The sequence below is a fragment of the Schistocerca cancellata genome, chromosome 1 (genome assembly GCF_023864275.1).
Source record: "Schistocerca cancellata isolate TAMUIC-IGC-003103 chromosome 1, iqSchCanc2.1, whole genome shotgun sequence".
Taxonomy (NCBI): Eukaryota; Metazoa; Arthropoda; class Insecta; order Orthoptera; family Acrididae; genus Schistocerca; species Schistocerca cancellata.
Window position 1 is genome coordinate 1088318191 of NC_064626.1, and position 144179 is coordinate 1088462369.

The window sequence follows — 144179 nt, forward strand, 5'->3', positions numbered from 1 at the left end:
AGTTACACGATTTCAGCAGTAATTCTATTGGCAATGAAAACTGAGCAGAACACTTGTCGTTTCTAAATGGTACAAAACACGTTTACAATTGTTCTTTCATATTCACAGCATACATTGTGGAAGATGACTTTTACTTCATCACAAACTCACCCTCGGCCTCCAGGTTACTGACGCACAGTACTGCAGAGTTGCCCAAAGTCTGTTCGCATTTGGCAACAGACTTTGCTAAAAATGACTGTTTGTAAAAAATCATTTCCTGTGTGCTCTTCTTGATCGCTACTCTGGACACTATGAATACACTCCTGGAAATTGAAATAAGAACACCGTGAATTCATTGTCCCAGGAAGGGGAAACTTTATTGACACATTCCTGGGGTCAGATACATCACATGATCACACTGACAGAACCACAGGCACATAGACACAGGCAACAGAGCATGCACAATGTCAGCACTAGTGCAGTGTATATCCACATTTCGCAGCAATGCAGGCTGCTATTCTCCCATGGAGACGATCGTAGAGATGCTGGATGTAGTCCTGTGGAACGGCTTGCCATGCCATTACCACCTGGCGCCTCAGTTGGACCAGCGTTCGTGCTGGACGTGCAGACCGCGTGAGACGACGCTTCATCCAGTCCCAAACATGCTCAATGGGGGACAGATCCGAAGATCTTGCTGGCCAGGGTAGTTGACTTACACCTTCTAGAGCACGTTGGGTGGCACGGGATACATGCGGACGTGCATTGTCCTGTTGGAACAGCAAGTTCCCTTGCCGGTCTAGGAATGGTAGAACGATGGGTTCGATGACGGTTTGGATGTACCGTGCACTATTCAGTGTCCCCTCGACGATCACCAGTGGTGTACGGCCAGTGTAGGAGATCGCTCCCCACACCATGATGCCGGGTGTTGGCCCTGTGTGCCTCGGTCGTATGCAGTCCTGATTGTGGCGCTCACTTGCACGGCGCCAAACACGCATACGACCATCATTGGCACCAAGGCAAAAGCGACTCTCATCGCTGAAGACGACACGTCTCCATTCGTCCCTCCATTCACGCCTGTCGCGACACCACTGGAGGCGGGCTGCACGATGTTGGGGCGTGAGCGGAAGACGGCCTAACGGTGTGCGGGACCGTAGCCCAGCTTCATGGAGACGGTTGCGAATGGTCCTCGCCGATACCCCAGGAGCAACAGTGTCCCTAATTTGCTGGGAAGTGGCGGTGCGGTCCCCTACGGCACTGCGTAGGATCCTACGGTCTTGGCGTGCATCCGTGCGTCGCTGCGGTCCGGTCCCAGGTCGACGGGCACGTGCACCTTCCGCCGACCACTGGCGACAACATCGATGTACTGTGGAGACCTCACGCCCCACGTGTTGAGCAATTCGGCGGTACGTCCACCCGGCCTCCCGCATGCCCACTATACGCCCCCGCTCAAAGTCCGTCAACTGCACATACGGTTCACGTCCACGCTGTCGCGGCATGCTACCATTGTTAAAGACTGCGATGGAGCTCCGTATGCCACGGCAAACTGGCTGACACTGACGGCGGCGGTGCACAAATGCTGCGCAGCTAGCGCCATTCGACGGCCAACACCGCGGTTCCTGGTGTGTCCGCTGTGCCGTGCGTGTGATCATTGCTTGTACAGCCCTCTCGCAGTGTCCGGAGCAAGTATGGTGGGTCTGACACACCGGTGTCAATGTGTTCTTTTTTCCATTTCCAGGAGTGTATATAGGGTGTCCGATGTCGAAGGGACGGTGGTATTGTTGGTGCGTTTAGCTTGTTCTGTTGTTTTGCTTATGGAGGAGTTTATGAGTAAGTGCTGCCAGATACTAGTTGTATGCGGTACAGTGACGGTTGAAGGCGCTAGTTTTCCAGTCTAGTGTTTGGACATGCTTTTTAAAAATAGATGAATTGCTGCAGAGGTGTAAGAAGAGTGACAGTTTTAAATGGGTCTCGAGGGCCAAAGCGAGCTTGATCTCCGAGAAAATCTGCCGAGCAATGCGTAGCATGATTTGTCTTTCACTCAGCACATGGCTATAAAGAGGATGGCGCCCACTCACCACGACCGAAATCGTCGTTTTCTCTCTCTATCTCTTTTGTTTTGGGGGGGGGGGGGGGTCACTAGTCTTCGGACTGGTTTGTTGCGACCCAGTACGAATTTCTTTCCCGTACCAACCTCTTCATATCAGAGCTTCAGAGCAGCTCTTGTAACCTACGTCCTCAGTTATTGGATTGATGTATTCCAATATGAATCTTCCTACAGTTTTTGCCCTCGGCAGCTCCCACTAATACCATGGAAGCCATACCCTGATGTCGAGCAGATGTCCTATCATCCAAACGCTTCTCCTTGTCAGTGTTTTCCATGTATTCCTTTCCGATTCTGCTCGGAACCTCCTCACTCCTAACCTTATCAGCCTACCTAATTTTCAACATTCCTCTGTAGCACAACATCTCAAACGCTTTGATTCTCGTCAGTTCCGGTTTTCTTACAGTCCATGTTTCACTACCATACAATGCTGCACTCCAAACGTACATTCACAGAAATTTCAACCTCTAATTAATGCCATATTCTGTACTCATTAGACTGTTCATTCCTTCACTTTCCACTCCTGAAACTTTCTTTTATTTCTATCTTTGCTTCTTCGATGTACTGATTGAATAGTAGGGGCGAATGACTGCATCCTTGTCTTACACACTTTTTAATCCTAGAATTTCGTTCTTCATTGTCCACTATTATTATTCCCTCGTGGCTCATGCATATATTCTTTATTACCCGTCTCTTCCTACAGCTTACCCCTAATTTCCCAGAATTTCGAATGTCTTGCACTATTTTACATTGTAGAACACTTTCTCCAGTTCAACAAATCCTGTGAACGTTTCCTGATTATTATTTAGTCTTGCTTCCATTATCAACCGCAACGTTGGAATTGTCTCTATGGTGTCTTCGTCCTTCCTAAAACAAAACTGACCGTCTCTTACACATCCTCAGTATACTTTTCCATTCTTCTATATATTATTCTTGTCAGCAACTTGGATGTATGAGCTGTTAAGCTGATTGTGCGATAATTCTTGCACTCGTCAGTTCTTGCAGTCTTCGGAATCGTGTGGACGATATTTTTCCAAACGTCAGATGGTATATCGCCTTTCTGACGGAATGTTGTCCATCCCTTCTGCCTTATTTGATGTTAAGTCCTTCAAATCTCTTATAAATTGTGATTCAAATACTGGACACCCTCTCTCTTCTAAATCGACTCCTGTTTCTTCTTCTATCACATCTATCTCATAGAGGTCTTAAAAGTACTCTTTCCACCTATCCACTCTCTCTTCTGCATTCAACTGTGGAATTCCCGTTGCAAACTTAATGTTACCACCCTTCCTTTTAATTTCACCGAAGGTTGTTTTGACTTTCCTGTATGATGAGTCAGTCCTTCCGACAATCATCAATTTTTCGATTTCTTCACATTTTCTGCACTTCCTATTTATTTCATTCCTCAGTGACATGTATATCTTTATTTCTGAATTTCGCTGAACAGTTTTGTACTTCCTTCTTTCATTGATCAACTGAAGTATTTCTTGTTTTAGTCATGGTTTCTTCGTAGTTACCTTCAATGCACCTATGTTTTTCTTTCGAACTTCTGTGATGGCGCTTCTTAGAGATGTCCATTCCTCTTCAACTGTACTGCCCACAGAGCTGTTCCTTATTGCTCTATCTATTGCCTTGGATAACTTCAAGCTATCTCGCCATTGCTTAGTACTTCTGTATGCCACTTGTTTGCTGTATGCAACTTGTTTGCGGATTGATTCTTCACGACAAATGTCTTAAACTTCAGCCTACTCTTCATCACTACTACATTGTGATCTGAGTTTGCGGTGTATCTGTTCCTAGGTACCCCTGACAATGTAGTATCTGATTTCGGAATCTCTGTTTTACCATGATGTAATCCAACTGAAAGCTTGCCATGTCACCAGGCCTTTTCCAAGTGTACCCCCTTCTCTTGTCATTCTTGAACAGATTATTTGCTATTACTAGCATAAATTTATTACAGAATTCGGTATTTCGTTTTCCTCTCTCATTCCTTGTCCCAAGCCCATACTCTTACGTAATCATTTCTTCTAATTCTTCCCCAACAACTGTATTCCAATCCATTATGACTATTAGATTTTCTTCTCCCTTTACGTGCTGCATCCCCCGTTCAATATCCTCATTTACTTTCTGTATCTCTTCATCTTCAGCTTGTGCCGTCGGCTCGCATACCTGAACTATCGTTGTCGGTGTTGGTCTGCTGTCGATTCTGATAAGAACTGAGCCGTGTATCGACTCGTGTTACACCTTGTGTTTAGATTGCATTTCCTTTTATTCCCCTGACATGTTTGTTTGATATGTTGTCTGTCATTAAGTGGCTGCTTGGTTGTCTTTTCCCTCTGCTATCGATATCTGCGTTTTTGCTTCCGGGAAACTGCTATGGAGGAAGGGAGATCTTTGACCGGTTGTAACCTCGTGTGGTTGTGCGGAAGTAGGGGGTTGCGCGCAGAGAGAGTGTGGTGGACACGGGAGGACAGTGTGGCTCTCCAGGCGAAGCAGGCGTGGTCGGTTGTACCGAGTCGCCACGTGATGTATGTCGGTTGTGTGTAACGAGCGGGTCGAGTTGACAGAAGAGCTCCCCGCGTGTTGGTTGCATACAGAATCGCCCCACGATTAGTTGCCGAACAAGCTTCTTTAAATCCTTCGTTTCAACACTGGAGTTTAAAAGAAGACACCTAACATGAAGGAGCGGTCACTACCCGTCAACGTTGCAGAGACGACGTGAACACCGGTGACAGAGCGTGTTGTGGCGTGACCGTGGCGTGTTGGTACGCTGGCGACGCGTGCGCGTCCGGATGTGTGGATCCTTGCCATCGGAGGTCGTGTACTGCCTGTTCGAGCACAATTGCACGTTAAGTTCGTGGAAGGTTTAATCATTAAGTAATAATTTTGTGTAACCAGCGTCTCTTCTGCCTTGTGGCCTCCGGCGACCGGGTTTCCTGTCCCTGGCACCGGTGTATTTGAAGACAGTGATCTTTCCTCATCCTCTCGTTACTGTCCGATGGTTCGCTATTTTGTCGTGGGTTATGAGTAAATTCATGCTTCTTGTTGGTTGATCATGTGGTCGCTCATTCAGGACTCTGTGGTGTAATGTTTCCTTGCACGGGGTTAGCTCCAATTCTGTCAGCAAGTTAAGCCATCTTATAACAAGTTTTCGCTGGCTAAAAGTCGGTGCAGTGACCAGCCTGTGAGTGGCAATTGTGTTTACGGGCGTATTTAAGTTGGTCAGTATTCTGTCTAGCCTGAGCATCCCTGAGTGGGTGATTTGTGGCCACCTCACACGAGTCCGTCATATCTTTTGTTCTAATGATATTCCAGGACACTTTTATTTAATTTTTTTTAAATTCCTCCAAGTTTGTAAATTCCTTTTATTGCCATTAATCGTGTGTTTGCTGAGACCTGTTTAATTTTTTTTAATGGCGGTGTTGGTAGCTTCACTACCTCAACGTACTTTATTAACAAAGTTCTGTATTTACTTTAGTAGCCTGTTTACTAATGTTCTTTAAATTTTTAAAATTGTTATATTGCTATAAATTACTTTGATTGGCGTTAGCGGCGTGTTTTAAAAGGTAGTTTATTGCCGCACTGCTAGCTTAGGTGTTTTTTAAAACTTTTTTTAACTGTTGTATTGCTATGAATTTCTTGATTGCCATTAGCGCCGTGTATCAAAAGGTTGTTTATTGCCGTACTGCTAGCTTCTGTGTTTTTTTAATTGTTGTATTGCTATAAATTACTTGATCGCCGTTAGCGGCGTGTTTAAAAGGCTCTTATTGCCGTACTGCTAGTTTCTGTAAGATACCAATAAAACATTTGTGAAAATCTCAACTCGACAGTAAAATAGTAAAAATTTGGCCCCGTTTCCCAACTTTTGGTGTGGCTTGTAGTAACCTTAATCACTGTGTGTGTCAAACAATCCTGTTACTGAACTGTTCACAGTAAGAAACTCTCTGCCCTACCTTCCTATCCATAGCGAATCCTGCTCCCGTTGCATCACTTCCTGTTGAAATTGTCCTACACTGATTTGACCAGGAATCTTTGTTTTCTTTACCTCGACAGTCCCTTCCTGGAGTTCCGAATGGGGGACTACTGCGGAATCTCTTTCAATCTGAAACATCATTATGACCTTTTCTCAATTATTGGCCTCATGTAATGATGTGCTGTGAATAGGGGTTATTTGTCTTTAATATAGTGTTTTCCATTGCCTTCTGCATACTTATGCCGTTGATCATTCAACCTTTGTGGGCAGTTTCCCACCCGAAGGACAAGAGAGTGCCCCGAACCTATCCTCCAACCTCTTTGACAAGGGCTATGACAGGATGAGGGTGACTTATGCCGGGTGGCTTCGACCGACGATGCTAATTATTAATAAAAAATTTAGCGGTGGCAGGTTTCGAACCCGGGGCCGAGGACAATTTGATTACTAGTGACTAATGCTAACCCTAGACCACCGGTGAGTAAATCATTAGATCCCCAGAATCAAGAATAGTAAATTCCAGGCATACCTATTACCACGGACTTAACGACCGAGAGCAATGACATTTGCTTCGAGTTGTCAGTGCTAACAGACAAGTGGAGCTGCGTGAAATAACCGCAGAAATCAGTGTGGGGAGTAGACGAACGTATCCGTTAGGACAGTGTGGCAAAATTTGACGTTAATGTCCTATGGCAGCAGGCAATCGACGCGAGTACCTTCACTAACAGCACTAAATCGCGTACTGCGCCTCTCTTGGGCTCGTGACTGTGGCGGTAGGACCCTAGACGACCGCAAAACCGTGACCTTGTCAGATGAGTCCCGATTTCAATCGCTAAGAATTGAAGGTAGGGTTCGAATGTGGCGCTGACCTCACGAAGCCATGGACCCAAGTTGTCAATGAGACACTGTACAAGCTGGTGGTCGCTCCATAATGCTGCAGGGTGTATTTACATGGAATGTACTGTGTCCTCTGGTCCAACAGAACCGATCAATAGATGGAGATGATTATATTCGGCTACTTGTAGGCAGCTCGTAGCCTTTCGTGGACTTTCTCTTCCCAGACAACGATGCAATTACTGTAGATGACAATGCACCGTGTCACTGGACCACAATATTTCCTGGTTGGTCTGATGAACAATCTGGACAATTAGAGGGAATTATTTGGCGACGCAGATCGTCCGACGTGAATGCCATCGTACATTCAGGGGACGTGACCGAGGGGTCCGTTTGTGCACAAACTCCTGCACTCGCAACACTTTCAGAACTATGGAAGACTGTAGAGACAGCATGCTTCAATATTTCAGCAGTATTTCACATCGAGCTGCTGGACTGCGTTGGACAACAGGAGTTCTGAGCAATATCTGAAGGAATAATTTGTTCATGTGGTACTTGACAATGGTACTTTGAAGCCGAAATCATGATCGTGTAAATGTAACACTGCAAATAAAAAACAGTCTAATGGCGGTACTGACTTTAAAGAAATATCTGAAGGTATCCCATGATTTTTGTCATCTCAGTGTGTTGTACTCATTAACATTTTTATATAAGGCATGAGAAGGAAAGGCAAAGGAATATTTAATGGATGATTACATGGTAAAATATAGGAATGTTGTCATTACTTCGTCAAAATCTGGGAAAATTACATCCTTATAAATTTGTTTTTGACTGATGTCATGAAGCCCTCAGTGCAGTTAATTGACTCGTAGGACAAATCCTCAATATAGGACAATATTTTTCAAGATGAAGAAGAATTGCCATTATGCAGTGTTAGATTCACATTCCCCGCTCCTTGCCGTCCCCCTCCCCCCCCCACCCCCCCACAAACGCTCTCGGTAGTGCAACCCTACTGTGTTTACTTTCATCGTCAGATAAAGAAAGGGATCAAAAACTTCAAAATATGTTCCATGTTACGGACAGAGAAAAAGAAATTACATCCCGTGAAGACTGCATCAAAACACATTCCACTACCAATATTTGGCTACATGATGCGTTACACGCTGTCTGATGCCACACTGTGCGACGTAAGAGAACCTTTTACGAATGTAAATGGTGCTGGTTTTTCAACAGGAGCTTTAAAACCAACATGCATTTCTAAAGATGTGGCGTTTATGTCATGTGAAAGATAGCGAGGAAACTAATGTTTCTTTTAATATGAATATCACCACAGCATTTGTAAATCATTTATTATAAAATAGCATTAATTTTACATACGAGTTCCTGGTGTACGTCGTACAATACCTTTCTGGAAATTTGCTTGCAGTCCCAAATTTTATGAAAATATTAATAAATACATCATATTGCGCATTTCGGTTTATTCGCAGTGTAAGTGTCGTAAAACTAAAAGAAAAGAAAAAACTGTTCACCTGGACATGCGACCCCACGAACTCTGTACTCTTTCAGCTGCGCCAACTGCTCCTGGAAAGTCTGCTAATATAAATGACACATGCTTAGCCCATCCCATGCCAAAAATACTATTTTTCCTAAACGTCTGGGCGTCTGGAACTCCCACATCTGTCATGTTCCTTTCTGGCTGCTTATACCACAAACTAGGATGAAATTGGTGATGACGGGTGAGCGCGGTCCCTCTGTAAGAATTGTGATCTCTCACCGCTTTGACTTCGCACAACGGAACAGAAGGGACGTTTCCGGTCCGTAGACAAGTAACGGTTATATTTGTTTCGTAAATAAAAAGGCTCTTTTGATGCTGTAATATATTATATTTTTCCCAGACACTTGTCGCCTTTTATTTTAAGGCACCTTCAGTGAGATCTAGAATCATACAGATTGTTTTTGATATGTGATATTGTTAGATTATTAAAAAGCGAGACGTGAACTGTTTTATTATATATATATATATATATATATATATATATATATATATATATATATATATATATATATTTCTGTAATCTATATATGTCACATATCAGAACAAAACACCTGAGTACAAATGACAACTTCGCCAGTGTACCGCCATTTTATACCTTGTGTACGCGATATTACCGCCATCTGTAAACGTTAGTAATGCTGTCTCGTGAATTTTGTCACCTCGGTATATACCACTGCAGTATAATTAAATATATCTCCAGCAGGCTAAATAGGAAACACATTTGGGTAGCGAGACATGCGGTCAGGAGAAAGCGCTGAGCCGCAGCCGGCGCCCCCCGTGTACTTCGCTGGCTGGTGGTTTTGCAGTCGCAGTGAGGCGCGGCCCGACGTCATGCGGTTCGCTGACTTTTTAGGCAGCGCCACGCCACGGTCATCGATTGGCCCCAGCATCCCAATTTCGCGGCAACACGACCTGCGGAATGCTCCGGCGGAGCCCTAATTAAAACCGGAGGCCCAGGCCGCCCCAGCCACCTCCGGGGCGTAATTAGTCGCTGGGGGCGGCCAGCTCTCCAGTCGCGAAATGTGTGGCGGAGTAGATGAGTGCGCGCTTAATTCCGGCAACTCACGCAACCAGCTGTCCTCTGCCTGCCACTCGTTTGAACGTGCCGTTCAAGTATCGCCTTTACGTAAGTGGAGGCATGAATTATGTGTTTTCGAGTTCAGAGGGTACAATATTTAAGCTGTCCTCAAAATATCCACAGATCGCTCTTCTTTGATTTTTATATACTCACTTGACGTAGACACGCTCTATATGCTGCTTCCATGACGGCATATTTAAAACATTCACTAAACTTAAATTCCTTTACGATTACGCACCGTAGTTTGTAGCACAGTGGCATTGTTCTCAAGAAAGCAAACAAGTCGAAATTTTTGGAAACGTTTTAAATGTATTGCTTTGATTGTGATTGTATTTGTTGATGTAGTAAAACAAATCGCTGTTAGAACTGGGGTAGCATACGTGAAATCCTGAGCATACGCGCTGAAAAATTTATGAGTATACAGGGTGAGTCACCTAACATTACCGCTGGATATATTTCATAAACCACATCAAATACCGACGAATCGTTTCCACAGACCGAACGTGAGGAGAGGGGCTGGTGTAATAGGCCCACAAAATGGAAGCGCATGCGTTCAGATTCGGAGAATATGGCGGCCAGTCGAGGCCTATGCCAGTGGCAGAATTCTGTCCTCAAATTGCTCCTCCAGGACATCAGACACTCTCCTGCTTCGATGGGGTCGAGCTCGGTCTTGCATGAACCACAGCTTGTCGAAATCAGTGTCAGTTTGTATATTGTGGATGAAATCACCTTCCAAAACCTTTTTGGAATATGCACCGATTATTCCGTAACAGCACATTGCACACCGTACAGTCACCTCTTGACGGTGAAGAGACTTCTCGATATCGAAATGCTGATTCTCGCCGCCCAGAGTGGCCGCGGGGCTAGAGGCGTCATTTCACGGATTGCTCGACCCCTTCGCCGGAGGTTCGAGTCGTCCCTCGGGTAGGAGTGTGTGTGTTGCTCTCCGCATAAGTTATTTCAAGTAGTGTGTAAGTCTAGGGACCTATGACCTCAGCAGTTTGGTCCCTTAGGAATTCACACACATTTGAACATTTTCCTTTTTGCTAATTCTTAGTGCCCCAAATACGCCAACTTTGCTTATTGACGAACCCATCCAAATAAAAGTGGGCTTTATCGCTAAACCAAACTATATTCACATCAAAGTCCTGTTCGTTAATTCTGTAGACAATAGTGTTGGCGAATCACAACCGCTACTCTACGGCCATTGGGTTTAATGGCTGATGGGTTTGAATTTTGTACGGGAAGGAATGCTGGTTTGCAACAACAATTTGTCGCAGAGTCTGCCGGTTGTTTCCCACCTATCGTGCAGCTTGTCTGATCGATTTCCTTGGCTGGTTTGAAACACAACACGTGTCTTCTAGATGTTTCCATGCGTTTTCACCCTTTTTGGACGACCGACATTGCCAGCAGTGTCATCAAAAACACTACCAGTTCTTCCAAGCTTGCGAATCAAATTCTTGATTTTTAGCAAACTTGGACCGGTTGTCTGCAGCTTGAAATCGGTCGAAAACTTTCTTTGAGTCGCGGTTGGACTGTTACTGTTCGCATAGTAGCCTTCACAAGAGCTGTATGCTAAGGCACGCTGTACTGTGACATTTTCACGTGCAAATGTCTGACAACAGCAATGCGTGTGCGCATGCGCATACTAATTCCCGTCATGTCCCGCGGCCAATCGTGCAGTTTGAACGTCCTAATGCAAACCGTTTAGAAGTTATGACTATTTTATTTCATATAGTACAATAATTGTCACCCTGTAAATGGAAGGCGGCAAGCGAGAAATTTTGTAACATCTGAAAGTAATGACATATTTATTGTGAGAGTGCTGTATTGCAAAATATTATGAGAACTGGAAAGTCTAGAACAGTTTTTGAACGAATTATTATAAATGTGTTTGCTACAAATAAAGGAAAATCTTTTTGCGGAAAGATAGTTAGAGAAAAAACTTTAAGGGTAATGTCTTAGACCTCCTGGCAACAAACAGAACTTAACTTATCGAGTCAGTTAACGTAGAGGAATGTATCAGTGATCATAAGACTGTGACAGCATCTATGACGACAGGTCCTACAAGGAATGTTAAGAAAGGTAGGAAAATATATTTGCTCATCAAGGGTGACAGGACACAAATTTCAGAATATCTCAACAGTCGGCATCAAATATTCCGTGTTGACAGCGAAGGCGTGGAGAACAAATGGAAAAAAATTCAAAGGCATCGTTCAATATACCCTAGACAGGTATGTTCCGAGTAAGGTTTCAACGGATGGGAAAGATCCACCATAGTTTAATAGCCATGTTAGCAAAGCGCTACGTAAACAAAGAGCACGTCATCTTAGATTCAAGATAAGCAAAAACCTAGCTGACAAATAAAAGCTGAACGAAGCGAAAATGAGCGTAAGGAGAGCAGCGAGAGAAGCGTTCAGTGATTTTGAATGTAAGACGTTGTCAACCCACCTGAGTAAAAATCCTAAGAGATTTCGGTTGTATGTAAAATCAGTAAGTGGGTCAAAATCAGCCAATCATTCTCTCAGCGACCAAACCGACACCGAAACGGAAGAAAACAGAGAGAAGACCAAAATACTGAATTCAGTCTTCCGAAGTTGTTTCACCGCGGAAGATCGTAACACCGTCTCTCTTTTCAATCGTTGTGCGAACGTCGATATGGTAGATACTGAGATAACCGATCGCGGAACTGAAAAGCAGCTACAATCGCTTGGTAGTGGAAAGGCTTCAGGACCAGATGAGACACCTATATGATTCTATAAGGATTATGCGAAAGAACTTGCTCCCCTTCCAGCAGTAATTTATCGTAGATCGCTTGAGCAACGAAAGGTACCTAACGACTGGAAAAAACGCAGATCATTCCCGTTTTTAAGAAAGGCCGTAAGACAGATCCATACAATTATAGACCTATATCGTTGACATCATTCTGTTGCAGAATTATGGAACATGTTTCATATTCAAGAATTATGACGTTCTTGGAGAATGAACATCTCCTCTATAAAAATCAACATGGGTTCCGCAAACAGAGATCTCGCGAAACTCAGCTCGCTCTGTTCCCCCATGAGATCCACAGCGCAGTGGACAACGGCGCTCAGGTTGATGCCGTGTTCCTTGAGTTCAGTAGGGCATTTGACACCATCCCGCTTTGCCCTTTAATGAAGAAAATACGAGCTGTCGGAGTATCGGAGCAGACTTGTGATTGGATTCAAGACTTTCTTGCAGATAGAACTCAACTCGTCGCTCTTAACGGAACTAAATCGACAGATGTAGAAATGGTATCCGGAGTACCATAGGGTAGTGTGATAGCATAGTTGCTGTTTACAGTATATACAAACGATCTAGCAGAAAGCGTTAGATGCTCTTTAAGATGACGCACTTCTTTATACCAACGTAGCAACGCCCGAAGATAGTAAGAATTTTCAGAACGACCTGCAGAGAATTTATGAATGGTGCTGGCTGTGGCAGTTGACCCTGAATGTAAATAAATGTGACATACTGCGCATACATGGGAAAGAAATCCACTACTGTGAGCTACACTATTGATGACAAACAGCTGGAAATAGTGTCTGCCGTAAAATATCTACGCGCAACTATCCAGAGCGACTTCAAGTGGAATGACCAAGTAAAACATACAGTGGAAAAAGCAGACATCAGACTCAGATTCATCTTAAGAATCTTAAGGAAATGTAAGTAATCCACGAAAGTGGTGGCTTATAAGTTCGCCCGATTCTTAAGTATTGTTCATCTATCTGGGATCCATATCATGTAGGACTGGTAGAGGAGATAGAGAAGACCCAATGAAGAGCGGCGCCTTTCGTCACGGGATCGTTTAGCTAGCGAGAGAGTGTTACGGATATGCTAAACAAACTCCACTGGCAGACGTTACAAGAGAGGCGATGTGCATCACAGAGAGATTCACTATTAAAATTTTGGGACAGCAGTTTTCAAGAGGAGTCGGACGACTATCTCACTGAAGAACTGTAAATTTTGAGCCTGGGTGCCGAGGTCTTAATAAACAGAATTGTAAGTGAGCGATTGATAGGTATTTAAGTGAGAAGCGGAATGCTGTGTGAGTAAATTATTATCTTGTTCAGTGAGTTAGGAGATGATCAGTTCACCTCCATTACATTTATCACATTTATAAAAAGAGCGAAGTGTTGAAACTACTTTTTTGTTTAACCGCTCATCACAAACCACATCTGAACTCCAACAGCGTACCTGCTTAAGAGAGACTCATTAACATGAGGACGACATGCAGAGAACTGCACCAACAGCAGGTAATATAGACGGTGTATTCGATACAAATCCGTCACACCTACTTGCACCGCAAGCTAATCCATTATGCATCACACAGTACAAGCAGATCACGTACTCAGTATATTTAATTCGTTTTGTCTAGCTATGTCAACTTTGTCATTTACGATAGGGCATGACTCATTTAATGGATTAAAATGGTTCAAACGGCTCTGAGCACTATGCTACTTAACTTCTGAGGTCATCAGTCGCCTAGAACTTAGAACTAATTAAACATAACTAACCTAAGGACATCGCACACATCCATGCCCGAGGCAGGATTCGAACCTGCGACCGTAGCGGTCGCTCGGTTCCAGACTGTAGCGCCTAGAACCGCACGGCCACTCCACCCGGCTTAACGGATTCAGTGCCCGACGAAACTGATCCTTTGTTCTAGAATAAACACTTTTCTCTGCGACGGAAAATACTGTGTTAAGATACTTGTTGATACGTTAAGATGGTCGGATCTTCGGCTTTCGTGGAAACGCTGTTACTGCTTGAGGCATTGGACAATGCATCTAGTCCCAAATCAGTGTCTCATATATTTCTAATGCTCAACCTAGTAAGCGTCTCATAGCCCACAAGCCTCTCATAGTCTTTAAAACACGCTCACTGCCAAGCCCGTTCTAGTCTTAACACTATCATGCACAAACCTTTCATTCACATTACCAAGTTTATAGTAACGTATTTCCCGAAATCTGAACATCTACTAAGCATGAATTGTTCTCACATGAAAATGCTCGCTATACTATTATGTTTATCGCTGTCTAATGCGCCCAAGTTTTTAGTCACCGATCTGCTCAATGTGCCACGCGGAATTACTTAAAAAAATCCGTACCTTCTAAAAGAACACCGTGAATAAATATGCCTTCACTTTAAAACACTTTTGAAACACGTGCCACAACTAAAACCGGCAAATTATAACTTCCTTCGCAGCTCATATTACACACGACCGTACCGTTGAAAGACTGTGCTCCGACCACTTTATACTGCTGTAAGCGTTCTACATCTCCAAGAGGAAAGACGCGCGAAGAATACTCCGTTCTGCTTGGTCAGTTTTCTTTAAGACCAATAGAAAAACATTATTCTCCCGCGTTAGCCCGCGCTTTTCATGGCTCTGAGCACTATGGGACTCAACTGCTGTGGTCATAAGTCCCCTAGAACTTAGAAACTACTTAAACCTAACTAACCTAAGGACATCACACACATCCATGCCCGAGGCAGGATTCGAACCTGCGACCGTAGCGGTCGTGCGGTTCCAGACTGTAGCGCCTTTAACCGCTCGGCCACTCCGGCCGGCGCGCTTTTCATGCCTAACCAATCAACAAATAACACAGTTTCAATCTGCACTTTTTCCAGAAATAAATATTTAACATTCTGCTATTTTGTTTATACTTTATGGTATTAACTATTTTCATTTGCACTCTAATTAGCTTTTCTTTTACCATAAACTTACTTAACACATTATGATACAAAATTCCCCATCGTCTGCATTCACACTGTCTTAAAACTTCCACACACTAGTTCGTAAAGCGTTTATCAGTTGAACAATGATCTACGTATTTACTTTAGACCACATTCATGGAGCATTCACGCTACTATAAACATATGCAAAACTGTACAAACATAAATAAACAAAAAAGCCTTCGATAAATAAACAGTACAATTCATAAAAACATTCTCTTGACCTGTTTCTTGAATGTCTTTATGTGTTAGTGTGTTCTAGCAGATGAAAATTAGAAATTCATACTCGACTGAACCCGCTTCAAACCATCTGTCACTGTGCACACATGAAGCACTCTCTCGATACACAGGCTCTAGACAGGAGCGATATAAGACGCCACGCCTGACTGTCCTTAACCGGAAGTCTTCTTATGGTACTAGGCACTGCAGATTATGCGAAATAACGTCTATGGAAAGTAAATAGTTGGAAAAATCCAGTGAGACTGGTTATTCAACTGAAATCGAATCGTTCTCCATGATTTCAGTAGTAAAAACTTTTATTACGGGGGAGGGGGGATGGAAAATCCGGGTTCGAGACTGTGTATGACAAATTGTTCAATCTGTTAAGATCATTAATATTTAACAAGGGTTTTCATATATATACTCAAACTCCGAAGACTATACATAGGTTAACCTTGACCGGCACATTTCAAATAAGGACACCAATATTCTTAATGACAAATAGGAAGAAAATGGTTTTCAGAGTTGGTTCCTGCTGTACTGAGCACACACACAATTTTGTATCAGGTCTGAGTAAAAGTTCATAATATCATTGCAGAATACAGTCCACTATCTAATCAAAAGTATCCGGACAGCTAACAGTGGACACTAGTACTGTGTGTGTGTGTGTGTGTGTGTGTGTGTGTGTGTGTGTGTGTGTGTAGTCTTCACCGTTATGATGGTTTGGACTCTACTAGGGACACTTTCAGTGTGTTTTGAGAATAAAAACATGGTCCAGGTAGGCTGTATTCTTTTATTATCTATGCGATTGGACTCTTCAACCTTTGGTCATTTTCAAGAACATATCTAAAGCTCCCAGCTTGTTTTTACATTATAGTATCTCGCTGTTATATGTGGATGCATAATATAATGTAAAATGATGCTGGAAGCTTAAGATGCTTGCTTGAAAATGACCAAAGGTTGAAACTGAAAAATCACATAGATAATAAAAAGAACATTTCTTACCTGGATCATGTTTTCATTCTCAAAACAAGTTGAATCTGTGGCTACCCATAATGATTTTAAAATGAGGTTTCTGAAAGTCCGTTCTTCCTCAACAGGAAAAATCAGAGACAATGGTATTGTTAGACGCTGGGTTCTGGAGCGAGACCAACGTTCTAGCTCACACCCAGAGGTGTACCATTGGTTTAAAGTCGGACTGTGGACAGGCCGGTCCATTTCAGGAAACTTTTGTCCACAAAGCATTGCATGACAGATGCTGCCGTGTGACAGAGAGAATTGTCGTGCTGATACGAACAGTCATTGTCTCTGAGCTCTTCCTTTACTGTACACGATAGACAATGCTGTAACTGTTTTCGTATCCTTCCAGAGCACCACCTCCTCCGTACTTCATTCTTGGCACCGTGCAGTGTTCTGACTGGTTTCATGCGGCCCGCCACGAATTCCTCTCCTGTGCCAAGTTTTTCATCTCACGCCCTCAACTATTTGCTAGATGTATTGGAGTCTTACTCTATAGTTTCTACCCGCTACAGCTCTCTCTAGTACCCTGGAAGTTATCAACCGATGCGATAACGAATGGTCCTACCACTTTGTCCCTTCTTCTTGTCAGTGTTTCCAATATGCTCCTTTCCTCGTCGATTCTGCGGAGAACCTCCTCATTCCTTATCTTATTTCTCCACCTAATTTTCCACATTCTTCTGTACCATCGCATCATAGATGCTTCGATTCTCTTCTGTTCTCGTTTTCTCACAGTCGGTGTCTCACTACTACATAATGCTCTCCAAACGTACACTCTTTGACAAAAAAACTAGCCAACTCGCTAATTCTCTAAGTCCGGTTATCTGCACAATCTGGCAACACTGTAGAGTGCGGCACTTCCTGGAGGAAAACTGATTACGCCTGTGGTCTAGCGGTAGCGTGCGTTTTTTCTGTTCATAATGTCAGTGGATCGAGAGCAGCTGGCATAAAATATTTTTATAGCCTCTTCTGTCTGAATGCTGAAGACGTGAATGTAATGGTAGCGCAGATTCAATCTATTTCGCTTTGTGACACACCGATATCAAAATTTTATCCAGTAACGATTTTGCGGCAGATTTCCTGCAGAGTGTCCTCCTCTGGACGCCGTATGCGGCAAAGCTCCGGGATCCATTTGCTGGCGACTGGCAGCGGCCGTGGCGACAGCAGCGGCGCTGCACTCCCCCGTTCTTTATCGAAAGCGCCTGCTACCACTCATCGCTTTTGATAATTTAAAACGCTTTATTATTAAATGTTGCTAAACAGATAATTTCTACAATTTCCATTCACGCTCAAAAGGAACGGAGACAGACGCCCTGATTAGTAGTATTAGTAGGCGGGTATTATATTACATCAATCGGCAAGAGCTGAGTATGGCCCGAAATTAATTTTATAGACTGGGACGAAATTAAACCACCTCACTACATTCGATGAATTTATAAATGCTTCATACCTCGTTTCTTTTCCTTTCAAACTCAATTATTTGTGCAACTTTTGGTCAATTTTTGGATGTTTTCGTCAAGCCAGAGTGAGCGTCTGTGTTGTAAAGTGTATTACTGTTCTTGTTTCATTCCTTATGGAAAGTCTATGCGATAAAATGTGTGAATACCTTGCAAAGCATGCTCTGTATCAGTGCAGGAACACTGCACATTTGGAGTTCCATGTATGGGTTCATGAAGTATTTATTGTTGATCGGAAGTGATAGTTAAGGTCATCAGATTTAAACCAGAAAAATTTGTCGTTTTGAAGGTTTCAGAGAACGGAAAGGAATTGCTAACGCCGGTGTTAGAAAACGTCTACAGTTAAATGCTATTGCAAAAATTTAGAAGAAGGGAACTATATTAATCAACATGTGCACTTCATAAACAACCTTCTGACATGTTAGACCTATATGACGAACAAAGCTCAAATTTATATCGTTGACAGTCGGTTTGAATCTTTTCAGGACCTATTTTACAATGAAGCACCTTGGCATTTGCAAAGCAGACATCCATGATATTAACATAATTTACTAAGTCGAAATCGGACGAAGACTGATGTTTAAAGGCATTCTTCAGATTTCGCATAAGGAATTTTTACTAGCAGTTTGCAACTCCATTAATTAAAATGGATATAAAAGGTTGTAGTCAGCGGTTTCTACCGTGATTCGAACTGCTATGTCATATAGTACGAGCACTGCAACGCACAAGGGAACCTCTACTTTTTTTTTTTTTTTTTTTGCATTTTGTTCGTTATTGATCGTTGTTTTCGGTCGTAGCGGACGTCGCAAGACATCCTGTTCAAGTTCGGTGGTTGATCCTTCCACTCAGTTTTTTTATTACAGAGGCCAACTGGCTCTCTGACCGAACACGCTGAGCTACCGTGTCGGCTGACCTCTGAGCTAACGACACACTGGCGGCAAGTGGCGGACTATAGTCACTGCGATGTTGCCTGAGCCTCAAAACGCAACCTTAAACACACAAACAGAGAAGGACGAGATTACTGTTTTAACGTCCCGTCGACAACGATGTCATTAGAGACGGAGCACAAGCTCGGATTAGGGAAGGATGGGGAACGAAATCGGCCGTGCCCTCCCTAAGGAACCATCCCGGCATTTGCCTGAAGCGATTTAGGGAAATCACTGAAAACCTAAATCAGGATGGCCGGGCGCGGGATTGCACCGTCGTCCTCCCGAATGCACACACAAACAGGTGTTACTTATGTGAAGAACGCCGTTCTTGGAGTCCAGAAATTAAATATACTTTCTAATTGTGTCATCTTACAGTGGATTATATCGTACGAGTCTTCGACGTGGAAAACGAATGTCAAGTGAATTTAGCGAGGTAATGCCGGCCTACACCCGGAAGTAAATGCACTATCAGAGTGTTGACAAATACTTGCTACGACGCTGCCATTTCTCGGCTCTCTGACGAGACAGCTCTGCAGCGAAATGTTTGCCGTGATTCTCCGATACGGTTCTTCAGAGTGGAGACGCGCACGCATGTTTGGTTTTTATGCGGCGTTCTCCCCTGATGGTTTCTGACGTCGCCTTGTGGGCTATGTATACATTTGAGACATTCAATTATCATTAATCCAGAATGATACAAGTTTCAGCTTCCGGCGTGGAAGAAGGCTGTTGACGCCGACATTATAGCATTTCAACGTAGGGAAAGCAAAATGGATCATTCAATGTTTCTCATTCAACACAAAGCATGTGAGATAATTTTCCGTAACGTTCATAATCATCTAAAAATACAAACGAAGTAAAAATACATCGGAAGCTTATTCGAATTGAATATAATGTGAGATACCAAATGCTTTGCACCTCGATGTCGAATTTGTCCACGTGCAATCTTTTGCAGCATACACATAAAATGTCATGATTATCGCGAGATTGAAGAAATATGTTGGTAAGGATGGAAGCAAGAAGAGACGCAGTCAACAAATATTCGATTCTTCATGGCATTCATTTCATTTGAGACGTAAGAAGAGGTAAAGCGGGAGTTTACTTTCGTTAACACGAAAGATATGCCGCACATATTGATAACGAGGAAGTCTGCGTCTTCATACGTTTCCTCCTTGAAATCTGTATGCTCTATTATATACTAAGTAGCCCGATCATTGTTTCAGTAATGTTACCCTCTTGTTTGACCCCGTAACGACAAAGAGATTCCAACTGCATGTCTCTGCATGAAGGTAGCTGTTCGAACACTTCCTGGGTTGTTTTTTGTGTTTTATTGCTTGGAATTCGTGAAGCAGACCACTGTGCCTTCCCCCCTCGTGGGTTAGGTCTCAAAACTAAACCGCTTTTTATCCAGCGGCATAATTTATTGAGACAGCATCAGCACAAGACTATCAAACAAAGCCTTCCATTTACAGTTGCAACAATCTAACCAGCACTGACCGAAGTGTAATCCACGGTCATGGTCCGAAATTAGCAGCTGTCTGCTACTGTGGCAAAGTCCGTACTACACTTTCGATTCCGCAGCACCATTTTATCTGGTAACACTGTGTAGTTGCAGAGTTGTGCCAGCATGTCTGTCCTCAGACTGTCAACGTTATGCATCTCACTTCTCCTGTAGCGTAGATCACGAGGAGCCGAAGAAAATGAGTGTATTCTGCATGACGTAACATTCAGTATTCCCTTCTTTCATAGCCACTCTTCATGTGCATCGATACCAAATTGGAATGTGAAAACTCTTGCGAGTGAGAGAACGACAATAACAATCGTAACAAGAACAAGCAAATAATGAATGATGTTTATTCCAACGCAGAACGAGAATGGCTTTAAATATAAAAATCTATATCTATATCTATATCCATATCTATTGATCTTTGAGTTGGCACAATGCAAATATATTCTTAGCATTTAGTTACTGAATTTAGTTCTGGATGTTTGCAGAGAAAAGGAAAAGTCGGTACTTCTCACTAGTGTAATATAATGTGAACCAGCAACTACCCTTTCCTTAGAACACGACTCAAGCAGGTCCTCAGGTATGTACCAAGGCACTGCTGCATTCTGTTCCTCTAGCCGCTCAGTCCGGAACCGCGCGATTGCTACGGTCGCAGGTTCAAATCCTGCCTCGGGCATGGATGTGTGTGATGTCCTTAGGTTAGTTAGGTTTAAGTAGTTCTACGTTCTAGGGGACTGATGACCACAGATGTTAAGTCCCATAGTGCTCAGAGCCATTTGAACCATTTGAACCAGATGGTGGGTTCACAACAGTATTGATGCGAAAATAAAACAGATGTTCGCAAAACTGCAGTTGTGCATTTTCGTACGTTTTCACCTCGAGATGTACAGTCGTGCTCAAAAGTATCCGAACGACCTGAATTGAATTTCGCCTGATTCGCATGCAACCGGCATAACGCAGCTGTCTAGCAGGTCCTCTAATCGCTGCTTGGTACAGTCGTTTGACTATTGAAAATGGTTCCAATGGGTCACCACTAGAAAACACTGCTCTGTATCGCAATAACTCAAGATGTAAAGTAGTACTACGATACTACAAATATCAGGGAACACCTTATCACAGATAAGACTGTCCTTAAGGCTTGTAAGCTCACATTTATTACAATAAATGACATACCTGAAATGTTACCACTCTCATTATTAAGTCAGATTGGTAATGCACGTTGTAAGTTCGTCGTATTCATGATTTCCTCTTCAAAGTAACTTACCGTACTTATTATTTAACACAAAATGACATTAAAAATTTAAGTTATTCACGAGCAGCTAGTTGAGAATATGTATGAACTTTAAATGACACGACAAACCGTCTTATTCCGCATATGGATTCAAACCCAGCTCATGCAAACTAAGCAAAGATTTCGTGACTGACGGAAACTAACAGTCATTCCTGATTAGGCATTCAGTGAGTGATATACCTCGATTTTAGACAGTATCAGTTAGCAAATATCAACTTTAAATTGCATAACGCAAACGTTTTTAACAGACGCGAATTCCTACCCAGCATCTATTGTCCCTGTTAACGAACTACGAGAGATGTTAAATATTGCTTCTTCACAAGTATCTTACTTGAAATGCCGTGAGGTAAAGCTTTGTGTTGGACACGGATTCGAACCCAGAACCTAATCGGATTGCTATCGAAGCACAGTCAAATGTGACATATCGGATTTTCGCGGCAGTAGCTAGATGTCTTAACTGAAATGACGAGACGAAACATTAATTTTTTCCTTCCCAGGACTCAAACCCGGCACCTACCGCTGTTATATTCTAGAGAAAACGAACGTTAAATACGGGTTTGTTGCACCGGCAGTGACATGTGAGCATGTTTGAACTAGAAATAATATGACGAAGAGTTCAGCGCTCACTGGGAATAGAGCCCCACACATATCGTTGTTGACTACACACAAAGAGACGTCAGCTACCGAATTTTTCTCCACCAGCTGCTCAGAATAGCATCTTGAACTTACAGTCATCTCGGAAATAGTTCTGTGTCTCACTGGGAGTTAAAAACTTCAGATCTCGTTAGTGGTGACAACGAATGAAAATACATTAAAAATCAAAATTATTATCCACCAGCAGATAGGTGTTCTCATGCTAGGGCTTGATAATACATAATTAAATCTTTAGTGCCGGGCCAGGATTCGATCCCATTCACGCGTAATATGTGAAGGTGTTGAGGAATCTGCAGTTTTGAACAAACAACAAATTGTAGCCGAGCTGTATTGCCACGAAGGGATCAAATTCCGCGCTAAGGGCGGTCTGAGTTGCATTCGCAGTTCAGAACCAATTTTATCGACATACAGAAGCTCGGATAAAAGATGGAATAAGTGTCCTGTGACCATACATAGCGTTTGTTTCGTCACTTGAAATAAATAACTAGTATAAGAAAGGTTACTGGTGATAGAGTTTCTACACGTCGCCACTCCAGACTTTATTGTGGTTCAACCTACCGTCTACTTGGTAGAGAAGGAATATCATCTTTAATGTGAATTTTCGGACCACGCTGCCACTATATCTTCTTCACTTGGTGTAGCCAGGAGAGAATGGAATCTATCTCTCCCTATCTAAAATCATTGACAGAAGTGGGAATCGAACCCAGACCATAGGTATAACAACATACCATCCGTCCAACAGACCACGAAATCCTCTTCCCTGCGACTCATTTTTCTATCCTAACGCCGTTGCGCCACACTGCATGAGAACTCTGACACACAGGATCCCTGTAGTAATTTGCAGCATGTTCAGTAAATTCATTTACTTGGTTGACCGAATCACCATGAACTAGCTGCCTCGGCTACCCAGTGCATACATTCGACTCTATTTTGTAATCACCGAAATAAAATCACGTAACTGCCGCCTACACAGAACTGCCAACGGTGTAGGATGCAGAAGTTTAAATAGGAAGTGTTCATTTCCACTTGAGCTATTCTATTGCGCTATCTGTTACTAGACAACGTCGTTCAGTCCAAAAGAAAAGCTGTAACTGTTTGTCTCTCAGAAGTCAAGACCTGGCCATATGCATAATTTCACAGTGCTGTGGAATCCAAAAGTTCTGGAGGAATAGTTGTCGAGCTCTGGAGCTGTTGTAGCTACGTGTCAGCTTCTAGCATAGATAAGATGTCGCGAGTTCGAATACATTCAGTGCTACATTTTTTTAAAACGCAATTCTGCTCTCTTCTGAAGTTATCAATCTAATGGAACTTTGAACATAATTCCCTTCACTTCTCAACCCCAAGTAGCCGCATGTGGAAAACGGGCTAACTACTGTGACATTTTGTTCTATTCAGGTTTAATAGACAGCAGGCAGCAGATGCATCTCGAAGATGTGTAGGGAGAGCGCATCGTGTCATAATATGTCAGAAAAGTATTTTCTACATTAGCTGTCGTGTGGTAGTGAGATTTTATTCTTCTTAAAACTTTGTTTGACAGCTTTAACTCAGAACAAGTTTTCTACATGCATGTAATCAATAAACTGCATGTGCATTGTCAGACTGTCATAGGTAACATCAGAGAATTCGCATATATCGTTGATGATTAATTTCTCTCTCATGTTTACTATTGTTTTAACAACACTAAAGGAAACCTTACGAAAATTGTGCAGTATATTACAAGAAATGAAATAAAACTAAACACGATAACCTTACAACGAAAGTCTGTTTTAATAAAACCGAATATCTGTACACAAGCATGCCTCTATCGACACGAATTAGTAAAATACTACTCACTTAGATTTTGATTGGGTCTGTGTTTAATTGGTATGCTGTGTCATACTCAAGAGGTATGCAAATGTGGCATTTCATAAATATAGTTACGTATTCCTAGAAACCCAAAATTCGCTTGTCAGCAGCGGGAAGAGGCGTTACCTGTTGTGCAGCATTGTAAGTTTTCCAACATTGCACTATGAGCTGAAAGCATTTTCTTGCGATTTCCTTATTGATGTTTGATCCGACTGCTTGTAGCTCTTTCACAGAAGGGATAAAAACGTTGCAGTCAGTGAGACTGGATCTGCGAACCATAACAGACGCTTTCTCACAGGTCAGCACGTTACCACAGAGCTGGCGAGGAGGTATGGGTCTCAGCTTCCAATTACGAGAGCAAAAGTAACTAGAACTCGTAAACCGCTATTTAAAGGTCGAGATCAGTTGCGATTTCCACCTGCAACGACTTTCCTGGGCTGAAAACCGTAAATTTACACTCTTTTGTTACCCTTCAAGCGATGATAACTCAGATTATTCAATGGAAATGGCAGGTGAAATAAAGTGAACTTTGAGGCTTAATTCCGTGCACACCAGGAAGTAACTCGTCGATCACAGAGTTGCCAAACATACGTTGCCTTGTTGCCAAATCTCAGTTACAGTACCAGCAGGAAGAAGACGAACCGATGTGATCGTACAGCGGGCTGGGAAGTGACCATAGCTGGTGTCTCCAAGTCGCGGCTGCTACGGCCTGGAATACGTAATGCGTCTGATTCGCTTTCTGTAACTACGTTTAGGGACTGGAGCGTAGTTACTAATAATACTCAGAACTGACTGCAAACTGAGCATCATGAATCAGTAACTCTCATTGTTGTTTTTATATTTCTTTCGTAAGTGTACTCAAAACTAAGAAACTCATTCACAGGAGTTTTCGTGCCTTGCCGATAGTCGAGCACAGCATACAAATAAAAATAAAAAAGAATGTGTATGTATGTGTGTGTATGTGTGTGTGTGTGTGTGTGTGTGTGTGTGTGAGAGAGAGAGAGAGAGAGAGAGAGAGAGAGAGAGAGAGAGAAATAAAAGCAATGAGAAAGAGTGTAAAAAATTGTTGTAAAGAAAGTGAATCATGGTATTTAAAGAATTCTTTCATTAAAATGACACGCTCCACATCATTACGAAATGTCGTGTTCATGATCTATGGAACAAGAGTTAATCTAATGTAATCTAATCTAATCTAATCACATCATATTGATGATTAGCCATGAAGAGTCATGAATTACCGAAATGTTTGCCAATACCAGTAACCAAATCTAAACTTGAAAATAAAAGACGACAATTTTTGTAATAAACCATGACTCCTATCAACCCAGTTATCTAACCACGAAAGATGTCTGATAGACCTCCATTCTGAAGTAACAAAGTGTGCATGCATTTAAAGATGAAGTGCAAGATGTGAAGTTCTGTGACATACGAACCCAACACGTAATCGGATTGTTAACTAAGAAAAATCAAATGTTACGTATCGGTTTTTCTTACGAGCCGCTAGGTGTCTGAATCTAAAATAAGGAAACAAATTTTTGTGCCTAAGCGACAATCGAACTGCACACCTACCGTGCATCCACGAATATAGCTTAAGTATCAGTTGCTTACTCATAAACCGTAATATGTGTTCGTGTTTGACCAGAAATAACGACACCTGTTGCGATTGTTGGCAACACATGAACAGACATTGAAAATGCGCGTTAATTTTCACTAGCAGGTGGGTGTGCACTTGATAATGCTTGAAATGAAATTATGAATATTTTTGTATTGGATCAGGTTTCAGACCCACATACTTACCTTTGGAGGAGACCTAGAGAGTATTACAGTCTTGGGGAAAGGAACGAAATGACTGAACTATACTGTTCCGAGATATTCAGATCCTCGAAAGAGGAGATACGAATTCGAATCACAGTCCAGCACCAAATTTTGAAACGTCTCTAGTTCAATCAGGTACAAGTAAAATAAGAGCCCTGTCCCTTTAAATGGATATCGGTTCATCAAATAAAATAAAATTTTCTAATGTAAGTAAGCTTACTGGCGACTGTATTTCTGTTTACCATGACTTCCGCTATTTCATTTCCCAACGTAAACCGGCTCTGCCCAGTTGATAATGAAGGAACGTGATGTTTAATGCGGATTCTGGATTATAACGTCTTTCTCTTGAGGTTACCAGAGGTAAAATAAATCTGTTTGTGCCTCTTAAAAGTAAATGCCTGAACCCACGCATTGCACCTGTGATAGTTCGTTCCACCAGACCATTGTGGCCACATTACCCAGTCCCAGGAGTGTGCTGTAACGGATGATGTGCTTAGCTTACAAAATTAGTCAGGGTGGAAAAAATGCCAGTCTATTAAATGGTGAAGTAGAAGCAAGCTTCTGACGCAGAGATTATGCTATCCTCATGTCAGCAGGATGTAAAGACTCTTCTAGGCATCATAGGCTGGATGTGAAGCCATTTTTATTTTTCACAAATTCAGCAAATTTCTTAGTTCGAGAAAATCCACTGTAAAGTGTGAAGTTGCCGGATAATTCGATTATTACTGTTATTATTAAAATCATTTTATTCATACCGCTGCTGGAACACAAGTGCTTGAACATCATTTAATGCCTTTTGGTCACTATAGAAGTTGTTTCCCAAGAACAGGTTCTTTCCCTGTCTACGGAATCCTTTTCATGTTAATATCAAACATCAGCAATTACTCGTAGATTACATTAAAACTAAAGTAATTGACGAAGACGTTACTTGATAACAAAAACGCGCTGTCTTTCTTCATTTACTTTCGCCTAGAAATGACTATCGAGTGCTGACAAACCAAAAGGAAAGAGATCTTACTGCCTTCCGATATACGTTGCTGTTATTTCTTCCACATGATTTGGTCGACATGACCTGTTTCATGTTGTGTATGACAAACAATGTTTTAGAAAATCTATTGTTTCCCTTTGAAATAAACAGAAGTATTTTCATTCTAAGCTGTCCAAGTACAAAATTTTCGCAATATTAGTTCAAATTTAATATTCGCTTCTATAATGTAGGAAAGTATTTCACAGTTGCAAAGCTCGCATCCGAAACATTGACCTTACACTTAGTCGCTGACCATAAATTCTAGCTCAGAGTGACACCAGTTTAAATGACCTAATGTAGCGAAGACTGTTTGCCAGTGCTCTTTCTTACCGGAAAATACGCAATTCACTCATTTGGCTCCATAAGTACACTGTAACAGTAATTTCTGTGTGAAATTTGTCAGTAAGCTTTTGCCTTCCAACCGGCAAAATACGGCAGAGTACGGCCGGTAAACAATTCACAAACCACGATTTAGTGCCGATAAGACGATTTCTTTAAACGTTGTCGAAGCTGAGGGAATTTAGTTTCTGCTTAAATCGTCTTAAGCAGCAACGTTCACAGATGTCTCAAACAGGAAAAAGCTCATTATCCAGGAACGAAGGTTGTAAAACAAACTTCCCACAGTTTGTTTCAGGTTGATCTTTTCGTCAGATAACACTGCTTAAGTGTTTCGTCTAAGAGGTATCACAAGTAGTGTCCCTGTAGCTGTGGGAATCATTGGTTGAAAACGAGTTTAACACCAATGGGTACAGTGCTGCTAAATGTTCAAAATTATTATCAACCTAAGTCTGAGTTCATCCACAAACTGAGGCGTATTTATAATATTGAAGCTAGACTGTGTATCCTTGTCTTCCTTGAGTGGCCATTGGAAGGCGTTTCCACACACGTATACAATACTATGAATACTTCGAACGCTATGGTTAACGTTTCTCTCATAAACTTCTTTTGTTTTTTTAATTCTTCTGGGTCTTAAGCGTGCAATATGTGTTGTAGATACAGTCTCAGACCAAAACATTGACCGCCGAGTCGTTCACGTAAGGTGGACAATACAGTCGTGCTCCTCTCAGAATTCCATGTCTGGCAATATGCTCGATCTAGCAACATGTAGACTGCGGCACTTCCCAGAGGAAGTCTTGCCTCCAGTCTTAGTACATTACTCTTGACTACGACAGTAGTCTTGAGGTAAAACGCGAGACCAGCTAATATGATATCGTATATTCGCTTGAATTACACTCATAGCTTCAGCAGCGAGAGGAAAGGAGCGATAAAAATTTTATCGATATGTGCTTTCGGTCGCCAGACGTCATATTAGCTGGTCTCGCGTTTTACCTCAAGACCACGGTCGTATGCCAGCAGCGGTATGAATAAAATGATAGTAATAATGACAGTAATAATCGAATTATCCGGCAACTTCACACTTCACAGTGGATTTTCTCGAACTAAGAAATTTGCTGAATTTGTGAAAAATCAAAATGGCTTCACATCCAGCCTATGATGCCGTTTTCTTTTTTTGGTCATCAGTCTACTGACTGATTTGATGCTGCCCGCCACGAATTCCTTTCCTGTGCTAACCTCTTCATCTCAGAGTAGCACTTGCAACCTACGTCCTCAATTATTTGCTTGACGTATTCCAATCTCTGTCTTCCTCTACAGTTTTTGCCCTCTACAGCTCCCTCTAGTACCATTGAAGTTATTCCCTCATGTCTTAGCAGATGTCCTATCATCCTGTCCCTTCTCCTTATCATTGTTTTCCACATATTCCTTTCCTCTCCGATTCTGCGTAGAACCTCCTCATTCCTTACCTTATCAGTCCACCTAATTTTCAACATTCGTCTATAGCACCACATCTCAAATGCTTCGATTCTCTTCCGTTCCGGTTTTCCCACAGTCCATGTTTCACTACCATACAATGCTGTACTCCAGACGTACATCCTCAGAAATTTGTTCCTCAAATTAAAGCCGGTATTAGATATTAGTAGACTTCTCTTGGCCAGAAATGCCTTTTTTGCCATACCGAGCCTGCTTTTGATGTCCTCCTTGCTCCGTCCGTCATTGGTCATTTTACTGCCTAGGTAGCAGAATTCCCTAACTCCATTGACTTCGTGACCATCAATCCTGATGTTAAGTTTCTCGCTGTTCTCATTTCTACTACTTCTCATTACCTTCGTCTTTCTTCGATTTACTCTCAAACCATACTGTGTACTCATTAGACTGTTCATTCCGTTCAGCAGATCATTTAATTCTTCTTCTCTTTCACTCAGGATAGCAATGTCATCAGCGAATCGTATCATTGATATCCTTTCACCTTGTATTTCAATTCCACTCCTGAACCTTTCTTTTATTCCATCATTGCTTCCTCGATGTACAGACTGAAGAGTAGGGGCGAAAGGCTACAGCCTTGTCTTACACCCTTCTTAACACGAGCACTTCGTTCTTGATCGTCCACTCTTATTATTCCCTCTCCCTACAGCTTACCCCTACTTTTTTCAGAATCTCGAACAGCTTGCACTATTTTATATTGTCGAACGCTTTTTCCAGGTCGACAAATCCTATAAAAGTGTCTTGATTTTCCTTTAGCCTTGCTTCCATTATTAGCAGCAGCGTCAGAATTGCCTCTCTCGTCCCTTTACTTTTCCTAAAGCCAAACTAATCGTCACCTAGCGCATTCTCAATTTTCTTTTCCATTATTCTGTATATTATTCTTATAAGCAGCATCGATGCATGAGCTTTTAAGCTGATTGTGCGATAATTCTCGCACTTGTCACCTCTTGCCGTCTTCGGAATTGATTGGATGATGTTTTTCAGAAAATCAGACGGTATATCGCCAGACTCATATATTCTACACACCAACGTGAATAGTCGTTTTGTTGCCACTTCCCCAATGATTTTAGAAATTCTGATGGAATGTTACCTATCCCTTCTGCCTTATTTGACCGTAAGTCCTCCAAAGCTCTTTTCAATTCCGATTCTAATACTGCATCCCCTATCTCTTCTAAATCGACTTCTGTTTCTTCTTCTATCACATCAGAAAAATCTTCAACCTCATAGAGGCTTTCAATGTATTCTTTCCACCTATCTGCTCTCTCCTCTGCATTTAACAGTGGAATTCCCGTTGCACTCTTAATGTTACCACGGTTGCTTTTAATGTCACCAAAGGTTGTTTCGACTTTCCTGTATGCTGAGTCTGTCTTTCCAACAAACATATCTTTTTCGATGTCTTCACATTTTTCCTGCAGCCGTTTCGTCTTAGCTTCCCTGCACTTCCTATTTATTTCATTCCTCAGCGACTTGTATTTCTGTATTCCTGATTTTCCCGGAACATGTTTGTACTTCCTCCTTTCATCAATCAACTGAAGTATTTCTTCTGTTACCCATGGTTTCTTCGCAGCTACCTTCTTTGTACCTGTGTTTTCCTTCCCAACTTCTGTGATGGCCCTTTTTAGAGATGTCCATTCCTCTTCAACTGTACTGCCTACTGCGCTATTCCTTATTGCTGTATCTATAGCGTTAGAGAACTTCAAACGTATCTCGTCATTCCTTAGTACTTCCGTATCCCACTTCTTTGCGTATGGATTCTTCCTGACTAATGTCTTGAACTTCAGCCTACTCTTCATCACTACTATATTGTGATCTGAGTCTATATCTGCTCAGCCGGCCGCGGTGGTCTAGCGGTTCTGGCGCTGCAGTCCGGAACCGCGGGACTGCTACGGTCGCAGGTTCGAATCCTGCCTCGGGCATGGATGTGTGTGATGTCCTTAGGTTAGTTAGGTTTAAGTAGTTCTAAGTTCTAGGGGACTTATGACCTAAGATGTTGAGTCCCATAGTGCTCAGAGCCATTTGAACCAATCTATATCTGCTCCTGGGTACGCCTTACAATCCAGTATCTGATTTTGGAATCTCTGTCTGACCATGACGTAATCAAATTGAAATCTTCCCATATCTCCCGGCCTTTTCCAAGTATACCTCCTCCTCTTGTGATTCTTGAACAGGGTATTCGCTATGACTAGCTGAAACTTGTTACAGAACTCAATTAGTCTTTCTCCTCTTTCACTCCTAGTCCCAAGCCCATATTCTCCAGTAACCTTTTCTTCTACTCCTTCCCCTACACCTGCATTCCAGTCGCCCATGACTATTAGATTTTCGTCCCCCTTTACATACTGCATTACCCTTTCAATATCCTCATACACTTTCTCTATCTGTTCATCTTCAGCTTGCGACGTCCGCATGTATACCTGAACTATCGTTGTCGGTGTTGGTCTGCTGTCGATTCTGATTAGAACAACCTGGTCACTGAACTGTTCACAGTAACACACCCTCTGCCCTCCCTTCCCATTCATAACGAATCCTACACCTGTTATACCATTTTCTGCTGCTGTTGATATTACCCGATAATCATCTGACCAAAAATCCTTGTCTTCTTTCCATTTCACTTCACTGACCCCTACTATATCTGGATTGAGCCTTTGCATTTCCCTTTTCAGATTTTCTAGTTTCCCTACCACGTTCAAGCTTCTGACATTCCACGCCCCGACTCGTAGAACGTTATCCTTTCGTTGATTATTCAATCTTTTTCTCATGGTAACCTCCCCCTTGGCAGTCCCCTCCCGGAGATCCGAATGGGGGACTATTCCGGAATCATTTGCCAATGGAGAGATCATCATGACACTTCTTCAATTACAGGCCACATGTCCTGTGGATACACGTTACGTGTCTTTAATGCAGTGGTTTCCATTGCCTTCTGCATCCTCATGTCGTTGATCATTGCTGATTCCTCCGCCTTTAGGGGCAATTTCCGACCCCTAGGACAAGAGAGTGCCCTGAACCTCTACCCGCTCCTCCGCCCTCTTAGACAATGCCGTTGGCAGAATGAGGCTGACTTCTTATGCCGGAAGTCTTCGGCCGCCAATGCTAATAATTTATCAAAATTTAGGCAGTGGCGGGGATCGAACCCGGGACCGAAAACGTTTTGATTATGAATCAAAGACGCTACCCCTAGACCACGCTGAGACTAGAATAGTCTTTACGTCCTGCTGAGATGAGGATAGCATAATCTCTGCGTCAGAAGCTTGCTTCTACTTCACCATTTAATAGACTCCCATTTTTTCCACCGTGACTAATTTTGTAAGCTAAGCACATCATCCGTTACAGCACACTCCTGGGGCTGGGTAATGTGGCCACAATAGTCTGGTGGAACGATCTATCACAGGTGCAATGCGTGGGATCAGGCATTTACTTTTAAGAGGCACAAACAGATTTATTTTACCTCTGGTAACCTCAAGAGAAAGACGTTATAATCCAGAATCCACATTAAACATCACGTTCCTTCATTATCAACTGGGCAGAGCCGGTTCACGTTGGGAAATGACATAGCGGAAGTCATGGTAAACAGAAATACAGTCGCCAGTAAGCTTACTTACATTATAAAATTTTATTTTATTTGATGAACCGATATCCATTTAAAGGGACAGGGCTCTTATTTTGCTTGTACTTGATTGAACTAGAGACGTTTAAAAATTTGGTGCTGGACTGTGATTCGAATTCGTATCTCCTCTTTCGAGGAACTGAATCTCTCGGAACAGTATAGTTCAGTCATTTCGTTCCTTTCCCCAAGACTGCAATCTTCTCTAGGTCTCCTCCAAAGGTACGTATGTGGGTCTGAAACCTGATCCAGTACAAAAATATTCATAATTTCTGTTGTGGGTTGGCAGGAGAGCCAACACCGGGTACTAGAAGAAGCCGAAAGGCGCGCGTTTATGCTCACTCAGGCTGGCGTGAGGTCTGGAACAGGGCAAGGAAATTAGACTTTAGAAAAACGGACGTAACTGGTGGAATACTTAACTTTAATCCATTAATGATGGGCGTCGCTCTTGACTGTACATGACTCAGTCTCAATAGTAACTGGTAATGGCGCCTTGCTAGGTCGTTGCAAATGACGTAGCTGAAGGCTATGCTAACTATCGTCTCGGCAAATGAGAGCGTATTTTGTCAGTGAACCATCGCTAGCAAAGTCGGTTGTACAACTAGGGCGAGTGCTAGGAAGTCTCTCTAGACCTGCAGTGTGGCGGCGCTCGGTATGCAATCACTGATAGTGGCGACACGCGGGTTCAACGTATACTAACGGACCGCGGTCGATTTAAAGGCTACCACCTAGCAAGTGTGGTGTCTGGCCATGACACCACAATTTCATTTCAAGCGTTATCAAGTGCACACCCACCTGCTAGTGAAAATTAACGCGCATTTTCAATGTCTGTTCATGTGTTGCCAACAATCGCAACAGGTGTCGTTATTTCTGGTCAAACACGAACACATCTTACGGTTCATGAGTAAGCAACTGATACTTAAGCTATATTCGTGGATGCACGGTAGGTGTGCAGTTCGATTGTCGCTTAGGCACAAAAGTTTGTTTCCTTATTTTAGATTCAGACACCTAGCGGCTAGTAAGAAAAACCGATAAGTAACATTTGATTTTTCTTAGTTAACAATCCGATTACGTGTTGGGTTCGTATCTCTGTCACAGAACTTCACATCATGCACTTCATCTTTAAATGCATGCACACTTTGTTACTTCAGAATGGAGGTCTATCAGACATCTTTCGTGGTTAGATAACAGGGTTGATAGGAGTCATGGTTTATTACAAAAATTGACTGTAAGTTCAAGATGCTATTCTGAGCAGCTGGTGGAGAAAAATTCGGTAGCTGACGTCTCTTTGTATGTAGTCAACAACGATATGTGTGGGGCTCTATTCCCAGTGAGCGCTGAACTCTTCGTCATATTATTTCTAGTTCAAACATGCTCACATGTCACTGCCGGTGCAACAAACCCGTATTTAACGTTCGTTTTCTCTAGAATATAACAGCGGTAGGTGCCGGGTTTGAGTCCTGGGAAGGAAAAAATTAATGTTTCGTCTCGTCATTTCAGTTAAAACATCTAGCTACTGCCGCGAAAATCCGATATGTCACATTTGACTGTGCTTCGATAGCAATCCGATTAGGTTCTGGGTTCGAATCCGTGTCCAACACAAAGCTTTACCCCACGGCATTTCAAGTAAGATACTTGTGAAGAAGCAATATTTAACATCTCTCGTAGTTCGTTAACAGGGACAATAAATGCTGGGTAGGAATTCGCGTCTGTTAAAAACGTTTGCGTTATGTAATTTAAAGTTGATATTTGCTAACTGATACTGTCTAAAATCGAGGTATATCACTCACTGAATGCCTAATCAGGAATGACTGTTAGTTTCCGTCAGTCACGAAATCTTTGCTTAGTTTGCATGAGCTGGGTTTGAATCCATATGCGGAATAAGACGGTTTGTCGTGTCATTTAAAGTTCATTCATATTCTCAACTAGCTGCTCGTGAATAACTTAAATTTTTAATGTCATTTTGTGTTAAATAATAAGTACGGTAAGTTACTTTGAAGAGGAAATCATGAATACGACGAACTTACAACGTGCATTACCAATCTGACGTAATAATGAGAGTGGTAACATTTCAGGTATGTCATTTATTGTAATAAATGTGAGCTTACAAGCCTTAAGGACAGTCTTATCTGTGATAAGGTGTTCCCTGATATTTGTAGTATCGTGGTACTACTTTACATCTTGAGTTATTGCGATACAGAGCAGTGTTTTCTAGTGGTGACCCATTGGAACCATTTTCAATAGTCAAACGACTGTACCAAGCAGCGATTAGAGGACCTGCTAGACAGCTGCGTTATGCCGGTTGCATGCGAATCAGGCGAAATTCAATTCAGGTCGTTCGGATACTTTTGAGCACGACTGTACATCTCGAGGTGAAAACGTACGAAAATGCACAACTGCAGTTTTGCGAACATCTGTTTTATTTTCGCATCAATACTGTTGTGAACCCACCATCTGGTTCAAATGGTTCAAATGGCTCTGAGCACTATGGGACTTAACATCTGTGGTCATCAGTCCCCTAGAACTTAGAACTACTTAAACCTAACTAACCTAAGGACATCACACACATCCATGCCTGAGGCAGGATTCGAACCTGCGACCGTAGCAATCGCGCGGTTCCGGACTGAGCGGCTAGAGGAACAGAATGCAGCAGTGCCTTGGTACATACTTGAGGACCTGCTTGAGTCGTGTTCTAAGGAAAGGGTAGTTGCTGGTTCACATTATATTACACTAGCGAGAAGTACCGACTTTTCCTTTTCTCTGCAAACATCCAGAACTAAATTCAGTAACTAAATGCTAAGAATATATTTGCATTGTGCCAACTCAAAGATCAATAGATATGGATATAGATATAGATATAGATTTTTATATTTAAAGCCATTCTCGTTCTGCGTTGGAATAAACATCATTCATTATTTGCTTGTTCTTGTTACGATTGTTATTGTCGTTCTCTCACTCGCAAGAGTTTTCACATTCCAATTTGGTATCGATGCACATGAAGAGTGGCTATGAAAGAAGGGAATACTGAATGTTACGTCATGCAGAATACACTCATTTTCTTCGGCTCCTCGTGATCTACGCTACAGGAGAAGTGAGATGCATAACGTTGACAGTCTGAGGACAGACATGCTGGCACAACTCTGCAACTACACAGTGTTACCAGATAAAATGGTGCTGCGGAATCGAAAGTGTAGTACGGACTTTGCCACAGTAGCAGACAGCTGCTAATTTCGGACCATGACCGTGGATTACACTTCGGTCAGTGCTGGTTAGATTGTTGCAACTGTAAATGGAAGGCTTTGTTTGATAGTCTTGTGCTGATGCTGTCTCAATAAATTATGCCGCTGGATAAAAAGCGGTTTAGTTTTGAGACCTAACCCACGAGGGGGGAAGGCACAGTGGTCTGCTTCACGAATTCCAAGCAATAAAACACAAAAAACAACCCAGGAAGTGTTCGAACAGCTACCTTCATGCAGAGACATGCAGTTGGAATCTCATTGTCGTTACGGGGTCAAACAAGAGGGTAACATTACTGAAACAATGATCGGGCTACTTAGTATATAATAGAGCATACAGATTTCAAGGAGGAAACGTATTAAGACGCAGACTTCCTTGTTATCAATATGTGCGTCATATCTTTCGTGTTAACGAAAGTAAATTCCCGCTTTACCTCTTCTTACGTCTCAAATGAAATGAATGCCATGAGGAATCGAATATTTGTTGACTGCGTCTCTTCTTGCTTCCATCCTTACCAACATATTTCTTCAATCTCGCGGTAATCAGGACATTTTATGTGTATGCTGCAAAAGATTGCACGTGGACAAATTCGACATCGAGGTGCAAAGCATTTGGTATCTCACATTATATTCAATTCGAATAAGCTTCCGATGTATTTTTACTTCGTTTGTATTTTTAGATGATTATGAACGTTACGGAAAATTATCTCAAATGCTTTATGTTGAATGAGAAACATTGAATGATCCATTTTGCTTTCCCTACATTGGAATGCTATAATGTCGGCGTCAACAGCCTTCTTCCACGCCGGAAGCTGAAACTTGTATCATTCTGGATTAATGATAATTGAATGTCTTAAATGTATACATAGCCCACAAGGCGACGTCAGAAACCATCAGGGAAGAACGCCGCATAAAAACCAAACATGCGCGCGCGTCTCCACTCTGAGGAACCGTATCGGAGAATCACGGCAAACATTTCGCTGCAGAGCTGCCTCGTCAGAGAGCCGAGAAATGGCAGCGTCGTAGCAAGTATTTGTCAACACTCTGATAGTGCATTTACTTCCGGGTGTAGGCCGGCATTACCTCGCTAAATTCACTTGACATTCGTTTTCCACGTCGAAGACTCGTACGATATAATCCACTGTAAGATGACACAATTAGAAAGTATATTTAATTTCTGGACTCCAAGAACGGCGTTCTTCACATAAGTAACACCTGTTTGTGTGTGCATTCGGGAGGACGACGGTGCAATCCCGCGCCCGGCCATCCTGATTTAGGTTTTCAGTGATTTCCCTAAATCGCTTCAGGCAAATGCCGGGATGGTTCCTTAGGGAGGGCACCGCCGATTTCGTTCCCCATCCTTCCCTAATCCGAGCTTGTGCTCCGTCTCTAATGACATCGTTGTCGACGGGACGTTAAAACAGTAATCTCGTCCTTCTCTGTTTGTGTGTTTAAGGTTGCGTTTTGAGGCTCAGGCAACATCGCAGTGACTATAGTCCGCCACTTGCCGCCAGTGTGTCGTTAGCTCAGAGGTCAGCCGACACGGTAGCTCAGCGTGTTCGGTCAGAGAGCCAGTTGGCCTCTGTAATAAAAAAACTGAGTGGAAGGATCAACCACCGAACTTGAACAGGATGTCTTGCGACGTCCGCTACGACCGAAAACAACGATCAATAACGAACAAAATGCAAAAAAAAAAAAAAAAAAAAAGTAGAGGTTCCCTTGTGCGTTGCAGTGCTCGTACTATATGACATAGCAGTTCGAATCACGGTAGAAGCCGCTGACTACAACCTTTTATTTTCCATTTTAATTAATGGAGTTGCAAACTGCTAGTAAAAATTCCTTATGCGAAATCTGAAGAATGCCTTTAAACATCAATCTTCGTCCGATTTCAACTTAGTAAATTAAGTTAATATCATGGATGTCTGCTTTGCAAATGCCAAGGTGCTTCACTGTAAAATAGGTCCTGAAAAGATTCAAACCGACTGTCAACTATATAAATTTGAGCTTTGTTCGTCATATAGGTCTAACATGTCAGAAGGTTGTTTATGAAGTGTTAAACGTCCCCTTTGAAAAATTATACAAGACTGTGCGTAACCTGACAGACTGTGCTTAAGCTGACACACAATATTTTTAGCGCAACGCAATCTGACTTTCAAAAATCCCTGCAAAAGAATGGCCCTGACTAACATTAATCTATACCTTTCACAAATCACTTACCTCACCAAAAATCTCCGTTACTCGAACTACTGCAATACAGCGAGCGCCAGTACTGCCAGCTAAATAAAAGATTCAAACTACGGAAGGCACTAACTACTAATAGGCATAGTTAGCAATTGAAAGATGATAATAGAGAACAAACAATGTATTTACCTTAATATCATCAAAAGTCATAATATATGTAATTTCAAAACTCCGCCATTTCCTTCCACACATCCACCACTGCTGGCGGCTCACCTCTAACTGCGCAACGCTACGCGCTGTTCACAAGTGCACATGTTGATTAATATAGTTCCCTTCTTCTAAATTTTTGCAATAGCATTTTAACTGTAGACGTTTTCTGACACCGGCGTTTGCGGTTCCTTTCCGTTCTCTGAAACCTTCAAAACGACAACTTTTTCTGGTTTAAATCTGATGACCTCAACTATCACTTCCGATCAACAATAAATACTTCATGAACCCATACATGGAACTCCAAATGTGCTGTGTTCCTGCACTGCTACAGAGCATGCATTGCAAAGTATTCACACAGTTTATCGCATAGACTTACCATAAGGAATGAAACAAGAACTGTAATACACTTTACACTACAGACGCTCATTCTGGCTTGACGAAAACATCCAAACATTGACCAAAAGTTGCACAAATAATTGAGTTTGAAAGGAAAAGGGACGAGGTATGAAGCATTTATAAATTCATCGAGTGTAGTGAGGTGGTTTAATTTCGTCCCAGTCTATAAAATTAATTTCGGGCCGTACTCAGCTCTTGCCGATTAATGTAATATAATACCCGCCTACTAATCAGGGCGTCTGTCTCCGTTGCTTTTGAGCGTGAATGGAAATTGTAGAAATTTTCTGTGGAGCAACATTTAATAATAAAGCGTTTTAAATCATCAAAAGCAGGCGCTTTCGATAAAGAACGGGGGAGTGCAGCGCCGCTGCTGTCGTCACGACCGCTGCCAGTAGCCAGCAAATGGATCCAGGAGCTTTGCCGCATACGGCGTCTAGAGGAGGACACTCTGCAGGAAATCTGCCGCAAAATCGTTACTGGATAAAATTTTGATATCGGTGTGTCAGAAAGCTAAATAGATTGAATCTGCGCTACCATTACATTCATGCCTTCAGCATTCAGACAGAAGAGGCTATAAAAATATTTTATGCCAGCTGCTCTCGATCCACTGACATTACGAACAGAAACAACGCACGCTACCGCTAGACCACAGGCGTAATCAGTTTTCCTCCAGGAAGTGCCGCAGTCTACAGTGTTGCCAGATTGTGCAGATAACCGGACTTAGAGAATTAGCGAATTGGCCAGTTTTTTTGTCCCATGTCGCGATCGGCGTGGACTTAGCCTCTGAAGCGGCCGGCCGCCGGTCGAGTTTTATGTCAAAGAGTGTACATTCCCAGAAATTTCTTCCTTTGGTTAAGGCCTATGTTTGATACTAGGGGACTTATCTTTCCAGGGTCCGCCGCTCGTGGTCTCGCGGTAGCGTTCTCGCTTCCCGAGCACGGGGTCCCGGGTTCGATTCCCGGCGGGGTCAGGGATTTTCACCTGCCTCGAGATGACTGGGTGTTTGTGTTGTCCTCATCATTTCATCATCATCCCGGAAAGTGGCGAAATTGGACTGAGCAAAGATTGGATAATTGTACGGGCGCTGATAACCACGCAGTTGAGCGCCCCACAAACCAAACATCATCATCATCTCTATCTTTCCAGGGTAGCCTTTTTCGCTAGTGCTAGTCTGCTTTTTATATCCTCCTTGCTCCGGCCATCAAAGGTTATTTTGTTGCCTGGGTAGCAGAATTCCTTAACTACGTCTACTTCGTAATCCCAGATTCTCATATAAGGTCTCTCGCTGTTCTTCTTTCTGCTATTTCTCATTACCTTGGCCTTTCTTCGATTTATTCTCAATCCATGTTCTGTAGTCATAGACTGTTCATTCCGTTTAAACCATCCTGTAATCTTTCTTCTCTTTCACTGAAGATAGCAATGGCATCAGCACATCTAATCATTAATGTCTTTTCACCTTGAATTTTAATCCCACTCTTGAAAGTTTCTTTTATTTCCTTCATTGCTTCTTCGATGAATAGACTAAAGGGCTGGGGACACAGACTACATCCCTGCCTTACAGGCTTTTTAATCCGAGCACTTCGTTCTCGGTCATCCACGCTTATTGCTGTCTCTTGGTTTTTGAACTTATTCTACATTACCCATGTTTTCCTGTAGCTTACTCCTATTTTTCTCAGAATCTCGAACATCTTACTCATTTAATATTGTGTCTCGATTTTTCTTCAGTCTAGCTTCCATTTATTTATTTTATTTACTTTTAATTATACATCTAGTTTCGTAGGATCAAATTGAGGAGCAAATCTTCAAGGTCATGGAACGTATCAGTACGTGAAATTACAACATAAAAGTAATAACAGATAAAAATAAAATGTTTATGGACCCGAAAAAAGTCAAGCCATAAGTTTAAGTAAACGCAATAAACAATACAGCAAGACTCAGCTTAATTTTTCAAGGAACTCCTCGACAGACTAGAAGGAGTGACCCATGAGGAAACTCTTCAGTTTAGATTTGAAACCGCGTGAATTACTGCTAAGGTTTTTGAATTATAGTGGTAGCTCACTAAAAATGGACGTATACTGCACAACTTTCTGCAGAAGAGTTAAGGAGGTCCGATCCAAACGCAGGTTTGATTTCTGCCGAGTGTTAACTGAGTGAAAGCTGGTTATTCTTAGGAATAAGACAATATTGTTAATAAGAAATGACAGTAAGGAATATTTATACTGAGAGGCCAGTGTCAAATATGCACACTTGTGAATAGGTGTCGACAAGAGATTCGTGAACTTACACCACTTATTGCCCGAACCTCCCGTTTCTGAGCCAAAAGTATCCTTTTAAAATGGGAAGAGCTACCCCAAAATATAATACCATACGACATAAGCGAATAAAAATAAGCAAAGTAGACTAATTTTCGTCTAGAACGACCACTCACTTCAGTTACCGTTCGAAAAGTAAAAATGGCAGCAATGAGTCTTTGAACTAGATCCTGTACGTGGGTTTTTCAAGACAGTCTACTATCTGAACGCCTAGAAATTTGAACTGTTCAGTTTCCCTAACCATATACGCATTCTGCGAAATTAAAATGCCAGGTTTTATGGAATCGTGTGTTAGAAATTTTAAAAACTGAGACTTACTGTGATTTAGCGTTAGTTTATTTTCTCCAAGGCATGAACATATGTCATGAAATGCACTATTTGAAACGGAGCCAGTGTTATTCACAATAGCCTTTACTACCAAGATAGCGACATCAGCAAACAGAAATATTTTAGAGTTACCTGTAATACTAGAGGGCATATTATTTATATAAATAAGGAACAGGAGTGGCCCCAACACTAATCCCTGGGACACCTCCCACTTGACCGTAACCCCCACTCAGACCCGACATCACAGCCATTCTCAACAGTGTGAATATGATATTTTGCTGTCTGTTGCTGAAGTAAGAGGTGAACCAATTGTGAGCTACTCCCCGTATTCCGTAATGATTCAACTTCTGGAACAATATTTTGTGATCAACGCAATCAAACGCCTTAGTTAAGTCAAAAAATATGACTAGTTATCGAACCTTTTGTTTAACCCATCCAGTACCTCTCAGAGAAAAGAGAATATATCATTTCCAGTTATAAATTATAGAGTGCAGCAATCAGTCGTCCTTTTTTTTAGAATTTATTACTCAAATCCAGATTTCGGCTAGTAGGTAGCAATTCTCAATGCACTATTTTCTATTCTCAATGCATGTAAGTCCCTGTTGTTCGGGCGTCAGATACAGTTCAAAGAACTGTGACTGACGCCCGAACAATAGGGACTTACATGCAATGAGAATAGAAAATAGTGCATTGAGAATGGCTAGCTTCTAGCCGAAATCTGGATTTGCAAACGAAGCAAACGTATTACAAGAGAAGCTAATGAAAAAGCTGTACTCGAGGTAGCGCACCGCAACCCACGGATAAGCTCCCGCCAATTACACCGCGATTCACGTGTGCCACGATACTGCATCGTCATACCTGCCATCCATATCACGTGTCACTGCATCAAGAACTCCATGGCGTCGATTTCCATAAGTGGGTAGTGTTTTGTGAGCATGTACGTCAACAAATTGCAAACGACCCCCACGTTCTTTGCCGAGGTACTATTTTTCGATGATCTACATTCACAAACCACGGTAACGTTAATCGCACGAAATGCATTACTGGACTGTAGACAACGCACACTAGTTACGACAAGCTGACCTAAACATCCTTGGTCGTTTAACGTATGGTGTGACATCATGGGGAACAAACTCATTGGTCCGTATCTTACCGAAGTACCTTGAATGGACGCAGATATACAACGGTTTTGTCCCATGTCGCGATCGGCGCGGACTTAGCCTCTGAAGCGGCCGGCCGCCGGTCGAGTTTTATGTCAAAGAGAGAGAGCATTATGTAGTAGTGAGACACGGACTGTGAGAAAACGAGAACAGAAGGGAATCGAAGCATCTATGATGCAATGGTACAGAAGAATGTTGAAAATTAGGTGGAGAAATAAGATAAGGAATGAGGAGGTTCTCCGCAGAATCGACGAGAAAAGGAGCATATTGGAAACACTGACAAGAAGAAGGGACAAAATGGTAGGACAATTCGTTATGGCATCGGTTGATAACTTCCAAGGTACTAGAGGGAGCTGTAGCGGGTTGAAACTATAGAGCAAGACTCCAATACATCTAGCAAATAGTTGAGGGCGTGAGATGAAAAACTTGGCACAGGAGAGGAATTCGTGGCGGGCCGCATGAATCCAGTCAGAACACTGCACAGAGCCAAGAATGAAGTACGGAGGAGGTGGTGCTCTGGGCCTGCGCGCTTTATTGTGGTTAAGAAAGCCTTAAATGAGGAAGGATACGAAAACAGTTACAGCATTGTCTATCGTGTACAGTACAGGAAGAGGTCAGAGACAATTACTGTTGGTATCAGGACGACAATTCTCTCTGTCACACGGCAGCATCTGTCATGCAATGCTTTGTGGACAAAAGTTTCCTGAAATGGACCGGCCTGTCCACAGTCCGACTTTAAACCAATGGTACACCTCTGGGTGTGAGCTAGAACGTTGGTCTCGCTCCAGAACCCAGCGTCTAACAATACCATTGTCTCTGATTTTTCCTGTTGAGGAAGAACGGACTTTCAGAAACCTCATTAAAAGATTTTAAAATCATTATGGGTAGCCACAGATTCAACTTGTTTTGAGAATGAAAACATGATCCAGGTAAGAAATGTTCTTCTTATTATCTATGTGATTGGTCAGTTTCAACCTTTGGTTATTTTCAAGCAAGCATCTTAAGCTTCCAGCATCATTTTACATTATATTATGCATCCACATGTAACAGCGAGATACTATAATGTAAAAATAAGCTGGGAGCTTTAGATATGTGCTTGAAAATAACCAAAGGTTGAAGCAGTCCAATTGCATAGATAATAAAAGAATACAGCCTACCTGGACCACGTTTTCATTCTCAAAACACATTGAAAGTGTCCCCAGTAGAGTTCAAACCATCATAAAGGCGAAGAGTACACACACACACACACACACACACACACACACAGTACTAGTGTCCACTGTCAGCTGTCCGGATACTTTTGATTAGATAGTGGACTGTATTCTGCAATGATATTATGAACTTTTACTCAGACTTGATACAAAATTTTGTGCGTGCTCAGTACAGCAGGAACCAACTCTGAAAACCATTTTCTTCCTATTTGTCATTAAGAATATTGGTGTCCTTATTTGAAATGTGCCGGTCAAGGTTAACCTATGTACAGTCTGCGGAGATTCAGTATATATATGAAAACCCTTGTCACATATTAAAGATCTTAACAGATTGAACAATTTGTCATACACAGTCTCGAACCCGGATTTTCCATCCCCCATCCCCCGTAATAAAAGTTATTACGACTGAAATCATGGAGAACGATTCGATTTCAGTTGAATGACCAGTCTCACTGTATTTTTCCAACTATTTACTTTCCATAGACGTTATTCCGTATAATCTGCAGTGCCTAGTACCATAAGAAGACTTCCGGTTAAGGACAGTCAGGCGTGGCGTCTTATCTATCTACATCTACATCCATACTCCGCAAACCACCTGACGGTGTGTGGCGGAGCGTACGTTCAGTACCTCTATCGGTTCTCCCTTCTATTCCAGTCTCGTATTGTTCGTGGAAAGAAGGATTGTCGGTATGCCTCTGTGTGGGCTCTAATCTCTCTGATTTTATCCTCATGGTCTCTTCGCGAGATATACGTAGGAGGGAGCAATATACTGCTTGACTCTTCGGTGAAGGTCTTATATCGCTCCTGTCTAGAGCCTGTGTATCGAGAGAGTGCTTCATGTGTGCACAGTGACAGATGGTTTGAAGCGGGTTCAATCGAGTATGAATTTCTAATTTTCATCTGCTAGAGCACACTAGCACATAGAGACATTCAAGAAACAGGTCAAGAGAATGTCTTTGTGAATTGTACTGTTTATTTCTCGAAGGCCTTTTTGTTTATTTATGTTTGTACAGTTTTGTATATGTTTATAGTAGCGTGAACGATCCATGAATGTGGTCTAAAGTAAATACGTAGATCATTGTTCAACTGATAAACGCTGTACGAACTAGTGTGAGAAAGTTTTAAGACAGTGTGAAAGCAGACGATGGGGAATTTTGTATCATAATGTGTTAAGTAAGTTTATGGTAAAAGAAAAGCTAATTAGAGTGCACATGAAAATAGTTAATACCGTGAAGTATAAACAAAATAGCAGAATGTTTAATATTTATTTCTGGAAAAAGTGCAGATTGAAACTGTGTTATTTGTTGTTTGGTTAGTCATGAAAAGCGCGGGCTAACGCGGGAGAATAATGTTTTTCTATTGGCCTTAAAGAAAACTGACCAAGCAGAACGGAGTATTCTTCGCACGTCTTTTCTCTTGGAGATGTAGAACGCTTACAGCAGTCTAAAGTGGTCGGAGCACAGTCTTTCAACGGTACGGTCGTGTGTAATATGAGCTCCGAAGGAAGTTATAATTTGCCGGTTTTAGTTGCGGCACGTGTTTCAAAAGTGTTTTAAAGTGAAGGCATATTTATTTACGGTGTGCTTTTAGGAGGTACGGATTTCTTAAAGTAATTCCGCGTGGCACATTGAGCAGATCGGTGACTAAAAACTTGGGCGCATTAGACAGCGATAAACATAATAGTATAACGAGCATTTTCATGTGAGAACAATTCATGCTTAGTAGATGTTCAGATTTCGGGAAATACGTTACCATAAACTTGGTAATGTGACTGAAAGGTTTGTGCATGATAGTGTTAAGACTAGCACGGGCTTGGCAGTGAGCGTGTTTTAAAGACTATGAGAGGCTTGTGGCCTTGAGAGGCTTACTAGGTAGAGCATTAGAAAAATATGAAACACTGATTTGGGACTAGATGCATTGTCCAATGCCTCAAGCAGTAACAGCGTTTCCACGAAAGCCGAAGATCCGACCATCTTAACGTATCAACAAGTATCTTAACACAGTATTTTCCGTCGCAGAGAAAAGTGTTTATTCTGGAACCAAGGACCAGTTTCGTCCGGCACTGAATCCGTTAAGCCGAGTGGAGTGGCCGTGCGGTTCTAGGCGCTACAGTCTGGAACCGAGCGACCGCTACGGTCGCAGGTTCGAATCCTGCCTCGGGCATGGATGTGTGTGATGTCCTTAGGTTAGTTATGTTTAATTAGTTCTAAGTTCTAGGCGACTGATGACCTCAGAAGTTAAGTAGCATAGTGCTCAGAGCCGTTTGAACCATTTTAATCCGTTAAATGAGTCATGCCGTATCGTAAAGGACGAAGTTGACATAGCTAGACAAAACGAATTAAATATACTGAGTACGTGATCTGCTTGTACTGTGTGATGCATAATGGATTAGCTTGCGGTGCAAGTAGGTGTGACGGACGTGTATCGAATACACCGTCTATATTACCTGCTGTTGGTGCAGTTCTCTGCATGTCGTCCTCATGTTAATGAGTCTCTCTTAAGCAGGTACGCTGTTGGAGTTCAGATGTGGTTTGTGATGAGCGGTTAAACAAAAAAGTAGTTTCAACACTTCGCTCTTTTTATAAATGTGATAAATGTAATGGAGGTCAACTGATCATTTCCTAACTCACTGAACAAAATAATAATTCACTCACACAGCATACCGCTTCTCACTTAAATACCTATCAATAGCTCACTTACAATTCTGTTTTAGTAAAACCTCGGCACCCAGTCTCAAAATTCACAGTTCTTCAATGAGATAGCCTGCTCGTGGGCCAAATGACACTTTTTAAACCGAGTGCCTCCCTTTGCCTACTCAAAATGTTGCCTCCTGCTGATTTCCACTAGTGATTACGCAGTCATGAAATCTATATCTACATCGTACGCCGCAAGCCACCTAATGGTATGTGACAGAGGGTAGTTTGATCCCGCCAACCCTGTTCCACTCGCGAATAGTGCGTGGGAAGAATGATTGTAGGAAACCTCTGTATTGGCTCTAATTTCCCGAATTTTCTCCTCGTGGTCAGTACGCGAGATGTATGTATGTATGGGGAAGTAATAAGTCGTCCGACTCCTCTTGAAAACTGCTGTCCCGAAATTTTAATAGTGAATCTCTCTGTGATGCACAACGCCTCTCTTGTAACGTCTGCCAGTGGAGTTTGTTTAGCATATCCGTAACACTCTCTCGCTAGCTAAACGATCCCGTGACGAAAGGCGCCGCTGTTCATTGTGTCTTCTCTATCTCCTCTATCAGTCCTACATGATATGGACCCCAGATAGATGAACAATACTTAAGAATCGGGCGAACTTATAAGCCACCTCTTTCGTGGATGACTTACATCTCCTTAAGGTTCTTCCGATGAATCTGAGTCTGATGTCTGCTTTTTCCACTGTATGTTTTATGTGGTCATTCCACTTGAAGTCGCTCTGGATAGTTACACGTAGATATTTTACGGCAGACACTGTTTCCAGCTGTTTATCATCAATAGTGTACCTCACATTAGTGGATTTCTTTTCCTATGTATGCGCAGTATGTCACATTTATTTACATTCAGGGTCAACTGCCACAGCCAGCACCATTCATAAATTCTCTGCAGGTCGTTCTGAAAATTCTTACTATCTTCGGGCGTTGCTACTTTGGTATAGAGAAGTGCGTCATCTGCGAATACTCTTAAAGAGCATCTGACGCTTTCTGCTAGATCGTTTGTATATACTGTAAACAGCAACAGCAACACTACCCTATGGTACTCCGGATATCACTTCTACATCTGTCGATTTAGTTCCGTTAAGAGCGACGTGTTGAGTTCTATCTGCAAGAAAGTCTTGAATCCAATCACAAGTCTGCTCTGATACTCCGACAGCTCGTATTTTCTTCATTAAAGGTCAAAGCGGGACGGTGTCAAATGCCCTACTGAACTCAAGGAACACGGCATCAACCGGAGCGGCGCTGTCCATTGCGCTGTGGATCTCATGGGGGAACAGAGCGAGCTGAGTTTCGCGAGATCTCTGTTTGCGGAACCCATGTTGATTTTTATAGAGGAGATGTTCATTCTCCAAGAACGTCATAATTCTAGAATATGAAACATGTTCCATAATTCTGCAACAGAATGGCGTCAACGATATAGGTCTATAATTGTATGGATCTGTCTTACGGCCTTTCTTAAAAACGGGAATGATCTGCGTTTTTTCCAGTCGTTAGGTACCTTTCGTTGCTCAAGCGATCTACGATAAATTACTGCTGGAAGGGGAGCAAGTTCTTTCGCATAATCCTTATAGAATCATATAGGTGTCTCATCTGGTCCTGAAGACTTTCCACTACCAAGCGATTGTAGCTGCTTTTCAGTTCCGCGATCGGTTATCTCAGTATCTACCATATCGACGTTCGCACAACGATTGAAAAGAGAGACGGTGTTACGATCTTCCGCGGTGAAACAACTTCGGAAGACTGAATTCAATATTTTGGTCTTCTCTCTGTTTTCTTCCGTTTCGGTGACGGTTTGGTCGCTGAGAGAATGATTGGCTGATTTTGACCCACTTACTGATTTTACATACAACCGAAATCTCTTAGGATTTTCACTCAGATCGGTTGACAACGTCTTACATTCAAAATCACTGAACGCTTCTCTCACTGCTCTCCTTACGCTCATTTTCGCTTCGTTCAGCTTTTATTTGTCAGCTAGGTTTTTGCTTATCTTGAATCTAAGATGACGTGGTCTTTGTTCACGTAGCGCTTTGCTAACATGGCTATTAAACTATGGTGGATCTTTCCCATCCGTTGAAACCTTACTCGGAACATACCTGTCTAGGGTATATTGAACGATGCCTTTGAATTTTTTTCCATTTGTTCTCCACGCCTTCGCTGTCAACACGGAATATTTGATGCCGACTGTTGAGATATTCTGAAATTTGTGTCCTGTCACCCTTGATGAGCAAATATATTTTCCGACCTTTCTTAACATTCCTTGTAGGACCTGTCGTCATAGATGCTGTCACAGTCTTATGATCACTGATACATTCCTCTACGTTAACTGATTCGATGAGTTAAGGTCTGTTTGTTGCCAGGAGGTCTAAGACATTACCCTTAAAGTTTTTTCTCTAACTATCTTTCCCCAAAAAGATTTTCCTTCATTTGTAGCAAACACATTTATAATAATTTGTTCATAAACTATTCTAGACTTTCCAGTTCTCATAATATTTTGCAATACAGCACTCTCACAATAAATATGTCATTGCTTTCAGATGTTACAAAATTTCTCGCTTGCCGCCTTCCATTTACAGGGTGACAATTATTGTACTATATGAAATAAAATAGTCATAACTTCTAAACGGTTTGCATTAGGACGTTCAAACTGCACGATTGGCCGCGGGGCATGACGGGAATTAGTAAGCGCATGCGCAAACGCATTGCTGTTGTCAGACATTTGCACGTGAAAATGTCACAGTACAGCGTGCCTTAGCATACAGCTCTTGTGAAGGCTACTATGCGAACAGTAGCAGTCCAATCGCGTCTCAAAGAAAGTTTTCGACCGATTTCAAGCTGCAGACAACCGGTCCATGTTTGCTAAAAATGAAGAATTTGATTCTTAAGCTTGGAAGATCTGGTAGTGTTTTTGATGACACTGCTGGCAATGTCGGTCGTCCAAAAAGGGTGAAAACGCATGGAAACATCTAGAAGACACGTGTTGTGTTTCAAACCAGCCAAGGAAATCGATCAGACAAGCTGCACGATAGGTGGGAAACAACCGGCAGACTCTGCGACAAATTGTTGTTGCAGACCAGCATTCCTTCCCGTACAAAATTCAAACCCATCAGCCATTAAGCCCAATAGCCGTGGAGTAGCGGTTGTGATTCGCCAACACTATTGTCTACAGAATTAACGAACAGGACTTTGATGTGAATATAGTTTGGTTTAGCGAAAAAGCCCACTTTTATTTGGATGGGTTCGTCAATAAGCAAAGTTGGCGTATTTGAGGCACTAAGAATTAGCAAAAAAGGAAAATGTTCAAATGTGTGTGAATTCCTAAGGGACCAAACTGCTGAGGTCATAGGTCCCTAGACTTACACACTACCTGAAATAACTTATGCTGAGAGCAACACACACACTCCTACCCGAGGGACGACTCGAACCTCCGGCGAAGGGGCGAGCAATCTGTGAAATGACGCCTCTAGCCCCGCGGCCACTCTGGGCGGCGAGAATCAGCATTTCGATATCGAGAAGTCTCTTCACCCTCAAGGGGTGACTGTACGGTGTGCAATGTGCTGTTACGGAATAATCGGTGCATATTCCAAAAAGGTTTTGGAAGGTGATTTCATCCACAATATACAAACTGACGCTGATTTCGACAAGCTGTGGTTCATGCAAGACCGAGCTCGACCCCATCGAAGCAGGAGAGTGACTGATGTCCTGGACGAGCACTTTGAGGACAGCATTCTGGCTCTGGGTACCCAGAGGCCACTGGCATAGGCCTCGACTGGCCGCTATATTCTCCGCATCTGAACGCATGCCCACTTTGTGGGCCTATGTTAAACAAAAGGTGTACTGCAATAAGACCAAAAACCATTGCTCTGAAAAGTGCCATTCAGGAGGCCATCACCAGCATCGACGTTCCGACACTTCAGCGGGGCATGCAGAATTTCGCTATTCGTCTGCGCCACATCATCGCCCATGATGGCAGACATATTGAACGTGTCATAACCTAAATCCGAATGGTGAGAATTATACCGGGTTTTATGGGCGTGGTCCATAGAACGCTTGTATCCCTGACGTTTCGTCCAAGGCTGCGTTGGACATCTTCGGAGGTACTCCTGGTTGTGCTGAGTCTTGAAGACTGACGAGTCGGACGTCGAAGGGCCGCCTAAATACCGTGGAAAGTGGGCATGGTCTGGATTTCACGTAATAGCAGAGATAAACCTTGTCAAAGATAAAATATAACTATCGATCATAGTACTTCAAAGATAAAAACTTCTGATCGATTCTGTAGCGCCACTGTCCATATATCGCTGAGTTTCATGGCCTCTTCCTTTCTGTTAAAGTTATCCCCATGTTTATATATTTCGATGGATTCTCTATATAGCGGTAGATAATATTTCGTCATATTACATAAAACTTCAGTTTCCGAAAATTTCACTACCTGATCACCTGACTGAAGAGCATGTCCTGCCACGGCTGATTTGTCTGTTTTCTCTAGTGGGCGAAGACTTTTACGTTCCTTCAGCAGGGTATTCACACTTCTCTTTGTAGTTACAATGTAGACCTTACCACACGTACACGGAATCTTGTATACACCACTTGCAGGCAGAGGGGGACGTTTATCCTTAACGGAACGAAGTGCTTGGCCTATTTTCCAGACCATGCGCACTTTCCACTGTATTTAAACCGCTCTTCGACGTCCGACTCGTCGGTTGGCAAGACTCAGCACAACCAGGAGTACCTCCAAAGATGTCCAACGCAGCCTTGGACGATACGTCGTGGATAGAAGAGTTCCATGGACCACGGCCATACAACCCGGAAGAATTCTCAGCCGCTGAAACATCCGGTCGTGAAAGCCTTCATTGTGTGACTAAATCCGAATATCTGTAGTGGCATTTACATGTTGAATAAATTGTGTGCAGGCAGTAGTTTGTAACTAATTTACGTTTCTTTTTTCATTTAGTTCAATAATTGTCACCCTCTAAGTAGTAGGTAGTTGAATAATAACTGTACGAATAATCCAAGTGCTATAAATGACGTGTGAGTGAACATGTACGTGTTATATAATGTAGCTGTAGCTTAGTTTAGGTCCTTAGCTCTAGAATAAGTTCTACCGTTTTGGTAATTCTGTTATTTCTCGTGTAGCTTGTCACATAATGTGTCGTACAGACTTGCCGTATCTTGACGCATAACTTCAGTATTGTGGAGATTCGGCAAGATGACGGCGGGTCGGAGGGCTTTGCTGGCAAGGGTGACTTAGAGTAATCTGGCCCGATCACAGAGCAGCGGGAGTAGAGAGGGATGGAGCGGCGCGGTGGCGGCTAGGGTAACCGATGGCTGCCGCCAGAGATTTGCCACGGCGGCCGTCAAACCTCTGATTGGCCTCTTCTTAAAAAAAAAAAAAAAAAAAAAAAAAAAAAAAAAAAAAAAAAAAAAAAAAACAGATGTTGCTGATCAATGGGCAGCGATAATGGCAGCCGACTACTTAAGGTCTGCTGGCACGTCGAGGACGGTGCGACTCGATCACAGGAATTGGTTTGGTAAATGACACTGGCATGGCGGCATTTTCTGTCTCCCCTAGGGAGCGTCACACTCGACATTGTGCAGCCTTGCAGCTCTATGCTTCAATGACGTCCACACATTTTGTCTCTAGGAGACAACCTGTGCAAAGAACACTTTCTGTGGTAGTCTCCTAGATAGGGTACAAACGTTGTGGACCCTACTCTAATTCATAACCTATTTGACTTGCACATGTAATCTCAGGAGTTCTCTGACAGTAGAGACGAGTTAATGCCATTAGTGCTGTCGACCTGAGCGAGAATCCACTCGCCGAGAGAACAGCGACCAGATGATAATCCTGATTTCCATGTCGGCTGCCACGACTGACGGACGCAGTTGTGCAATTGCTACGGTTGGTCGTGGTAGCGCTGGCCACCACTGGTCAGCCCTTTGCACATAATGCAACAGCTAATGGAGACTTTGGGCCTTACCACAGTGGCACACACACACACAAGTGCACTGCCCTCTGGCCTACCACACCCTGTGAGGCGACACATCGACCTAAGTGTAGTGAACCACCTTCTATTGTGTAACAGTGTGACAGAGACATACAGCTCTAGTCTCCTTGATACACTTGACAAACGTCTCAGTGTACATTAGTACTTTTGTTATTTTCTTTACAGCAGACTCTGCAAAAGGGTAAAAAGTTCCCTTTTATCATGAGCACTAAAATAGTTTTTGGTATATCTGTCATAACAGTGTCACATTAAGACATGAAAATGCCACAGTCAACTTTAACCAGTGGTCATAGTACAACGTGATCATTTCATATCCACAATGAAAAGCAGTAATTTGCTTTAGTATGTTATTGTTCTCTATACGTTTATGATGTAATTTCAAATATCTTTACAATATTAGTTAAATAATGTCTCAGTTATCTAAATAATATCATATGCGCAACATCAGTCAACGACACAACCATACTTGTGGTATTTCACTGTTACAATAAACGTAATTTGCATAATGTCATTTGTATGTCCACAACTTAATCCTTCAGGATGTAAACTGTATCACATTTCTCTCAGAAGGTCGCTTAACGCTGAACAGTTTTGTATGCCCGTAACTTCATTGTCGACTACTTACTGTTCAGCGTGTTTGTAGTAACCAATTTAATTGCCAACTCATTCTTTATGGCTATCATTCTGGTGGCATGAAATTATATGTATCACTTCTTTCAGTAAGAAATAGATCTTAAAGCGTATCAGAAAATTTTTCAGTCGTTCTTCTATTTTAAAGAGGCAGAAATTGTAACTTAATTAAGCAAGAATAACTTGGATTCTAAATTTCTGTGTGAATAGATCTTTAGCGACCTTCGTTCAGTGTACTCATATTTGTAAAACAGTAACTATAGAATTATGCCAAGTCCCACCTGATATCTTTGCATTAAACTGAAACTCTAAGCAATTAGTAAATGTACTAGTGAGACAGACATATCTTGCTACATTGGTCACTGTTGTACTAGCTTAGTCTGCTAGTGCAGACACCGTTTATAGTCAGCATTAGACCAGTGTATAAACGAGTATATTCAAATTGTGTACATGAGAGGGCTATCCTAAGGATGAAAATAGATTATGTGTACCGTTTCTGTCCATGTCATACCATTTCATGCCAGATGTTGCAGTGTTTTCTGTGGGTGCCACAGGTCGTGATGGGCGCTAGTTTCTAGAAATTTTACTTACAGTTGCCCCATTACCGTGTTTCAGTAGGATACCTCGTACTCAAAATGATACTGTAAGAAGGACGTTATGAATGGTTACAAGCCGTATGACTTGCCTCCTTCCATTTATATGCTAAATTCATATTCCCCCTGTAAGAGGTCCATGATTAAGAAATGTGTTGCTAGCACACTCGAGCAGATGTAATTTCGATGGATTGCTCACGCGCTGCCTGCGATATGTAAGCTGTAAGAGAATCTCAGACCAGAGAGCAGTGTTTTATGCAGTAGGAATTGTATAATAGTAGCGAGCATTCGTGTGTATGGAGTTGGCTGGGCTGGTCGTGTGGGAGCGATGGCGGTGCCGGAGTGATATAATATAAGGTAAAAGCAGCCTCGCGCATGTGTAGTATTGTTATATCAAGTCCCATGTAAATGTTTTTAAAAAAATCTCTTAATAATAATCATTCTTATAAAAAGCAACCTTTGACAATCATTCATTTCAATTTAAAGAATTTACTAATTTATCCAGTCCTTGGTCATCCCGGTTATTGAAAAAAAATCGGTTATTTCTTTTTATACATGACAAATCTATCGGGCAGCATTGCACTCGGCTGTGCCAAAAAATTTTCTTATAGGAGCAGATATATATGCGTTATCCGGCAACCTTATTGAGGTAAGAACTTTCAATTTATTCAGAATGATCTTTCAGGGCCATGACGCAGCACTGCTGACGTCCAAAATTCACCAGTTTAAATTGACAGTCAATTATTGAAAGGTTATAACCGAGCCACAATTTTTTATTGAGAGATTAGTCACATTTTATTATTGATAGGTCACTGAATTTATTTTTTGGGAGTTTACGATAAATGTCAATGCTATACATAATCATATTTTCTTGTGGGGACGTTACACTGAGTCACATTTTTATTATTCCTAGGTTACGGAATAATAAACTGTTGGAAGGTAACGCTGAATGTGAATGAAATAAATAATGATATTGTTATAGTGTTGGTTACGGAATTTTTTAGTGGGGAGGTTTCACTTGTCGACAACCGGCCAGGATCGTATTTTTGTGAATTTCTGAGAAGTAGTCAGTTATATATCTGCTCTTATTTACTTAATGTTAAATGGAGTTTGCATCTGGTGCAACGCATTTACTAACTTGTCACTCTTTCTTTCACAGATCATCGGCAATTTATTGCTCTTTGTTGTAATTGTATTTGTTCCATTTTTGCTTTGCCTTTGTTTGAGTTTGTGCTTAGCTTTGATTTTTGAAAATGCCGCGAAAAACTGCTAATAGTGCATCGCGATGTGCAATGAGTGAGAAAGCCGACTCGAATAATTTGACCGATAATACTAGCGTCACTCACAAGGGAACCTCCCCATCGCACCCCCCTCAGATTTAGTTATAAGTTGGCACAGTGGACAGGCCTTGAAAATGTGAACACAGATCAATCGAGAAAACAGGAAGAAGTTGTGTGGAACTATGAAAAAAATAAGCAAAATATACAAACTGAGTAGTCCATGCACACGATAGGCAACATCAAGGATAATGTGAGCTCAGGAGCGCCGTGGTCCCATGGTGCCGGCACGGTAGCTCAGCGTGTTCGGTCAGAGGGTTAGCAGCCCTCTGTAATAATAATAAAAAAAAACTGAGTTAACCGATCTAAGACGAACTTAAACGGATGTCTTACGACGTCCGCCCCGAGCACATACAACGAACGAAAACGAACAAAATGAAAAAAAAAAAAAAAATGGTTAGCGTGAGCACCTGCGGAATGAGAGGTCCTTGGTTCAAGTCTACCCTCGAGTGAAAAGTTTAATTTTTTGTTTTCAGACAATTATCAATGATCAGGCACTCACACATAATCAACTTTGCTCTCCAAAATTCCAGGACATGTTCAGATTTGCTTGGACATATGCAGGATTTGACGGTCTACACAAGGAAAAATTTGAAAACGTTAAAAACATATGTTTTGACAGAGCACAGGGAAAACTGTGCGACTGTGAAACTGTTGCATTCATTTGTTGCAGTTTATGTGACGAACTCTTATGTTTTCATCACTTTTTTGGGAGTGATTATCGCATCCACAAGAAAACCTAAATCGGGCAAGGTAGAAGAATCTTTTTACCCATTCGCAAAGTGTACAAGTTAGGTGGGTCGACAACATATTCCTGTCCTGTGAAGCACATGCCGTCACCAGTGTCGTATAGAATATATCAGACGTGTTTTCCTGTGGAGGAATCGGTTGACCTATGACCTTGCCATCAAATGTTTTCGGTTCCCATTGGAGAGGCACGTCCTTTCGTCTACTAAGCGCACGGTTTTGCGGTGCGGTCGCAAAACACAGACACTAAACTTATTACAGTGAACAGAGACGTCAACGAACGAACGGACAGATCATAACTTTGCGAAAATAAAGAAATTAAAATTTTCATTCGAGGGAAGACTTAAACCAAGGACCTCTCGTTCCGCAGGTGCTCACGCTAACCACGGGACCACGGCGCTAGTGAGCTCAGACTGTCCTTGATGTTGTATATGTTGCGCATAAACTACTCAGTTTGTATATTTTCCTTTTTTTTTCATAGTTCCACATAACTTCTTCCTGTTATCTCGATTGATCTGTGTTCAGTTTTTCAAGGCCTATCCACTGTGCCAACTTATAACTAAATCTGAGTGGGTGTGATGGGGAGATTCCCTTGTCAGTGTCATAATGATAATCCTCTAATTACAGATAATCAGTGCGTACCGACCACTAGTAATGATTTTAATCCTAATGATGAGCAAACAAATTCAATTGTGTCCACTGTAAATTTAACGACAATTGATGATGCGGCACGTTTCGTTACAATGAACGCTGCCCATTCTGAAACACCTGATTTGCAAAATTTACACAGTGAACAGAGAAATGTTTCTAACGAAGGTGAACAATATATACAAAACGCGTCAGATTTATTTGATTCCGATGTACCGATGTAGTGACCAACAGAGCACATCCGATTAGCAAACCTTTTCATGAATCAGACAATGACGAAATGGTTACACAAAACGTGACATATGCAGATATATCATCACACAGCACAGAAAATAGAGTCGGTAATTTTGGGTTGGATCAAGTTATGGCATTATTACTACAACTCAATGAAAAACACGACAACCTTAATGAATCGAACAAACAACTTAATGAAAATCTCAAACAGTCGAATGAAAAACAAGACAACAATTTCGAACAACTTAGTGAACAGATTACAGCCGTTGCCGTGCAATGTCATGATACTAAAGAACAATTACGTGAGGAAATTAAGGCTTGTGCTAGGAGCAATAGTGAAGAAATTAGATCTGTGGCACAAGAATTAACTAATACACATGCAGCCACAAGCAAATTACTTAGAGATGAAATTAGTGCAGTCGCTAAACAATGTTCTGGAAACGCAACACAGTTACGCGACGAGCTTAAATTAATGTCATCAGAACTTTCACGCACACTGAATGCGAAAGTAGACACGAAATTTGAACAACAAAATAGCCAAATTGACGAACGTTTTAATCACCACCTACAAAACAGTGAAACGCGTTACCGTAAATTTATACAGGAACAGAACAAAGTAAAGAAACAAGTCATGGAAACAATTACTGCACAAAGACAGGAAGATAAGTGTAAGTTATTTACGAAAGCAAAAACATACGTAGACAACAACATTGCTACAGTATCAGACGAAATCAATACTATTAAACAGTTGAACACTGAATTGTATCGTGAAATGTCCGATCTAAAAACAAAAACACATAATAATATTCAGACTTTAGAAAATAAGTATACAGTAGACTTTCAGACAATGACCAACAGACTAGAACAATTAGAATTAATACAGGATCCCGATGCCATTAAAGCAGACGCCAAGAAATTGAACAAAACCACCCGTAAAATCCAAAAACAAATAAATGTTTGTGACACTAAAAATGACGATCAGGTAAAAGCACTGTCTGAAAAATTTGATGAATTGGCCAGTCGTATTGACGTTATGATACCAAATCAGACGATACGTCACCAATATCTTTCAATCAAACACCAGAATTCCAAAATTTACAGCAGACAATCAGTGAGATAAGTTCGTCCAATAATACATTGCGTAGAAAAGTGTCGTCTTTACAGCAAGAGATGACAGAGATGAGAAATGTCTCAGCCTGTAACACGACACAGCATACGCCACTCTCCGAACATTTCTCACACTCACAAAACCAATATAATTAAGGTAATTTACAGAGAGTACGTGACTTAGATTCCGAACAGTCGCAGACAAACAGATTAGCATACGATCCTGAACCTGTTCAGACATTCAGAGACGAAAATTTTTGTTACAAGCACTTTCTATCCGTTAGGAAATTTAAAGTATTTAAAAATGACAGAAAACAGATTCACCCTTTGGATTGGATACAACAATTTAGCTTTGCTTTTCCACCAACTTGGCCCGTAACACACAAACTTGAATTTATTTGCAGTTTTTTGGAAGGCGAACCGGCGACTCGTATGAGACCTATCGCGAGACAATGTTATTCGGTAGAAGAATTTCAGAATGCTTTTCTGTCAGCGTATTGGTCGAAGACGACACAGCGCGGAATCAAGGGTCAATTAATTAGCTTACCGAATTATGAGAACTCAAATTTTCCCACTGTCACGCAATTTTTTGAACACATGGTCCCACAAAACCAATACTTAAGTGAGCCATACAGTGAATCAGCACTTATCCAATTGTGTATTTGTAAATTACCACGATCGTTAAGAGGATCTCTTTTAACAGGACAGCAGAAAGAAAATATTTCGACATTTAGAGATCTGTTACAACTTTCGGAAGTTCAGCACTCAGACTATTCTTTCATAAACAAAAATTTTTCACATCTTAACCAAGGCCTACAAGCATACGGCAATTACGATCAGCCACGCTATTTTAATAGCAAAGGTGATAGACGCTCCAGGACTGACAACAACCGGAATTTTAATAACAGACAAAATTTTAATTATCAGTATCCTCAAAATTATCAGCAACAGCAAACACATTTTGGCAACAATAGAGGCTTTTCCCCACAACAGCATCTAAACCAGCCGGTTAACATACCTAACCAACAATGCAGTCTGCAAGGTCAACCAAGCTTTAATGTTTCGCCGCCTACACGTACAGCGTCAGCTCCACCAAATAGTAACGCACAGCAACAAGGAAATCACTACGTGCAGAAGACACATCCTTTCAATTCCTATCGCAACGCACCGTATTGCAATGACTATCATGACAGACGTAAAAGTAATGAGCACAATTTTCAGCGTAACAGTCGGTCTTACCAGCAGCAGTATCAACCACAACAACAGATTATCATGAATGAACCAGACAGTCAGTATCATCCCGAACCTAATACGTCAGGAAGAAATAACAGAACAGTACAAATAGTCGAAATGCCACAGCATCCTCCCGCAAATAACAGCACGTCAGATAGAATTTGACTAGGTACAGTACAGATTGAACCTTCCTGCAACGAATGCAATACTTTTGATACACAGACTCTTGTTCACGAAAATGTTATTACTTTTGACGACATCCGAGACACACTTCTGCATGAAAAACCAGTTATTCAAAAAACTATTTCCCACCCTGTCATTGAAGTGAAGATTGGATCATCCACATATTCAGCAGTAATCGATTCTGGATCACCTATGTCGGTTATAAATGAAGAAACTTTCAACGAATGTAACAAAGAGAACACCTATCCTACGTTACAATTAGGCAAAACTAAAGTAAAAGGAGCAGTATCTGGTAAAGGAGTAGATGTAAAATTGCAGACACACTAATCGTTTTGTATTGCAGGTCATACGTTCCACTCAAATTTTTGGATTGTTCCCTTATTGACAACAGACGTTATTTTAGGTACGAATTTTTTGGTACAACACGACGCAATTATTGACTTTCAAAATTCATATTTAATGTTAAAAGATGAGAATGTACAACTGGCATTTGAATTTCAGCACGCTTTATCTGCAGATGAACAGGCAATTAATCGAACAGAGGTCATTTCTCCATCGCGTAACATAGACTGGCATTCGACATTGTTCACCGATACGTACTTACACAACTATAATACACCTGACGAATGCGACTATGACGTTAAGCAAATGATTTCTGATAATCTAAAACAAAGCAGTGCAAATACAGACGACGAACGTGCTCAACTACGCAATATTCTTTTACAGCAAGCTCCAGTTTTTGACAACGTCTCTGGTACTATGTCCGGTTTTATGTATGAATTTCAAGTTAAACAACACGACACGTTTAAAGCCAAACATTATCCCATTCCATATATTCACAGAGACCAAGTTACGAAAGAATTGCAAGCTATGCTTGACCAAGGAATTATTGAACCGGCAGTTAGTCCGTATATAAACCCGCTCCATATTGTTAAGAAAAAGGATGGCTCACTTCGCCTCGTACTTGATTCGCGTCACATCAATGACATTATTATTAATGAAACAGATCGCCCACAAACACTAGAAGAACTTCTACAGAAATTTCATGGTACTGCTGTTCATTCCACATTAGATTTGAAATCGGGATTTTGGCAAATCCAGCTCCATCCGAACTGCAGAAAGTACACAGCTTTTCTCTGTTTTGGTGGTTGTTACCAGTTTTGCAAATTACCGTTCGGTTTAACAATTTCTTCAGCAGCATTTATTCGTGGTTTGAATACTATACTTCCGACAGAACTAAAAGACAGAAGCACAACGTATATAGACGACATTCTTATTGCAGAAGCTAACTGGTCTGAACACAATCTGATTCTTGAACAACTGTTGCAAACTTTTCGTGCACAAGGACTCACAGTTAATCTTAGCAAATCGCACTTTGGCAAAACTTACATAAAATTTCTCGGACATATAATTTCAGCAGAAGGCATTGCGCCTAACCCGGAAAAACTTCAAGCTTTACGTGACATTACTGTTCAAAAAATGGTTCAAATGGCTCTGAGCACTATGGGACTCAACTGCTGTGGTCATAAGTCCCCTAGAACTTTGAACTACTTAAACCTAACTAACCTAAGGACATCACACACATCCATGCCCGAGGCAGGATTCGAACATGCGACCGTAGCGGTCGTGCGGTTCCAGACTGTAGCGCCTTTAACCGCTCGGCCACTCCGGCCGGCCATTACTGTTCAACGACGAAGAAACAACTAGGCAGCTTTCTGGGATTAATTAACTTTTTCCGTAAATTTATTCATTACTCTGCTTTAGACACCCCTAGATTATGCCAATTGACGGGTAAAAACACTATTTGGTCCTGGGATAGCCAAGCACAGTCTGAGTTTGTTAATCTGAAACAAGCCGTGTTGAATGCACCACTTTTATCACACCCAGATCTTACCAGAAATTTTTCCATTGCCACCGACAGTTCTAACACCGCTTTAGGCGTACACATTTTTCAGGAAATTGAAGAAGACGGTACTACAGCAATTAAAAACATCGCCTTTGCAAGTCGCATTCTGTCACTTGCTGAACGCAATTGTTCTGTTACAGAACTTGAAACATTATGTGTTGTATGGGCATTTACCAGATTTAGGCATTTTCTTTATGGAAGACATACTACCGTTTACACAGACCATAGGGCCATACAGATTTTACTTTCCGCTAAATTTACACATGACAGATTAAGTAGATGGAAACTTTATTTACAGGAATTTAATTTTACAATTGTTCACATTCCCGGTACACAAAATGTAGTAGCAGACGCACTATCCCGTTCTCTCAGCAAAATTCAGCAAGACATCGCAACCAACTTCTGCCAAGCAAATTTCAGCGTCATGTATATTCAACAAGTTGCATTCGAAAATTTTATTTCGTCATCATTACGAGACATAGCACAAGAGCAAAGCAAAGACAATGTATGGAAAGAAATGAAACACCTTTGGCAAGATAGGAATAGCGTTACCATAAGAAACCATTATACTGTACGCAAGAATATTCTGTTTCGCCGCTCTCACCCTGACAGCAACAACAGGTTATTATGTATTCCTGACGAACTTGTTAGCAAATTAATTTGGTATGCTCATTTAAGTTACGCACATTATGGAGCCAGAAATGTTTTCTTATTCTTGGACAGAACTGTTATTTTGCCAACATGGAGAAACGTATTCGACGAGTTTTAGCGTCATGTAAAATCTGCCAGAAAGCTAAATCAGACACGACTTCACATATTACTCCGTTACATCCCATTGTACCGTTTAAATTGAGACATATGGCCGCTGTAGACATTTTTGGACCGATTCCCAGATCTAATAGATGTTTTTGTTACATCTTTGTCGCTGTTGAACTCAGTTCAAAATTTGATACCTTCACTCCGTTACGCAAACCTACTGCTAAATCTATTTCGAATGCATTTGTAAAACATTTTCTATTTCATGTAGGGCATGTATTGAAAGTAATTTCAGATAGTGGACCACTATTTCGATCTGCGATATGGACACGTATGTTACTAGCAAGAAACATTTCTCCGATATATATATCCAAGTATCACGCTTCTTCGAACCCTTGTGAACGACTAATGAAATAAATTGATAAACTATGTAGAATGTACTGCCATAAAACCATATTGATTGGGATACACACATACTCTCATTCCAGGATGTCATTAACTCCATACCAAATGAATCTACTATGCTATCTCCGAGTGTTATATTGAAAAATGTTGAACCATCTAACAAAATTAAAGCATTAGTATCTTTTCCTACATCTCGTCGACTAGTCACCATGAAATAATTGACATTGCGCTCAACAACATCAAACGTGCCGAAGAGTGCCGGAGACGACAGCAGAAGCAGGTTTGTACACGCCGTGACTTTCACATTGGACAGAAGATACACTCCTGGAAATTGAAATAAGAACACCGTGAATTCATTGTCCCAGGAAGGGGAAACTTTATTGACACATTCCTGGGGTCAGATACATCACATGATCACACTGACAGAACCACAGGCACATAGACACAGGCAACAGAGCATGCACAATGTCGGCACTAGTACAGTGTATATCCACCTTTCGCAGCAATGCAGGCTGCTATTCTCCAATGGAGACGATCGTAGAGATGCTGGATGTAGTCCTGTGGAACGGCTTGCCATGCCATTTCCACCTGGCGCCTCAGTTGGACCAGCGTTCGTGCTGGACGTGCAGACCGCGGGAGACGACGCTTCATCCAGTCCCAAACATGCTCAATGGGGGACAGATCCGGAGATCTTGCTGGCCAGGGTAGTTGACTTACACCTTCTAGAGCACGTTGGGTGGCACGGGTACATGCAGACGTGAATTGTCCTGTTGGAACAGCAAGTTCCCTTGCCGGTCTAGGAATGGTAGAACGATGGGTTCGATGACGGTTTGGATGTACTGTGCACTATTCAGTGTCCCCTCGACGATCACCAGTCGTGTACGGCCAGTACAGGAGATCGCTCCCCACACCATGATGCCGGGTGTTGGCCCTGTGTGCCTCGGTCGTATGCAGTCCTGATTGTGGCGCTCACCTGCACGGCGCCAAACACGCATACGACCATCATTGGCACCAAGGCAGAAGCGACTCTCATCGCTGAAGACGACACGTCTCCATTCGTCCCTCCATTCACGCCTGTCGCGACACCACTGGAGGCGGGCTGCACGATGTTGGGGCGTGAGCGGAAGACGGCCTAACGGTGTGCGGGACCGTAGCCCAGCTTCATGGAGACGGTTGCGAATGGTCCTCGCCGATACCCCAGGAGCAAAAGTGTCCCTAATTTGCTGGGAAGTGGCGGTGCGGTCCCCTACGGCACTGCGTAGGATCCTACGGTCTTGGCGTGCATCCGTGCGTCGCTGCGGTCCGGTCCCAGGTCGACGGGCACGTGCACCTTCTGCCGACCACTGGCGACAATATCGATGTACTGTGGAGACCTCACGCCCCACGTGTTGAGCAATTCGGCGGTACGTCCACCCGGCCTCCCGCATGCCCACTATACGCCCTCGCTCAAAGTCCGCCAACTGCACATACGGTTCACGTCCACGCTGTCGCGGCATGCTACCAGTGTTAAAGACTGCGATGGAGCTCCGTATGCCACGGCAAACTGGCTGACACTGACGGCGGCGGTGCAAAATGCTGCGCAGCTAGCGCCATTCGACGGCCAACACCGCGGTTCCTGGTGTGTCCGCTGTGCCGTGCGTGTGATCATTGCTTGTACAGCCCTCTCGCAGTGTCCGGAGCAAGTCTGGTGGGTCTGACACACCGGTGTCAATGTGTTCTTTTTTCCATTTCCAGGAGTGTATTAGTACGCACGCATTATTTATCCAACAGAGGAAAGAGTAGATGCAGTAAATTTGAGCTTCTATACGCAGGTCCATATAGAAATCGCAGCATTCCTCACCCCAATGTAGTACATGTCGAAACTTTGAGAACCAGGAAAAGCAAAGGCAATCACCAAGTCTCCAATTTTAAACCCTTTATTGAATGAACATACTTTATGATTTATCACACTGTAATGCCATTTCCTGATTTTTATATGATCACTTATGCAATTATATTTATGTGGCTACTTACAGATAATGATAGTATTTTTTCTTGGCAAGTGCCCGGCAAGGTATGGTTAGCAGGTCGCTTTTCTTGTCGTTAGACATCAGACCGCGCACAGTTTTCATTTTTTATGTACGTATGATTGTCTTCCTATCGAAAGTAGAATTTTTTCTGTATGCACTATGTAATCTTTAAGATGTAACAAACACCAGTTGACTTTGACATTTTGCCTTATGACATCTCAATATCTTGACTATTCTACATTTTTTGCTACTAAATTATGATACTGTGTCTACATTTTTTGCGCTTGAAAACTGTCTGTTTTTGACATAATACGTTTTTTGTCATGCTATGCTGTTTGCTTAGTTATATCACTAGAAACAAGTTTTTATTTAATGAATATATGATTTAAATGCAAGATATTAATCCTTATTCATCATTTTCAGAAAGCAATACCGTGTAATAGAAATAAATTAAACAACCACAGTGGTTTACTATGAAATGGAAATTTTACCATCAGAATGGAGGAAAGAAAATGCAATATCTTGTCATGAAGAGTAAGTGGGTCAGAAAAAACAAGCATTAACCAGTATAACTATACACATCGTATAATAGCAGTCTTAACTAATTATTTTTCTTTCAGAATACGAGGCGATTATTGCAGGCTGTCAGACAGAACTACACATGTTAATTTTAGTGACAAAATATGCTAGAAGTAAGAAACTCTATAATATATGAAGTAATAAATGATAATGAATAGTTGTATGACAAAAATGGTAATATGAATATGAATAATCAAGTGTCTATTTTTTGCGGATGATAATAAATGATGGTGAATAGTTATATGAAGAATATGGTAATATGAATAATGAAGTTTTTCTTTGCAGATGATGATAATGATGAAGTTATGGTAATATGAGTAATGCAGTTTTTCTTTGCAGATGAGGATATGATGAAGTTTATATATTTTCTATTAATTAAGAGATGCTATGTAGTTATTTAAGTATTTGTTGCAGTTCTTTTTGACAGTATGTCTTATGTTGACTAGCATAATGACTGAATGTTTTGAGAAAGACAGCTAGAGTACATACATATTAAGTACACGTTTCATTACCTGTTAATTTGAAGTTTACTACTTTTCAGCGTAATATAAATTTTTTCTTCCAGGTCAATAATCCATTTTGTATCTTTTCCAGGAGAAACTTTTCATGAAATTAATATTTTATAAGCACTTAGTTATGAAACATGTTCTAATACTTGAATTTTTATAACCCAGTTATGTGTGTCATTCATGAATGTGATCACATATATGGTACTTGTTTCATAATCTTGCTACAGCTGACTCATGACGAATGATGTTATTATTCCTTATTTCCAGCAATAAGTCAAAAGTTAATATTTTTATGCCTCAGCTAATGACTATTGATCCCAACGCAATGATTTGCTAGCACAAAAAAAATTTTTTTTATTACCAGTCCCAGTTATTACCAGTATATAACTAAATAATGCTACCAGTTTAAGATATATTTCTAGTCCTAAATATAATGCAAATTTCTCTGATGTATTGAATCCATTCTATCTATGTATTATTGGACTACAGACCTTGAGTAATAGTTACAATGTCTTACATTTTAAATATGTCTTATTTCACTTGCATGATATCATATATAAACACTAGCAGCTTGATGCTAATGCAATAACTCTTGTTTTGAATGATGACTTCTGAATAATGTGTAATAAATGCCTTGTCACTGGCTAATGAATGCCAATAATTACAGTAACGAGATGAGTTATGAATATGCCATTCCATTAATTACTGTAATTAGATGACTTATGAATAATGTTCTGTAATACTTACTGTAATGAGATGTATTATGATGCTAATGATTACTATAATGAGATGACATGATGCCAATAATTACTGCAATGAGATGAGTTATGAATAGTGTTGTGTAATAATACTTACTACATCTTTAGTAACTAGCCAATGAGTGCCGAAAATTATTAAAATCGATTGATATACTAGTGTAATGTGTCCTTCACCTTCTGACCTAATTACCAGCAATTATTACAATATTCGTATGTCCTGTCCATCACCATGATCATGGAGCACTATATTTGGTTTTTACACTAATTCTATGTTGCTGTAAGAGTGTGGATTCTACAAGAATGTGGTGTTGACATATCAAGCTGTCTACCACCTTGAATGATGGAGGTGTTATTATGGTCCTACTGTTTGGTGTACCTAACATACTTCCAAAATGATAACATACAATATTAATGCAACATTTCAGTGTCTTGGCTACACTGATAAATACTTCAGGGAAGAGAACTTCAGATTGTCTCACTTGGTGTTGTGCTTCTGTAGAAAGATATGGACTTTCAGCACAGCTATGTGCAACCCACTGTGCTACAACCATGATGCTATCCTTCCCATTCCTTTCCTAGCTCTTGTAAAATGATAAAGACTTTTACAGTGCGTATGCACTTTATTTCATTAGTTAATGTTTTCAGTATTTGTAAAAAAATGCTAAAGACTTATACAGTGCATGTGCACTTTATTTCTTTTCTTAATGTAGCCAATTCTTGTAAAATGCTAAATACTTTTACAGTGTGTGAGCGCTTTATTTCATTTGTTAATGCTTTCAGTTCTTGTAAAATATGCTAAAGACTTAGACAGTGCACTTGAACTTAATTTCATTTGTTAATATGATTGGTTGTCCTAGATATGCTAAAGACTTTCATAGTGTGTGTGCTTTTTGAAACGTCCCCTTAGAAAAATTATACAAGACTGTGCTTAAACTGACACACAATATTTTTAGTGCAACGCAATCTGACTTTCAGAAATCCCTACAAAAGAATGGCCCTGACTAACATTAATCTATGCGTTTCACAAATCGCTTACCTCACAAAAATCTTGGTTACTCGAACTACTGCAATACAGCAAGCGCCACTACTGCCAGCTAAATAAAAGATTAAAACTACGGAAGGCACTAACTACTGATAGGCATAGTTAGCAAATGAAAGATTTTGATAGAGAACAAACAATGTATTTACCTTCATAGTGTTGAAAAATCATAATATACATAGCAGTTCATAATATCCAGTATTACAAATTTCAAAACTCCGCCATCTCTCTCCCCACATCCACCACTGCTGGCGGCTCACCTCCAACTGCGCAACGCTATGCTCTGTTAACATCCAGCTGCCGAACACTACAATGGCAGACAACAATGCAAACCAGCCACAGACTGCACACAGCACAGCCAGTGATTTTCATAGAGAGCGCTATGTGGCGTTACCAATAAAAAAAACCTATACAGTCTACTTACATAGCCCCCATGCTCCCCACAATAAATTTTACAAATTGTTTTGGACAGTGGCCAATACAGATTTGAAAAAATTTTTCATAATTACAGTAAGAAAGATATCAAATGCACACACTTATTAATACAATGTTGGTCAAAAGCTAAAATTTTCTCACAGTACATAAAGACATTCCTGATCATTCATCACAGTAAAACCGCCGTTTCTTTTCTCAAAGTCTGAGCAGTAAAAGACAATGCACAAGGATGTAGTGGATTTCCATGCAGTCTTGAAGAAGTAATGTTGTCCTTCCAACAGAAAGACAGTGCTGACTCTTGACATGCTGACAGGTAATGGGTCACAAAAAAACGGTTCAAATGGCTCTGAGCACTATGGGACTTAACATCTATGGTCATCAGTCCCCTAGAACTTAGAACTACTTAAACCTAACTAACCTAAGGACATCACACAACACCCAGTCATCACGAGGTAGAGAAAATCCCTGACCCCGCCGGGAATCGAACCCAGGCACGGGAAGCGAGAACGCTACTGCACGACCTCGAGCTGCGGACTATGGGTCACAACAGAGCAAACCCACAGCAGAGTCATTCGACGTTTTGAAGAAGATTGGTAGGTAGGTCATCACAGAGTAGACCCACTGTAGTCCCGGTAGAGATTACGGTATTGGTGGGCCACCAGAGATGCAGACCCACTGCAGTCCTTGTAGAAATAATGATATTGGTGGGCCATCAGAGATGCAGACCCACTGTAGTCCTTGTAGAGATGGCCAGCAGCCATCTGTTGTGACTGTGCGGGTGAACAATCACCATTGAAGAGTCTTGCAGATAATAAGCAAGTCCATAACCTCCACTTGTGCACTCACAAAGTTTTTGGAATTGTCCTTAGAACCAGCAATGCTGTTATCCAGTCCCTTGCTGAATTATTAACACACGTGCAAACACTAACAGTCCCTACTTCTCACATATTGTCCATATACTATGACCAACAGACACGCGTGCAGTGAAATGGAACTTACAAGTTAATAATATGATGAACTGGTGTCAATTACAATTTTATAACATAAGAATACAATTACAAAGGTACATAATTAAAGAACATAACAATACAGATAACATTTGTAGTACAGGCTTTACAACAGAATAGAAATAAACATATACATCAGTGTTACAGGAATTATGACATTAGTACATACATAAAAGATCAGAATAACTTTCGAAACATCAACTTCACACATGAGCATTAAAACAAAACAGAATAAATAATGTCTAAACATCTTTACAAAGAAAATAACATATTATCAGAAAAATTCTACAAGATAGCTCTCATCAGCTAAACACACAAAGACAGGAAAAAGACAAATAAACAAGGGTACATACACACATAGTGGGATAACACAAGGAAAGGACAGGTTTTGTTTTATTGCAGTATTTTGCAAACAAAACTTTGCTTCTTGGAGATCTCCCTTCATTCATCATTATTCCCAAAAAGTCCTATCTATACCTCCATCCTGTATTCTATTCATATTTCTTTCAAAATAATTATTTCTGATTGTACAATACTCATTTTGGCCCAAATCTTTTTCATATAACTTCGCAATGCATTCTTTACCTATTCTGCATAGTCAGTTTCTTATATAGTCTACCCCTCTTAAGCTAACTTAAATCTACTGAGATCAGATGCTAAGCTAAGGGACGAGGCAATGCAGCAGCACAAAACAATTAACGCAAACAGCAATGAAAAAAATGCAGATTTGCGAAGCAAGCAGCATTATAGAAATTAGCAAAGTAATTGCAATATTACAACTAATATAAGGCAATGTGCAGCAAACAAGAAAAACAAATCAGTAGTAAACTGGCTTAGAAGAGTAACACAAAGTCAAATTCAGTAACACTATGCCTGGCAAACAGCAGCAGCAAATGAAATAACTTATATCTAAACATGACATAGCTCAAGCAGAAAAAAACATTACACTATAGACAATAATGCAGACAAGGGAAACGTATATTCACATCTTAATGTCTATGTAATTAAAGTGGTGCACCACAAAAACTAATTCTACAAAAAATTACCAAGTACTTGAAAAGAAAATTATATATGCAGTTATTGTTATCAGTCCCTTCGTATTGTTCATTCCATTCCAAGGTCTCCTTTTTTGAAGAATGTGCATCATAAAATAATTATTTAATAGATCTGTTGACAGAAAGTGTTCACATTAGAAAATGCATCTAAGTTTATTTTATAAAACTAATGCTGCAACACAGCTGGAAACCAGATATTAAACAAAATGAGCAATCTCTCAACTACAAAGACAATAGATGTAAAATGTTTCTCATCATTTCATTAGGCATTTTAGTAAATATCATAAATTACGAGCTCCACAGTATGCTTTCAACAAGGAAATGTCAATAGCGAGGATAATGGCCTCCCCTTTCTTTTTTTCTACCTGTTCCTCTGAAAAGGCACACACTAATGGCTTTTTCTCCAGGTGTCTGACACAGCTGGGTGCCCACGATGCATTATGTGCAGGTGGTCACTTAATTTTCTTACGGAAATATTTACGACAGCAGTTTCTGCTACAGTGACAGTCTCATTTAAAAATATTTCACAGATGAAGAATTTGTGTTACAAATATGTAGAAACAAAATCCTATTGATATAACAGTGTCCAAAAAATTTTCGTCAGAATTGTAATACATTCACGCATTTACATACATTTCATAACACTTAAAGTACGATTCTTGGTTTCCAACAACCTTTTTCACAAATCAGCGTCCCTAACCGCTACTCATTATTTCTTACCTTATTACACATATACATATTCGTCGACATTTCTATCTTGCGACAACACTTCAATATTTCATCATCATAAATACACAGCATAATCAAATTCCTCATATAGCATCAGCTTATTGATCATAAACATACCTCAACAGCATAATACACATCATCGTCGTAAAAATAACACCAAAACACCTCAGTCAAATCTCAAAATCGTCTTAGCTTTCTGCAATAATTTCAAAACCTAAAAAAAATTCTCTACTCATGTCAAAAGTGTCATCTGCCTCAAACGTACTTTAAAACTCATGATCTCATACCAAATACATCATTCAAAGCTCTCATAGTATCACAATCGTTCCAAAAAAATATGAACAATTCACACAGTACAGACAAAATACAGTTTCGTAAGTGTGAAGTTATCCAACTGTGTAATTGTGTAAACATGTGTCACTGATGTAAAAAAAAGTTTATCTCTCAGTTAAATGATCAGATAGCTGTGTAATTTATGTGTTAGAGGAATATGGTACCGATGTGTAAAGTTGTATAAGCAAATACCGTATTAGCTAGGGCTCCTTGTCCTTGCCAAACATATGGTACACAAAGTAGGCGTGTACCCCCCTGAGGATTAATGTAATTATACCCTCAGGTGTTACAGATTACAGCAATGGAATGAAATGTATCACGGAAAACCTTTGTATCATAGTACTTCAAATATCTTTAAAAATAAATGATTTAAGTACAAAATTAATCACTCAAATACGTGTACTGTAGCGCTAAACTGTGCTTTTTGTTGTAAGATAATCTCTGTGAAAGTGTCGTAGTTATCGTCCTCCGAAAGCTAAGTTCTGCAGAAGCCAATGTACTTACCTCTTGATAAACAAAAGTGAAATGCTTTGCGTATAGATATCTTAGTTATTACGCTTACTGCCGTGATTAAGAAAGTACTGTGCTGTAACATCTTGTTGTGCTACGGAAAAGGCAGTCTCATTGTAGCTATACCATAAAAGTTACTACTAAAACATCTTTTACTTTCCAGAATAATACAGAAAAACTGTGCAGATATAAAACAGATACAGCGCAAAAGCAATAATATAAATTGTGTCACTCATTAGTAGCGTCATGATATAATCGTGTAGCTGTCAAATAAACTAACCACTGTGTCATATGGTATCTCACAGAAAGTACTTTAAATCCAGAATGTATTTTCAAGTAAACCAAAATGTTGCATCAATCAAATCTCATTAGCAGTACTGGTAAATGTTCTAAGTATGTGAGCCTTATAGTCGTTACATAATCGTGCAACTAACAAGCAAGAATGTACACACACAATAACACTGTGTCGTCTGTTCCCAATAACAATGCATTCGTAATTTCTGTTTAAATAAGTTCTCTTGGTTCTTGACTGGATATTTAACTTCAAACATTGTTGCATGTTAACAGATTCTGACAAAGCATACTAGAAATGTGAAGTGAAAAATTTTATGGCAAAGACTAAGTTATAATGCAGATTATCTTTCATAAACGGTTTTACATGTGAAATGTGGTGCAATCCTTTACTCTTCCTAGTACGCAGAGGTTCAACTTGAACGGAATTATCATGCGGTATACGTCGGTGAGGAATGGTAAAATTTTTCTCAAAGTTAGCGTCTATGTTATTTTTCTCTGAGCCAGCCGGCGCACGCGGCTGCCTGCGGTGCGAGTCATTGTCTGTTCCTTTGTTGGCGCATGTCGTTATTGGGATTAGGAGACCTAGCTTCTACAAATTCACGTTGTCGAAAGTGCCCTGCTCTGTTTGAATCCCGCCAGTTCTGGTTATGATTATCTCGTTTGTCGTCATGTCGGTAGATATCATAATTTCTTTCTTGTCGGTCATGTGGTGGAGAATTTCTTCCTGAATCATAACTGCGCACTGAACTGTTGCGTCTGAAGTTATTCTGTCTCCCTTGATAATAATTGTTTTGGTTCCCATATTGTCTGTTTCTAAGGTAATCTCTGTCATATTCATTACTACGGAAATGCGATCTTTCTCTGTAACTATTATTACTCTGCCAGTGGTTGTCATATGGGTGGTGTCTGTTTTGGTCACGATTTGCGTTGTAAGAATAGCCTTGTCGCGTCCAGTTATTATTTCTTTCATTGCGGAATTGCGACGGATGTGACCTGTAATGGTTGTGTTCCTGTTTTCGCGTTCCGCGATTGTCTGTGTCAATTTCTAATTCTTCTAAGAGTCCCTGAAAAGCTTCAATGTCGTCTTTGCTACGTCCTGCCAAAATAATATGTCGTAAATGTTCAGGCACGTTGATTAAGCAAATGCGGATGAGTTCTGAGGGGCTGTATGGGTTTGACTGGTACTGATTCTTGTGCAACATGTCTTCAAAATATTTCACAAGACTGGAAAATTCAGATTGTTCGAAATGTTTCATCATTATGATGCCATGTTTTACTCGGTCTTATGTGGCTTGAGACCAATATGCTGAGAGGAAGGCATGGTAAAATTCTCCTTCACTGTGGCAATCGTGAATGACCGATAGCATTCTTACAGCTGGTTCATTCTCTAAGTAGCCACACATAAATTCTAATCTGTGTTCTAATGACCAGTTGGGAGGAAAACAATGAGAGAATTGATGAAGCCACGCTTTTGGATGAATGTCGTTGCCAGAATTCTTAAATGTTTTGAATTTACGTGTAGTAATGAACAGCTTATAGTCAAAATCATCATATCGGCGAGTCGCATGTCGGTCATTGTTACGTCGTTTCAGCAGTTCCATCTCAAAATTCGGTGTACCTTGCCAATTTCTTTCATAATTTCCGAAGTGTCCTATGTTATTATTTTGTGGTTGTTCCGTATTTCTATGTCCCTCTTCCCATACTGGAGCACGAGTGTCCTCTGAAATAAGTAATTCTTGTATTACTTGTGCCAACTGATCTTGTACTTCCCAGATTTCTCTTTTGTACAGTGTATTGATTTGATTTTGATTTTGTTTGAATTTTCTATTTTGTGCATACTCTTCAGTGTCAGTAAAGGCTACAGGTCTTGTGTCATTCAGATCATCATTTACCTTTGTAGATAAATTATTTAGCTGATCCGAAAGTTCAACTACTTTCTCTGATAAAGAACTAACTTCCTCCATGTGTCTTTCTGAACCAATTTTCAGAGTATCTACTGTGTCCTTTAAGTTTTCCTGAGTTTTTGCAAGTTGCATAACCAAATCGGTAGATGCAACTGAGTCAATTTTAGCTTGCAAGGTCTCATGATTTTCATGAACAATAGTTTGCAGGTCTTTTATGGCTGCTTCATGATTCTGTAATGCATTTTCATGTCGCGAAAAAATGTATTTACCTTAATAGTGTTGAAAAATCATAATATACATAGCAGTTCATAATATCCAGTATTACAAACTTCAAAACTCCGCCATCTCTCTCCCCTCATCCACCACTGCTGGCGGCTCACCTCCAACTGCGCAACGATACGTGCTGTTAACATCCAGCTGCCCAACACTCCAATGGTAGACAACAATGCAAACCAGCCACAGACTGCACACAGTACAGCCAGTGATTTTCATACAGAGCGCTATGTGGCATTACCAAAAAAAAACCTATACAGTCTACTTACAACTTTATTTCTTTTCTTAATATATTCAGTACTTGTACAATGCTAAAGACTTTTACAGTATGTGTGCACTTTATTTCATTTGTTAATATATTCAGTACTTGTAAAAAATGCTGAAGACTCATACAGTGCGTGTGCACTTCATTTCATTTGTAAATGTGATCAGTTCATGTAAAAATGCTAAAGACTTATACAGTGCATGTGCACTTTATGTCATTTGTTAATGTATTTTGTACTCATTGTGTATACATTGAGTCATTTCTTAATATGTTCTGAACTCAGTGTGTGTGCACTCTATTTCATTTCTTAATATTTTCTGCCCTTATCAATAAAGTATATACTCTCTGCCTGTAGACTTAGTTAACTAAATATATTATAGAAAAATTTGTTGCTCATGGCAAGTCCAATTGACTCACCATCACTGCCAAATTTGTGCCCCCCCCCAAGTGGAGGGTTATGTAAGAGGTCCATGATTAAGGAATTTGTTGTTAGCGCACTCGAGCAGATGTAATTTCGATGGATTGCTCACGCGCTGCCTGCGATATGTAAGGTGTAAGAGAATCTCAAACCAGAGAGCATTGTTGTATGCAGCTAGAGCAGTGTTTGTATTAGTAGCAGTATGTTGTTGCTAGCAGTCTTGTGTGTGGAGTTGGCTGGGCCGGTCCTGGGGAGCGATGGCAGAGCCTGAGCGATATAATATAAGGTAAATGGCTCTGAGCACTATGGGACTCAACCGCTGTGGTCATAAGTCCCCTAGAACTTAGAACTACTTAAACCTAACTAACCTAAGGACATCACACACATCCATGCCCGAGGCAGGATTCGAACCTGCGACCGTAGTGGTCGTGTGGTTCCAGATTGTAGCGCCTTTATCCGCTCGGCCACCCCATAATATAAGGTAAAAGCAGCCTCACGCATATGTAGTATTGTTATATCAAGTCCCATGTAAAAAATCTCTAAATAATGATCTTTCTTATAAAAAGTAATTTTTGACAATCAGTCATTTCAATTTAAAGAATTTACTAATTTCTCCAATCCTTGGTCATCCCGATTATTGAAAAGAAAAATCAGTTGTTCCTTTTATACATAACAAATCTATCGCCCAGCATTGCACTCGGCTGTGCCATAATAATTTCTTATAGGAGCAGATATACATGTGTTATCCGGTGACCTTACTGAGGTAAGAATTTTCAATTTTTTTAGAATGATCTTTCAGGACCATGACGCAGCACTGCTGACTTCCAAAATTTACCAGTTTAAATTCACAGTAAATTGTTGAAAGGTTATAAGTAAGCCACAATTTTTATTGAGAGATTGGTCATATTGTATTATTAATAGGTTTTGGAACTTATCTGTTCATCAGTTACACTGAATGTGAATTACAGAATTATATTTTTTACTGTTGGGACGTTATTAAATAAAAATCTTTGGGAGGCTACACTTGGATGCTACCAGTTTAAGATATATTTCTAGTCCTAAATATAATGCAAATTTCTCTGATATATTGAATCCGTTATATCTACGTATTATTGGACTATAGATCTTGAGTAACAGTTACAATGACTTACATTGTAAATATGTCTTATGTCACTTGCATGACATCATATATATAGATACTAGCACCTTGATGCTACATGCAATAACTCTTGTTTTGAATGATTACTTCTGAATAATACTGATGATTACTGTAATGAGATGACTTATGATGCCAATGATTACTGTAATGTGATGACTTATGCATACATGCTATGCCAATAATTAACTCTCGTTTTGAATGATGACTTCTGAATAATGCATAAAAAATGCTTTGTGAGTGGCCAAAGAATGCCAATAATTACTGCAATGAGATGAGTTATGAATAGTGGTTTGTAATACTCAATACTTGCTACATGTTTAGTAACTGGCCAATGAATGCCACTGATTATTGTAATGAGATGTCTTATGATGCCAATGATTACTACAAACTGTAATGAGATGTCATGATGCCAATAATTACTGTAATGAGATGAGTCATGAATATGTGATGCCATTAATTACTGTAATTAGATGACTTACAAATAATGTTCTGTAATAATTGCTGTAATGAGATGTCTTATGATGCCAATAATTACTGAAATGAGATGACTTATGCATAAATGCAATGCCAATGATTACTGTTGTAAGATGACTTATGCGTAAATGCAATGTCAAAGATTACTGTAGTGAGATGACTAATGAACGATGTTTTGTAACACTGCATAACTGAATGCCAATGATTACTGTAATGAGATGACTTATGCATAAATGCAATGTCAATGATTACTATAATGAGATGACTTATGCATAAATGCTATAGCAATAATTACTGTAATGAGATTACTTATGACATGAGTTCTTAATAATATTTTGTTATTCTCCATAAATGAATACCAATAATTACTGTAATTAGATGACTTAGGAATAGTGTCTTGTAATACTCCATACTTACTACATAAACTCTTTGTAACTGGCCAACAAGTGCCAATAATTACTGCAATGACCTGAGTTCTTAATAATATTCTGTTATACTCTATAAATGAATGTCAATATTTACTGCAATGAGATGAGTTATGAATAGTGTTTTGTAATACTCAAAACTTGCTACATGTTCAGTAACTGGCCAATGAATGCCACTGATTACTGTAATGAGATGACTTATAAATAATGTTCTGTAATACTCCATACATACTACTTAAATACTGTGTAAATTGCCAATGAATGCCCATAATTATTTAGATCGATTGAAACACTGGTGTAATTCTGAATGATGACTAGCATAAGACTTAATGTATCCTTCACCTTCAGACCTAATTACTAACAATTACTGCAATATCCGTATGTCCTGTCCATCCTCATGATCATGGAGCACTATATTTGGTTTTTGCACTAATTCTACGTTGATGTAAGAGTATGGATTGTACAAGAATGTGGTGTTGACGTACTAAACTGTCCACCACCTTGAACGATGGAGATGTTATTATGGTTCTACTGTTTGGTGTACCTCATGTACTACCAAAATGATAACATACAATATTAATGCAACGTTTCAGTGTCTTGGATACACTGATAAATACTTCAGGGAAGAGAACTTCAGATTTTTTCACTTGGTGTTGTGCTTCTGTAGAAAGATATGGACTTTCAGCACAGCTACGTGCAACCCACTGTGCTACAGCCATGATGCTATCCTTCCTATTCCTTTCCTAGTTCTTGTAAAATGATAAAGACTTTTACAGTGTGTATGCACTTTATTTCATTAGTTAATGTTTTCAGTTCTTGTAAAAAAAATGCTAAAGACTTATACAGTGCATGTGCACTTCATTTTATTTGTTAATATGATCAGTTGTCCTAAATATGATAAAGACTTTTACAGTGCGTGTGCACTTTATTTCCTTTCTTGATGTATCCAGTTCTTGTAATGTGCTAAAGACTTTTACAGTGTGTGTGCACTCTATTTCATTTCTTAATATGTTCTGCGCTTATCAATAATGTATATACTTCTGTGACTGTAGACTTAGTTACTAAATAGATTATAAAAAAAATTAGTTGCTCATGGCAAGTCCAATTGACTCACCATCGCTGCCAAATTTTTGCCCCCCCCCCCCCAGTGGAGGGTTATGTAAGAGGTCGATGATTAAGAAATGTGTTGCTAGTGCACTCGAGCAGATGTAATTTCGATGGATTGCTCACGCGCTGCCTGCGATATGTAAGCTGTAAGAGAATATCAGATCAGAGAGCAGTGTTTTATGCAGTAGGAATTGTATAGTAGTACCAAGCAGTCGTGTGTATGGAGTTGGCTGGGCTGGTCGTGGGGGAGCGATGGCGGTGCCTGAGTGATACAATATAAGGTAAAAGGAGCCTCGCGCTTGTGTAATATAGTTATATCAAGTCCCATGTAAATGTTTTAAAAAAATCTCTTAATAATAATCTTTCTCATAAAAAGTAACCTTTGACAATCATTCATTTCAATTTAAAGAATTTACTAATTTATCCAGTCCTTGGTCATCCAGATTATTGAAAAAAAATCAGTTATTTCTTTTTATACATGACAAATCTATCGGGCAGCATTGCACTCGGCTGTGCCAAAAAAATTTCTTGTAGGAGCAGATATATTTGCGTTATCCGGCGACCTTATTGAGGTAAGAACTTTCAATTTATTCAGAATGATCTTTCAGGGCCATGACGCAGCACTGCTGACGTCCAAAATTCACCAGTTTAAATTCACAGTCAATTATTGAAAGGTTATAACTGAGCCACAATTTTTTATTGAGAGATTAGTCACATTTTATTATTGATAGGTTACTGAATTTATTTATTGGGAGGTTACGCTAAATATCAATGCTATACATAATCATATTTTTTTCTGGGGACGTTACGCTGAGTCACATTTTTATTATTCCTAAGTTACGGAATAATAAACTGTTGAAAGGTTACGCTGAATATGAATGAAATAAATAATGATATTATTTTTACTGTTGGTTACGGAATTTCTTAGTGGGGAGGTTACCTCCCCTGTCACGTCGTGATAGGTGGGACAGCTCAGTTTCATCATGCTAAATGTTTTCTGACTTTTTTTAAAGTTGATGAATGCATTCTATAAGACTGCAGCAGTTGTCATTCAAGGCTTGTACTTCTGTTCTGAGAGTGGGTGAGAAGCGCTAAATTTGCATAGAACTCTGATATCGTCAGGGTAGACCACATGGCATTGAGACGCTTTGCGCCAGCTTACACATGTCTAGGAGCCACCTGAGAGGCCTCACCGAACTCACCTGTCAATCAGGCTAAGACAGGGTTCTGATTATCTGGCATGGTTTGGCTTGTAGAAGCCTTAAATTGTTAGTCTCAAGTGCTGGCTGCCACCTAATAATTTATAGTGAGTAATCATGAGTCTTGGAATGTCTGGATCTATGCAGTGAGAGAAGAAGTATCGCTGAGTTCCGTCATGTTGGTCAAAATTGTATCATAAACGTTCTGATTCGCTCATCGCCTGCTGATGTCTGACGGAAATTTCTAGACCAAACTGATGAGGAAGACATGCTCTGATTGGCCTGCTTTTGGAGACATTCTGTGGTGGCAATTTATTAAACGTGGCAATTTTAATGCTATTGGCGGAAACCATTTTTCCTGATTGGCTGTTGCGGCCAGAACGGTGCGAAGAGCAGTGGCGGAAGCAGGGACACGTGAGGATAGACACACTTGGTTTGGTTATCGAAGATGAGAGGTTGCTGGTTTTAAACGTCGAGGACTCAGAGTTCTGACAGGGGATGGGACTTCACAGTGTCTGAGTCCTTATGAGCGACATTTCGGTTCTTCACTAGCGATCACCCACTGCTGATTTTGTGCCACAGCAGAATTGTGCGAGTATGTATCACCACCGGCAATGTGTGTCCGTTGAAGTTTGTAAAACGGACCTTTGCCACAGTATTGTTAATCCCAGTTCCAGTGATACTACCGTTTTCGTTTATTATTGAATCTGTCACTGAGCAACTAAACATTCTTTGAATTGCATTCCTATTTGTGATTGAATATGGAGCTATGCTATGGTAGTGCTACCCCCAGTTGCTTCACACCTTTATTGCAATCACTTTTTTTAATAGTCATGTCACTGAGTTTTATGCTATGTCCATAGTTTTGATATAATGAAACATTGATTTAACTTTATTTATATTTCATTTAAAATAACTTGTTGGTTCCTTCAATTCATTTTTGTGCTGGCTTAAGCTGTCGCAGCACAGCAGTCGGCAAAGTTGAAGCGATGATCGATTAGCAACCGCTGGATCAAGCGCGCCTCTCACGAGAGAGGCCAGAGACACACCGACAAGCAACATGCAGCCAACGCCCTCTCGACAGCATGCATCTCGGCCGCCGTCACTGACGGGAGGGCCTCATTGACTCACTGACGCACTCTTCCAGTTTTCGTCTGTCATTATACTCGAGGAGAAGGTATAGTTCATCGCAGGTTACGACAGTACATAGCGACCAGATTAGTGACCTCAGCGGGACTAGCAGTGAGATTAAAATTTCTTATAGCAAGATTACCAATATTTTCTGCCAGAGGACTATTGCTGATGAGCTTTTACCACAGCAGATGGACTCTATTCCAGTTAATTAAATGTTCATGTAAATAAAGAACCATATTAATCAATGTGTGCACTTGTTTTGGAGAAAGAGGCTACTGGCCACCCATAACAACAACCTCTTCCTTGCTTCCTTGCGTACAAGACTTAACAGTGGCGACGAGGATACTAAAATTTTTATTATTATTTGTCAATTGAGTAGAAACAGTCATTCAGTAGGATCTAAGGCTGTTCCCCACCTTAGGATTCCATGTTAGGGTCATTTCTGAGATGGCGATTCCGTTGGGCAATTAAAATTTAACTATGGGCTTAAGGGGTAAATGACGGAGTCTGAGCAGTTCCATCATTCTGGTACGATTTCCCATCCACACACTGCGGTGTTTTAAAACTTATGAAGATTTGTACCTAACGGTTGCAGTGTTTACTCATGAAAAGTCGGAGTTCTGGTTTCGGGTTCCGGTCTCGTACAAATTTTCAAATATTGAGCGGCGTTTTCAGTACTTTTCGCGTTCGTAAATTCTGACTGCTGTTTGCTATATCATTCCGTACCGCTGGTCTTCTTTTGCCTCATTCCCATCACTCATTCATTTCATTTCAGAGAATGTAATTCAACTGCTCTATGTAAAAGAATGTAAAATACAAATAGGCCTGTATACAATCTACGTTAATAACTTCGACATTCTCCACAATTTTTTATTCATTTAATTTTAGAAAATTACCAGTCTTCTGACTCGTCTGATGTGACCCGCCACGAATTCGTCTCTAATGTCAACCTGTAACGCCGAAAATGCATATCCTCCTATTTCAACATATTGTACTATACATTTTTTCCTTATTTTGTTACCTGAAGATATGACACTTCTGTGTCTTTATATATTGTAATTGTTTCACTATTTGTATATGTATATTTATGCATTTATGTCTATGTATAATTGGTTTCTATTGTAAATATTATTTTTATTTTTACGCTGGGTCTGGCCTAGGGAAATCTATGCTATCGAACGACTACAGCGATAGGTCGTTTGGAGAACCAAAGTGTTTAGGATCTTTGGTAGTATTAACTCTGCCGCATGGAGCGTGGTCAGAGAGAGTGTGGCTGGAGGAGGGTGGTGGAGCAGGTGTGTGGTGTGACGCTCCCGCGAGTTGCCGCGCTTTCGGGGTTTGGCAGCATGTAATTGCGCTCGACTTGCTATGATAGTTTCTGACACGGTGTTGCGGACAGGAAGCATTAGCTGGCACACATCAAGAGCCCGTTTCGTCTGGTGACCGTGTCGAGAAGAAGACGCGCCAACATCCAGCTTCTGCAACAGCGACGGCCGACAATGAGTGACTGTCGCCACCTCCTCGATCGACGACTTCAAACCTTCAGTCAACCAACAAGGAAGACTGGAAGCACGTAAAGTTTTAGAACTGTATGGCAGACCTTAGCTTATCAAACTGTTAAATTTTTCTCACTAAATTACAGCAACGTAACATGAACCTTTGTTGCTCATTGTCCCGATTGCATTACCAAGTAGTATCCCTTCCTTTTCCAGAATGAACTCGAGCGTCGTTGAAATTCAAACGTCAGCATTAAAGTAATATCATTCCATTTCACTGCTTTAATTTCAAATTTCAGTTAAAGTATTCATAGCTGGCTACAATATTTAGATTACACAAGCACAAATTAAGAGTGCGAGTTTTGTTACCGTATTTTAGCTTACCTGTGACTGCAGCTCAGCTTGGTACATACCAAATTTTACTATTGCTAATTGTTCAGAATCATTTAATTCAAGTTCAAAGTTGAATCTCTTATTTCTAAATTCCGTAGATTCAAGTAGCTTTTGAAATGATTGTTGAGGTAGCCCAAGACTAACCTTATTTTATTGAATTTCGTAGTGCTTCAGAAACTAAGTTCACTATTAATTTCAGTCACTAAATTAACTTTCAATTTTCCGGTTTTATTAATTCTTTTGCTAAATTAAGTCAGGGTGTAGCGAAATTTATTACTTCTGACAAACTTTCAGTTTTCACACAACACTTGTCAACCTTCAGATGCCACGCCTTTAGTGCTAAATATATGTGCATTAACCTTTCTTTTTCAGTTATTATAGTAATTGTCCATAGGACTGGCGACCGTAATTTTCCCCAAATCTCAAATATATAATTAACGCCAATTAACTGTTAACGTAACGACCACACATTTACTTTCTTTTTTAATTTTACCCATTTCTCAAAATGCATTTCCGCCAATTTCACTTGCATTTTTCCTTTCATTTAGATGTAACCTTATCCACCCTCTTTGCCGACAAATCAACTTCGGTGACGATTGCTTTTCGAAAATTTACATTAGGTGCACGCGGTTTAATTTTCACTGTCATTAAGGTCGATAAGTGAGGGGGAGGTTACACGTGGCGACCTAGTGACAGGACAATCTTCGGATTTGAGGTTGTTCTGGACACGAATTTTGCATTGTGCAAATCTCGTAACAAAGTACAGTTATGCCAGTAACAGGAGCGAAAATTATCGGTGCTACTGGGAAGGCCAGTAAACCGGTCACAAAACTGATTTTTGTCAACTTCGAGATATGTGGGGCACGATTTGAACAAGAGTTTGTCGTCGTGCCAGACTTAACTACGGAAGTAATTATCGGGTTAGAATGGCTGTTAAAGTACCGTGCAGCGATTAATTGCAGAAGCAAAACTTTGACATGTATGTCACAAGATAAAACAATAGTAGTTAGTTTTGACGAGGCAGGAGACGGTGTGAATGGGCAATATCAGCCTATACATATTGTTAACTGGCCGGATGATATTGACGTAGGTATGAATTAGAACTACTGTAATGTGAGGAATGTCGGCATTGACAATAGTGTAGAAAGTGAATGGGAAAGTATTGTGACGGTGTGTTAAACGTAACACACGAACAAAGACGAGGCCTGTATGAAGTAATAATTAGCAATAAGAGTGTGTTTTCAGACAAACCGGGACTTGTGGAAGGATATAAACGCAAGTTGCATGTAATTCCGCACGAACCATTCTTCGTGAGACCGTATGCTATACCGCTGTCCAAAAAGGAAGCAGTGCAACGGGAGAGAGATAAGATGATCGAATGGGGAGTGATTGAAAGAAGTGCGAGTCCATACAATAACGGTTTGGTCATTGTAGCAAAACGGGATGGTAGTATGCGTATTGTGATTGACGCACGCACGTTGAATAGGGTCGTTCAGCGTGAAACAGACAGACCAGAGAGTATGGAGGAGATTTTGCAACGTTTTCATGACGTTAAGTTCATGACTAGCCTCGTTCTGACGGCTAGTTACTGGCAAATAGAACTCGAAGAAGAATCTAGGCCATACACCGCCTTCTTGTTTGTGGGCAGGTGTTATCAGTATAGAGTACTGCCGTTTGGACTTAATGTATCTGTGTCCGTATTCATCAGGGCCCTAGATAAAGTGCTCGGCCCGGTTTTGAGTTTGTAACGCCGGAAATGCATATTCTCCTATTTCCATCTATTGTACTATAAATTTGTTTTCCGTATTTTTATTACCTGAATATATGACATTTCTGTGTCTTTACATATTGTAATTGTTTTACTATTTGTATATATATATTTATGCATTTATGTCGATGTATAATTGGTTTGTTTCGTAAATATTATTTGTATTTTTGCGCTGGGTCTTGCCTAGGGAAAACTGCTATCGAACGATTACATCGATAGGTCGTGTGAAGAATCAAAGTGTGTAGGATCTTTGGTAGTGTTAACTCTGCCGCGTGGAGCGCGGGCTGAGCAGAGGGAGTCTGGCTGGAGTAGCGAGTGGAGCAGGTGTGTGGTGTGACGCTCCCGCGAGTTGCCGCGCTTTCGGGGTTTGGCAGCATGTAATTGCGCTCGACTTGCGATGACAGTTTCTGACATGGTGTCGCGAACGGGAAGCATTAGCTGGCGCACATCAAGAGCCCGTTTCGTCTGGTGACCGTGTCGAGAAGAAGGTGCGCCAACATCCAGCTTCTGCAACAGCGACGGCCGACAATGAGTGACTGTCGCCACCTCCTCGATCGACGGCTTCGAGCCTTCAATCAACTAACAAGGAAGACTGGAAGCACGTAAAGTTTTAGAACTGTATGGCAGACCTCAGCTTTTCAAACTTTTAAAATTTGTGTCACCAAATTACAGCAACTTAGCATGAACCTTTGTTGCTCATTGTCCCAATTGCATTACCAAGCAGGATCCCTTCCTTTTCCGGAATGAACCCGAGTGTCGTTGAAATTCAGACGCCAGCATTAAAGTAACATCATTTCACTGCTTTAATTTCAAAGTTCAGTTAAGGGATTCATAGCTGGCTACGATATTCAGATTACACAAGCACAAATTAAGAATGCGAGTTTTGTTACCGTATTTTAGCTTACCTGTCACTGCAGCTCAGCTTGGTATGTACTAAATTTTACTACTGTTAATTGTTCAGAATCATTTAATTCAAGTTCAAAGTTAAATCTCTTCTTTCTAAATTGCGTAGATTCAAGTAGCTTTTGAAATGATTGTTGAGGTAGTCCAAGACTAACCGTATTTTACTGAATTTCGATGTGCTTCAGAAATAAAGCTCACTATTAACTTCAGTCACTAAATTAACTTTCGATTTTCCGGTTTTATTAATTCTTTTGCTAACTTAAGTCAGGGTGTAGCGAAATTTATTACTTCTGACAAACTTTCAGTTTTCACACTGCATGTGTCAACCTTCAGTTGCCACGCTTCTAGTGCTAATTTTATGTGTAATAACCTTTCTTTTTCAGTTACTATAGTAATTGTCCTTAGGACTGGCGACCGTGATTTCCCCCAAATCTCAAATACCTAATTACCGCTAGTTAATTGTTAACGTAACGGCTGCACATTTACTTTCCTTATTAACTTTACCCCTTTTCAAAATTAATTTCCACCAGTTTCATTAGCACTTTTCCTTTCATTTATATGTAACCCTTTCCTCCCTCTTTACCGACAGGTTAACTTCGGTGACGATTGCCTTTCCAAAATTCCCATTAGGTACACGCGGTTTCATTTTTCACTGTCATTAAGGTCGATAAGTGAGGGGAAGGTTACACGTGGCGACCTCGTGACAGGGCAATCTTCGGATTTGAGGTTGTTCTGGACACGAATTTTGCATTGTGCAAATCTCGTAACAAAGTACTGGTTACGTACAGGCCGTTACGTCAGCGAGAATAACTAGTGGGAGTAATCCTAATTATATTTGAGGTTTGGCATTTATATCGAAAATTATTAAAATGAGTGAAGGCAACAATTGCTAAAATTTGGTAGACTTGATAAGGAACAATCGGTCGAACAGTGGGAAACGCGCACCGCGGTACCCATTGTTCAGGGGCAGGCGGCTAGCATGAAAGACGCGACCGCCGAAACGCAACAGAGAGCAGAAATGGAATTCCAAACTTTAGAAAATGTTTCGGAATCGGAAGTGAAAATCAAATCTGAAACCCTTGATGACGAATATGGGGGGACAATTAAAGAGGAAGCCACCACGGAAGTAAAACCGGTAGTTTCCGGGAATTTAACTGATTTATTGAATGTTTTGATTAACGAAATCAAGAGTCAATCGGCAGAAATTAAAGCTCTGTCTGCCAAGCAAGAAGATCAGGCTGCCAAGCAAGATGCTCAGGCTGCCAAGCAAGAAGCTCAGGCTGCCAAGCAAGAAGCTCAGTCTGAAAAAATTGAACGGATGCTAGACAATCACAACAAAGCTATTAACGTTGTTAACAACAATGTTGGAGTTGTTAACACAAAGGTTGATAAAATCAAAGAAGATATTGTTGTAATTAATACCGAAATCGGTAATCTTAAACAGGAAATGATAGGCGTTCAGGCGAAAATTGCGAGCATAAATACTCGTTTTTATTCCGAAATTAGCAAAATCGAGAGAAGTGTAGGAGAAGCAGTTCCTCCGATCATCGAGAATAAGGTGACGGAACAAGTTCAATTAGTGAAAGAAGAGGATCAAAAGAAGGTGGAAACTTTAAAGGCTTTAGTATCCGCAGTAGGTACCAAAGTGACGAAGCAGGCTAATACCTGCGAAGAAAAAAAAAGGGAAGTAGAAACGCTTGCGACAACCACTTGCCAAGAAATTACGAGAGTGTCGGAATTAGAAAAGAAACTTGACGAAAAACAGAGCGATGTGCCAATCTGTGCACATAGTTCGGAATAGTTGACGAAAGAGGAGCGTTTCGACCCCTTGAAAAAAGGCGGTATACACGCGACGGATTTCATTAAGAATTGTGAAAGAGTTTTACCCAGATCATGGACTAATGAGAGAAAAATTAATGCGGTTATTGATGTGCTGGCTGGTGATGCCAAGCGTTGGGGCTTAAACCTCAACATTACGAACCTAACTTTTGACGAGTTTAAAAATTTGTTTCTGGCTGAATACTGGTCAGAGCAAAAACAGGAAAGTGTCTGGCGCGAATTTGTCGTATCGAGGCCTTTCGATGCGAATTCGCGCGGTTCGATGAAGGAGTTTTGTGAGGGCTGGATCCGCAAGTTGTAATATTTGCGTGATCGCCGCACGGAATCCGAAATAGTCTGGGAACTCTACAAGAAGCTTCCAGATGATACAAAACGCTACGTAGGAAGCAATTACAGAACAATAAATTATTTCCTGGAAAGAGTGGAGGACGAGGACAATTGGCGCAATAATCGCGACAGTGGTAGAGGCCGTGGTAACAACAGCGGGTACCACAGCAACCACAACAACGATAACCATGGGAATAATGCATACCGCAACCATGGCAGCAATAACAACAATGGTTCGGACCGTAATAACAATCGGTACAATGCAAATAATAACAGGAATGACGGAAACCAGTATCATACTAGCGTGATACGGGCTTCGCAGAATAGTAATAACTCCAGAGAGTGTGATCAGCCGCCTCAGCAGCATCCGGGGAGCGTATCTGCTGGGACGAGACAGGGAAACCATTAGCCGCGCCGGTGAGGGGCCGACAGGGCGTGGAGAAATTTTGGAGGCCCAATAACACGAGAAAACCCAGGTGTCGCCGTTATGAAAATTCCGTATGGAATAATCAACGGCGGGAGAGTGTGCCAGTGTTAAGAAAAAGGAGTGCGCCCACAAGTAGTAGATCAGCTGTATACACGGCAGTAGAAAATACATTCACTGTCAGTGAGAACAATTTAAGTAGTGTTCCGGAAATCGATTATGAAGTGGCAGCTGTAATACCCACAGCGGAACTGGAGATTGAGTTTAATAATGATTCACAAGTGTTCAGAGAAGATCAGATGTCGGATAAAACGTCCGTCATCGAGCGAGGGGATGCAGAGAGGGATGAGGCCTGGTTAAGGCAGTTCGGTCGCTTATACGACGGACTAAGTGATTATAGGGGTCTGTATGGGAGAAGTGTTTATGGGGAGCGCGTGCAGGATTTGCCGCGTCTCGTCCCGCAGGAAGATAGTGTTTGTGAAGTGATAGAAAGTTCTGGCCCTAACCGGGAGACTTTACCAGAAATAGTTCATGTTAATGGGGAGCACGAGCAGGATTCGTCGTGTTTCGTCCCGCAAGAGTTAGATGTTGAAGTAATAACGGAAAGTTCTGGCCCTAACCGGCAGACCTTACCTCAAGTTATAGGGGTAGAAGTAGCCGACCCATCCGACGCAAACCTCCAGTTTAAACATTGCGAGAGTATTAAGGAGAAAGATTACGAAAATTTTAGTGATAGCCGGACACGATTGGTAGAAAAGCACATAGATTACAGCGTGTATGAGGTTAGAGCTGACATTATACGGTCAGACGATAGCAGTGTGGGTTGCGCAGATCTAGAGGAAGTAATTGCAGAAACTACTGGGCACATTTCTCCAGGTAGATTGGCAGATGAGATCAATCTGACCAAAGAGGAATCAACGAAGGTGACAATTAATGAATTGATAGCAAAGCAACACTCACTAGTTGACGAGTTACAGGAAAAGGTTTCGGTATTGGAGGCGAAGCTACAGACTAAGCCTCAGGACAAACGTGTTGAAATTAAAACTGTATGTGAACAGAGGCTGAAAAAGCCGCCAGATAAGCCGGATTTAGGATCAAAGCCGGATGGTTTTTTCTGGAATGACCTGGATACAGACGAGGATTTACTGTGAGAAAATAAAGAAACAGTCGAGGACAAGTGTAGACAGATAGTAGTATCTGTTAATATGCACGACCTACAACTAAACGTGTTGATTGACACCGGTGCAGAATTGAGTGTTGTATCTGGGAAAATATTTGAGTTACTGAAAGACAGTAGTTATGCCAGTTAACAGGAGTGAATATTATCGGTGCTACTGGGAAGGCCAGTAAACCGGTCACAAAACAGATTTTTGTCAACTTCGAGATATGTGGGGCACGATTTGAACAAGAATTTGTCGTCGTGCCAGACTTGACTACGGAAGTAATTATCGGGTTAGATTGGCTATTAAAGTACCGTGCAGTGATTAATTGCGAAAGCAAAACTTTGACATGTACATCACAAGATAAAACGATAGTAGTTAGTTTTGACGAGGCAGGAGACGGTATGCATAGGCAATACCAACCTATACACATTGTTAACTGGCCGGATAACATTGACGTAGGAATGAATTTGAACTGCCGTAACGTGAGGAATTTCGGCATTGACAAAAGTGTAGAAAGTGAATTGGAAGAGAGAATCAAATTCGCTCCACGGATTGACATTAGTATTGGTGTGAAAACCGATCGTTTGCGAGAAGTAATGAAGCTAAAAGTCGATGCTGGCATACGTCGTCATGACCCTAAATCGTGTTTTGCTAAGTTTGCTATCGGAGACTTAGTACTTGTAAAAGCTCATGAGAAATCGAGCGAGATAGACAATGAAATCTCTAAATTTAAGTTTGTTTATAATGGACCATATAAAGTCATTGGTATACCTCACACAAATGCTTATTGCTTAGAGTATCCAAGCTCTGGAAAGCTATTAGGTATACGGAACATTGTAGACCTGAAATTGTACCAACCTAGGATCGATTAATACCACACAATGGGTAATTTGTACAGTATGTAAAATAGAGTGTAAGATTTAACGATTTGCTAGATTGCCATGTTTTTGACTGACCAAGGTCATTAAAGAAGTTGTAATTAATAAGTAATTAATTTTGATTAATCAATTTAATTTTTAATCACTTTAATCATGATCTAATCAACTGAAAAATCCAAGCTGCTAGTTTAAGTTTTCAGCTGAGTCACAGTAGATTAAGGAATGTAAATATGATTTTGTAAATAGCTGTAAGATTTCATGAATGTGTGTTTTACTAGTCTTTGCCGATGTACTTAGACGCTGTTTTAAGTTTCAGGCTAGTACATGCGTGTGATGATGGACAGTGTTGAGTTATCCACTATGATAGTATTGAGGGACTCTTTGAGATTACTTGGGAGTGAGTTTTTCCTAAAGAATTCAGTGAAACGGACGTTCTGGAAATGCCGTTAGACAGACGAGTGAGATCAAGCGTGCCGCACAGGCGGGTGCAACAATAGTGGCGAGGCGGAGCCGCTGTCGGCTCTTGTGCCGCTGTCGGCTCTTGTGCCGCTGTCGGCATTCTTTGTACTTGTGAGTACGGAAGGCGGAGTTGTTTTTCTTCCCGGACAGCTGATGTGAAAGAATTCTGCTGTCAATATTTATGTTTTTGTCGATCTGCTGTATATTATTTCTTGTTTAGCGTGGACTTTCATGGCGAGAGTATTAATTATGAAAAGGTTATATAAAATGTGTATTCTATGTCATTAATAATTAATTTGCGTATTTTGATCTACCTGTTTTTATGACCATGTACTCTGATTAATTTTGTAAATAGTATTCCATTTCTTGATAGTGTTACGGATTTTGACGATTTTGGAATAGCTAAACCATTTTCTATATTTTCTATGAATTTTAATATGTTGTCAACCTGTTTTATTTTGAACAAGATGACAGAGTGGAATAAGATTAGGAGTGTCTCCACTCAATTATTATCGTCTAAAAATTGGTTTATGGTTAATTAGGCGAATGCTAAATTTTGTTGATATTTTGAGCATATGCATTTCCGCTGTTTCTTTTTTGGGACGTTTTCTGAGTCTGTTTAGGTTACACGAACATCCTCAGACAATGTGGGGCACGTGTAACGCCGGAAATGCGTATCCTCCTATTTCCATCTATTGTACTATAAATTTGTTTTCCGTATTTTTGTTACCTGAATATATGACATTTCTGTGTCTTTACATATTGTAATTGTTTTACTATTTGTATATATATATTTATGCATTTATGTCGATGTATAATTGGTTTGTTTCGTAAATATTATTTGTATTTTTGCGCTGGGTCTTGCCTAGGGAAAACTGCTATCGAACGATTACATCGATAGGTCGTGTGAAGAATCAAAGTGTGTAGGATCTTTGGTAGTGTTAACTCTGCCGCGTGGAGTGCGGGCTGAGCAGAGGGAGTCTGGCTGGAGTAGCGAGTGGAGCAGGTGTGTGGTGTGACGCTCTCGCGAGTTGCCGCGCTTTCGGGGTTTGGCAGCATGTAATTGCGCTCGACTTGCGATGATAGTTTCTGACATGGTGTCGCGAACGGGAAGCATTAGCTGGCGCACATCAAGAGCCCGTTTCGTCTGGTGACCGTGTCGAGAAGAAGGTGCGCCAACATCCAGCTTCTGCAACAGCGACGGCCGACAATGAGTGACTGTCGCCACCTCCTCGATCGACGGCTTCGAGCCTTCAATCAACTAACAAGGAAGACTGGAAGCACGTAAAGTTTTAGAACTGTATGGCAGACCTCAGCTTTTCAAACTTTTAAAATTTGTGTCACCAAATTACAGCAACTTAGCATGAACCTTTGTTGCTCATTGTCCCAATTGCATTACCAAGCAGGATCCCTTCCTTTTCCGGAATGAACCCGAGTGTCGTTGAAATTCAGACGCCAGCATTAAAGTAACATCATTTCACTGCTTTAATTTCAAAGTTCAGTTAAGGGATTCATAGCTGGCTACGATATTCAGATTACACAAGCACAAATTAAGAATGCGAGTTTTGTTACCGTATTTTAGCTTACCTGTCACTGCAGCTCAGCTTGGTATGTACTAAATTTTACTACTGTTAATTGTTCAGAATCATTTAATTCAAGTTCAAAGTTAAATCTCTTCTTTCTAAATTGCATAGATTCAAGTAGCTTTTGAAATGATTGTTGAGGTAGTCCAAGACTAACCGTATTTTACTGAATTTCGATGTGCTTCAGAAATAAAGCTTACTATTAACTTCAGTCACTAAATTAACTTTCGATTTTCCGGTTTTATTAATTCTTTTGCTAAATTAAGTCAGGGTGTAGCGAAATTTATTACTTCTGACAAACTTTCAGTTTTCACACTGCATGTGTCAACCTTCAGTTGCCACGCTTCTAGTGCTAATTATATGTGTAATAACCTTTCTTTTTCAGTTACTATAGTAATTGTCCTTAGGACTGGCGACCGTGATTTCCCCCAAATCTCAAATACCTAATTACCGCTAGTTGATTGTTAACGTAACGGCTGCACATTTACTTTCTTTATTAACTTTACCCCTTTTCAAAATTAATTTCCACCAGTTTCATTAGTACTTTTCCTTTCATTTATATGTAACCCTTTCCTCCCTCTTTACTGACAGGTTAACTTCGGTGACGATTGCCTTTCCAAAATTCCCATTAGGTACACGCGGTTTCATTTTTCACTGTCATTAAGGTCGATAAGTGAGGGGGAGGTTACAAGTTCAAGATTAACTGCATATGTTGACGACCTATTGTTGGCCAATGCCACTTGGTATGTCCATTGCGACCTGTTAGATGAAGTTTTTAGTGCATTGCGCCCTGGCGGAAGACTCTAAAGCTAAAGAAATGCGAATTTGTGAAGCAGGAACTGAAATTTTTAGGGCATGTAATTACCACTGCTGGTATTACGAAAGACCCAGAGAAACTAGAGGCAATAAGGAATTGTCCTCCACCCAAGTCTAGGAAACAGTTAAAAAGTTTTCTAGGGCTCACATGATTTTACCGTAAATTTGTAAAAGGACAAGTGTTTAATGATGAAAATTTGAATAACCTCTTACGAAAAAAAGTTCCGTTTGTGTGGACTGACGGGTGTCAGGCCGCTTTCGAGAGATTAAAAAACGAGCTGTTAAGATCTAACAATCTAACATACTATTTCATCCTGATTTATCGCTACCCCTCCATTTGGGAACGGATTCGTCGAATTACGGGGTGGGGGTAGAACTGTTCTAAGAACTTGGTAAAGGAGAGTATAAGGAACACCGGACGATAGCGTTCGATCGAACTTTATCAAAAAGTGAGCGAAACTACACGATTTCTGAGAAAGAGTGCCTCGCTATCGTATGGGGATTCAAGAAGTTCAAGGGTTACCTATGGGACCGTAAGGTGATTATTCATACGGACCATAAGGCGCTCACTTATCTGAAGAATTGTAAACTACTTCACGAAAGACTGGCTAGGTGGTCGCTGTATTTACAGCAAATTAACTATGACATATGTTACGTAAAAGAGACCGACAATTGCGTAGCGAATGCGCTGTCGCGGTTGCCCGAGTCTAATCAAGATGTATTGAAAGATGAGGCAGATGGAGTGGTCAAATTATACCATTTTAAAGAAGTTGAGGGACGTAAATTAATAGTGAACATCTGTAAGAATCTACGACGTCATCAGAACGAGGACGGTTGTTTAAATATGGTGAAAACCCGATATGACGAAAGGAGTCCAGAAGGAGAGAAATTAAGGAAGTATTACAAGATATACGATAATATCTTGTACATACGTAAGGGTGAAGATAGTAATATTTGGCGGGTATGCTGGCCCACCAAATACGTCACGGAAGTAATAGACTACTACCATTTGGCGTATGGTCACTTTGGACCAATGAAATGTAGGGTAAAGCTGAGTGAAGTAGTACATTTTAACAACATGTTAAAACGCGTTACTGACAGAGTGAAAACTTGCGATTTATGTCAAAAGGTGTAGGTTACCAACTGTACGAATCGTGGTCCTATGCAAAGTATAAGGCCTAACGACACCTTTGAATTACTGTGCGTGGACTTGCACGGACCTTTGTCCAAGTCATCAGGAAACTTTGCCTACATTTTAGTAGTGCTAGAAGGTTTTTCCAAGTTCATCAAACTATACCCGATTAGGAAAGCTACAGCTAAAGCGGTCTATAGCAAGGTTGTGAACGATTATTTTGTTCATATTGGTAAGCCCAAGGTGATTCTATCAGACAATGGGGCACAATTTACTTCTAAGTTGTGGAATGAAGGCATGGTAAGTAATGGGGTCGAAGTGATCCGTATTTCAGCTTACTGTCCGGCTGAAAATCCCGCTGAGAGGTATATGCGCCAGCTAGGCCGACTTTGCCGTATCTATTGCCATCACAACCATAGGGCATGGGGCAAATATGTAGCAGTATTTGAGAGAATTATGAACACCTTGAGAAATGAATCTACGGGATTTTCTCCAGAGGGGATCCTGTTAGATGACAGAAGTAAAAGTTTAGTGGAAGAGATAATTAAATTCCTTCCACGGATTGACAGTAGTATTGGTGTGAAAAAAGATCGTTTGCGAGAAATAATGAAGCTAAAAGCCGATGCTAGCATACGTCGTCATGACGCTAAATCGCGTTTTGCTAAGTTTGCAATCGGGGACTTAGTACTTGTGAAAGCTCATGAGAAATCGAGCGAGATAGACAATGAAATCTCTAAATTTAAGTTTGTTTATAATGGACCATATAAAGTCATTGGTATACCTCAAACAAATGCTTATTGCTTAGAGTATCCAAGCTCTGGAAAACTATTAGGTATACGGAACATTGTAGACCTGAAATTGTACCTACCAAGGATTGATTAATACCACAGAATGGGTAATTTGTATAGTATGTAAATATAGAGTGTAAGATTTAAGGATTTACTAGGTTGCCATGCGTTTGCCTGACCAAGAGGTCATTAACGAAGTTGTAATTAATAAGTCATTAATTTTGATTAAATAATTTAAGAGTAACTGATTGTTAATCGATTGGAAAAATCCAAGCTGCTAGTTCAAGTTTTCAGCTGAGACACAGTAGATTAAGGAATGTGAATATGACTTTGTAACTAGCTGTAAGATTTCATAAACATGTGATTTACTAGTCACTGCCGATGTACTTAGACGCTGTTTTAAGTTTCAGTCTAGTACATGCGTGTGATGATGGACAGTGTTGAGTTATCCACTGTGATATTTTTAATGAACTCCTTGAGATTACTCAGGAGTGAGTTTTTCCGAAAGAATTCAGTGAAACGGACGTTCTGGAAACGCCGTTACAAGGGCGAGTGAGATCAAGCATGCCGCACTAGCGGGTGCAACAATACTGGCGAGGCGGAGTCGCTGTCGGCTCTTGTGCCGCTGTCCATATTCCTTGTACTTGCAGGTACGGAAGGCGGAGTTGTTTTTCTTCCCGGACAGCTGATGTGAAAGAATTCTGCTGTCAATATTTATGTTTTTGTCGATCTGCTGTATATTATTTTCTTGATTAGCGTTAAGTGGACCCTCATGACGAGAATATTAATTATGAAAAGGTTATATAAAATGTGTATTCTATGTAATTAATTATTAATTTGCGTATTTTGATATATCTGCTTTTTATGACCATGTACTCTGGTTAACTTTGTAAATAGAATTCCATTTCTTGATACTGTTAGGAATTAGACGATTTTAGAAAAGCTAAACCATTTTCTGTGTTTCCTATGAATTTTAATATGTTGTCAACCTTTTTTTGTGTAAGCTGACAGAGTGGAATAAGGTTAGGAGTGTCTCCACTCAATTACTATGATCTAAAAATTTGGTTGATGGTTAATTTGCCTAATGCTAAATTTTTTTGATGTTTCGAGCATATGCATTTCCGCTGTTTTTTTTTCCTTTTTGGGACATTTTCTAAGTCTGTTTAGGTTACACGAACATCCTCAGACAATGTGGGGCACGTGTAACGCCGGAAATGCATATCCTCCTATTTACATCTATTGCACTGCAAATTTTTTTCCTTATTTTGTTACCTGAAGATATAACATTTCTGTGTCTTTGTATATTGTGATTGTTTTACTATTTGTATATATAAATATGCATTTATGTCGATGTATAATTGGTTTGTTTCGTAAATATTATTTGTATTTTTACGCTGGGTCTTGCCTAGGGAAAACTATGCTATCGAACGAATACATCGATAGGTCGTGTGGAGAACCAAAGTGTTCGGGGTTTGGCAGCATGTAATTGCGCTCGACTTGCGATGATAGTCTCTGACACGGTTGCGGACGGGAAGCGTTAGCTGGCACAAATCAAGAACCCGTTTCGGCTGGAGGCCGTGTCGAGAAGAAGGTGCGCCAACATCCAGCTTCTGCAACAGCGACGGCCGACAATGAGTGACTGTCGCCACCTCCTCGATCGACGACTTCAAACCTTCAATCAACCAACCAACAAGAAAGACTGGAAGCACATAAAGTTTTAGAACTGTATGGCAGACCTTAGCTTTTCAAACTGTTAAATTTTTCTCACTAAATTACAGCAACGTAGCATGAATCTTTGTTGCTCATTGTCCCAATTGCATTACCAAGCAGGATCCCTTCCTTTCCCGGAATGAACCCAAGTGTCGCTGAAATTCAAACGTCAGCATTAAAGTAATATCATTCCATTTCACTGCTTTAATTTCAAAGTTCAGTTAAAGTATTCATAGCTGGCTACAATATTTAGATTACACAAGCACAAATTAAGAGTGCGAGTTTTGTTACCATATTTTAGCTTACCTGTGACTCCAGCTCAGCTTGGTACGTACCAAATTTTACTATTGTTAATTGTTCAGAATCATTTAATTCAAGTTCAAATCTGAATCTCTTATTTCTCAATTCCGTAGATTCAAGTAGCTTTTGAAATGATTTTTGAGGTAGCTCAAGGCTAACCTTATTTTATTGAATTTCGTAGTGCTTCAGAAACAAAGTTCACTATTAATTTCAGTCACTAAATTAACTTTCAATTTTCCGGTTTTATTAATTCTTTTGCTAAATTAAGTCAGAGTGTAGCGAAATTTATTGTTTCTGACAAACATTCAGTTTTCACACAACACTTGTCAACCTTCAGATGCCACGCTTTTAGTGCTAAATATATGTGCATTAACCTTTCTTTTTCAGTTATTATAGTAATTGTCCATAGGACTGGCGACCGTAATTTTCCCCAAATCTCAATTATCTAATTAACGCCAATTAATTGTTAACGTAACGGCCGCACATTTTCTTTCTTTTTTAATTTTACCCTTTTCCCAAAATGAATTTCCGCCAATTTCACTTGCATTTTTCCTTTCATTTAGATGTAACCCTTTCCTCCCTCTTTACCGACAAATTAACTTCGGTGACGATTGCTTTTTCCAAATTTCTATTAGGTGCACGTTGTTTAATTTTCTCTGTCATTAAGGTCGATAAGTGAGGGGGAGGTTACAAACCTTTCATATCAGACTATCACTTGCACCCTGTGCCCCTAATTTGTGTTCGATGTTTTCCAATCTCTATAGCTTTTGCGCTCTATGGCTCCCTTCAGTACGATGTAAGGTATTCCATAATGTTTTAACATAAGTCGTATATCTTTCCCTCTTCTCGTCAGCGTTTCACTTACGTTCTTTTCATCGCCGATTCCAAGGAAAATCTAAATCTCACTTTCCCAATCGACCCAATTATTTTCTTTCTGTAGCGACATATTTCAAATACTTCGATTCTGTTTTCTTTTCCGGTTTTCCTACATTTGATGCTGTGAAGTGAACGTACATTCTTAGACATTTCTTTCTTAATTTAAGAATTGTGTTTGATACTAGCAGACTTCTTTTGGCTACAATTGGCCTCTTTTCCTGTGCTATGTCCTCCTTGCTTGGTTCGTATTGGAACAATCTACATCTACATCTACATCCATACTCCGCAAGCCACCTGACGCTGTGTGGCGGAGGGTACCTTCAGTACTTCTATCGGTTCTCCCTTTTATTCCAGTCGTGGAAAGAAAGATTGTCGGTTTGCCTCTGTGTGGGCTCTAATCTCTCTGATTTTATCCTCGTGGTCTCTTCGGAAGATATACGTAGGAGAGCAATATACTGCTTGACTTCTTGGTGAAACTTCAACAAAAGCCCGTACCGAGCTACTGAGCGCCTCTCTTGCAGAGTCTTCCACTGGAGTTTATCTAGAATCTCCGTAACGCATTCGCAATTACTAAGCGATCCTGTAACGAAGCGCGCTGCTCTCCGTTGGTTTCTCTATCTCTTCTATCAACCCTATCTGGTATGGATCCCACACCGTTGAGCAGTATTCAAGCAGTGGGCGAACAAGTGTACTGTAACCTACTTCCTTTGTTTTCGGACTGCATTTCCTTGGAATTCTTCCAATGAATCTCAGTCTGGCATCATCTTTATCGACGATTAATTTTATATGGTCATTCCATTTTAAATCATTCCTAATGCCTACTCCCAGATAATTAATGGAATTAACTGCTTCCAGTTGCTGACCTGCTCTATTGTAGCTAAATGATAAAGGATCTTTCTTTCTATGTATTCGCAGCACATTACACTTGTCTACATCGAGATTCAATTGCCATTCCCTGCACCATGCCTAAGATCTGTTTGTTGCCGCTCCTTTTCATTCTCTGAGACATGTCGTCTATCAAACGATATGCGACTACAGAACCAATAAAAATTTCTTTTCGATGTTGTTCGTGGCCTATTGGAGCTAGCGTCCACAAGTTAGTGTTTTCGTACTGACTTCAATATCGTATGTGCGCGAAGACGAGCACATGGAGACCTACATCTGTGTTTGTGTTTGTGTGTGTGTGTGTGTGTGTGTGTGTGTGTGTGTGGTTAGTATTGAATGTCTCTATCTTTTATCTGGAATGAGTGGCACAGATTGAATAGGCCGTAGCAGATGAGTGTTTGCTGCAATAGTCGTTTAGCTCGATCTAAATTGCAGCCTACGTTTGTTTCCACTGACAGGGCTGTCAGGCTGACATTGATGTACTGTGACGTGACACGTCCGCAGTGTCGTGTTATTTCCGAAATAGCTAATCTGTTTTGCTTAACAGATAAAGTGGTACTTCCATGTCGCAACTACGAAGTCGGGGTCTGCTGCTGTTGTTAGAAAACTACAGCTGCAGCCTGAACATATCTCTGACAAATAATTGGCGGTATAAAACAATTGAGTTTCATTATTTCAACTATATTGTGCTCTGTGGTATAGGATTCCTGGTATCCTTAGCATAGAAAGTGGCACTTAATGCGATCTGTGGTGTTACTTTGCTAATTTCCTGCACCTGTATAAGCGTTCAATATCATTTGCGTTTCCACGAAAATATAGGGTTCCTTAATTTAAATCATTTAGAGAGATCAGCTGTTCTGGAACACACACTCAGCATTAAATGCCATAATTAACCATACAGCGGTAAATATTCTGCATTGCCACAAACGTTTAAAATTTTGATGTGGCAGTCATTGACGAATTTATCGCCATAATTAGAAACTTTATGCTTGTGTGACTCAGTTTTTCATGAGAGTGAATTCTTATAGTTCTGCATCTAATCGTGTGAATTACGGGTTTCACACAGCACGAAGTTACGGTTACAAAATCGAAACTTTCTTTCCTCGTTTTATTTTTACACCATAATGCGTATTTTATTCGTTTTTCTTAACAGGAGCGGATACTTTCACGTGCAAAAACCAAGGAAAAATTTAATATGCGCATATCTAATTATGGTTGGTTAAAACTATTAGCAAATATTCTGGGCAATATTATTTTTTCATATTCAGCGTCAAAGCTATTTCACTGATTAACACTCCTCGTTAATTTTTGGTAGAGTGTATGTACATTTTAAGTACATTATACAATAAAATCGCTCTTATTGCAATTGTAATGTCACCCTCATGAAATCAGCCTGTGTTCTGAGTTTTAAACCGTCTTACTTAGTGTTTCTCATGTTCTGATAATATGTGTCACATGAGCCCGTTAGAGTACTCTCACGCGGAAAACTGAAGCATATGGAACATTGGAATTCAGAAGTAGCCAATACGTTGTGATGACGTGTTCACTGTCGACGCTGTTCCCAGCGTTGGTGTTCCTATATTTTTCCGCATTCCTAAGTTGTTGTGAAAGCAGCCACATAACAGCTCTTTGTAAAAGCTGTGTCTGCATGACGACTGGACAGTTTTATGCTTGTGCTTCTTACAAGAATCTGCTGACGTTGACGTTAGTTACTTATAAGAAATCCGCTTACTGTGCGGCAACGTTTATCAGCCCGTCTCTGGCTTTTTAAGGCAGACGGAAACGGCTGCTGCCAGACAGGTATTTCACATTCTCAACGTGCACATTCGTCCCGCTTTTGTGTCTATGCTTTATTTTAGTTCCAGAAGGGGGCCACTGTTATCTGCACGTTTCTCATTGTTTGACAGGCTCTTCGCAAGACCTCCAGTTTTAAAAGAGGCACGGGCTTCTGCCATCCTATCCGCAGCGTGGCTGGAGAATGCCCCTTATGTCCATGTCTCTGAAACTTTCTGTATGAAGTCCAAATTTCCTTTCGTCCTGGGCCGCCGCCATTGGGACGCGGCGGAAGTGGCCACCAGCGGACGTATCACGATATGTTTGAGCTCTCAACAGAACACCAAAGAAGGGACCATAGAAAAGAAAATACCAATCTCATTGTGCGCGCTTGGAGTTTATTATCAATACAACCCCTTTCAACACTTGAGAAAGTCACTTATGGCCATTTTTGATGGAAAGAGACTTCATTGTTCAACTTACTACTACCACAGTCGCTTTATGGAGATACAGTGAATGGGCAGCGTAATTCTGAAAGCATCTCCCAAAGGCAGAGAGATTCAATGTAAGGCATAGAAACCCTAATGCATTCTGAAAATAGGATCAATTTAATTCATTTTAAATGAAATTTCATTTTTCTTCTAGTTTTTCGAAATACCTTTTACTTTTTAATGCAACGTAAAAAGCTGCTGATTTTAGACTAGTTTATTTTTATTTATTTAACTTTACTCCTAGTAAAAGAGTAAATTTAAAAATACTACAGAGTTTTGTAATTAACGTGTCGGTGAGAATTTGTACTGACAGATTTAGTTTCAGAACTGAAACGATTGGTTAACAACATTAGTTAATAAATGAACTTCATTTTTTAAATGAGTGAGTAAAAATATCTTCACAATCCAGGAACTTAGATGAAACATGCCAAAACTGTAGAAATCAGGTTTTCATAATATTGTTGTAAATATTCCATGTATTTCAGTTCCCAATTTTATGTCCAATGTTCTGACAAAAATCATTACAACGTATCCTTCAAAAAGAACATCACAGTTTCAAATCATACAACGTTTTCTACCTGATCTCTTCGAGCTGTACACAAGAACTTTCGAATTCAGCTCCATCTTACAGCTCGTCTAACTGAACTTAATTCAAGTACTACTCTGCATTTATGGCATCAAAATAAAGACAAAAATAACAAACAGTGAATTAATATTATTGTATTTTACGGATTTTAGTTTGCAGTCGTTGTTTTGATTTGTAATAACTAATTTCCATTTTTTTGTTTTCATTCTTTCAAACCAATTTTCTTCCCTGTGTGTTATCGATTTTGACTCAAATAACTCACATATTTTCCGAATTGCAGAATTAATTACCAAAACTTCTAATTAAGTATCTGATGTGAAAAACACATTAGTTAATTACTGTTGATTAACAAATAACATAACTAATACTAATTTTCATGATCTTTCGTTACAGAGCTTAATTTCATCTATAAAAGAACTGTGAAGCCAGGATAGATGAATTTTAATGAGATATGGTTGAATAGACTACAAGTGTTGTGTATAGCTGAGTTTTGCTATGAGCCATCCACAAATGTCAGGGTATCGATACTCTTAGGTATCTTGCATGATGCAGTATACCTCGACATCCTTTAGTAAACTATGGAATTCACTCAGTTCTCTTTCAGTATCTACATTAGTTTCATCTGGCTCGTGTGATCACTACCTTTTTAAGAATTTTATTGGTGTTGCCAAACACGCGAAGTCCACTTTAAAAAATTCAATATTCATTTTTTTATGGGTGTGTGAATACACTTCATTGTTTCCGAAACAGAAACTTCCATCCAGAATTGTCTGCTGGACTGGGAGTCGAACTTCCTTCCAAAGGCACTCTCGACAGAGCTGTCCAAGCACTCACGACCCACGCACACAGCTTTACTTGCTCTGTCATCTTCGTTACAGATTTTACAAAAGTTTTCCTGTCTACCTTGCACGAGTTGGGTCGTGCATGAATAACTCAGTCAGTTGACCACTCATCAGTGGAAGGCAAAGATCCAAGTTTTAATTCCTGGTCTGGCAAACAGTTTTGATCTGCCAAGATGCGACGGACAATTGGCTGCAGAGTGGAAGTTCAATATGGAAAACATTCCCAATTATAAGGCTGCGACATTTCTCTATTATATGATTCCTTCCAGGAATGGTAGAACTGCAGGGTACTCTAGAGAATATCTGTAAAGTTTGGAACGAAGGAGATGAAGTAATGGCAGAAATGGGTCGTGAGTCGTGCTCCAATAGGTCAATAGGTAGAGCACCTACCTGCGAAAGGCAAAGGTCCCAGTCTGGAGACCGGTCTCGGCTCACGCTTTTAGTCTGCCATGAGGTTTAAAATCAGCGTACCCCCCCCCCCCCCTTCCCGCTGGAAAGATAAAATTTATCCCGAATTTTTCAAATTAGATCCACAGCACGATACATATGTAGGAATCGTTACAGCTATGTTGCAGAAAGCTTGTGAGATTGGTTGTGATATCTTTTGTGATGCTCTGGCAATCATGGGGGATTGGAACGCGGTTGGAGGGGAGATTAGAAGAAAGGGTTAAGTGGAGGAAAGGGTTACAGGGGATTATGGGCTTGGTACTAGGAACGAGAGAGGAGAAAGACTAATTGAATTCTGCAATAAATTTCAGATAGTAATAGCGATTATTCCATCCAAGAATCAAAAGATAAGGAGATGAAAGCCGGGAGATAAGGGAAGATTTCAGTTAGATTACATCACGGTCAGGCAGAGAATCAAGAATCACGTAGAAGATTGTAAAGCGTAGCCAGGAGAAGATATAGACACAAAGCACAATTTAGCAGTGATGAAGAGTAAGCTGAAATTTAAGAGACTAGTCAGGAAGAACCAGTGCGCAAAGAAGTTAATACGGACGTACTAAGGAATGAAGACATACACTTGAAATTTTCTGAGGCTATAGATTCTGCGTTAAGGAACAGCTCGTAAGTGGTTCAGCTGAAGAGAAATTGACATCTCTAAAAAGGGAAATCACAGAAGTTGGAGACAAAAACAAAGGTACGAAGAAAATAACTGCGAAGAATACATGGTTAACGGATGAAATATATCAGTTTATCGACGAAAAAATAAAGTACAAAAATGTTCAGTGAAATTCAGGAAAACTGAAGTACAAAGCACTTAGGAATGAAATAAATAGAAAGTGCAGGGCAGCAAAGGCGCACTGGCTGCATGAAAAATGTGAAGATGCTGAAAAATAAATGATGGTCGGAAGGACTGACTCATCATACAGAAAAGTCTGAACAATTTTCGGTGAAATTAAAACTAATGGTGTTAACATTAATAGTGCAATAGGAATTCCACTGTTAAATGAGTGAATGGAAGTGAAGAGTACGTTGAGGGGACGATTGGTCTGATAACTTGATAGAAGAAACAGGAGTCGCTATAGAAGAGATAGGGGATCTAGTATTAGTAACATAATTTAAGAGCGCTGTAGAAGACTTAATACTAAATAAAGCAGATGGAATAGATAACAGTTTACCAGAATTTCTAATATCATTGGTGGGAGTGGCAACAAAACTACTATTCACGTTGATGTGTAGAATATGTCTGGCGACTACCATCTGACTTTTGGGAGAACACTACCCACACAGTTTGAAAGAGTGCACGAGCACATAGGTGCGAGAATTATCACACAATCAGCTTAACAGTTAATGCATCCAAGTTACTGAGAAGAATAATACCCAGAACAATGGAAAAGAAAATCGAGGATCTGTTAGTTGACGATCAATCTGACTTTAAGACAAGTTAAGGCACTGGAGAACAATACTGACGTTGTGGTTGATACTGGAAACAGGACTAAAGAAAAATCAAGAAGTGTTCATAGCATTTGTCGACCTGGAAAATAGTGCAATGTGTCAAAAATTCTGAGAAGAAAAGGTGCAAGCTATAGGAAGGAACAGGTAATATACAATATGTATAAGAACCAAGAAGGAACCATTAGAGTGGAAGACGAAGTACGCAGTGCCCAGACTAAAAAGGATGTAAGACGGGGATGTAGTCTTTCGCCCCTACAGTTCAATCTATACGTGGCTGAAGCATCGGCGAAACAAAAGAAAGGTTCAAGAGTGAAATTAAATTTCAAGGTGAAAGGACGACAATGATAAGTTTCACTGAAGACATTGCTATCGTCAGTGAAAGTGAAGAAGCGTAGAGGGTCGAATTATTAAAACGATTAAATTAGTTAAAATGTGAAGGAATATTGGGAGCCAAAAGTCGCTTGTGTGCTACATTCTGTTGTGCAGCTCAGTGGAATGATACCGTGATGTACACACATCAAGAAAAGTCACCTCGATTCCGAGAGTTCCGGAACCTGTACACAAAATTGGAATAGAGATCAACGTAAACATCATTTCTGCCCTTTTTGTTGCTCATGGAAACAATACATTCCATGTTGTACCACCATACAGTGAGATCATCTCTGATGGTAGTCCAGATTGCTGTACACACCGGTATCTCTAATATCCAGTAGCACGTCCACAGGCATTGATGTATGCCTGTATTCGTTGTGGCATACTATCCACAAGTTCGTCAAGGCACTGGTGGTCCAGATTGGCCCACCCCTCAATGGCGATTCGGCGTAGATCCCTCAGAGTGGTTGGTGGATATCGTCCATAAACAGCCCTTTTCAATCTATCCCAGGCATGTTCGATAAGGGACTGGAGAACATGCTGGCCACTCTAGTCGAGCGAAATGGTTCAAATGGCTCTGAGCACTATGGGACTCAACATCTTAGGTCATAAGTCCCCTAGAACTTAGAACCACTTAAACCTAACTAACCTAAGGACATCACACACACCCATGCCCAAGGCAGGATTCGAACCTGCGACCGTAGCAGTCCTGCGGTTCCGGACTGCAGCGCCAGAACCGCTAGACCACCGCGGCCGGCTAGTCGAGCGATATCGTTACCATGGAAGAAGTCATTCACAAGATGTGCACGATGGGGACATGAATTAGCGTTCATGAAGACGAATGCCTCGCCAATATTCTGCCGATATGGATGCACTATCGGTCGCAGGATGGCATTCACGTATCGTACAGCCGTTACGGCACCTTCCACCAGCGGCGTTTTTCGGCCCCACATAATGCCACCCCAAAATAGCAGGTAACCTCCACCTCGCTGGACAGTGTGTCTAAGGCGTTCAGCCTGACCGGATTGCCTCCAAACACGTCTCCGACGATTGTCTGATTGAAGGCATATGCGACACTCATTGGTGAAGAGAACGTGATGCCAATCCTGAGCGGTACATTCGGCATGTTGTTGGGCCCATGTGTACCCCGCTGCGTTGTGTCGTGGTTGCAAAGATGGACCTCGCCATGGACGTAGGGAGTGAAGCTGCGCAGCATGCAGCCTACTGGGCACAGTTTGAGTAGTAACACGACGTCCTGTGGCTGCACGAAAAGCATTATTCAACATGGTGGCGTTGCTGCCAGGGTTCCTCCGAGCCATAATCCCTAGGTAGAGGTCATCCACTGCAGTAGCAGCCCTTGGGCGGCCTGAGCGATACATGTCATCGACCATTCCTGTCCCTCTGTGTCTCCTCTACGTCACTTCGAGACGTCTGGACACTTCCTTGTTGAGAGCCCTTCCTGGCACAAATTAAGAATGCAGACGCTATCGAACCGCGGTATTGACCGTCTAGGCATGGTTGAACTACAGACAACACGAACCGTGTACCTCGTTCCTGGTGGAATGACTGGAACTGATCGGCTGTCGGACCCTCTCCGTCTAATAGGTCCAACTCATGCATGGTTGTTAACATCCAAGAGACTGTGTCTGTGGTACTATAACCACAGTCAAGGTCTATCGTCAGGAGTTCTGGGACCCGGGGTGATGCAATACTTTTTTTGATGTGTGTATGTTGGTCGGTAGAGGACTGAGTTAAGCAACATGAAGGAGAACTCTGTGTCACCGGCCAGTAGAGGACGTGACAAGAAGCAGCCCACCGCAAGCCAGGGTGTCAACACCGAGGGAGGTAATCGGGTCAGTTACGCCAGCCCAGAAACACCAGAATATTCCACCGACCTTCTGGGGAAGAACAAACCCAGGCATCAGTGGCAGAAAGCCTTATTGAAGGACCGTCAGTCAGCCCTTCATCATCGCCCGTCAGGAGGCGTTGGAGTGACGCAGAGCCTGTCACCAGGACTGGAGTCGGGGACCCTGGCCCGGCGCCACCAGACAGCCGCCGTCACCGATGGTCGCTGAGACAGAGCACTGCCCTGTCCTGCTGCCGCTGCCACCACCACGACGTCAGAGGCGCGCGGCGCGAGATTCCAGCCGCCACAAGACGACGACCCAGCAAGGCCGTAGCGCCGCTTCCGAGGCGGCAGATTCCAGTTACGCCAGAACATTTAGAGTCGAGGTAACGGGTGTGCGTGTGAGTGTCCCCCTGCCACCTTCGTCGCAACCGAGAATATTACAGACAGAAGCGAACATCGCCCAGAGGGCCCACAATCAGTGTATTTCAGTTAATCAATAAATGTTGTTATTCTGTCATCTGGAGCCATACAGTACACACCGCCCACCATCTTCTTCCTCACGCCCAGCAAGAACCCATGCCTGTTCACACGACCTGTTTGCAGAAGAATTACAGGATACGCTAAATGAAATGAACAGTCTAATGGGTACAGAATAAGGATTGGGAGAAAATCACAAAAGAACGAAAGTAAGGAGGAGCGACTTAATATCTTGATTTGTGATCACCAAGTAGATGAAGTTTACAAATTCTGTTAAGCAGAAAAATGACGCGAGACCGACGGGGCAAGGAGGAGATAAAAGCGGACTAGCACTGGCAAAAAGGGCATTCCCGGCCAAGAGAAGTCTACTTATATAACGCTCCTACCTCTCCGGCTAATTAGGCTTTTTTATACTACCGTGTACCTAAAGCCCCTACTCTGTGGGGAAAAGGCACTCACTCCGAAGAATAATGCAAAACTGAGAAGAGTAGATGAAGTTATAACCGAATCACCATTGCTCAATACTTTTGAAATAACGATTAGAAACGAAGTTCGGTTAACTTCGCATGTTTTTATTACGTAAACTAGTTTTTAATTACAGTAGTTAGTGTAAAATTTCGGAAAAAGGTTTTCAAAGTATGTCATTAATGAAAATAACCAACAGTCGCCAGTTCCTCATCGGAACAAGAATAATTAAATTGAAACTGAACTTTATACTCGTAAGAAATCTTACGTAAGCATAGTTATTGGCGTCATAACGCAGGAATAGTACCTAACGTACACTTTCAAGTATTTCCTATCACACATGTGACAATAGTCAAATAATAATTCAGTATCAAACACATACTGCGTTTTATATTAATTTTCAAAGATCAGTTAAAGTAAGATTCTGTACTGGCTGTGGACAGAAACTTTTTGTTACATTACCCACCGCAGTACTGACTGCCTTAATTGTAACAAGCCGCGCGGGGTAGCCGAGCGATCGAGGCGCCTTGCCACGGTTCGCGCGGTTCCCCGCGTCGGAGGTTTGAGGCCTCCCTCGGGCATGAATGTATGTGTTGTCCTTAGCGTAAGTTAGTTTAACTTGGATTAAGTAGTGTGTAAGCCCAGGGACCGATACCTCGGCGGTTTGGTCACATAGGAACTTGACAAAAATTTCCAAAAATTGTAGCTCAACTGGTTCAAATGGCTCTGAGCACTATGGGACTTAACTACTGAGGTCATCAGTCCCCTAGAACTTAGAACTACTTAAACCTAACTAACCTAAGGACATCACACACATCCATGCCCGAGGCAGGATGCGAACCTGCGACCGTAGCGGTCACGCGGTTCCAAACTGACGCGCTTAGAACCGCACGGCCACACCGGCCTGCAAAAAAAAAAAAAAAAAAAAAATGTAGCAAACAGAAAGATTATTTGAATTTACTCATTGGTAAGTACTGCCATTTACCTAACACTTACTATGATATTTCTTTGTAATAAAAGTTATAAATTATGTCAAAACCATAAATTAGAACTGTGCTTTGACAATGAAATTCAGTGTCCAAGTTACGTGAAGTTTCACTACCAGACTTTTTTAATTATGAAAGTTACTCCACTTTTAGCAAATGAATTAATACTGGCTTTTACATCATTCTATTTCTGACATTATTCATACTACAACGAAAGATTTCGTTATTACGTAATTGTACAGAAGTTGGAAAAATTATGTTTTGATAATCTAATAAATCAATGTTCACTTAATTTTCAGTCCCTTTTCTCATTATCTCGGTTCATACAAAGGGATAAGATGGATACTACCTGGATGATGACTTCGGAAAATTATTTACGTGACAATATGCACGAGAAAAATGTTATTTAAGCAATAAAATTCCAACTACGCTGGTCAGCCTATTACACTTCCAGTTATTAATAGTCTAGATTTTACTTCACTTTATGATGCCGTTGGTATGTCGAGTGGCATCATTTAGCGGTAAAATAGGGCATACGTTGATCTTCTTTCCATTTCATAGCCAATAACAAGAACTCGCAGTACTCTTGATGTTACGTGAATTACTCTTGTTGCATTAGTACTATGCTCAATAAATGCCATAGCTTGCCCATATTAAACATCCTCCAAACCAACCATTTCAGTATCCACTGCTCCGCACTTCGGAAACAGACGTCTTATCTCCGCAATTTTGCATAACAACACCGGCAAATACACGCAACCAACGACACCAATCGCCTCCTTGCGACTCCGAAGTGCTAGTTTTTTGGCGCGCTGGCATGGCCAGCGATAATATATTTACGATTTATTACACTCTTTGACAATATCTTTTCCTGACTAGGTCAGCGTGTCTACCTGTAAAATGCTAACATTCCATGCGTATTCTCTTTCATAAATAACAAACAGCACTTGTAACTTGACAACGTAATTACAAGAATAATATTCAGCACAACTAATAAAACAATTTGAGGAACAGGGGAAAGAAGAGAATCGAAGCAGTTAAGATATGGTGCTACAGAAGAATTTTGGCAATTAGGTGGGCTGATAAAGTAAGGGATGAGGAGCTTCTCGGCAGGATTAGCAAGGAAATGAGGTTATTGAAAACACCAACAAGAAGAAGGGACAAGATGATATAACGTAAGTCATTACGGAATAGCCGGCCGGAGTGGCCGAGCGGTTCTAGGCACTTCAGTCTGGAACCGCGCGACCGCTACGGTTGCAGGTTCGAATCCTGCCTCTGGCAGTTAGGTTTAAGTAGTTCTAAGTTTTAGGGGACTGATGACCTCAGATGTTAAACTCCCGTAGTGCTCAGAGCCATTTGAACCATTTTGATTATGGAATAACGTCCTAGGTATTAGATGGAGCTGTGGAGGGTAAAAACTGTTGAGAAAGCCTGAGATTAGAACACATCCGGCAAATAATTGAAGTAGAATACATCTGGCAAATAATTGAGGGCATAGGTTGTACGTGCTGCTCTGAAATAAAGAGGCTGGCACAGGAGAGGAATTCGTGGCGGGCTACATCAAATCAGTCAGAATACTAACGACTCAAAATAAGAAAACTACCAACTAAAGACACCATGGGATGGTGAATGATGGGAAGGGGGCGTGTGTCAGGGCGAAATGACTGCGGCTCGTAAACTGTCAGCACCCGAGTTGCCTTCTTTCACGGCGAGCAGTTATTTTACGACGAGAGAGGACCCTCAGATGGAAAAACAACAGCCGCCGCGTCAGCCCCGATGCCATTGTGCCCACGTGACCTGGCTCGCAATCTGGGCGCCGAGGCTTCGCCGTCAGGCAAGGGGTGGCCGGCTTCGGCTGGGGTGAGGCGGGCCGCGCGGTGATTGGCGGTGTTCACGGGCGGCACGGGGCGAGCCCTGGGCCTTTCTGTTCCGGCCGGCGCGGCTTACTGCCCGGTAATGGACTTGCGCAGTTCATTACAGCTGGCTTCCGCGTCGTCAGCCGATCGTACGTCTTTTCTCCGTCCGCCAAGTCAGCCTTATATTTGAGAAGCTGTTTGAACTCCTGTTGACCAATCGAACTACTATGAAGAGCGACAGCAGCTCGTGGCATTGTAGGGAACATTTTTCCTCTACATCGGGAAAGACGGTGCAAAACAGAACCACGAGACAGAACGGACTAGGGGTTTATTTTGGCTGCAAAGTCGTGCACTGTAGACTCACTTTCAGGAACTATTATCCAAGCGAGAAGCATGATAAAAAGCGATTGTAGATAGGTTGCGTCTGACTGTCGTGCCTGTGACGTCTTTGCCTTATTTTTCGCGTTTATTGCAATGTCAGTAGTTCTTTACCTGCGAAGAAAGCGAAAATGCTTTATCTAGTAGCAACAATACGCGCTTGTGCAGCAGGTGCCTGCGTGCATCCTACGCTGATATTCCCCTGAACAAAGGATGCGAAAGGAGTTCGACTTACGCCTTCCTGCAGGTGAATCTGGCTGGTAAAAGTCTCGGTGTCTCTTTTACCATGTGTTTCAAGAAATTCATAGCGTTTTCCAGATCAGCGGAAAGGGAGTGGTGTTATTGATTCTAGATGGCCACTCAGTGCACACAAGGAATCTTCGGGTTACTGACTTGGCGACACGATGTGGTTATTTTGTCTCCCACTCTTCTCATTGGTTACAGCCCCTCGATGTGTCCTTACTGAAGCCTATTACTTCATACTATGAGCAAGAGACTCGAAAGTGGTTCAGACAACATTCTGGAAAAGTTATCATCCAATGGTAAATAGCATCTCTTTTGGCTAAAAGTTTCTGAAATGCCTGGGATAGCGGGACAGAGCGGATTAGGTTGTGGAAAGGGGCCAAAATAAGTTGCTATCAGTTGTGTTCAACATACAAACTTTATTTATCAACACACAATATTACAACAAGGATGCAAAACATTCAAAACTTTAATCGAACTCCTTTGATTAACTTTAGATCGGCTGAAGGCCACACTCAAAATCCAAGACACAAGGCCTAAGCAAGAAATTGAAACACAAGGTTCTTCTCGAGGTTTCAACCAAGAATATTTTCTAAATCTTCAGTCTACACAGGCTAAAGGCATTACCAATTTAAATTTAAAGGAACTTGGCTGGAGGCCACATATTAAGCAATAAGAAGAGTTTCAATCAAAAGGAAGAAGGCCTTATCTTGAAACATTTCACCCAAAATTCGGCTGAAGGCCCCATAGAAGGGAATAACAATGTCATGCCTTAAGGGCAAGACAAGAACATTAATTTGAGAGATATTGATACTTGGCTGAAGGCCACACATCAGCTAAATAACTAAAACCCAAACAGGGAAATTACTGTGTAACACACAAGGAGCAGCGCTCTGAAGTTTCCTAGGGTTGGCCTGGGATTGTAATACTAACGCCCATTTAGGTGAGACAGGCAGCCTGTCCAACGACTTCTTAATCTGAAGGCAACCCAACCGACAGACAGCCGACCGACCAATCAACCAAATCAGCCACACTCCACGCAGCCAGCAAAATGACCACAAGATTTCAATGTAACGACATACAGGATATTGGCGCCCACGGCGACCAACAACACCTCAGCTGTCGAACTACACGCAGCGCTGGACAGCAACAACACGACAAGGAAAATACACTGCCGAAAATTATGTCAACGACAGGGGCAGGTAACCAGAACGTCAACGGCCACAAGGCAGAAGATACCGCTGGTCAACTTCAATAACAGGGAATAAATAAAGTTAAACTCCACAGGAAGATGGCTGGAATCTTAGCCGACTTGAATACATACACGTTGCTGCTCGCGGGAATCTCCCAAAAACAGCAACCAGGATCAAACGAAGAAACGTAAACAGTTGAGGCACGATAGTAGGTTAAGTGATGACTCAACTTTCATGTCCAAGATCGGTGGGCGACGAATTTCATAGCACTCGCAAGCAGCACCTTACACGCCAACCGCGCGTGCACGCCGCCAGCAGCTGCTCCAAGCCAACCGACTGCCCAGGCCCGGAAAAACGGTGAAAAGACCAAATATACGTCGGCCGATGAGACGACGAACCGAAGGACCAACCAATGGTTGGATTGCCGTTTTGTTTCAGGGGTGTCGTACGATACCCAAGTTTCATCCCCCGTGATTATCCGAGAAAGGAAACTATCGCCTTCTTCATTGTAGCGTGACAAAAACTGAAGTCCACTGCCCATCCTTTGTTTTATGTATTGTTCAGTAAGAATTTTGGGTAACCAATGTGAGCAAAGTTTTCAAAATTTCAGTTTTTCAGTGATAATTTCATGAATTTTCGACCGTGAGATTTGCGGAACTTGCATTGCAAGGGCACTAAGTGCAAACTTACGGTTGTGCTTAATCTTCTCTTCAATTGTGTGAACCAGTTCATCAATAACCACAGACGGGCGTCCACTTCGTTCTTCATAGTGCACTTGATCACGTCCATTTTTAAACAGTCTGACCCATCTTCTAACAATTGGATGACTCATAGCATTTTGTCCGTAAACCTCTCAGATTTGCCAATGAATTTCCTTTGGTAACTTTCTTTGCATTTAGAAAACAAATCACAGATCTGATTTCACACGCGGCGCCATTTTCGATTACGGCTGACATTATAAAGAAACACTACAAAGCACAGGTCGGCAACAGCGATCTGAAAATGGCGTACATGTCTTCTCCTTCAGTCACAATGAATACCGCGCATGCTCGGAATTGCGATCGTAGCGCTGCCGCGGATAGAAACAGAAACGGAACTTACTTTGTGGACGACCCTCGTATTTTAAAGTGGTGCAAAGATTGGCAACTTACTTTAAATTATGCCTTTCACAAAATATAGAAAATTAGTAATCCATGACTACAATATCAATGAGTCGCAACTGGAAGCACTCCACTATTACAAATTCCTAGGCATATTAACACGTACGGTTATGAAGTGGAATAATCTCATCGGCTCAGTTGGAGATACTGCTGGCATCAGACTGATGCTGGAAAAATGCTGTCGGTTTACAAAGGAGACTGCTTACTAACACTTGTACGCCTAATCTTAAAATATAGCACCAGTGTGAACTACCCATACTAGACAGGGCTAATGAGGATACTGAATGGCGCCAGTTTCTATGACTCACAGGAGACCATCAGCGAAATGTTGAAAAACCTAAGTTGACAGGTACTTAAACATAGACGTCAACTATCCCACGAAAGACCGCTTACAAAATTTCAGAAACTAGTGTTAAGTGACGAATCAAGAATTATAGTTCAGTCTCCTACTCACGGGTCTCATATGGGCCACAGAGTATTTAAACATTGTTTCTGCGTTCCACTTACGATTGTTAAGCGGGAAGAATCTCAAATAAGGTTGGTTGGTTGTTTCGGGGAAAGAGACCAGACAGCGAGGTCATCGGTCTCATCGGATTAGGGAAGGACGGGGAAGGAAGTCGGCCGTGCCCTTTGAAAGGAACCACCCCAGCATTTGCCTGGAGCGATTTAGGGAAATCACGGAAAACCTAAATCAGGATGGCTGGACGCGGGATTGAACCGTCGTCCTCCCGAATGCGAGTCCAGTGTCTAACCACTGCGCCACCTCGCTCGGTAATCTCAAAAAACAGGTACAGTGGGAAGTACCCTCTGCTGTGCACTTGACAGTAGCTTTCAGACTATAATGACGATGCAGAACACATAGCACTGGTGTATTACACTGTTTTAAAATTTTCTTTTCGCATCACTCAAAACTGTAAAGTTTCTGGTTGCATGTTTGCTCTCCATGCGGCATTAAGAGTGTGTAGCTTGCTTCTCTTTGATACCAGAAAAATCTATACCGCGTGGCACAGCCTAGTCGAGCTTCGTCGTTAGGAGAGCCTTCCTCGAGAAGACTGCCTGGAGGATCCTAGGGATGCGCTGAGCGCGAGCAACGGCGCTGTGCTGTGTGAGCATCGATCCCCGAAGGCGGCGCTCGCTCACGCCTGCTGGTTATGCCACCCGCAGCGCGTGCTCTCGGTCCAAGATGCTTATTTCGCAGATAAAGGCGCCGCCCTTGTTCCGCGACGCTCGTTTTATCGGTTCTGTTTGGTGACGGTCGTGACTATTGGAGCGCATAAGCGCCGGAATAGTGACGTAGAGGATAGGAAGGCTGGAAAGAAAGCAGTTAATCGAGCCATGGCGCCCCGTGCGCCCCTACCTGTAGCATGGTGGAGGGACTTAATGCTTCTCGTTGGTTGCAATTCAGCTGCAACGTACGGACCACTGTTCCTTTCAGGGACTATGCCTCTTTAAGACCATGTGGTACATATACTTCTACAGTTACTCGAGGAAATACACGATTAGACTGAAGAATGACTATGTCACAAGGCTAGAACCATGCTACAGTGGTATGAGGTACATGATTGGTAACCCAGGTTGATATTCTAGCCACCAAATTCTTCTGACCTGAATCCGATGGAACACACACGGGACACTACTGGCGCTGACTCTGCGTCCACAAGCAGATCGTAAATTATGGGAATTGCGAGACTTTGGCTTATGAACCTGGTGTCACGTACATCCGAAATATAGAATACTGTTCTGACCACGGCCGCTGCGTGTAACGTACTGAGGGCATCGCGCAGGTACCGTTCGAGGTCAAATACAACAGTAAAACCTGCAGGCTTGACTAGCATCTGCATTTACGTTTAAGTATGCGTTTCTAGTTGTGTTTCTATAACTTTATTCAACCCCTGCACTTGAACGGTCTTACAAACCACTTGCATGCCATCATGCTTCATGTGCTCTATGACGGTGGTGGAATGTTCTAGCAGGATAAGTGACGTTTCATAAGGCCAGAACCACCATACAGTGGATTTCGGAACGATAGTGAAATGACTTTGATGCCTTCGCCACCAAATTTGTTTGATCTGGACTTGCTGGAACAAATCGTGAATGCTGTCGGCCGCTGTCTCAGTCCCCAGAAACCACAGGCTCATAGTTCATAGGGATTTCGTGATTTGTGCGTAGGCAGCTCGTGTCACATACCTCCGGAAATTTACATAGGACTTTCCGAATCCATGCCTTGGAGAATCGCTGTTGTATTACGTTCCAGATGTAGACCAACACGCTATTAAGGTGATACTTGTATTGTTTCGGCTCATTAGTGTATAATTACTACAAAGCTTCACACCATTTCTTCAACAGTAAGTATCAGTAACTGTCACTCTCTCTCGTAGTAAGAATGGGCGCCACCAAAATTTTCTATTTGCATACAGCTCTGTGTCTGTACTGGAGTTCTGGTAGAATAGCCAGATAGCCGTCGTGAAGTCTGTCGCAATGCTCTACTGTAACAATGCGTAATGCATGAGGCGTTCTACATGAGCTGCTTCGTACATATACAGGGTGTAACGGGACAAGTGCAGATATGTTTATATGTGGTATCTCAATATGTATGCACATCAGTGTGTTGGTTGTTGTTTTCTGCGTCGAACAGTTTTCCCACAAACTTTACGACTTGATGTTTTCTGCATGGCCGTAGCTGCACCACCAAGTGGACTACGCCTGTCAGTATAGACTGACTGTGTTACGTGCACGTGTCCACAGTTCAACACCTGACTTGCTGTCCATAGGAAAAGAAGCATTAGTGATTTGCTCTTGCCACATATACTTGGAGGCACTAACCGATCTAAAAATACTCCTAATGACTATGATCATTTGTCTGGAAATTAAGTAAATACTGATGTAATGTTCTTCAGTATATCGTTCTCCGTCATAAACAGAAATATCTGCAGTTATACTTGTAACATCCAGCATGAAGTTCGGCTAGAGAGTCACTTGTGAGAAAACCTTTTTCATTCGTCAATGGAGAGCAGAAATAATGACTCAGGTATTACTGTAAATCTGAATTCATCTATGTTGTGATTTTTCCGCGTCATTTACATTGAAGAAACCGATATGTAATGATAACTACGAATAATTATGGCCGCCGACTTAATACACTGATGGCCCATCATTGGAAAACCATACGTAGGGATTCCGCATGGCATGGATTCGACAAGTCCTTGCTATGCTTCTGACAGTAAGTGGCACAAATTTCTATCCGCAAGTCATGTAATTCCAGTAAATTAAGGATGGATGGCCCGTGGACAAGGATTTGACGTCAGGTAGTTTCCCAGATGGGTTCTGTTAGATTCAGATTAGGGCGAATTTAGTGACCGAAGGACCAATGTGAGTTCACCTCAATCCACCATGGCACGGTTTCGGCCTTCTGACACGGGCATTTAACCAACTGAAAGATATCATCTCCGTCATGGAAGTAACAAAGGAGATATAATTGCTTAGGCTTCCACGGCCAGAGTTAGTCGACATAAAAGTTGTCTGGGTATGGTACCGCGCCATGTTGTATAAAAGTACTGCTGGAGAAAACCAATGTTTCGGTCTACCCAAAAGAAGGCCGCTGCAACGGTGGCCGAAACGTTGGTTTTCTCCACCAGTAGTTTTATTAAATATGACGTGGTACCATACCCAGAAAACTTTTATGTCAACAAAGGGGATGTTCACGTAGTCCACGGATATCATGGTACCTAGCATGTGCCCATGCAACCCTTGATGGATGACCTTCATCGGCCAGCGTCCGTGGCGCGGTCAATAGTTCGAGAGCCATACTCCTGAATGACGGCGTATCTGGACGCAAAACTTGATTCATCCAACTAGGTGAAACGTTTCCAATGATCCACAGTAGAATCTTGACGTTACCGTGTTCACTAAAATAAAGTTGACTATGACTTTGGATCAAGGAGGGAACACGAAATAGTCGTCTGCTGTGGAGCTCCGTGTTCAATTAAGTGCGCCGAACGATGTCTGCATAATCTTTGTACTGTGTCAGCAGATCTGCGACAGATCGTGTCTATCCTGTGCTATGGAGCGAGCAAGACTGCAACCTCTAAGCTCCAGGATGAGGCATGGTTGTCCAAAACCTTACCAATACCTGGTTTCACCGTCCTTCAGTCACTTTTCATATATGCTCACACCACTAAGCACAGCCGCGCGGGATTAGCCGATCGGTCTATGGCGCTGCGGTCACGGACTGTACGGCTGGTCCCGGCGGAGGTTCGAGTCCTCCATCGGGCATGGGTGTGTGTGTTTGTCCTTAGGATAATTTAGGTTAAGTAGTGTGTATAAGCTTAGGGACTGATGGCCTTAGCAGCTAAGTCCCATACGATTTCACACAAATTTGAACATTTTTTTGAACCAGTAAGCATACTAACAGCCGACAAGGTTTGGCGTTTCCGAGAGGCATATTTATGCTGACTCCGGCCCGCTTTGCACGTAAACACCGTACTGAACCAAACGACTCCACTGATGCCAAGTGCAAGTGCTAGAGCGAGTTGCCTACATGAGGGAGCAACCTCCCTCCTTTTTCGTGCTGTCATCAGCATCACGTCTCAACCTACGCTCACTATTCTACTTCCCCTTTTCCTCTCCCCCACTCCGCATCTAAGGTCAGTCTCAGTGTAGTACAGAGTACTCATAAATTACAAGCAAAAAGTAAATAACACAAATGAATGTTTGTCACAGAACTGAATACAGTATATATTCAAGTCTTACTTACAAATGTTGAATGTAGCTACCTTTTGTAACACCACAAATGTCCTATCTGTAATCAGTTCCCTGACGTAACCTATGAAGCAAGTCTTGATATATTGTGGCAGATGCTCGAGTTATTCATTGTTGCAGCTCGTCGACGTTTCCAGGAAGGGGAGGAACAAACACCCTGACTTTAATATAACCCAATACACAGAGGTCCATTGGAGTAAAATCAGGTGATCGTAATGGAAAGGATATTGTACCATTATGTCCAATCCAAATCGGCACACTCGTACGGAGATAGAGACAACTCCACGATGACAATGCAGTGGCGCATCATCTTGTTGCGAACTAAATTCTGTGGTGGCCACATCCTGTTGTAATTGAGGCATTAGATCAAGGATAATCAGGTACTATATGTCAGTTCCAGCTGGCTCATCATAAAAGAAAGAACCGTAAACCTTATTACATCTTACAGCGCAAAAACCATCTAAGTTAGGCGAATCTAGTACATATTCGATTACGTGACGTGGTTTCTGCTCCCATGTACCCCAATATTATGTCGATTCCCTTTACTGCAGGTATGGTAGGTGGCTTCGTCACTTAACACAATTTCATTTAGTAAATCCTCTTCAGTTTGCATTTTGTTAAATATTTCTACAAAGAAACAAAAATCAGCTCGTTTTTTCTTTGCCAGTTTCGGTGAAACGATTCTACCTATTGCTAACAGTTTCTCTTTGAGATAGTGGCTTGCGATATTTGGTCCTGAATTGTCTCTGAACTGTAGTAGCAGATTTGGATTCATGAATCCATAAACAACAGTGCGCACGTTCTGAAACGTTATACGTACCCATAATGACTGTTGGAATAACTCATTCGCACTTGCCACCTAGCGGAAAGGTCGGGAACTAATAATGTTAGGCGGTAATAAAACTTGAAGATATACTGCATACAGCGCTGCTTCAAAAATGTCTATAAGTTAGAAAGGTCCCAGAACTTCTCTCATTAATAAACGGTCACAACGCCCATATAGTACTAGGGACAGGAAGTTGGCTGAAACCAGACGTAAACAGTAATGAAATCCTAAACTCAGATTGGAATGTATACCGCAGAGACAGTCTGGACAGTGAAGGGGGAGGCGTGTTTATAGCGATAAGAAGTGCAATAGTATCGAAGGAAATTGACGGAGATCCGAAATGTGAAATCATTTGGGTGAAGGTCACGGTTAAAGCAGGCTCAGACATGATAATTGGTGTCTATATAGGCCCCCTGGCTCAGAAGCTGTTGTGGCTGAGCACCTGAAGGATAATTTGGAAAATATTTCGAGTAGATTTCCCCACCATGTTATAGTTCTGGGTGGAGATTTTAATTTGCCGGATATAGACTGGGAGACTCAGACGTTCATAACGGGTGGCAGGGACAAAGAACCCAGTGAAATTTTTTTAAGTGCTTTATCTGAAAACTACCTTGAGCAGTTAAACAGAGAACCTACTCGTGGCGATAACATATTAGACCTTCTGGTGACAAACAGACCCGAACTATTTGAAAAAGTTAACGCAGAACAGGGAATCAGCGATCATAAAGCGGTTACGGCATCGATGATTTCAGCCGTAAATAGGAATATTAAAAAGGGTAGGAAGATTTTTCTGTTTAGAAAAAGTGACAAAAAGCAGATTTCAGAGTACCTGTTGGCTCAACACAAAAGTTTTGTCTCAAGGACTGATAGTGCTGAGGATCAGTGGACAAAGTTCAAAACCGTCGTACATAATGCGTTAGATGAGTATGTGCCAAGCAAGATCGTAAGAGATGGAAAAGAGCCACCGTGGTACAACAACCGAGTTAGAAAACTGCTGCGGAAGCTAAGGGAACTACACAGCAAACATAAACATAGCCAAAGGCTTGCAGACAAACAAAAATTACGCGAAGCGAAATGTAGTGTGAGGAGGGCTATGCGAGAGGCGTTCAATGAATTCGAAAGTAAAGTTCTGTGTACTGACTTGGCAGAAAATCCTAAGAAATTTTGGTCTTATGTCAAAGCGGTAGGTGGATCAAAACAAAATGTCCAGACACTCTTTGACCAAAATGGTACTGAAACAGAGGATGACAGACTAAAGGCCGAAATACTAAATGTCTTTTTCCAAAGTTGTTTCACAGAGCAAGATTGCACTGTAGTTCCTTCTCTAGATTGTCGCATGATGACAAAACGGTAGATATCGAAATAGACGACAGAGGGATAGAGAAACAATTAAAATAGCTCAAAAGAGGAAAGGCCTCTGGACCTGATGGGATACCAGTTCAATTTTACACAGAGTACGCGAAGGAACTTGCCCCCCTTCTTGCAGCGGTGTACCGTAGGTCTCTAGAAGAGCGTAGCGTTCCAAAGGATTGGAAAAGGGCACAGGTCATCCCCGTTTTCAAGAAGGGACGTCGAACAGATGTGCAGAACTACAGACCTATATCTCTAAAGTCGATCAGTTGTAAAATTTTGGAACACGTATTGTGTTCGAGTATAATGACTTTTCTGGAGACTAGAAATCTACTCTGTAGGAATCAGCATGGGTTTCGAAAAAGACGGTCATGTGAAACCCAGCTCGCGCTATTCGTCCACGAGACTCAGAGGGCCATAGACACGGGTTCACAGGTAGATGCCGTTTTCTTGACTTCCGCAAGGCGTTCGATACAGTTCCCCACAGTCGTTTAATGAACAAAGTAAGAGCATATGGACTATCAGACCAATTGTTTGATTGGATTGAGGAGGTCCTAGATAACAGGACGCAGCATGTCATTCTCAATGGAGAGAAGTCCTCCGAAGTAAGAGTGATTTCAGGTGTGCCGCAGGGGAGTGTCATAGGACCGTTGCTATTCACAATATACATAAATGACCTGGTGGATGACATCGGAAGTTCACTGAGGCTTTTTGCAGATGATGCTGTGGTGTATCGAGAGGTTGTAACAATGGAAAATTGTACTGAAATGCAGGAGCATCTGCAGCGAAGTGACGCATGGTGCAGGGAATGGCAATTGAATCTCATCGTAGACAAGTGTAATGTGCTGTGAATACACAGAAAGATAGATCCTTTATCATTTAGCTACAAAATAGCAGGTCAGCAACTGGAAGCAGTTAATACCATAAATTATCTGGGAGTACGCATTAGGAGTGATTTAAAATGGAATGATCATATAATGTTGATCGTCGGTAAAGCAGATGCCAGACTGAGATTCATTGGAAGAATCCTAAGGAAACGCAATTCGAAAACAATGGAAGTAGGTTACAGTACGCTTGTTCGCCCACTGCTTGAATACTGCTCAGCAGTGTGGGATCCGTACCAGACAGGGTTGATAGAAGGTACAGAGAAGATCCAACGGAGAGCAGCGCGCTTCGTTACAGGATCATTTAGTAATCGCGAAAGCGTTACGGAGATGATAGATAAACTCCAGTGGAAGACTCTGCAGGAGAGACGCTCAGTAGCTCGGTACGGGCTTTTGTCAAAGTTTCGAGAACATACCTTCACCGAAGAGTCAAGCAGTATATTGCTCCCTCGTACGTATATCTCGCGAATAGACCATGAGGATAAAATCAGAGAGATTAGAGCCCACACAGAGGCATACCGACAATCCTTCTTTCCACGAACAATACGAGACTGGAATAGAAGGGAGAACCGATAGAGGTACTCAAGGTACCCTCCCCCACACACCGTCAGGTGGCTTGCGGAGTATGGATGTAGATGTAGATGTACCCTTTTCATAATTAAAGATTCCTTCTGTACAACTATTTATAACACCATTTATTTTAGCAGGTTTTAAAATGGAATAGTGAATCACAATGTAGCCCCAGAGCCACCACCTTGGTTGTACTAAAAACTATCCGAATGATCTGATATTTTTCAGATGTCTAGATGCAATTAAGCAACAAATTACGTCAAAGATGTAACTTGCAGCAATTCCACATCTAAAAACGAATAAGTCAGAAAAACGCTCGTGTGCGTGCACAAAATCACATACGCACGCGCTCACACACACGCAAACACACACACACACACACACACACACAAACACAAACACACACACACACACACACACACACACACACACACACTTAAATCAGAATGTATCTTTCACCCTAATTGTGTAAGACAGCGTTACGTTAAAAAAGTGTCAACAACTCTTTTTTTGTACTTCACAATAGAAAAAACAATTGTCGAATACTGTACTATCCCTCCAGCAAATTTCTCTGGAAACTGTATATCATTCACCAAGCAATATGAGAACGAACATCAACCTCACTCTCCATAAACAGTTAAGAAACCAACGTTCTCTTATGCACTGTATTTGATGAGTTAGAAATACATAGTTGTCGAAGACAAGTTGTACTGTACTAGCGTTGAAAATGCGAAGTAAAATCACCAGCTGCTTCACGTTCATGTTCTTGTCATCACAAAGCAAAAGATACTTCTGCAAGTTCTTTGACGTGGAAATATTCCTAACAAGTCGACTTCCACAAGTTTCAACACCTTGCAGAATTAATTTCCGCAAGTTAGCGGCAACAATTTCTATCATCTTGCTGCAAGTACTTGCCGAACTTGCCAGCTGCTAGAAGTTTTCTCTCAAAGTTGCAATAGTTTGTGCGTTCAGCACCGGTACAAAAATGTTAGTGGGCGAAAATGAGAAATGTGCAAAAAGGGGTAAATCGAAACGTATGTGCCACTGCAATCCCTAATGGTATACAACTGTTCACCGTCTGACAAGTAAGTGTGTAATAAATTGACCCATTAATTTGTTTCAACAGAAGGTGAAGTAAATGGTAGCAGAGACGTCTTTAAATTTTAGCTGTTGTTTTTTTCTTATCTTAGCTTAAAGATAAATACGTTAAGCTTGTAACAAATACTGTCTGCAAAAGTGGGAGAGTAGTTAAAAGGTAATCTTTTATTGATGTAGCTTGCAGCATTTGTGTATGCTGTTTTCTAATGCATTACATTTGCAATAAAAGTAATAAATACTGTTTGCGAAAATCGAAGAGAAATTAAAAGAGGATGATTTGCCGATAAGCTTACAGTATTTTTGTAAGTTGTTTTCTGATATCTTTGTGTACAATGGACAAGAGAGTTTCGAAACTTACATACGATATTTTTATAAAGTTTTTAATCTTAGCTAGAGCCTCTGATTTCAGGTCATTCAATAATGCCTCTTGTTAAATTAAATACGTATTCCTTCGTATCCGTTCCTTCGTCATACATTTATTTTTCCTTAAATTTTCGTTATTCGTCACAATTTTCCTTCAGTAAGAACAATAACAATAATAATAATGTAACGACGTTGGCAGCTGCTCTGGTTCTTAGCATGACCCGTAAACCCCCACCTGTCTGTCACACGACGTTGCTCTAGTGGAATCACTGCTACGGGCATTTGCAGTAAGTTCCTTAAATTAACTTCCCAAGCGACCTGCAGAAGCAACCTTGCGCAAGTTTTGTTCTAATGTAAACACATTCAGCAGGTCCTTTCAGAAGTTACTTGCCTAAGTTCTTTGCTACTGGACACAGGAGTCAGAGTAGAAAAGATCTACAATTTACTTATTTTCCTGATTGTATGAGTGAGTGGTGTCTGTTCTTTATGATACGTCCGAAAGAAAAGACATCACGTGGAATCCGCAGAAGTGATTCAACATCCACAACATTCGTGCCGATAAATGTTCTACTTCCAGTAGGAATCTAAAATTAGAGACCACGGAGGATATGGACGGGGCTGCGGATAGGTCGCCGATACGTGGGAATGTCAGTCGGCCAGGGAGAGTGCAGAGATAGTCTGCGTTTTTACGATAAATACTGTTTCAGGTGCCGTAGTGGTTAACACTACTGCCTAGTAAGCAGGAGATCCTGTGATCCAGCCCCAGTCCGGCACACATTTACTCTGCTTTCCGCTGATTCCACATTAATTCTCGATGTAGCTGATATAATTAGTTTCTGCGCTTTCCTTTCATCTCTTTCCCCTCCACCTTCAATTTACATAATATTTATTTCCCACATTCAAAATGTTCCTTCCATGCTTAAAAGTCACCAAAAACACGCCATCTACATAAAAAGTGCCATGTTTAACTTACAGTGTATTTTCCACACACACACACACATACATCCATCAATATGGTACCAGGAACATGGTTTTGAACTCTCAAATTAAGTGCCCAATGCTACTTCCATGCCTAATAAGTGAAAAAATGGACGTGGGTGAAAAATAACTTCCTGAGAAGGTAACTTTCAGTCCTGTACTTGGTTTGACCTTCAGATTAAATATATCCATATCTGAATTGTTCTATGATGCTTTTCAAGTGTCGACCCCTCAAGGTCTCTTTTAATAGATTGCAGGTGAGGGAATCCCATCGGGAGATGTCGGAGCTGTATAGGGTGGTTGCTCGAGAGTCTCCCACTTGGCGTAAATTCTGCTTTACATTTGCGACATTGGGACGTGAGTTATCATGAAGCAGCAGTGCTTCTTCTCGCAGCTGATTTCTAGACAGACATATTGCTCCACACACTTTCTTCACTCAGCGATGGATTTTTACCGGTGTTTGTCCTTCGGTAGCCAAGAAAAGAATAACAGCACGTTGGTCCCGTTATAGAGCATTTGTTAATAACGTCACCGTAGTTCATGTGACCGTGTTTACCCCTCACGCATGTCGGAGAGAGACGAATGCCTCACTAACCCCTTATCTACATGTCGGTGCTTATAAAGCCTCATCGGAGACGAGCTACGTTGCATATACGCTGCGGTGACACCATCAAACAGAAGCTTTTTTCCGCTGCGTATAAAACCAAATTGTGCTGATACTCGATCATATGCAATGCACATTGCTTTCACAAAATAATAAATGAGTTGTCCTTGTATTTGGCCACTGCGCACAAGGAGAGTGCCGTTGCCGTGAAGTTAACCAGTTTGGTATACAATACGCTATGTTTATTTTTTAATGGGTAGTTTAATCAGGAAAAATTACTGGATAAGTTAAAGGAGCTTCAAATACAAGGCAAGTCTGCGTATAATACGAGTATATTTCCTCTGCATGTTCCATAAAATTAACAAGAAGTTACCTAAATATTCAGTTAAATTGAACAAGAACTATGTTAATATCGTGGGAGGTACCAAAATTTATCTGGCAGACTGCGTAGAGTATAAAGAAGCGAGATCCTATCTATGTTGTTGTTGTTGTAGTCTTCAGTCCAGAGACTGGTTTGATGCAGCTCTCCATGCTACTCTATCCTGCGCAAGCTTCTTCATCTCCCAGTACCTACTGCAACGTACATCCTTCCGAATCTGCTTAGTGTATTCATCTCTTGTCTCCCTCTACGATTTTTACCCTCCACGCTGCCATCCAATACTAAATTGGTGATCCCCTGATGCCTCAGAACATGTCCTACCAACCGACCCCTTCCTGTGTGTGCCACAAATTTCTCTTCTCCCCGTTCTATTCAGTACCTCCTCATTAGTTACGTCATCTGTTCATCCAATCTTCAGCATTCTTCTGCAGCACCACATTTCGAAAGCTTCTATTCTCTTCTTGTTCAAACTATTTATCGTCCACGTTTCACTTCCATACATAGCTACACTCCATACAAATACTTTCAGAAACGACTTCCTGACACTTAAATCTATACTCGATGTTAACAAATTTCTCTTCTTAAGAAACGCTTTTCTTGCCATTACCAGTCTACATTTTTTATCCTCTCTACATCTACCATCGTCAGTTATTTTGCTCCCCAAATAGCAAAACTCCTTTACTACTTTAAGTGTCTCATTTCCTAATCTAATTCCCTCAGCATTACCCGACTTAATTGTACTACATCCCATTATCCTCGTTTTGGTTTTGTTGATGTTCATCTTATACACTCCTTTCAAGGACATTCTTTCTATAGAGCTTACAAATTAAGAGATACGCATATGAAAATTACCGCGTGCAATTAGTTAAAATGGCATCGCAGGTTAAATTTTAGGAACACTTAAGTGAAATGCCTAGGATATGGACCACGTTGCCGCAAGCTGCGAATTTACGTATGCTCAGGAACAGAAAAGTGTACCGAACAGCAGCAATTGGCCGCTAGGACGAGATTCCGAAAAATCCTCTGTCTAGATGGTACCTCGTTGCCGACTCCAAAACTGCTTCCCACATGAAGGTCAGACGCCAATTGCCTCTTACTTCCTCCCACCTCCCACATCACAAAATTCTACACGGACGGGATGAATATGTTCTTATCAATGGGACAGGTGAGAACAGCTGCAGAATTCATCGAAAAGCAGGGTAAATCACACGTAACTTCCCTCCTTCTGCGTACCAGATGCATATTTTTAAACTTGAAATTAATTCTGGGATGAAGCAATGTCTTTATCATTGTTCACCCTTCCATGCCAGTGGCACTTTCCAGAGCTACACAATCCTACCGCCTGAATGAAATTTTTAGAGGAAACGCAACTGATTCTCCCACACTGGCCAGACGGTGCCACAATACCTGGCTCTTTGAAGGGCACAGAAAGGCAAGCACGTGGCACTCAAATTTTCTCTGTGGGCTGTGAGAGGGCCACAGGATTCACTGACCATAGGGGGTGCAGACACCTGCCTGCACTCAAAAGCTGCGGACCACATCTGTAGAACTGTTCGTATCTCCAAAGCACGCAAGCCCTGTTGCCTTAATGAAAGTCACAGACTGCTTCCTGCCTTCCACGCTCACCACTCTAGTATATTCACTGAAATAACCAAGAAAAACTGGCAAAATGAATTAACATCATATAGTAACATATAACGGAAATGTCATATCGTGTCACTAACTACACAGGTGTTTCATAGGACGAACTGACATTACTTAGCAATCTTAAAAACTATTTTTGTAATGCTTCACTTAAGTTAGCAGTCTTTTAGGGGAAAAGAAAATAGTCCATCATGTTCTGCACTATAACACACAATCGATGCTATTAACTCAATATTTGAATGTGAACTAGAGTTACTGGAGGTTCTGCGCGCTGTCTGAAACAGCATTTAAATTTTTTTCTTCTGGGTAGGCCCAACAGCATCAATAAATAATATAGTTCTTCGAATGGTATGTCAATTAATCAGCTTGTAAGTACCACCAAATTAAATCAAAATTTGCGATTTAAAAACACACACAATATAATCATAAGACAAACAAACTGATCAAACACTATTTTAAGAAGGAAAGAAGATGTTTAGATTTTATTACAATTTATCTCTTAAGGAGGTTTCCAGTCTCAGAGGCTTATTTTATGCCCATGTTCAAAATTCCTTTTCTGAATAAAGTTACTTTCTCATACAAATCTTTATTAAGTAGCAGAGGTACATGTCTTAATAATATGTAAATAGATTTTGGCCGGTAAATTGGCTATGCAGCACAAAACAGCGACCAAAAGCCTCTCCGAGGATCGCGTTACTAAACGGTTCGCACTATTGAAGATGAAGTTTTTGTTGTGGTCTTCAGTCCTGAGACTGGTTTGATACAGCTCTCCATGCTAGTCTATCCTGTGCAAGCTCCTTCATCTCCCAGTACCTACTGTAGCCTACATCCTTCTGAATCTACTTAGTGTATTCATCTCTTGGTCTCCCTCTACGATTTTTACCCTCCACGCTGCCCTCCAACACTAAATTGGTGATCCGTCGATATCTCAGAACATGTCCTACCAACCGATCCCTTCTTCTAGACAAGTTGTACCACAAGCTCCTCTTCTCCCCAATTCAATTCAATACCTACTCATTAGTTATGTGATCCACCCATCTAATCTTCTTCTGTAGCACCACATTTCGAAAGCTTCTATTCTTTTCTTGTCTAAACTATTTATCGTCCACGTTTCACTTCCATACATGGCTACACTCCATACAAACACTTTCAGAAACAACTTGTAATGCCGGAAATGCATATCCTCCTATTTCCATCAATTGCACTGCAAATTTTTTTCCTTGTTTTGTTACCTCAAGATATGACATTTCTATATATATATATATATATATATATATATATATATATATATATATATAAACAAAGATGATGTGACTTACCAAACGAAAGCGCTGGCATGTCGATAGACACACAAACAAATACAAACATACACACAAAATTCTAGCTTTCGCAACCAACGGTTGCTTCGTCAGGAAAGAGGGAAGGAGACGGAAAGAGGAAAGGATTTGGGTTTTAAGGGAGAGGGTAAGGAGTCATTCCAATCCCGGGAGCGGAAAGACTTACCTTGGGGGGAAAAAAGGACGGGTATACACTCGCACACACAGACATATCCATCCACACATATACAGACACAAACAGACATATACAGAGGCAAAGAGTTTGGGCAGAGACGTGAGTCGAGGCAGAAGTGCAGAGGCAGAGATGTTGTTGAATGACAGGTGAGGTATGAGTGGTGGCAACTTGAAATTAGCGGAGATTGAGGCCTGGTGGATAACGGGAAGAGAGGATATATTGAAAAGCGAGTTCCCATCTCCGGAGTTCGGATAGGTTGGTGTTAGTGGGAAGTACCCAGATAACCAGGACGGTGTAACACTGTGCCAAGATGTGCTGGCCGTGCACCAAGGCATGTTTAGCCACAGGGTGATCCTCATTACCAACAAACACTGTCTGCCTGTGTCCATTCATGCGAATGGACAGTTTGTTGCTGGTCATTCCCACATAGAATGCATCACAGTGCAGGCAGGTCAATTGGTAAATCACGTGGGTGCTTTCACACGTGGCTCTGCCTTTGACCGTGTACACCTTCCGGGTTACAGGGCTGGAGTAGGTGGTGGTGGGAGGGTGCACGGGACAGGTTTTACACCGGGGGCGGTTACAAGGGTAGGAGCCAGAGGGTAGGGAACGTGGTTTGGGGATTTCATAGGGATGAACTAAGAGGTTACGAAGGTTAGGTGAACGGCGGAAAGACACTCTTGGTGGAGTGGGGAGGATTTCATGAAGGATGGATCTCATTTCTGGGCAGGATTTGAGGAAGTCGTATCCCCGCTGGAGAGCCACATTCAGAATCTGATCCAGTCCCGGAAAGTATCCTGTCAAAAGTGGGGCACTTTTGTGTTTCTTCTGTGGGAGGTTCTGGGTTTGAGAGGATGAGGAAGTGGCTCTGGTTATTTGCTTCTGTACCAGGTCGGGAGGGTAGTTGCGGGATGCGAAAGCTGTTGTCAGGTTGTTGGTGTAACGGTTCAGGGATTCTGGACTGGAGCAGATTCGTTTGCCTAGGCTGTAGGGAAGGGACCGTTTGATGTGGAATGGGTGGCAGCTGTCATAATGGAGGTACTGTTGCTTGTTGGTGGGTTTGATGTGGACGGACGTGTGAAGTTGGCCATTGGACAGGTGGAGGTCAACATCAAGGAAAGTGGCATAGGATTTGGAGTAGGACCAGGTGAATCTGATGGAACCAAAGGAGTTGAGGTTGGAGAGGAAATTCTGGAGTTCTTCTTCACTGTGAGCCCAGATCATGAAGATGTACCAAACTTTGGGTTGGCAAGCTTGGGTAACCAAGAAGGCTTCCTCTAAGCGACCCATGAATAGGTTGGCGTACGAGGGGGCCATCCTGGTACCCATGGCTGTTCCCTTTAATTGTTGGTATGTCTGGCATTCAAAAGTGAAGAAGTTGTCGGTCAGGATGAAGCTGGCTAAGGTAATGAGGAAAGAGGTTTTAGGTAAGGTGGCAGGTGATCGGCGTGAAAGGAAGTGCTCCATCGCAGCGAGGCCCTGGACGTGCGGGATATTTGTGTATAAGGAAGTGGCATCAATGGATATCCATCCACTGGATACTTCCCACTAACACCAACCTATCCGAACTCCGGAGATGGGAACTTGCTCTTCAATATATCCTCTCTTCCCGTTATCCACCAGGCCTCAATCTCCGCTAATTTCAAGTTGCCGCCACTCATACCTCACCTGTCATTCAACAACATCTTTGCCTCTGCACTTCCGCCTCGACTGACATCTCTGCCCAAACTCTTTGCTCTGTATATGTCTGCTTCTGTCTGTATATGTGTGGATGGATATGTGTGTGTGTGCGAGTGTATACCCGTCCTTTTTTCCCCCCAAGGTAAGTCTTTCCGCTCCCGGGATTGGAATGACTCCTTACCCTCTCCCTTAAAACCCAAATCCTTTCGTCTTTCCCTCTCCTTCCCTCTTTCCTGACGAAGCAACCGTTGGTTGCGAAAGCTAGAATTTTGTGTGTATGTTTGTGTTTGTTTGTGTGTCTATCGACGTGCCAGCGCTTTCGTTTGGTAAGTCACATCATCTTTGATTTTAGATATATTTTTCCCACGTGGAATGTTTCCCTCTATTATACTCATATCAATATTTTGTAAATATTATTTGTATTTTTACGCTGGGTCTTGCCTAGGGAAAACTATGCTAGCGAACGAATACATCGATAGGTCGTGTGGAACCAAAGTGTTTAGGATCTTTGGTAGTGTTAACTCTGTCGCGTGGAGCGCGGCAGAGGGGAGTCTGGCGGGAGTAGTGCTGTGGAGCAGGTGTGTGGTGTGGCGCTCCTGCGAGTTGCCGCGCTTTCGGCGTTTGGCAGCATGTAATTGCGCTCGACTTGCGATGATAGTTTCTGACATGGTGTTGCGGACGGGAAGCGTTAGCTGGCACACATCAAGAGCCCGTTTCGGCTGGAGACCGTGTCGAGAAGAAGGCGCGCCAACATCTACCTTCTGCAACAGCGACGGCCGACAATGAGTGACTGTCGCCACCTCCTCGATCGACGACTTCAAACCTTCAATCAACCAACAAGGAAGACTGGTAGCACGTAAAGTTTTAGAACTCTATGGCAGACCTCAGCTTTTCAAACTGTTAAATTTTTCTCACTAAATTACAGCAACGTAGCATGAACCTTTGTTGCTCATTGTCCCAATTGCATTACCAAGCAGGGTCCCTTCCTTTTCCGGAATGAACCCGAGTGTCGTTGAAATTCAAACGCCAGCATTAAAGTAATATCATTCGATTTCACTGCTTTAATTTCAAAGTTCAGTTAAGGTATTCATAGGTGGCTACAATATTTAGATTACACAAATACAAATTAAGAGTGCGAGTTTTGCTACCGTATTTTAGCTTACCTGTGACTGCAGTTCATGCTTGGTACGGACTAAATTTTACTATTGTTAATTGTTCAGAATCATTTAATTAAAGTTCAAAGTTAAATCTCTTATTCTAAATTGCGTAGATTCAAGTAGCTTTTGAAATGATTATTGAGGTAGCCCAAGACTAACCCTATTTTATTGAATTTCGTAGTGCTTCAGAAAAAAGTCTCACTATCAATTTCAGTCACTAAATTAACTTACAATTTTCCAGTTTTATTAATTCTTTTGCTAAATTAAGTCAGCGTGTAGCGAAATTTATTACTTCTGACAAACTTTCAGATTTCACACAACACGTGTCAACCTTCAGTTGCCACGCTTTTAGTGCTAATTATATGTGTAAAAACCTTTCTTTTTCAGTTACTATAGTAATTGTCCATAGAACTGGCGACCGTAATTTTCCCAAAATCTCAAAAATCTAATTACCGATAGTAAATTGTTAACGTAACAGCCGCACTTTACTTCCTTTATTAACTTTACCCCTTTTCAAAATTAATTTCCACCAGTTTCATTTGCATTTTTCCTTTCATTTAGATGAAACCCTTTCCTCCCTCTTTACCGACAGATTAACTTCGGTGACGATTGCTTTTCCCAAATTTCCATTAGGTACACGCGGTTTAATTTTTCACTGCCATTAAGGTCGATAAGTGAGGGGGAGGTTACAAACTTCCTGACATTTAAATCTATACTCGATGTTAACAAATTTCTCTTCTTCAGAAACGCTTTCCTTGCCATTGCCAGTCTTCATTTCATATCCTCTCTACTTCGACCATGATCACTTATTTTGCTCCCCAAATAGCAAAACTCCTTTACCACTTTAAGTGTCTCATTTCCTAATCTATTTCCCTCAGCATCAGCCGACTTAATACGACTACATTCCATTATCCTCGTTTTGCTTTTGTTGATGTTCATCTTATAGCTTCGTTTCAAGACACTGTCCATTCCGTTCAACTGCTCTTCCAAGTCCTTTGCCGTCTCTGACAGAATTACAATGTCATCGGCGAACCTCAAAGATTTTATTTCTTCTCCAAGGATTTTAATACCTATTCCGAACTTTTCTTTAGTTTCCTTTATTTCTTGCTCAATATACAGATTGAATACATAGGGGATAGGCTACAACCCTGTCTCACTCCCTTCCCAACCACTGCTTCCCTTTCATACCCCTCGACTCTTATAACTGTCATCCGCTTTCTGTACAAATTGTAAATAGCCTTTCGCTCCCTGTATTTTACCCCTGCCACCTTCAGAATTTGAAAGAGACTATTCCAACCAAAATTGTCAAAAGCTTTCTCTAAGTCTACAAATACTAGAAACGTAGGTTTTCCTTTCCTTAATCTTTCTTCTAAGATAAGTCGTAGGGTCAGTATTGCCTCACGTGTTCGAACATTTCTACGGAATCCAAACTGATCTTCCCCGAGGTCGGCTTCTATCAGTTTTTCCATTCGTCTGTAAAGAATTCGCATTAGTATTTTGCAGCTGTGACTTATTAAACTGATAGTTCCGTAATTTTCACATCTGTCAACACCTGCCTTCTTTGGGATTGGAATTATTATATTCTTCTTGGTGTCTGAGCGTATTTCGCCTGTCTCATACATCCTGCTCAACAGATGGTAGAGTTTTGTCAGGACTGGCTCTCCCAAGGCCGTCAGTATTTCTAATGGAATGTTGTTTACTCCGGGGGGTTTCGACTCAGGTCTTTCAGTGCTCTGTCAAACTCCTCACGCAGTATCTTATCTCCCATTTCATCTTCATATACATCCTTATCCATTTCCATAATATTGTCCTCAGGTACATCGCCCTTGTATAGACCCTCTATATACTCCTTCCACCTTTATGCTTTCCCTTCTTTGCTTAGAACTGGGTTTCCATCAAAGCTCTTGATATTCATGCAAGTGGTTCTCATTTCTCCAAAGGTATCTTTAATTTTCCTGTAGGCAGTATCTATCTTACCCCTAGTGAGATAAGCCTTTACATCCTTACATTTGTCCTCTAGCTGTCCCTGCTTAGCCATTTTGCACTTCCTGTCCATCTCATTTTTGAGACGTTTGTATTCCTTTTTGCCTGCTTCATTTACTGCATTTTTACATGTTCTCCTTTCTTCAATTAAATTCAATATTTCTTCTGTTACCCAAGGATTTCTACTAGCCCTCGTGATTTTACCTATTTGATCCTCTGCTGCATTCACTATTTCATCCCTCAAAGCTACCCATTCTTCTTCTACTGTATTTCTTTCCTCCATTCCTGTCAATTGTTCCATTATGCTCTTCCTGAAACTCTGTTCAACCTCTGGTTCTTCCAGTTTATCCAGGTCTCATCTCCTTAAATTTCACCTTTTTGCAGTTTCTTCGGGTTTAATCTACAGTTCATAACCAATAGATTGTGGTCAGAGTCCACATCTGCCCGTGGAAATGTTTTACAATTTAAAATCTGGTTCCTAAATCTCTGTCTTACCATTATATAATCTATCTGATACCTTCTAGTATCTCCAGGATTCTTCCAGGATTCTTTTTTGATTCTTGAACCAAGTGTTAGCTATGATTAAGTTATGCTCTGCGCAAAATTCTACCAGGCGGCTTCCTCTTTCATTTCTTAGCCCCAATCCATATTCACCTACTATGTTTCCTTCTCTCCCTTTTCCTACTCTCGAATTCCAGTCACCCATGACTATTAAATTTTCGTCTCCCTTCACTACCTGAATAATTTCTTTTATCTCATCGTATATTTCATCAATTTCTTCATCATCTGCAGAGCTAGTTGGCATATCAACTTGTATTACTGTAGTAGGCGTGGGCGTTTGTCTGTCTTGGCCACAATAATGCGTTCACTATGCTGTTTGTAGTAGCTTACCCGCACTCCTATTTTTTTATTCATTATTAAACCTATTCCTGCATTACCCCTATTTGATTTTGTATTTATGACCCTGTATTCACCTGACCCAAAGTCTTGTTCCTCCTGCCACTAAACTTCACTAATTCCCACTATATATAACATTAACCTACCCATTTCCCGTTTTAAATTTTCTAATCTACCTGCCCGATTAAGGGATCTGACATTCCACGCTCCGATCCGTAGAACGCTAGTTTTGTTTCTCCTGATAACAACGTTCTCTTGAGTAGTGCCCGCCCGAAGATCAGAATGGGGGACTATTTTACCTCCGGAATATTTTATCCAAGAGGACGCCATCATCATTTAATCATACAGTAAAGCTGCATGCCCTCGGGAAAAATTACAGCTGTAGTTTCCCCTTGCTTTCAGCCGTTCGCAGTACCACAACAGCAAGGCCATTTTGGTTAGTGTTACAAGGCCAGATCAGTCAGTCATCCAGACTGTTGCCCCTGCAACTAATGAAAAGGCTGCTGCCCCTCTTCAGGAACCACACGTTTGTCTGGTCTCCCTCCGTTGTGGTTGCACCTACGGTACGGCTGTCTGTATCGTTGAGGCAGGCAAGCCTCCCCACCAATGGCAAGGTCCATGGTTCATTGGAGGGGGGGGGGAGATGAAGTACAGTTCCGCAATCAAAGATATTGTATTATGTAAGGCAGGAATGACGAAAGTTAAACTGCCTGAAGTGCATTTTCAAATGGCAGCCATTTGAATATGTAGCTACTGAAAACCGAACACCCGCCATAACAAGACCGTGAAATGGTTCCCTTCAAAAGTAATCACCACGCACCTTAAGGCATTTATTCCGCCGGAGGACGAAACCATCAATTTGTAGAAGGTGGTGGGCACCTTGTGGATCAAATGGTTCAAATGGCTCTGAGCATTATGGGACTTAACATCTATGGTCATCAGTCCCCTAGAACGTCGAACTATTTGAACCTAACTAACCTAAGGACATCACACAACACCCAGTCATCACGAGGCAGAGAAAATCCCTGACCCCGCCGGGAGTCGAACCCGGGCGTGGGAAGCGAGAACGCTACCGCACGACCACGAACTGCGGATCCCTTGTGGATCGATAACCCACTCTTGCTCTTACTCGTCCGATTGAGACCGACGTCCACACAAGTCAATCTTCAGATCCTGGAAGATGTTAAAATCACATGGTGAAAGATCCGCATTGTACAGAGGATGCAGCAGGAGTGTGTCACAACGAAACTGCTGAAGCGCAGCCTTCGTCCAAATGGCAGTGTGAGGGTGGGCGTTATCGTGCAATAGAATAATCCCATTCGACAGTCATCCGACAGCCCGACGACAAACAGCAAAACCTACAGTGGAAACATGTCACACCTCTCCCGCAAAAAAATCCAAAGCCTTTCACACAGGTTCAGTTAAGGTCATGACAGCAGGAACCCTCTGCCCGTCGAGTTCCTCGAGCGTGGAGCAATAATCACTACACAGCACTATAAAGACACTTTTCAGAAACTATGGTACGCCTTAAACACAAAACACCAAGGTATGGCGTCGGGCGGAATCATTCTGTTGCACGATAACGCCCGCACCTACAATGTCAATCGGACGAAAGCTATGCGACAGCGACTTGGTTGAGAAACAAACAAAATCCTCCACATAGCCTAGATTCTTCATCGTATCATTTTCACATCATTGGTGACCCGAAGAAAGACATGCATGGCGTAATGTATCGTTTGTCTGGCAGCAAAGAACAAATGAAAACGATAAGGGTAACTCAATCTGCTCAACAGTATGCATTGCGTTAGTAAAGGTTTACCGCCTAAGACACACATCACAATAGAGATGGCTTGACATAATGAATTTAACCCGTGTATCACTATTTAATTATTCTGTTAATTACTGGCTTGCTTCCCTGAAAAATAAAATAGCCGCCGCTTGTCTGATTGATGTCTGGGCGTGGGTACTGCTGCACGTACGTTCTGCGGCGCGGCACGTTACTTTTTTACCGCCCTGCCAGTGTCCAGCAATGTTCATTTATCTAGCTAAATGCTGTAGCAGAAAATGCTAGACCACTACTGTCTATTGCAGGTCGCAACGTACATAGAATTGTCCGGTAAACGGGATGTGGCTAACTACTGAAATAAAAGTTTTAACTTGGCAATGTAAATTCTCAGGTGTATTTTTACAATAAAGATCACAGTTAATACTGCCAAGTCCGTACTGCGTGGCAACACAATGTAAATTTCACATGCACACCACAATCACACACGTAGCCAGTTTATGGTATTTACACCCATTACCGAAGTTAATACTGTTCACCAGATCGTTTAGTTATGAAAATGCTCGCTTAAATGTTGTGCACTCTGCTCTACACGTAATGCCTGTTCCTGTCTTAGATCGCACAACACGCCACGCGGTTTTAACTAACAGTCAAAAGCAATAATTTTGATACTCCGTCCGAAATTCCACACGACTTCCACTGTACCGTTCACTTAAGTACACTTTGTACTACTTCGCGAACTCGTAGTTAGCATTTTTCCGCGATTTAACAGTACTTTCGTCGGAGCTGTTTTCAATGAGATGTTACTAGTTCGAACCCTCCGCCCCGATTCCTCTACATGACACTAAAGGCTTTGTTCCCAGCATAGATTGCCGCGAGCCTGCATTTTTCTGATAAGCTGATATCACAAACAGCAAATCAGGTTGCAGTATTATCCCGCGCTAACCCGCGCTTTACTTCAGTGACCAATCATAGTAAAACATTTCTTTCTATGGCAACCGCTAAATAAATAAATTTAGAAAAGTATCACATATAAAATTACTCCTTCTGAAATTACCGATTAATTTATGTTCTACTCACGATTTATTAGTACCATAAACTGACTGCACATTTAATTATAGTAAATCCCCTGTATAGTTTAACTGGTACTTCGTGAATAAACAAAACAATTTTCATTTACTTCTGTTCTTCTTCACTCATACAACACTCACACTGCTAATTACTACACATATAAAACAATTATAATTATGCAAATACATTAAATATTAATCAAACATAACTTTACAACATCGTTTTGACTACGACTGCTAGCACTGTCCATCAACTGCTGACCTCTGCCGCCTACTAGTACAACTACGTGCAGCTCTGTAACTCAGGTCCATGTCATCTGTCGATGACTCATGCCTGTAACGATATCGTCCTAAAAAGTGACAGGAGCGATGCGAAGGCGCTACGCATCAGTTCGATAAGCGATTTGACCGTGAAAAATGTTAATTTAGTTTCCACCTTAATTAGTGATAGTAATATTGGTTCGTATTAAAAATTTAGGGTTATATTTCAAATGAACTGCATAAAAACCAAGACTCGATACGTGATCTGTCTGATGGTTTTCAAACAATGTACGTTACCCTACTTGAAACATCTTTTCTAGAACAGGAAACAGATAACATGAAAACACATGTGAGAAAGCTATAGGAGACTACGTTGATTCTAGACACGGTTGATAATAATTATTTATTATCCAGAATAAATCGAATTACAAGACTGGTACAAGTACCTACATGTATCTCAGCCGAAGAAGCAAGTGAAATAAGTTTTAACGTACTGGAGCCTATTCCCCAAGAAATTTTTCTACTGTTTTACCAACTGATAGTAGCTTCTCCTTGCGTATCGACACCGTCATTAAAGACTGTCTTAATAACACAGGTTATCATTGCTTTTACTTGGGCATCAGAATTTAAACCATTTTATCTTACATTTGTACTGATACACCTTACTATGACACTAAGAACAAATTATTTTTAAGAAATCGTATTATTTCACATCATATTCGTCGATTTCAGTCGGATGAGGAAATGCAAGAGTGGATGCGGTTGTGGATCCATCAGTGGCCGACGGCGTTCTGTGAAACAGGAGTTGATCGTCTCATCTCCCAGGGGCATAAATGTCTTAATGCATGTGATGGTTACTTTTAAATGGAACCATTCCATGGTACCGTTGTGGCGGCTGTTAGGTATCCAGTTGACTGCTCCTTATTTTTTAAAAAAATATAAGTAAATAACAAACATTATCAAATATCTATTGTTTTTTAGGTTAACTCCAAATTTACGAGTGTCTTTTGTATTAAATTCAGAACAGCATCTAGTTTTACCGAATACGTTCTTTTAATCATGTAAACAAGACCAAAAAACATTGTCTCTAGAAAAGTTTTGAGGTCGATTATTGTGCATTTAATGTTAAATCTTTCAATTTATCGTTAATCTCCTATTCCTGCTATTTAGAATACCTTCTCTTCTTCAATGATCTCATTTTTTAATGCGCGAGTCTCTCTCGCCTCAATTCTAGCCTCGACGCTGTTCTGAAACGAGCACTAGTCCGAACGGTTGACAGATTTCTCGTCTCTTTTCGCGGAGAATGGGCGACCTATGGTGCTGACAACGATTCCTATGTCTGGGTAGCTACGATCATAACCATAGGTGGAAACACAGTTGCCCAAACACTACTTGCTAGGAACAATTAATCATCTATGAGTAGCACCAACAGACACACACACACACACACACACACACACACACACACATGGCAAATACAGGTGAATCCCTGCAGAACAGAAAAGCTAAATGGCTCTGCCAGCTGTAAGCTAGCCGACAAACCGGCAATGCAGGGAAGCCGTACTGGGAACCAAACGCAAACAATCCCAACCAAAACCATTACACAGTGCTATCGCTTTACGATCTATCGACCACTCACATATCGACCTCGCCCTGTTACCGCTACAGGCGCTGCAGCTGGCCCAACAGATTTCGCAGGCGCCAAGCCTAGCAGTATCCCTCCCCGACAGGACTGACTCCCTTCATGACGTCCTAAACAGTGACGACGGTAGCGAGCATTACACGATACTCAAAACAAACAACAAACGTACCTTGAGTGATCTCTCGCACATTGCAAGAACGCCATTGCTGCTCTTGCTGCCCGACCAGACTACTGCAGAAGTTTTTTCCCTTGGCCCATGACGTGGCACTTCCCCCCCCCCCTCCCCCCTGCTCTTGAAACCGCTACCATATTTTCGCTTGTCATCCACTATATATCCCCTCGATGCGACCATCCTGTCCAGACGTATGGATACCATCATGACCGCACATACCGTGAAGCCCTAGATTAGTAACTAACAAATACGGAGGTGACAGTAGATCTTTTGAGATGGTCATCACGTCCGTGGGGGCGTGGAGGGGCTCCACACTTTAAAAACAGGTCCGTCGTTAAAAATGACACATGCGCCATTGTTAGCAATTGCAGTCGAAAACATTTGTTTCCAAAGTAATGAGTTCATCGCTTCATTGTTGTTCTGCGTATAGGACTCAAGGCATTTCTCCATCAAACTCGTCTGTCAATGTCTGTAGTCATCAACAATATCTTCGATAGCTTCACTACTCAGTGGTGGTTTATGATCAGAAGAATTCAGTGTTCTACTCATATCAGCTGCCTTCCATGTATACCAAATTTCAGAACAGTTTTCGTACTGCGGATTGCCATTCGTTGAAATTCTGTGATTAAGTGTCACCATTACCGCCTCTTTCGTCTGACTTTTGTTGAAAGTAAATACCTGAGATATCCGGTGGTTAAGTAAACCACATATATCGATATTTCCTTAGACCTAGAACGTTGCAATAGCTTTACAGAGAGTAAGATGTCGATCGGAGTTGTGAACGGCCGAACCGCCGATAGCGGCTGGAATGGGCGGATGCGCGCTTTTGTGGAAACGTGATTTTCAGGTATAAAAGTCCTTTTGATTACACGTACTTAAGACCATAAGGAGTCAAAATATGAGAAACAAACAGTTTTGTTTGAAAGCTCGAGATCAGAGGACCCCGCTAGGCTCTTTACTTTCGTAATACACAAATATAACTTAATAATGATCCAAATGCGAAATGTAAACTAAAAAATCGATCAAATACGATGGTGATGTAGCAAAATAGTGATAAAATATTGTCTAAGATAATGATGGAACAGAAGAGAGATGAAACGTCGATACGGCGATATCTCGGAAATAAAGTCTTTGCCACGGAAATAAATTCCAGTATTATGATACCTAACGATTTACACCCCCCATGAACCATGGACTTGCCGTTGGTGTGGAGGCTTGCGTGCCTCAGCGATACAGATGGCCGTACCGTAGGTGCAACCACAACGGAGGGGCATCTGTTGAGAGGCCAGACAAACATGTGGTTCCTGAAGAGGGGCAGCAGCCTTTTCAGTAGTTGCAGGGGCAACAGTCTGGATGATTGACTGATCTGGCCTTGTAACATTAACCAAAACGGCGTTGCTGTGCTGGTACTGCGAACGGCTGAAAGCAAGGGGAAACTACATCCGTAATTTTTCCCGAGGACATGCAGCTCTACTGTATGATTAAATGATGATGGCGTCCTCTTGGGTAAAATATTCCGGAGGTAAAATAGTCCCCCATTCGGATCTCCGGGTGGGGACTACTCAGGAGGACGTTGTTATCAGGAGAAAGAAAACTGGCGTTCTACGGATCGGAGCGTGGAATGTCAGATCCCTTAATCGGACAGGTAAGTTAGAAAATTTAAAAAGGGAAATGGATAGGTTAAAGTTAGATATAGTGGGAATTAGTGAAGTTCGGTGGCAGGAGGAACAAGACTTTTGGTCAGGTGATTACAGGGTTATAAATACAAAATCAAATAGGGGTAATGCAGGACTAGGTTTAATAATGAATAAAAAAATAGGAGTGCGGGTTAGCTACTACAAACAGCATAGTGAACGCATTATTGTGGCCAAGATAGACACAAAGCCCATGCCTACTACAGTAGTACAAGTTTATATGCCAACTACCTCTGCAGATGATGAAGAAATAGATGAAATGTATGACGAGATAAAAGAAATTATTCAGGTAGTGAAGGGAGACGAAAATTTAATAGTCATGGGTGACTGGAATTCGTCAGTAGGAAAAGGGAGAGAAGGAAACACAGTAGGTGAATATGGATTGGGGGGAAGGAATGAAAGAGGAAGCCGCCTTGTAGAATTTTGCACAGAGCATAATTTAATCATAGCCAACACTTGGTTCAAGAATCATAAAAGAAGGTTGTACACCTGGAAGAATCCTGGAGATACTAAAAGGTATCAGATAGATTATATAATGGTAAGACAGAGATTTAGGAACCAGGTTTTAAGTTGTAAGACATTTCCTGGGGCAGATGTGAATTATGACCACAATCTATTGGTTATGAACTGCAGATTGAAACTGAAGAAACTGCAAAAAGGTGGGAATTTAAGGAGATGGGACCTGGATAAACTGAAAGAACCAGAGGTTGTAGAGTGTTTCAGGGAGAGCATAAGGGAACAATTGACAGGAATGGGGGAAAGAAATACAGTAGAAGAAGAATGGGTAGCTCTGAGGGATGAAGTAGTGAAGGCAACAGAGGATCAAGTAGGTAAAAAGACGAGGGCTAATAGAAATCCTTGGGTAACAGAAGAAATATTGAATTTAATTGACGAAAGGAGAAAATATAAAAATGCAGTAAATGAAGCAGGCAAAAAGGAATACAAACGTCTCAAAAATGATATCGACAGGAAGTGCAAAATGGCTAAGCAGGGATGGCTAGAGGACAAATGTAAGGATGTAGAGGCTTGTCTCACTAGGGGTAAGATAGATACTGCCTACAGGAAAATTAAAGAGACCTTTGGAGAGAAGAGAACCACTTCTATGAATATCAAGAGCTCAGATGGCAACCCAGTTCTAAGCAAAGAAGGGCAGGCAGAAAGGTGGAAGGAGTATATAGAGGGTTTATACAAGGGTGATGTACTTGAGGACAATATTATGGAAATGGAAGAGGATGTAGATGAGGACGAAATGGGAGATAAGATACTGCGTGAAGAGTTTGACAGAGCACTGAAAGACCTGAGTCGAAACAAGGCCCCGGGAGTAGACAACATTCCATTTGAACTACTGATGGCCTCGGGAGAGCCAGTCATGACAAAACTCTACCATCTGGTGAGCATGATGTATGAGACAGGCGAAATACCCTCAGACTTCAAGAAGAATATAATAATTCCAATCCCAAAGAAAGCAGGTGTTGACAGATGTGAAAATTACCGAACTATCAGTTTAATAAGTCACAGCTGCAAAATACTAACACGAATTCTTTACAGACGAATGGAAAAACAGGTAGAAGCCGACCTCGGGGAAGATCAGTTTGGATTCCGTAGAAAAGTTGGAAGACGTGAGGCAATACTGACCTTACGACTTATCGTAGAAGAAAGATTAAGAAAAGGCAAACATACGTTTCTAGCATTTGTAGACTTAGAGAAAGCTTTTGACAATGTTAACTGGAATACTCTCTTTCAAATTCTGAAGGTGGCAGGGGTAAAATACAGGGAGCGAAAGGCTATTTACAGTTTGTACAGAAACCAGATGGCAGTTATAAGAGTCGAGGGGCATGAAAGGGAAGCAGTGGTTGGGAAAGGAGTAAGACAGGGTTGTAGCCTCTCTCCGATGTTATTCAATCTGTATATTGAGCAAGCAGTAAAGGAAACAAAAGAAAAATTCGGAGTAGGTATTAAAATTCATGGAGAAGAAGTAAAAACTTTGATGTTCGCCGATGACATTGTAATTCTGTCAGAGACAGCAAAGGACTTGGAAGAGCAGTTGAATGGAATGGACAGTGTCTTGAAAGGAGGATATAAGATGAACATCAACAAAAGTAAAACGAGGATAATGGAATGTAGCCAAATTAAGTCGGGTGATGCTGAGGGAATTAGATTAGGAAATGAGACACTTAAAGTAGTAAAGGAGTTTTGCTATTTAGGGAGTAAAATAACCGACGATGGTCGAAGTAGAAAGGATATAAAATGTAGACTGGCAATGGCAAGGAGAGCGTTTCTCAAGAAGAGGAATTTGTTAACATCGAGTATAGATTTAAGTATCAGGAAGTCGTTTCTGAAAGTATTTGTATGGAGTGTAGCCATGTATGGAAGTGAAACATGGACGATAACTAGTTTGGACAAGAAGAGAATAGAAGCTTTCGAAATGTGGTGCTACAGAAGAATGCTGAAGATAAGGTGGATAGATCACGTAACTAATGAGGAGGTATTGAATAGGATTGGGGAGAAGAGAAGTTTATGGCACAACTTGACTAGAAGAAGGGATCGGTTGGTAGGACATGTTTTGAGGCATCAAGGGATCACAAATTTAGCATTGGAGGGCAGTGTGGAGGGTAAAAATCGTAGAGGGAGACCAAGAGATGAATAAACTAAGCAGATTCAGAAGGATGTAGGTTGCAGTAGATACTGGGAGATGAAGAAGCTTGCACAGGATAGAGTAGCATGGAGAGCTGCATCAAACCAGTCTCAGGACTGATGACCACAACAACAACAACAACGATTTTCAATCAAAACGCACTCAGTTTGCTTATTAAAATACGTGAGTATAATTGCTGATATCTGATCGTGAATTTAACTTCAAAACTGTACCAAAACTAAATGATTCTTTCTCCGACTGGTACGATTTCGGGCACAAAACTCACGTGACACTACTGTTGTATTGATTGGTCTATGAGATAAAAAAGTATACACGTGACTTGCATACTGGCAGTACTGGCAAAACTCATAAGTTAAGCAGCACATGTTCACTAGAGAAGTTCGATTTTTGTACCATTTCTTCAAAGGCAATGGACCTGCAAATTTAAAATTTCCTGACCTAAATTGCCTGTAAAACTTATTAAAATATATGCGGATCATCTATTTGCTGTACTGCAATAAATTATGCTAGTGGACAAGCGTAGTTTGATCTTTGTACCACGCATTAACACCAGACACTGTTGGTTCTAAAAAGTCACAAAACATACATGAGTATAACTTGCAGCTTAAAGAGCTAATGTGACGATAATTACCAAAATAATATTATTCGCATGACGTTGGCACTGAGAACACCTTATGCTCGCAGATAGCAGTTTCAGCTAGTTCCTCATTCATCCATTCATCTTTCCATAATCTGAATGCATTTAGCATTGCAATGTAATCGTAATGCCTCCCTCTATCAAATGTTTGTTGTTAATACATCAAAAGGTGATTGTCCGATAAAAGCCTCTGAGAAACATATTACGCTGTCATCATTTCATTCATTCTTGGTTCAGTTAGGACGTAGCAAGGCTCCAACTCATTGCCTCACGGCGCTTACATCATCTCTACTTTGCTTTGCACCCTTCAGCCCTGGTGCGCCACCTAACCACGCCACGTAGCTCTTAAGCAAAGGTACACAAGCAGCGATGGATCGACTCGAGACGAACCACCCTAGTTCAACCTCCCCACCAAAACCAGAAATTACCCTCCCCTACGCCCACCCCCGCCCACACACACCTACGTGTCTAATACCGACTCTGGACTTCTTCCCAGTAGCCAAATTATGAACGAGGAGACGGACCGCACTCAATAAACTTAATGCCCCACACCGGCCTAAAAATCGGAGAACCAACTTACTAGAGACACCAGCCCCGCCTTTTGTCCGAATAGTGAAATCGCGAATAAAAATGCGATCACCAACCTTGGCCTTAAATGCACATCTCCTTTGATTGCGACGATCTGCCTGCCTGTGATGTAGCAGCTCGATGTTCCATCTGGCCCTTCTCCAATTACGTTCGATAACCCTGTGAGTTACCTTATCAGGAAGGATCTCATTTACAGAGTCAATGTATGGAAAATATCTTAGAGAGATGAGACACAAAAAAGGTGGCAGTTACTCCACGGCTCGGAATAGGGTACTTCAATGTTTTCTGGAAACTGTCTTAAATGAATAGATATGTCATTTTATGCTCCTAAAATGCTTTCTCCCTCTTCCAGTGTAGTATTCTTTTATAAAATCGGAAATGACATACAAATAATTTGTAAGCCCTCTAAAACGGTCCATTTCAGTCATATGATACCTGTGACGTCACTGGCTAGCACGCTGCTACCGCTGTCATAATGCTAATTCACAGTTATGTCTTGTTTTGGAAATTACGTTTTGGGAAATGGGTTAAAAACGGTATATAGCACCATACAGTACTAATACATTTATAAAAACTCCTAGAAAGTTGTTTTTGAGTGTTCCATAGAATGAGATGCGTAAAATGTCGTTGCACTGTACTGGCAAGCTGTGACCATGTCGACGAGCGATCGAAGTGGAGCAGTGGTTAGCGCAATATACTAGCGTTCGGGAAGACGACGGTTCAATCCCGCGTCCTGCCATCCTGATTTAGGTTTTCCGTGATTTCCCTAAACCGCTTCAGGCAAATACAGGGATGGTTGCTTTGAAAGGGCACTGCAGACTTCCTTCCCCATCCTTCCAGAATCCGATGAGCCCGATTGATCTAGCAGTTTGGTCTCCTCCCCCAAATCAACCCAACCCCAACCATTTCGACGCACAAATTCACTAACTTAACTGAAAACATGTTGCACTATGAAAAAATTAACTTGCCTCTGAGATATGCTCTCCCACGGTTACAACGAAGGATTGCGTCATTCAGAGAAATTAAACACCTAGTGAAAATTGTCGTTTTTCTCGAATACACCTAAGGTATTCAGTAGTGTAGTTGTGAGAACGGTAGA